Source organism: Hyperoodon ampullatus (assembly GCF_949752795.1).
Source record: "Hyperoodon ampullatus genome assembly, chromosome: X".
NCBI classification, from domain to species: domain Eukaryota; kingdom Metazoa; phylum Chordata; class Mammalia; order Artiodactyla; family Ziphiidae; genus Hyperoodon; species Hyperoodon ampullatus.
The window spans coordinates 131,772,712-131,907,463 of record NC_136913.1 but is presented as its reverse complement, the minus strand read 5'-3'; the positions used below and the strand labels follow the sequence as shown (position 1 = coordinate 131,907,463).

General features: G+C 58.5%; 8 protein-coding genes across 18 annotated transcripts in view; 6 read left to right on the top strand and 2 right to left on the bottom strand.

Moving 5' to 3' along the window:
- Positions 1-3,346: 3,346 nt before the first annotated feature.
- On the top strand, positions 3,347-11,540 carry IRAK1 (interleukin 1 receptor associated kinase 1; the record flags this gene model as incomplete). 5 transcript variants are annotated; one of them, XM_079727230.1, is made up of 14 exons in its annotated part: positions 3,347-3,482; positions 3,576-3,743; positions 3,886-4,017; positions 4,137-4,240; positions 4,392-4,580; positions 4,731-4,795; positions 5,001-5,115; positions 5,794-5,912; positions 6,355-6,562; positions 6,895-6,960; positions 8,202-8,438; positions 9,071-9,371; positions 9,867-10,010; positions 10,444-11,540. In XM_079727230.1, 14 exons carry the CDS (start codon positions 3,347-3,349, stop codon positions 10,503-10,505), a joined length of 2,046 nt encoding a protein of 681 aa, XP_079583356.1. In that variant the 3' UTR covers positions 10,506-11,540. The 5 variants fall into 5 exon arrangements, with proteins under 5 accessions (XP_079583356.1, XP_079583354.1, XP_079583353.1 ...); XM_079727228.1 differs by having other exon boundaries at positions 8,981-9,371; XM_079727227.1 differs by having other exon boundaries at positions 8,981-9,371; positions 9,846-10,010.
- Positions 11,541-34,710: 23,170 nt separating this feature from the next.
- Positions 34,711-35,523, bottom strand: TMEM187 (transmembrane protein 187; the record flags this gene model as incomplete). Its single annotated transcript, XM_079727267.1, has 1 exon — positions 34,711-35,523. Exon 1 carries the CDS (start codon positions 35,509-35,511, stop codon positions 34,711-34,713), a length of 801 nt encoding a protein of 266 aa, XP_079583393.1. The 5' UTR covers positions 35,512-35,523.
- A 5,825-nt stretch (positions 35,524-41,348) lies between these two features.
- Positions 41,349-62,190, top strand: HCFC1 (host cell factor C1; the record flags this gene model as incomplete). Its single annotated transcript, XM_079727896.1, has 26 exons — positions 41,349-41,541; positions 46,983-47,131; positions 47,291-47,451; positions 48,031-48,239; positions 49,110-49,194; positions 49,695-49,801; positions 50,853-51,032; positions 51,115-51,474; positions 51,714-51,874; positions 52,379-52,576; positions 52,967-53,191; positions 53,282-53,386; positions 53,792-54,011; positions 54,330-54,472; positions 54,621-54,759; positions 54,900-55,120; positions 55,733-57,167; positions 57,366-57,529; positions 58,057-58,633; positions 59,076-59,396; positions 59,581-59,699; positions 59,794-59,931; positions 60,259-60,444; positions 61,043-61,343; positions 61,765-61,828; positions 62,059-62,190. 26 exons carry the CDS (start codon positions 41,349-41,351, stop codon positions 62,096-62,098), a joined length of 6,201 nt encoding a protein of 2,066 aa, XP_079584022.1. The 3' UTR covers positions 62,099-62,190.
- A 4,744-nt stretch (positions 62,191-66,934) lies between these two features.
- Positions 66,935-73,516, top strand: RENBP (renin binding protein). Of its 3 annotated transcripts, none has more exons than XM_079727725.1 (10): positions 66,935-67,101; positions 67,239-67,314; positions 67,407-67,482; positions 67,673-67,845; positions 68,931-69,155; positions 69,706-69,787; positions 70,095-70,270; positions 70,843-70,974; positions 73,184-73,271; positions 73,352-73,516. In XM_079727725.1, the coding sequence occupies exons 1-10, from the start codon at positions 66,944-66,946 to the stop codon at positions 73,495-73,497; spliced, it is 1,332 nt and encodes a 443-aa protein (XP_079583851.1). In that variant the 5' UTR covers positions 66,935-66,943; the 3' UTR covers positions 73,498-73,516. The 3 variants fall into 3 exon arrangements, with proteins under 3 accessions (XP_079583851.1, XP_079583853.1, XP_079583852.1); XM_079727726.1 differs by having other exon boundaries at positions 67,076-67,101; positions 67,239-67,289; XM_079727727.1 differs by lacking the exon at positions 67,239-67,314 and having other exon boundaries at positions 67,023-67,101.
- Positions 73,517-73,888: 372 nt separating this feature from the next.
- Positions 73,889-78,433, top strand: NAA10 (N-alpha-acetyltransferase 10, NatA catalytic subunit). 2 transcript variants are annotated; one of them, XM_079727718.1, is made up of 8 exons: positions 73,889-74,023; positions 74,507-74,605; positions 75,059-75,117; positions 75,515-75,560; positions 75,646-75,761; positions 76,102-76,146; positions 77,394-77,478; positions 78,117-78,433. In XM_079727718.1, exons 1-8 carry the CDS (start codon positions 74,003-74,005, stop codon positions 78,351-78,353), a joined length of 708 nt encoding a protein of 235 aa, XP_079583844.1. In that variant the 5' UTR covers positions 73,889-74,002; the 3' UTR covers positions 78,354-78,433. The 2 variants fall into 2 exon arrangements, with proteins under 2 accessions (XP_079583844.1, XP_079583843.1); XM_079727717.1 differs by having other exon boundaries at positions 76,099-76,146.
- Positions 78,434-82,575: 4,142 nt separating this feature from the next.
- Positions 82,576-98,510, top strand: ARHGAP4 (Rho GTPase activating protein 4; the record flags this gene model as incomplete). Of its 3 annotated transcripts, XM_079727593.1 has the most annotated exons (22): positions 82,576-82,642; positions 86,547-86,754; positions 86,841-87,003; positions 87,239-87,301; positions 87,547-87,711; positions 88,298-88,426; positions 88,504-88,725; positions 92,798-92,899; positions 93,034-93,225; positions 93,311-93,395; positions 93,672-93,699; positions 93,930-94,032; positions 94,677-94,737; positions 94,814-94,891; positions 94,987-95,121; positions 95,221-95,326; positions 95,452-95,685; positions 95,773-95,846; positions 95,939-96,122; positions 96,335-96,427; positions 96,632-96,746; positions 97,943-98,510. In XM_079727593.1, 22 exons carry the CDS (start codon positions 82,576-82,578, stop codon positions 98,174-98,176), a joined length of 2,841 nt encoding a protein of 946 aa, XP_079583719.1. In that variant the 3' UTR covers positions 98,177-98,510. The 3 variants fall into 3 exon arrangements, with proteins under 3 accessions (XP_079583719.1, XP_079583720.1, XP_079583721.1); XM_079727594.1 differs by lacking the exon at positions 93,672-93,699 and having other exon boundaries at positions 93,908-94,032; XM_079727595.1 differs by lacking the exon at positions 96,335-96,427.
- A 589-nt stretch (positions 98,511-99,099) lies between these two features.
- Positions 99,100-101,417, bottom strand: AVPR2 (arginine vasopressin receptor 2; the record flags this gene model as incomplete). Its single annotated transcript, XM_079727164.1, has 4 exons — positions 101,319-101,417; positions 100,785-100,836; positions 99,497-100,381; positions 99,100-99,305 (listed from the first exon to the last, which is right to left on the bottom strand). The coding sequence occupies exons 2-4, from the start codon at positions 100,807-100,809 to the stop codon at positions 99,100-99,102; spliced, it is 1,116 nt and encodes a 371-aa protein (XP_079583290.1). The 5' UTR covers positions 100,810-100,836; positions 101,319-101,417.
- A 20,278-nt stretch (positions 101,418-121,695) lies between these two features.
- Positions 121,696-134,752, top strand: part of L1CAM (L1 cell adhesion molecule) — a gene marked incomplete at both ends in the record, with an annotated part of 13,717 nt that continues 660 nt past the window's right edge. Inside the window, 26 exons of one of the 2 annotated variants that reach the window (XM_079727596.1) lie at positions 121,696-121,771; positions 124,480-124,494; positions 125,129-125,234; positions 125,466-125,668; positions 126,643-126,765; positions 126,872-127,042; positions 127,311-127,422; positions 127,561-127,745; positions 127,892-128,023; positions 128,157-128,300; positions 128,994-129,105; positions 129,217-129,383; positions 129,497-129,653; positions 129,860-129,984; positions 130,128-130,238; positions 130,491-130,688; positions 130,881-130,951; positions 131,120-131,342; positions 131,914-132,029; positions 132,243-132,444; positions 132,535-132,657; positions 132,769-132,942; positions 133,042-133,161; positions 133,291-133,446; positions 133,951-134,085; positions 134,444-134,516. In XM_079727596.1, coding sequence (XP_079583722.1) covers positions 121,696-121,771; positions 124,480-124,494; positions 125,129-125,234; positions 125,466-125,668; positions 126,643-126,765; positions 126,872-127,042; positions 127,311-127,422; positions 127,561-127,745; positions 127,892-128,023; positions 128,157-128,300; positions 128,994-129,105; positions 129,217-129,383; positions 129,497-129,653; positions 129,860-129,984; positions 130,128-130,238; positions 130,491-130,688; positions 130,881-130,951; positions 131,120-131,342; positions 131,914-132,029; positions 132,243-132,444; positions 132,535-132,657; positions 132,769-132,942; positions 133,042-133,161; positions 133,291-133,446; positions 133,951-134,085; positions 134,444-134,516 — 3,530 coding nt within the window. The remainder of the gene's footprint in view (positions 121,772-124,479; positions 124,495-125,128; positions 125,235-125,465; positions 125,669-126,642; positions 126,766-126,871; positions 127,043-127,310; positions 127,423-127,560; positions 127,746-127,891; positions 128,024-128,156; positions 128,301-128,993; positions 129,106-129,216; positions 129,384-129,496; positions 129,654-129,859; positions 129,985-130,127; positions 130,239-130,490; positions 130,689-130,880; positions 130,952-131,119; positions 131,343-131,913; positions 132,030-132,242; positions 132,445-132,534; positions 132,658-132,768; positions 132,943-133,041; positions 133,162-133,290; positions 133,447-133,950; positions 134,086-134,443; positions 134,517-134,752) is intronic. The other variant, XM_079727597.1, reaches the window with a different exon arrangement.

Here is a 134,752-nt window from a genome sequence, read left to right as displayed (position 1 = left end):
ACCCCCTTCTTGTTTCATGGCAAAACCCGATCCTCCTCAAAGAAGCCGTGTACCTCCCATTATTTAGGGCTGATGGAACAGGGACGGACGTGTGCTCCCTTAGCGCCCGGGGGGCCCCTCCTCTGAAAGGCAAGGACAGTGCTGACCCTAGTGACCATTTGTGCATGGGGCTTAGGAGTGGGAAGAACCAGGCAGGGTTGCTGCCCCCTCCTGAGTCACAGGGACACAGGTCGCCCTGCGCAGAGGGAGCTGGCTCCAGCCCCGAAGCCCAGAAGCCTGACCAAGGGCGGGAGAGGTGTGCGTGGGGCGTGGGGAGCCGCCCAGGACAGACTTGGCTGGAGATGTCTCCAGAAGCCCTCTATCGCATTCACCTTCAGTTTTTGTGTTTTGGGACAATTACTTTAGAAAAATAAGTAGGTCGTTTTAAAAACAAAAAATATTGATTGCTTTTTTGTAGTGTTCAAAAAAAGGTTCTTTGTGTATAGCCAAATGACTGAAAGCACTGATATATTTAAAAACAAAAGGCAATTTATTAAAGAAATTTGTACCATTTCAGTAAACCTGTCTGAATGTACCTGTATACGTTTCAAAAACACCCCCCCACTGAATCCCTGTAACCTATTTATTATATAAAGAGTTTGCCTTATAAATTTACATAAAAATGTCCGTTTGTGTCTTTTGTTGTAAAATCAAGTGATTTTTTCATAAGGTTCTTTTACTATTTGAAAAGATGGGCAGCACGCAGTTTTATTTTATTTTTGTAAGTTTTTTAATACGTGTGAAAGCCAAGAATACTCAGCATGCCTTTCTAAGTGACGCGTTCGCACCTTTTGTTGGGAAGTACTGTATCCTGTGCTTTTAGCATTCTCGATAAATCTCTCTGTGAAAGTGACTCCAGGTCTGGGCTTTCATTATCAGACAGCTCCTAGGACAGCACGGTGGTGCATTTCCTGATCCACTCTGGCTGTCCCCGAACACGCAGAAGCCAGCCGCTTTCGGGGGCGGCCACGGGAGGAAAGGGCAGCCTGCGCCCCGCACCGGCCCCTCTCCGGGGCTCCCCGAGGGCCAGGGCAGGGCCATCCCCTCGTCCTGGATGTGCCAAGGTGCTTTTGGAAACCCCCCACCCCCTCACCCCCAGCTCCGACTCCTCTGGTGCCTCCCGCCTGAGACCCTCCCATGGCCTCTGCTGACCTGGCTCCGGCTGCCCGTGTTCCCTGGCTTCCCGTGAGGCTGTGGGCGCTCAGGAGCTGGCGGCATCCCCACAGCCGTCCTCCATCAGGCTGTCGATGGCCTGGAGTGGACGACAAGTGCTCAGAGTCCAGAATCACAGGCACATGTGGACACACCTACTAGGAGGAGCACTAGACAGTCCTGGCCTGGAACATTAAAACGAAGGTTTGAAATTCGCCCTGTGTGCGTACTGAGCATCCCTCGGGTGCCAGGGCTGTCCCAGGAGCTGCAGTCCAGCAGTGAGCAAGTAGGACCAGGTAAGTCCCTGTTCCCTCAGTGTGTGCGTGCCCAATAATTTCCCATCCTCGGCTTGGTACTCTCGGTAAGGGCTGTCCCCGTGGGAAGCCACTGGGGCTCAGGGTGTGGCTGGCCTCCTCTTTGGGAGTGGCCGGCGTTGGCTGCAGCTTCTAGGAAAAGGCTGCAACGGAGGCCCATCTTGGGCGGACCTGTTTTCTGGAAAGAGCCCTAAATAAGTCTGTGGACGGACAGCCTGGGGGCGGCGAGTGGGGTAGTAGCCCTCTGGGGTCAGGATCCAGAGGGCAAGGGGGTGGCCAGGGAAGACCTGCTGCCTTTCAAGCGTGCATCCAACTGGAGAAACAAAAGAGGAAGCCACCTTACTGCTTTGGGGGGGGTCTTCCCCCATCTGGTGGGGGAGGCAGATGAGTGCCGAGGCTGAAGAAGGACGCACCAGGGATGCCAGGCATAGCAGGGCCTGCGGGCAGCTCCGCCCGAGGAGCCCGGGGGCTCTCAACCCAGCTTCTACCTGAGGAGCTGCTTGAGCTCCACCTTCGCGTGAGGGCCACGGAGCTATAGGTGCAAACTCGTGGGTGCGGGAGCCCTGGCGCATTCTTGGAACCCCAAGGAGTTCTGGATGGCTTAAGACTGCTGATGTGTGCAAAGAGCCAGACAGAGGTGGGCAGGAAGGGGCCCCATCGTGACAACGGTGGAGGCCGTGCGGAAAAGCCGGGATCCCATCGGCGGGCTTCGGGAACCGAGGGACGGTCTTAAGCAGGAAGTCGGTGTGGAGTGATTTGTCCCTAAGGAAGACCCCTCAGGCAGAGATGAGGCAGGGAAGCCTCTGGGAAGCCAGTTGATCTAGGTTCAGCTAGGTAGGAGGTAGTAGAGGGCAGTGGGCCTGTGGGGAAGAGACGGACTCCAGAGAAGTTCAGGGGGGTGACAGGAAAATGGTGGCTGCTGGAGCAGGGTAGGGAACAGAGAGTCCAGATTAGTCAGCGGCTGCAGAGCCTGGTGGGACGAAGGTGGGGAGACGTCAGGCCGGGGACGGAGCTTGGTGCCTGGTGACTGCTTCAGAAAAGAGAGTGGGAGCAGCCGGAGCCTGCCATCCTCACGTGTGACAAGAGAGAGGAGGGACAGCCAGAGCTGAAGGCCTGTTTCTAAGACATGTAAACACGTTTTATGTGCTAGTGGGAAGGAGCCAGCGAAGAAGGAAAGATGGCAGATACTGCAAAGACCTAACAACCGCTGGAGCAGGTTCCTGAAGGAGCGGAAAAGATGGGATCCAGGGCCCAGGAGGTGGGTGGAGATGCTCTGAGCTTCCAGACCGTTCTTCCTGCACCCAGCCTCACGGCCAGCTGAGGGGAGTCAGCCGGGGAGCCTTTGTGTGACACCATCTGACCCTGTCCCATCTGGATCTCTTGACCACTCTCCACAGCCTCCCGCATGAAACTGAAACTTCTGAAGAGGACCTCCCAGCGTCTCTCACAAGGCCCGCTTCTAGACTTTCTGGAACGCCTTCGCCGTGCCCGTCGTCCCCCCGGGCCGAGAACCGCTCTCCTCCAGCCCTCGGGGCCCTGCTCAGACGGCTCCTCCTCCCGGCAGCCCGCCCCGCCCTCCTCGCCGGGCCCAGGGGCGCTGCCTCCGCTGGGAGTGACCGCGCGCGGCGCCCCCGTGTGGCCGGGGCTCGTGACGGCGGCGGCGGCGGGCGACCTGGCGGAGGGCCCGGGCACCGCCCCTTCCGCCCCGCCGGGCGACGCACGAGGCCGGCTTAAAGGGGAAGTGAGTCAGTGTTCGCGGACTCGGCCGGCCGAGGCTCGCGCCCGCCGCGGCCCTGAGAGGCCCCGGCCCGGCGGCGGCGGCGGCGGCGGCGGCGGCGGCCATGGCCGGGGGGCCGGGCCCGGGAGACCCCGCGGTCCCCGGCGCTCAGCACTTCCTGTACGAGGTGCCGCCCTGGGTCATGTGCCGCTTCTACAAAGTGATGGACGCCCTGGAGCCCGCCGACTGGTGCCAGTTCGGTGGGTGGTGGCGGTCGGGCGGGGGCGGGGCGGGGCGGGGCGGGGGGCGCGCGGGGGCCGGACGCCCCGGCCTGACGCACCCACGCCCCGCAGCCGCCCTGATCGTACGCGACCAGACCGAGCTGCGGCTATGCGAGCGCTCCGGGCAGCGCACGGCCAGCGTCCTGTGGCCCTGGATCAACCGCAACGCCCGCGTGGCCGACCTCGTGCGCATCCTCACGCACCTGCAGCTGCTCCGCGCGCGGGACATCATCACGGCATGTGAGCGCGTGGCCCCGGAGCCCCCGGGACCCCCCAGAACCCCCAGGACCTCGGGAGAGGGGCCGCCCAGGGCCTCCCCTGGAGCTCCTCCCCCCCCCCCCTCGCCTGGGCCTAACAGCCCTTTCCTTCCTCTGCTTCCCAGGGCACCCTCCCGCCCCCCTTCTGCCCCCCAGCGCCACCACCCCGAGGCCTGACAGCATCTCTGCACCTTCTGAGGCCGCGGCCCCCAGCCCCCAGAAGTTGCACTCGTCGGCCTCCACCCTCCTCTCCCCAGGTAAGGCGTCTCACGGGGGTTGGCCTGATGAACCTGAGGAAAGGAGCCCCTTGACACTGGCCACGGCTGTAGATCCGGCCACTGGTCTCTGCCTGCCTCTCACTGGTGTCTTTATGAAGCTTTTCCAGGCTCCCAGACTCATTCTGACCCTGAGCTCGGCCCTGTCCCAAGCCCTGCTGCCCTCCAGCCACCACTGCCATCGCCAGCCCCTTCCTGTGTCAAGGTAGGTGGGTCCTGCCTCCACCCAGAGGTTTGAGACAAGCGGTGAGAAGGCAGCCTTTGATACACTGGGGAGCCCCAGCCAGCCCAGCAGGGGTGGGCTAGGCAGAGGGGAGGAGGCGGGGCCTCGCCTGATCTGGGGTCTCTTCCCACAGCGGAGCCCAGAGAGCCCAGTGTCCGTCCTGCAGGGGACCCACTCCTCTTCGTTCTGCTGGCCCCTCCATGAGATTTGCCAGGGCACCCACGACTTCTCAGAGGAGCTGAAGATCGGGGAGGGCGGCTTTGGGTGTGTGTACCGGGCTGTGATGAGGAACACGGTATATGCTGTGAAGAGGCTAAAGGAGGTGTGTGTAGCGTCCAGGCAAAGGCTCTGGAAGGCTGTTAGCCGACCCTCGCTTTTCTGGTCCTCCCCCCACTACCCCACACGGCTCCTTCAGCCCTCTGATTTCCCAGTCCAAGGCCCCCGCCCCTTGCTTGTTCTGGGCCCAAAACAGGAGGCAGACCTGGAGTGGACCACGGTGAAGCAGAGCTTTCGGACCGAAGTGGAGCAGCTGTCACGGTGAGCCTGTGGTGTCCCTCCTGGTGCGGGCAGCGGGAGAGGCCCGCCGGGACCGTGTGTCACGGGATCTGGCTCCCTCGGTCTCCCAAAGCCTGCCAGGCTCAGGCTAGCTGAGGAAACGGCAGGGACTGTCCCCACGATGGTCAGATGGAAGGCGTGGTGGATGCTGGGGGCCAAAGTGCTCAGACCCCACTTTTTCAAGCAGGTTTCGTCACCCAAACATCGTGGACTTTGCTGGCTACTGTGCTCAGAGTGGCTTCTACTGCCTTGTCTATGGCTTCCTGCCCAACGGCTCCCTGGAAGACCGCCTCCACGTCCAGGTAGCCTTACCTAGCCTGGCACATTGCATCACACTTGGCACCTGGGCAGAGCAGGACACGGGGCCTGGGCTCTCGGCCTCTGCGAGCGGGGCCCCTCCCTGCTGCTCCCGCATGCCCAGAAGCCTGGCTTGTGGTGCCTCTGAAAGGGGGTTCTGGACTCGGAGTAGCTTGACTCGGGCTTCTCCCCTTTGCAAGCAGGGTAGTGGAAGGGTCGCGTCAGCATTGCCCTGGGGGAAGGAGGCGATGGACAGCACCGGGGCCCCATCTAGGGAGGCACCCACAAGACGCAAGGGCTAACTGAACACAGGGCAGGAGCATCTCTAACCTCACGCTGAAGGGCTCAGGATAAGCGTGCTGTGTGCGGGGAGGCGGGGAGAGAGCCTCCGACAACATCCTGATCACCCCAGAGCCAGGACTGCCAGAGCCTGTGAGGGGTCCCCAGGGCATGATCCCAGCCCCGTGCGCTGTGCAGAGGGAGCACCGCAGGAGCTTAGTCTCCACCCTCTCCTGAAGTAGCTCCTGGAGACTTTGCTCCTCGTTTTCCAGAAGGGGAAACTGAGGCCCAGAGAGTCAACTGCTTGTCCAGACCCCTCGGTGACAGGTGGAGGGAAGGATGGGGGGCAAAGAACAGTGGCCCGCAGCCTCCCCTCCGCCCCTTTGCTCCTTCTGCCCTTCCAGACCCAGGCCTGGCCCCCTCTCTCCTGGCCTCAGCGACTGGACATCCTTCTGGGCACGGCCCGGGCAATTCAGTTTTTACATCAAGACAGCCCCAGCCTCATCCACGGAGATGTCAAGAGGTGAGGAGGGGGCACAGCCAGTCCCCCGGGGCCTCTCAGAGCGGCAGGAACATAGTCTACGGGCAAGGGGTGATGCTTCCAAACCTTCCGCCAGCAGGGAGCCCAAGAAGCCTTGCCCTGAGCGCCCCCCATGAGAGTAGGCCTACCCTCTCCCACTCGAGACTCAGGTCGGGGATGTCAGGGCTGGGGACTCTGGGTCACTGAGTACCCGGCGTGGGACAGGTGTGGAAGCAGAGGCCAACGACGGGCCCCACTGATGAACAGGGGCTGAACTGTGTGAGGGTGCTTTGGGGGCCACGTGCTCGGAGCCCCAGGTGGCTGGAACGCTCAGGCGCACCAGCCACTGTCTGCAGTCTGATTTTGTCAGGACCAGGCAGGTGGGGGGGTCACGGAGTGGGCCAGGGCCAAGGCCGGGCCCACACCACTCTCTTCCCTCCCCAAGTTCCAACGTCCTTCTGGATGAGAGACTGATGCCCAAACTGGGAGACTTTGGCCTGGCCCGTCTCAGCCGGTTTGCAGGCGCCAACCCCAGCCGGAGCAGCACTGTGGCCCGGACTCAGACTGTGCGTGGCACCCTGGCGTACCTGCCCGAGGAGTACGTCAAGACGGGGAGGCTGGCCGTGGAGACCGACACCTTCAGTTTCGGCGTGGTGAGCCACTGGGCCCTCTGATGAAGCTTCAGCTCCAGGCCCCCGCCCTCCCCGGCCCGGGCCACTTCCTCGGTCCCGCACCTCGTTTCACGTTTGTAGTTTTGAATTCTTTTGTTTCAAGTGGGCCCTCCAAACTGCCAGAGCTTTAGTCCCACGGCTGCGGCTCTGTCCCTGCTGGGAGTCGGTCCACGTGTGCCTGTCTGAGGGATGTGCCCCTGTCAGCTCCGGTCCACGCCCAGCAGCCCCTCTTTGGGCTCGGCCTCCCTGTCCACCGTGCACCCGCCCCCCCAGTGGTCCTGCCTGCCTCGCCCTCCAGCCTGTCCTCCCTCCAGGTGGTGCTGGAGACCCTGGCCGGCCAGAGGGCTGTGAGGATGCATGGTGCCCAGACCAAGTATCTGGTGAGCCTCCCGAGGCAGGGCAGGGAGAAAGGCGGGCAGGGAGGAAGAGAGGGAGGCCAGGAGGTGCTGCTCTGGTCGGTCGACAGACAGGTGTAGACCCGGAGGGCAGAATGATCTGGAACGCAGTGCCCCACGGGAGCCAGCCTCTGCCGCTGCTGACTCATGCTTGAAAATAGGCAGGGCCCCAGACGGCTTCATTTACCTTGCTGAGGAGAAACCTGTCTGTCCTCTTGGATGCCGTGGGCCTTTCCAGACACCACCTGGGCTGGGGGCGGGCGAGGAGGGCGCCAGCCACAGTGGAAAACAGAACAGGGTGGGCGCGTGGGGACGGGAGAGGCTGTGGCAGAGAATGGGGCTGCCGCTGAGAAGCCCTCCCGGGTGCTGTGGAGCAGGTCCAAGCTGCCTGGGGCCTGACCTGGAGCCAGGAGCCCAGCTCCTCGCCAGGCCCGTCTCCGCTCGGTCTCCGCTCGGTCGGCACATGTGCTTCGCGCTTTACAAGCTGCTGTGTTTCCTGGCCTTCTGCTCCGAGCTTGGGGCTATTTCTGTCCGTTGCCGGGCCTTGGTGGGTTTGTGCCAGAGCCGGGCAGCCAAACAGGAGACCTCCTCCACGTGGGCCGCTCCGCCCGGTGTCAGCACCGCCTCGGAGCAGCGCACCACACTCCTCAGGGGCCTGCCCGCTGGTTCTCTGTGCCGCAGCCAAAGCGATCTTTCGTGACCGTGAGGAGGCTGTGGAAGCCCCTTTACCTGCCCTCCCCCAGCCCTCTCTCTGTCCTCCAGACTCGGGCCGGCTCCGGCTCCCCGATGCCTGCCCCAGGGTCTTTGTAAGAGCCTTTCCCTCTGCCTGAAAGGCCAACCCCCCCCCCACCCCGCCCACCAACCCCAGTCTTTCCTCCCAGTCCTTCGCCTCTCAGAACTCAAGGTGGCCTCTGGTCCTGTTCCCACCCCCCTCGGCTCCGCCCTCTCTGGCTAGTTCATCCCTTTAGATCCCCGCTGAAGTGTGACTTGCTTGGGCCCCAGTTGAAATCCCCGTGGGCCTCCCTGCCGCAGTTTCCATTGCTTAAGAGGCATGTCGGCGTCTCTCCCCTCCCAGGAAGTCAGCTCTGTGAAAGCGGCCCCAGGTGCCGTGTGTGTAGCTGGATCCCTGGGGCCTGGGGCAGCACTGGGCACCAGCGATGAGGGTCTGGGGTTCGCAGCAGAAGGCATGGCCCCCAGTGACCACACTCACGTTACGTGTCCCGCAGAAAGACCTGGTTGAAGAGGAAGCCGAGGAGGCTGGTTTGGCCCTGAAAAGCACCCAGACCACACTCCAAGCAGGTCTGGCTGCAGACGCCTGGGCCGCCCCGATCGCCACCCAGATCTTCAAGAAGCACTTGGACCCCAGGCCCGGGCCGTGCCCACCAGAGCTGGGCCTGTCCCTGGGCCAGCTGGCTTGCTGCTGCCTGCACCGCCGGGCCAAGAGGAGACCCCCCATGACCCAGGTAGTCCTGTGAGGCAGGGGGAAGGGAAGCAGCTGAGATGCCAGCCACCCGTGGGGAACCGTGGCCTGCTGGAAAGGCCACATTCCTGGCACTGCCGAGTAGGGAGCCAAACACAGCACCTCACAGCCCTCTTTCTGGAGGAAGTCTCCAAATGTTCCTTGCCTGCCTGTGCTTCTGCTAGGAGTGGCCAGAGCTCCACTGAACCCCACCTGGTACACAGAGGGAGGCGAGAGGCTTTTACTGCGCCCCCTTCTGGGTGTGCTGTGCCACTGCATCTACCTTTTTGAGTCCCCTCCCTATCACCCACCTCTTTCTCTCTGAGAAGAGGAAGAAGCCCCATTTGAGGGCATCAGGGCAGCCAGGTTCGCTTCCTAGAAGACGGAGAGAAGCCATTCTAAATCCTTAGCTTTGGTCGCTGCAACTCTTCTTCATCCCTGACCCGGAGCCGCTGTGCAGTTTGACCACCTTCTGTGAGGACCGTGACTGGTCTGCGTGGCCAAGCCTGGGCCACTCACCCTGAGAGCCCCTCTCCCTCCTCGCAGGTGTACCAGAAGCTGGAGAAGCTGCAGGCGGCAGTGGCAGGGCCGTCTCTGGAGCCAGAGGCCGCCAGCCGCAGCCCCCCTTCCCCTCAGGAGAACTCCTATGTGTCCACCACTGGCAGTACACTGAGCGGTGCCAGCCCATGGCAGCCCCTGGCGGCGCCCTCGGGAGCCCTGGCCCAGGCTGCAGAGCGGCTGCAGAAAGGCGCCAACCAGCCCGTGGAGAGTGACGAGAGCGTGTCCGGCCTGTCCACCGCCCTGCGTTCCTGGCACCTGACCCCGAGCTGCCCCCCTGGCCCAGCACCCCTCGGGCAGGCTGACTGTACTCAAGTGGATGCCACCCGAGAGTCGAGCTGGGGGAGCGGCCCGGGGCTCCAGCCCACAGCTGTGGAAGGTACCTGGGGACACATGCCCAGAGGAGGGACCAGCGGCCTCCTTTGGTGGCAGTCCCCCTGTTCCCCACCCCCAGCCTTCTGGGAGGAGAGAACTGGGGCCTACCGTTAAGCTCCCTGTGTCCTTAGCAAGTTCCAGGCCACTGTCTTGGGGAGGCCCCCCACCCGACCTTGGAAAGGCCCACAGAGGACGGTCCTGTGCCGTCTCATCTCCCCAGACCGCGGCCCCAGCTGGCTGAGGAGAGGCCAGGACCTTGCTCCCCGAAAGCCGGGGGCAAGGAAGGCCCAGTCCAGGACCGGGCTCCAGGCCCGGCAGCTAGCCAGGGCCCTAGCACGGCCCCTTCCAGGCCCCGCTCTCAGAGCGCTGAGGACCTCTGTCCTTCCGAAGGGCAGGGAGCTGGTCTGGGGACAGGGAAGGCTCATGGGGCCAGAAGTGTCAGCAGGGAGTTCCAGGGCCGTCGGCCCCTGTGGCTCAGGGGGCCCTCTCTCCACCCCAGAACCGCTCCTGGGCGGCTCCACGTCGTCACTGCCCCCCCAGATTGTCATCAACCCGGCGCGACAGAAGATGCTGCAGAAGCTGGCCTTGTACGAGGATGGGGTCCTAGACAGCCTGCAGCTGCTGTCATCTAGCTCCCTCCCAGGTACCCCAGGACCATGTTCTGCGGCCGGGCGGCTGGCCTCTGGGCCACTCGGAGCCTTCGTTCTGATGGGGCCCAGATGGGGCCCCCGCTCCCCCAGCCCGTCACCCCCTTGAACGGTGGCCGGGAGCCCTGCCGGCCCCCACGCCTCCTTTGGGACATCGTGTATTCTGGGTACAGCCCTGTCCCAGCTCACTCTCCTCCTGACGACACGCACCTTCCCTGAGCCTGGGGGTGCCAGCAGCCCCCGTGCTCCCAGAATACAGGCAGCCCCCGCAGCCACGTTCCATTCCAGGTGCTGCTCGAAGAAGTGCTGCTTAGGAACAGGCACCTCTAATTCCAGAGAGCGCCCCGGGAGCAAGGGGGAAGCGCAGGCCAGCCCTCGTGCGCCTCCCCCTGTTTGCTAACTGACTGGCATTTCTTCCCCCCTCTGCAGACTTGGGCCTGGAGCACCAGAACAGGCAGGGGCCCGAAGAGAGTGAAGAGTTTCAGAGCTGAACTGTCCCCCTGGTCAGATCCCTAAACCCGGAAGTCAAAGTTCTCATGGTTGGAAGTTCTCACAGCTCGCGAACCCTCGGCAGCCTTGGGGGCTCCATCCTCACGGAGGAGGGCAGGTGGTGGCCCTGCTGCTCTTGGGGCGTGGGCACAGGCAGGGCTCAGGGCCCCCCGGGCCGGCTGCTGCTGGCTGTCAGTAGGGCAGGACATCTCAACAGCCTGCCTTCAGGCCAGCATTCGCGGGAGAGGAAAGCCGATGTCGTTGGAGGGGCCGGTGGCGGGGAGGAGGGCAGGTCTGAAGGCTGCTGGCTACACAGGCCAAGGAGGAGAGGTGAGTGGTCCAGTGGGACTAGCGGGGCGCCAGCTCCCCTGAGAGTTGGGCGGGGCTTCTGCAGCCCAGGCCTACAGCAGCAGCCCTTAGCCCTTCTTTTCCAGACCTTGCTGAAGCCCTGGGGAAAAGCAGCCACTCTGATGACAGGAGCCAACGAGGCCAGGGGCCCTCCCAGCTGCTTGTAATTGGGAAGGGGAAAGTGAGGTGTGGCTGTCCCGTGGTTCAGTGCACTAACTAGAAGCAGGAGTTCTGAGAGGCCCCAGCGAGTGCAGCAGCGCCTCCCATCAGGCCAGCGTCCGCAGGCTTCCCCCGGGAGCCGGGAGCCAGCCTAACAGGCCACCGAGCCAGGTCGGGCTCCAGAGGCCACAGGCTCAGGCTCAGCCTCAGGCCCGGGCACTGCTTGTGACAGAGGGGCCACTACCCCAGGTTTGGCTAGGCCCAAGCCTTGTGTTACCCAGACAGTGAGAAGCCCCAAGACAGCAGGAAGTTGGGAGCAAGACAGAGAGGAAGGAAAATGAAAACGGGACTCACATTTTTAGAAGCAAGTCAGCGTTCGTGTAACTGAATGTCTTTGAAAGTAGCCCAGGGCTGTAGCACAGGCTTCGAATGATTTTGTGTCTGCAGTCATGAGTCACACTACATGCCCCACGAAGCTAGGCATTGGTGAAGTCCAAGTTGTCCTGGAGTAATAAAAACTTATACTTTGACCTCTGGCTGTACTTGTAGGCTTTGTGGTGCTGAAAGCCTTGAGCTTTTCCAGTGCTTTTCATCTCGGTGTTCTTGACTGTCCAGACCCAGACGCTAGCCTCCCACCCCCAGATCCTCTGGAGGTTCCTGTTTCCACTCCCATTAAGCCACCATGCTGGTGGCAGATCCACAACACTACTACCCAGCAGTACTTTCACAGGTTGTTAAATTTTCCCTATTTTATGGATTTTGACGCTATTGTAAATGGTATTTTTATTTCCTTTTCTAGTTGATCATTAACAGTGTATAGAAACACAACTGAGTTTTGTATTTGGCTTTGCATTCTGTGGCCTTGGGTTTAATTCACACCTTAGCTCTAGTAGTTTTTTGTGAATACCTTGGGATAGTTTATGCACACAATCATCTCATCTACAAATAAAGACAGTCTCACCTCTTCCTTTCCGTTCTGTATGCCTTTCAGTTCTTTTTCTTTTCTAATTAATTAATTAATTTGGCTGCACCTCGCAGCTTGCGGGATCGTGGTTCCCTGACCAGGGATTGAACCTGGGCCCAGGGCAGTGAAAGCGTGGAGTCCTAACCACTGGACTGCCAGGGAATTCCCTCATTTCTTTTTCTTGCCTTGTTACACTTGCTAGGGCCTCTGGTTAAATGTTGAATAGAAGCGGTGAAAGTGGACATCCTTGCCTTGTTCTCAATGTTAGGGGGCAGAGTGTTGGCTTTTCACCATTAAGTATGATGCTACCTATAGGATTGTCATAGATGTACTTTGTCAACATGGTAAACCCCATAAATTGATTTTCCAATATTAAACCAACTTTGTATTCCTTAGATAAAAACAGCACTTTGTCATGATGTGTTATCCTTTTATATATTGCTGAATTCCATTTGCTAATATCTCTTGAGAATTTTTGCATCTGTGTTCATGAGGGGTATTGATCTGTAGTTCTCTGCTAATATCTTTATCTGGTTTTGGTGTCAGGGCCTCATAAAATAAGTTGGAAAGTGTCTCCTTCCCCTCCTGTGTTCTTAAAGGGCTTGTGTATCCTTCGTGTTACTTCTTTTTTTTTTCAATATTTATTTATTTGGTTGCACCAAGTCTTAGTTGCAGCAGGCAGGCTCCTTAGTTGTGGCGTGCATGTGGGATCTAGTTCCCTGACCAGAGATCGAATCTGGGCCCCCTGCATTGGGAGTTCAGAGTCTTAGCCACTGTGCCACCAGGGAAGTCCCCAGTATTACTTCTTTAAATGTTTGATGGATTCACCAGTGAAGTCATCTGCACCTGGAGTTTTCTTTGTGGGAAGGTTTTTCATTATAAGTTCAATTTCTTTAATTAGATATGAGGCCCTTCAGATTTTGTTTCTTCATGGGTCAGTTTTCATAACTTGTGTCTTTCAAGGAATTTGCCCATTTCATCTCAGTTGGTATAAACTTAATAATCCCCCCTTACCCTTTTATGTCTGTAGGATCTATAGCAATAGCCCCTCTTTCATCCCCAATATTGGTAATTTTTGTCTTTCCTTTTTTTTGATAAGCCTAAATAGAGGCTTATCAATTTTATTGATCATTTCAAAGAAGCAAGTTTGGTTTCACTGATTTTTCTCCATTGTTTGCCCATTTTCTGTTTTATTGATTTTCCACTCTTTATCATTTCCTTTCTTTTACTTGTTTTGGAGTAATAAATCTTATTTTGCTCATATTTTTTCAGCTTCTTAAAGCATAACCTTAAATCACTGATTTTAAACCTTTCTTTTTCTAACATAAGCTGCTTTCTACTCATTTGGATACGTTCTGTTTTCATTATCATTCAGTTCATAATGTTTTCTAATTTTCCTTGTGATTATTTCTTTAACCAATATCTTACTTAGAAGTGTATTTAGTTTCCAAATATTTGAGAATTTTGCAGATATCTTTTTGTTATGTACTTTTAATTCTGTTGTGGTCAGAGAATTTACTCTGTATAGTTGCATTTCTTTTACGATTATCGAGACTTGTTTTATGGCTTAACCTATGGTTTAGCTTGGTGAATGTTCCATGTGTATTTGAAAAGAGTATATATTCAGCAGTTGGGTGGAGTGTTCTGTAAATGTCAGTTAGGTCAAGGTGGTTGATAGTGTTCGAGTCTCTGGCACACTGAGAGAAAAGGATTGCAGTCTCCAACTGTAATTGTGAATTTGTCTTTCTCCTTTCAGTTCTGTCAGATTTTGCTGCATGTGTTTTGAAGCTATCATTGGGTGCATACACATTTAGGATTGTTGTGTTCTTGATAAATTGGCCCTTTTATTATCATTTAATGCCCCTGTTTATCTCTGGTAATGTTCTTTCTTTTGACGCCTGCTTTATCTGGTATGAATATGAGTGGCTACTCCCAACTTCCTTATGCCTAATTTGTTCCGTGGCATAACTTTTTCAGTTCTGTTCTTTTAACCTATCTGTGTCTTTGTATTTAAAGTGCATTTATAGATGCATATGGTTTGGTGTTACTTTTTGTTTTGTTTTATTTTTTTGTCTGTTTGTTTCTTTTTCAGTCTTACTTTTTTTTTTAGAATCAATTTTATTTATTTATTTGCTTTTGGTTAATCAAATATTTCTGGTATTCTATTTTTTCTCTGCTGTTGGTTTGTTAGCTCTAATAACTGAGACCACTGGTTCTGCTCAGGAGCCCCCTCTTCCTGCACCATATTCTGGAAAGTACCTCCAGGCAGAAATGCAGGCTGCTCGTAGTAGTCACCACATTTGTTTTCCTTCTGATCACAGTCCTGTGCTGCCTGTTGTCCGATATCTGAAAATAGTTGTTTCAAATATTTTGACTGGTTTCCTAGTTGTTCACACCGAGAGGGCTATTCTGGCCAGAATCAGAACTTTCCCCTCTTTTCTGAGGAATTCTTCAATCCTGAGATCACCCCATCTTTCTCCTGCAGGATCCATTTTTTCCTCCCTCCTGGATCTACTTTCATCAGCTCACTGACTCTATATAGCTGTAAACAGCCAGGTGACAGCCACTGCTGAGATCTAAGTCGGTACCAGTTATCTGTTGTTCCAAACCACCTCGAAGTTGAGGGGCTGAAATGATGACATTAACTTTGCCTGTGAACTTGCAACCTGGGCGGGGCTCCGATGGGACAACTCAGTGTCAGCTGGAGTGACCAGAAGGCTGGTTGCTGGGACCATCCGGAGGCTCCCATACGTGTCTGGTGGTTAGCCAGGGACCCTGCTGGGACTAGGACACCTACACATACCTCTTCCTTGTGGCCGTGTGGCTTCTTCCCAGCACGGGGCTGGCTTCTAAGACTGAACCTCTTGAGACAGCCTGCTGGAGACTGTGTCACCTTTCATGGTCTGCTTTCTGCTGCACCCTCGAGGGGAAAGGAATTACAGTCCAGCTTTTGATGGGAGGGGTGTCAAGATTCATGGACGGGTTGAAAAGCAGCCCAAGGGCATTTCCGTCAGCCTGCAAAGGTCCCTCACGCGAGAGGAGCGCTAGGCTGGCTTCAAACACAGAGATGAGTCTGCTGTGTTCTTGAACTTCCCATAAATGGAACTGTGTAGCACGGGCCCTTTCATGCCCAGCTTCTTTCACTCGGCACATAGTTTCTGAGATGCAGCCGTGCTATTGCGAGCAGCAGTAGCTGATGGGCTTTCATGCCTGAGGGGTGTTCTGTTGTAGAAACAGACCGCATTTTGTCCCTTCTCCCCTTCACGGATGTCTGGGTTGTTTTCAGTTTGGTGCTGGTATAAATAAAGGTTCCCCGGACATTTTCATGCATGTCTTGGTTACGGATGCCCCCCTTCCTCTTGGATGTTACATCCGTTAGGGTTTAGGCCGAGAGGCAGGGCGACTATTGGTAAGAGAATAATCGTTACAGATACGGTTAGACCTGCAAATCTACATGAGGCTGTGGCTTCTGCCTCTGGTGTTGGGCCTCAGGTCAGCAGTCGTGGCCTCTGGAAGGGAGAGACAGCCGTTCGTGGGAGAGTAAACCCGAATGGAGCCTGCCTGCATCTTTCTCGCTGTATCCAAATGCTGGCGATGCAAGTGGCCTACAGACAAGCGGGCACCCCACACAGCACAAAGTCACGTGCGCAGCTGGCCTGGAATTTGGACCCGTGGGAAGCGCTGCTGTGGGTTGCTGCCCCCCAGCTGCCAGATCCCATGCAGATTTCTCCTGTGGCCAATCCTGACCTGGGACCACACAGCAAGTGGGACTCTGGGAAACGTTGTTTCAGTTCAGCTAGCGTGACGCGGTACCAGAGTAGCCCAAGCATCCGAACTGGGAGCAGGACTGGTGGGTCACGTGGGATGCGTGCGGTCGGTTTTAGCAGATTTCTGACAGACGTTTTCCCGAGTGGCTGTACCAGTTTACCCCCTTCCCCAGCACGTTTTCATTGTAATCTTTCTGACAGGGGTTAGACTCGTTGTGGTTTGAGTTTGCGTTTCCCCGATGACTAATGGTGAACAGGAGTTCGTTTGTTTATTGGCCATCTGGACGTCCTCTCCTAGGAAAGGCACACTGTGTGATGAGGTCCTTGTCCTTGCTGATATGCGGTGCTTCTGTGTCCATTCAGAGGATTGGTCTTGGATGATATGTGTCCCATAGTATCTCCTGCCACTCTGGAGTTTACCTTTTCACTCTCCTAATGACGTCTTTGATGAACAGTTCTTCATTTTAGTGAAGTTCGACATGTTGATCTTTTCTGTGCTCTGTTCAAGGTCATGAAGATATTCTCCTTAGACTTCTAGACACTTCATTGCTTTACGTTTCCTATTTAGGTCCATGCTATATCTCAAATTGATTTTTGTTTCTGGTGGCAGAGGCCTGCATCAAGCTGTCCTTTTTTCCCCACATGGACATCCAGTCTGTCCCACACCAGTTAGTAAAAAGACCATCCTTCCCCACTGAATCAAAGTGGGGACTTTGTCATCAATCTGCTGGCCAGATGTGACCTCTGTTCCATTACACCAGGCTCTCTGGTGTCCCTCTACCAGCAGCACCCCAGCTTCATCACTGCAGCCTTAGAGGAAGTCTCAGTTTCTGTGAGTGGTGAGCCCTCAGGTTTGTTCTTCTTCCAGATTGTCGTAGTTTTTCTGGGCCCTTTGCATTTCCATATAAATTGTAGAGCAGTTGGCACTCTCCTCCACTGCTGGTGGGAATGTAAAATGGGTCAGCCACTTCGGAAAATGGTGTGGCAGCGTCTTAAAATGTTATCATCCACTTATACCATGATACAGCTCTTCCCCCCGCTAACATCGATCTGAGAGAAACGAATTCTATGTCCACACAAAAACTTGTTCATGAATGCTCACAGCTGCTCTATAGTCACAGCAGCCAGACAGTGCAAACAATCCAAACGGCCATCAGGTGATGGGATAAACAAATTGTGTGTTCACACAACAGAAGAAAACTTACCAATAAAAAGGAACAAACTATTGGACTCAGAATAACTACAGAGTGAAAGGAGCATACACACTGGATGAATCCACTTATATACAATTCTAGGAAATGCAAACTTCTCTCTCCTGACAGAGGCTGATAGGTGGCTGCCTAGGGGTGGGCGGGGAGGGAGGGGCAGGAGGGAAGGGTCACCAGGAGCGAGAGGAAACTTTTGGAGGTCATGGATATGGCCATTCTCTCAGTTGTGACGGTTTCACAGATAGAACTTTCAAAGGCTAGGCTTTAAACTACGTGCTGTTGATTTTATGGCAATTTTACCTCAGTATAGCTGTTTTTTCAAAATACAACATGACTCTTTTAAGCAACATATTGTCGGGGGTTTTTTTCCATTTAATCCAGCCTGGCAATCATTGTTTATTCATTGGCATTTTAATGTAATTGCCCATATGGTTGTGCGTGTGTTTGTTGTGGTAAAATACACATGACATAGTATTTATCATGTGAACCATTTGGATCCGATTCAGTTGCACTGGATACATTCAGTGCTGCGTAACCATCAGCACTAGTGAAACCCCCAGACTTTTTCATCATCTCCAACATAAACCCGGTGCCCACTAACCAGTGGCGCCCCATTCTCCCTCCTGAGATGGCCATGTCGTCCCATCTGCTCTGTTCCTTCCTGTTTCCTTTCGCACCTTCTTTCAGTGTCACTTGTGTCATCCTTCTTGGGTCCCCCTTGCCCTGGTGCTGCTGTCTTCACGTTGGCATGGTTTGACTTATGCTGTGTTTACCTCATAGAGTCCCCTTCTGGGGCTTCCCTGGTGGCGCAGTGGTTCAGAGTCCGCCTGCCGATGCAGGGGACACGGGTTCGTGCCCTGGTCCGGGAAGATCCCACGTGCCGCGGAGCGGCTGGGCCCGTGAGCCATGGCCGCTGAGCCTGCGCGTCCGGAGCCTGTGCTCCGCTACGGGAGAGGCCACAACGGTGAGAGGCCCGCGTACCGCAAAAAAAAAAAAAAAAAAAAAAATAGAGTCCCCTTCTAACGCTCTGCTTGCCTTCCCTCAGCTCTGGTCTTCCACCCTGGATCCCCCCTTCCCTCCCTTGCTTTCTTTCTCAGATGATTTCATTTCTTGACCGAAAATAAGGTGAAGAAAATAATCGGAGGATAACATCACCATAGGAGACATTAACAAGCATGATCCATCCTCAGATGTTTTCTGACCTTGACTACTGCAAACCACCAAAACCCCTCTATGGATCCCATGGCCTAGACGTCAGTACTTTTGGAATAACACTTCATTTTTAAAATTTTTTTATAAATTTATTTATTTTATTTATTTTTGGTTGCATTGGGTCATCGTTGCTGCGCGCGGGCTTTCTCTAGTTGCGTCGAGCTGGGGCTACTCTTCATTGTGGTGCGCGGGCTTCTCGTTGCGGTGGCTTCTCTTGTTGTGGAGCACAGGCTCTAGGCGCGCGAGCTTCAGTAGTTGTGGCTCGTGGGCTCTAGAGCGCAGGCTCAGTAGTTGTGGCGCATGGGCTTAGTGGCTCCGCGGCCTGTGGGATCTTCCCAGACCAGGACTCGAACCCGTGTTCCCTGCACTGGCAGGTGGATTCTTAACCACTGCACCACCAGCGAAGTCCCGAGACCACACTTTGTTTATCCATTCTTCCATAGATGGAAATGTGGGTTGTTTCCACTTTGGGGCTGCTATGAAGAGTGCCGCTATGAACGTTTGTGTATAAGTTTGTGTATAAGTTTTCCTGTGGCTGTGTTTCATTTCTCTGGGAGGGGAGTTGCTAGGTGATATGGTAACGTATGTGTAACATTTTGAGGACCTGTCTATCTCCACAAGGGCTGCGCCATTTTACAGCCACACCAGCAACCTGTGAGGGCTCTAATTTGTCCATGTCCTCAGCAACCCCACGTTACTGTCTGTCCTTTCGATGATAGCCGTTCTAGTAGGTATGAAGGACCAGCTTATTGAAGTTTGGGTTTCTCCTTCCTTAGTGACTAATGACGTTGAGCATCCTCTCACGGGCAGGGTCATTTTCCTTCAGCCTGAAGAACTACCTGCAATATTTCTTACAGGACAGGTAGGCTGGCGTTGAGTTGCCCCAACGTTTGCCTGAAATGTATTTATTTTGCCTTCATCTTTTTTTTTTTTTTTTTTTTTTTTTTTGCGGTACACGGGCCTCTCACTGCTGTGGCCTCTCCCGTTGCGGAGCACAGGCTCTGGACGCACAGGCACAGCGGCCATGGCTCACGGGCCCAGCTGCTCCGCGGCATGTGGGATCCTCCCGGACTGGGGCACGAACCCGCGTCCCCTGCATCGGCAGGCGGACTCTCAACCACTGCGCCACCAGGGAAGCCCTTGCCTTCATCTTTAAAGGCTATTTTGCTTGGTATAGAACTCCAGGTTGGCAGTTTTTCTCCTTCAGCACTTTTAAATACATTATCCCGTCACCTTTCATTATTTCTGTTGAAAAGCCATCATCAGTCTTATTACAGTGCCTCTGCAGTCGATGTGTTGTTTCCCTCTAGGTGCTTTCAGTAGTTCTTCTCTGTCTTGGATTTTCAGCAGTCTGACTGTGCGACGTGCTTCCTGCCTAGCTGGGATTTTCTTGGTGTCTGTGTTGCTTAATGTTTGTAACCTCCTTGAACCTGGGGTTTGATGTCTTTCTGTCACTTTTGGAAAATTCCCGGCCACTATCTCTTCAAATATTGCTTCTGTCCTCTTTCCTTTGCTGTTTGAGAACCAGCCAGGGTGACTCTTGCGTGCACCCTCATCTCAAGGATTGTAGCCCCTCAAGTCAGGCCTTTGCTGCTTGCTTGTTCTCTGGTGCCTTCAAATGCTTCTTTAAAAATATACATTTTGGGGCTTCCCTGGTGGCGCAGTGGTTGAGAGTCCGCCTGCCGATGCAGGGGACACAGGTTCGTGTCCCAGTCTGGGAGGATCCCGCATGCTGCGGAGCGGCTGGGCCCGTGAGCCATGGCCCCTGGGCCTGCACGTCCGGAGCCTGTGCTCCGCAACGGGAGAGGCCACAGCAGTGAGAGGCCTGCGTACCGCAAAAAATATATATATACATTTTGTCCAGCTTCTCTAGCTGTTTTCAGTGAGAGTTAGTCTGATATACTCTTATCAGTCGTGGCCAGAATCAGAAGAAGTCACCAGAAGTTTTTCTTGATGCCTCCCACTCCTTCACTCACACCAGCTAACCAACACATCTTATCTTCTTCCACACTGTGGATTTCTCCCCTCTGCCTCGTTCCATCTCCATAGCCCTGCCTTGGCCAAACCGCCGTCAGCTCTGTCACGGCTGGCTGCAGCTGCCTGCATCCTGCTGCGGGGACCCTGCCCCTGCCTGGCCCTCCAGCCTTCTCTCCTACCAGTTGGGTCTCCTCATGAAACTCAGAGGTTAAACTGTGCTGTCAGTCAGATCTGTGCTCAGACAGATCTGTGCTCAGGCAAGCCAGAGCGAAGTCCAAGCAAACCTATGTCCCTTCACTTTTCTCTCCGTTGAAGGTATGAACCGTACTAAATTGCACCGCTAATGCTGGGTGGTTTTTTTGGTTTGCTTGTGCCCTACGGGCCATCAGTTGCTGTGGCAACCTGGAGTAAGCACTTGCGAAAGGAAGCTTTCTTTGCACCGTCAGCAGGAGGGTCCAGGCTGGCAGAGGGCAGGGGACCCGTGGTCTCCTAGGGACAGGAGAGCAGAGAGACACCGCTCAGCTAGTGACAAATTAGAAGAGACGGTCGACTTGTCCTATCGCCTTCATTTTTTATCATCTCACCAGTTTGCAAATGTGACATCAGAAATACTCCCTCGCTGTTGTTTTTCTAGAAGAGAAAGCAGGCACAAACAGTGAATGGAGACCTCCCTCCTGGGTTGGGTTTTCTGCTGAGTCACTGCCTTAATGGCTCCCCAAGATAACTGGCTCCCCGTCTCTTAGCCTGTTTCTAAGGCAACCAGTGAGCAGGCTGGGAGCAAAGCCAACCTGGGATCAGGAGCCCCATTCCTGGCCACCATGTGGTCATTTTTTCCTAGCCAGAACATTTTTAGAGTCCATTATTTTAAAAAACAAACACTGCCTTTTAAAAATACCTTCTCCTTATGAAGAATCCCAAACAGTACATGAGTGTAGTGTACAAAGGAAGACAAACCCCTTCTCACTTTCCCCGCCTGCATCTCCTCCCCGAGAGCAGAGCGCAGCCGCACAAACCTCAGTGGTCCACATCCCGAGACCCAGACCACGTTCACCCCCCTGCACCCAGCTGGGCCCCCAAAGGCTGTGCCCTGGTGCGTACACTGTCTGGATATACTATCAAGTGACGTAAGTGGTCCTCCGCGGAGAGTCAGGTTGTCTCCAGTTCTTTCTTCTGTTTGTGCTTTTGCCACCATAAACAATCCTGCATCCTCGCATGTGTATTTTTACACACTTAGGCAAGGGTATTTTTTAGGTGACGCCCTCAGGAGCTGGATCACTAGGTCATTTTGGTACATGTAGCCCACGTGGCCTCCAAAGCACCAGGTATTGTCAAAAGTTTCACCTTTGCAATCTTTTTGGGTTTTTTAATGTTTATTTATTTATTTAGCCAGTGCCGGGTCTTAGTTGCGGCACGCGGGATCTTCCCTGCCACTTGCAGGATCTTCGTTGCTGTATGCGGACTCTTAGTTGCAGCATTTGGGCTTCTTAGTTGTGGCATGCATGTGGGATCTAGTTCCCTAACCAAGGATTGAACCTGGGCCCCCTGCATTGGGAGTGTGGAGTCTTACCCACTGGACCACCAGGGAACTCCCCACCTTTGCAAATCTAATCGGTGAGAAGGCATATCTTGCTTTTTATTTTCATTTCAGTATGAGTGAGGTTGGACGTTCTTCACTGGTTTGCCTGCATTGGCCTTTTGAATTTCTTTTCACGTGAGCTATCTAGTCATATTCATGGTTAGATTCCATTGGGCTATGGGTCTTTTTCTTATTGGTACGGAGAGTTCTTTCCATAATCGGGATCATATGTGTTACAAGTATTCTATCCTCATTTGTGATGTGTCTTTAACTTTGTTTCTGGTACTTTCCATTCAAAAATGTACTAATCTTCACCTGCCAGAGTGGCTATCATCAAAAAGACCACAAATAACAAATGTTGGCGAGGATGTGGAGAAAAGGGAACCCTCATACACTGTTGGTGGGGATGTAAATTTGTGCAGCCACTACAGAAAACAGTATGGAGGTTTCTCAAAAAACTAAAAATAGAACTACCATGTGATCCAGCAATTCCATTCCTGGGTATATATCCAAAGAAAACGAAAACACTAATTTGAAAAGATTCATACAGCCCAATGTTCATGGCAGCATCATTTGCAATAGCCAAGATAAGGAAGCTACCTAAGTGTCCAACAGATGAATGGATAAAAAAAGATGCGGTATATGTATACAGTGGAATACTACTCATGGGTTAAGGAGGAAATTTAAATCTGTTAAAATACTAAATACCAAATGTAACCTTATGCCAGTATATTTGAATAATAGCTTATTTTTTTAAACATTTATTTATTTATTTATTTAGGCTGCACTGGGTCTTAGTTGCGGCACACGGGCTCTTCATTGAGGCATATGGGATCTTTAGCTGCAGCATGAGGACTCTTAGCTGCAGCATGCGAACTCTTAGTTGCGACTTGTGGGATCCAGTTACCCAAGCAAGGATTGAACCTGGGCCCCCTGCATTGGGAGCGCAGAGTCTTACCCACTGGACCACCAGGGAAGTCCCTATGCTGGTGGTACATTTGAAATTCTAGATTAAATGAATGATTTTCTTTGAAAAATAAAAATCTCCAAAATTGTCTCAAAAAGTAGAAAAACTGAGTACAACAAAAATCACATATGATATGGAATCATATGCAAAGGGCCCGCGTTCAGCAAATTGTTCTCACCTTTCACAGAGGCATTCCCGCAGTGGGACAAGCCCAGGGATCCCCGAGTGTAAGCAGAAATGAGACTCGGGGACCCTCCCCAGCTGAGGCCTGTTGGGGGCTGAGACCGCGTCTGCACCCTCTCCCCATACCCCGTGTGGCCATCTGGCTTCGGACCATTCTGCATCTTTGGCTAATTAACCTAGGAACCTAACACCAGCTACGCTGAGGGTGTGTGCGTGGTCCCTTGCTACCTGTGTGCAGCCACCAGAGCCACTAGAGGTGACCAAGGGGGCAGACTCCCCAAAATGACCACCAGAAAAACTTGTTGATCAGGCAAAGCTGAGTTTACTGGACTCACTGCCAAGGCAATGAGGAAGAACACCCGCCTCGACAGAGGAACCTAGAAGAAAGGCTCAGAGCCTTAGAGCCACGCAGTGATTTCCAGGTGGGAACCTGGGGACAGGACTTTGGATTGGTGGACACAGCCTAGCGGTGGGGCTCCACCCAGGGTTGGGTTACAGTCTTACCTTCCTAGGGCAAGTCTGTCCTGAAGCCAAACGCTAGTGTACTCTGCTCCGTTCCCAGTTTGACAACACAATGGGAAAGGATGCCCAGTCCCACAATTGTTCGTCGTGGGGACAGGGTGGCCTGTTTGTTCCCAGTTCAGCTTAACACAGGACTAGGAAAGGGTACTGGTGTCAGATTTCACAAGTAAGACCCCCTCGGCCACTGTTGGCTCCCACTCCCCTGTGAGGCCATCAAGATGACTTGGTCAAAAAAGGCCAAGATCGGTCTTCCCTGGTGGCGCAGTGGTTGAGAGTCCGCCTGCCGATGCGGGGGACACGGGTTCGTGCCCCGGTCCAGGAAGGTCCCACATGCCGCGGAGCGGCTGGGCCCGTGAGCCATGGCCACTGAGCCTGCGTGTACAGAGCCTGTGCTCTGCAACGGGAGAGGCCACAACAGTGAGAGGCCCGCGTACCGCAAAAAAAAAAAAAAAAAAAAAAAGTTTAAAATTTACCATTTTGACCACTTTTAACTGTGAGTTCAGTGGCATTTAAGTTCAGATGATTCACACAGGTGTGCAGCCATCACCACCATCCATCCGCAGAACTCTTTTCATCTTCCCAACTGAAACTCTGTCCCCGTTAAACAATAATTCCCCCTCCCATCCCTCAGGCCCTGGCACCCACCATCCTACTTTCTGTCTCTACGAGCTGGGCTACTCTAGGCACCTGATAGAATGGAATCATACACTCTGTCCAGTTGTGTCTTGGTTTATTTCACTCAGCACAATGTATTCAAGGTTTGTCCATGTTGAAACATGTATCGGAATTTCCTTCCTTTTTAAGGCTGAATGACATTCCACTGTGTGTCTCTACTGCGCTTTGTCCATTCATCAGTTGATGGACAGTTAGGTTGCTTCCACCTTTTGGCTGTAGTAATGCTGCTGTGAACAATGGTGTACAAATATCTGTCCCGATGCCTGCTTTCAGTTCTTTGGGGTGGATCCCCGCAAGTGGGATTGCTTCAAATACCTTTTGACAATGATCGATGTCATGTTTTCCTCCTTGGACGTATTAATATTACTAATTATAGTAACATCATTCCTAATTGAATCATCTCTGCAGTCTTGGAATGAACTCCACTTGGTTATGGTATATTCATTTCTTAATCTGCTTTTGGATTGTCTGAGCTAATTTTTAATTTTTGAAATGTGCATCAACATTTCAGTGAAAAGGATCTGCAGTTTTCTTTGTGGGGTGTGTGTGTGTGTGTGTGTGTGTGTTTGTCAAGTCTGGAAACCAGATCATACAGTTACTCAGGCCAGAAGCGCCCACTGAGCACCAGACACCGGCCTGGACTTTCGGAATGGAGCCCGGACAGAGAGCCACAGGGAGTCTGCCTGTGTGCTGCTCTTGTTCTTCTGCGAGAAGGTTCCTTCAGTTTCATTAAACACACTTGGAAGCTTGTCTTTACTTTCTGGGGTCAAGGTCGGGGACATCGGTTTCCCCGCCTCCCAGCTGCCAAGCCGCAGAGAAGCTGGGCGAGGCGAGGCCACAGCTCGGAACCAGAAGGCAGCTGGCCTGGGGTCTAGCGGTTCAGGAATGAGGAGCTGGCCCTGCGGGGCCCCGAGCTCCTCCCTGCGGGGCCCTGCCCCTCCCCCGCCCTCCCCCCTCCTCCAACAGCCCCGCCCCCGCCTCCTGCTCAGCCTCCTCAGTCGCGGGGAAACGCAAGAGAAAACCGCAGTGACAGGGCTGTGCACACACACCAGGATGACTAACACTAAAAAGACTGGTCATACCAAGTGTCGTCAAGGGAGTGGAGCCAGCCGCGGTGCAAAGTGGGCCAGCCACTTCAGATGACCGCTGGCCGGTTTCTTATGAACTTGAACTTCACCTACCCCCAGGAAGCCATTCCGCTCTAGGTGTGTACCAAAAAGAAATGAATGAGCACGTCCATACGAAGACATGTACCTGCGTGTCCACAGCAGCTTTCTTTATATGAGCCCCCAACTAAATGCCCATCAACAGACTAACAGATCAACAGAGCTGTCGGACATCCATATCGCCCACTACTACTCAGTAATAAAAAGGAATCAATGTGCTGATACGTGTATGAATGTCACACGCTGTAAGCTTCCATTTATATGAACTTCTAGAATGTGCAAAACCAATCGGGAGTGATAGAGGTCACGGTAACATTTAGTTCGGGGCTTGGTTTGATGGCGCCTCTGCTGTGTGTATGGAAAGTCCAAGTGATTACACTTAATATGTTTTGGGTCAATAAAAATAATGCGGCTACGTGAGCCCCTAAAGCTGTAAATTTTACTTTAAATAACATTTTCAGTATCACCCACAACTTTTATTATTTTGTTCTTTTTATTGCTGTAGTTCTAAGTATTTTTAAATTCTCGTTACGATTTTTTTTAAACTTTGCAATGTGTGGCAATTGTGTGTCTGTGTGTGTGCACATGCGTGCACCGACTTCTAACCTAATCACACTCTTCAAATACACCAAGCTTCCAACTTGCCATCATCTTCAGACACCATTTGCGGCCATGGGGGCAGAGGGAAGATGCTCTGACTGAGGAAGACTCAGTCAGGGTGCCCTTAGTCACTGGCTCCTTCACGTTTTCTGAATCTTCACAGAACTGTTGTCTGCTTGACCTAAATACCTTCGAGGAAAGCCCATGGAAACCTCCCTCTACGGTGCTAGATTTGTCTATTTCTCCCTGGAGTTCTGTCAATTTTTGCTTTATATATTTTGAACCTATTTTAACATGATTCCTTAAATGTTCTTGTTTTGTCTGATATTAATATAGCCACGCCAGCTCCCTCTGGGTTAGGAGGTGCAGAGTATATCTTTTTTTCTCCTTCTTTCACGTGTGATCTTTCCGCAGGCATATGTTTTAGGTGAGTGTCTAGTAAACAGCATATGCCTGGAGGTTGTGGTTTTGATGCAGCGTGACAATCTCTGTAATCTCTGACAGTTCCCCGATCTGAAGTCCTCTCAGAGGTGACATCTGTTGTTTGTTGTGTCGGCCACCCCAGAAGCCCCGCTAGTGGGGCTGGCTCAGCTCGTTTTGGGTGTCACAGGCTCAGCTCCACCACCTGTTTGGGTTGTACACTATAAAGAACAGTCTGGAAAGAAAGCCCATCTGAATGGCAAGGACAAATAGTTTCAAATGGAAAACATTTCCGAATGGCTGCCCGGCAAGGGCAGGGCGCTCTCTGGGGAAGCTGAGATGCCCCATGACACAGCCAGGTGCGTGTGCCAGTGCAGTGCCGATGAGAGGGTTTTGAAAATTAAGAATATATTTTCAAAGCATAATGAGGTCCCATGTCACGCCCACTAGGATGCTTATAATCAAAAATCAGTAACAAGGGCTGGTGAGGATGTCAAGAAATCAAAAGCTTTGTGTGCTGTGGTGGGAACGGTGAGGCTGCTCCTTGAACAATTCCGCATGGAATCAGCCCCCGTCCCAGCATGGCCACTCCCAGCTACCGACCCAAGAGAAAGGAAAACACCCTGTCCGCACAGAAACTTAGGCACAAATGTGCAGAGCAGCATTACTCATAGGAGCCAAAGGTACAAACAACCCAAATGTCCAACTGATGACTGGCTAAGCAAAAGGTGGTCTAGCCACACCGTGGAGGACTATGCGGCCGTCAAAGGGAATGCAGTACTGATAGATGCTACAACACGGATGAACCTCGGAAACATGATGCTGGGTGAAAGCAGCCAGACAAAAAAGGCCACATGGTGTATCAGTCCATTTATACGAAAGGCCCAGAAGAGGCAAATCCAGAGCGGCAGAAAGCAGGTGAGTGGCTGCCAGGGACTGGGTGGCAGTGTGGGAAGAGACTGCTAACAGGCCTGGGGTTTCTTCTGGAATTCATGGTGATGGTTGCACAGAATATACTAAAAAACACTGGAACGTACACTTCAGAAGCATGAATTGTATGGTATGTGATTCCTGTCTCAATTATTTATTTATTTAGCCTGCACCGAGTCTTAGCTGTGGCACGCGGGATCGTTTAGTTGCAGCATGCACGCGGGATATAATTCCCAGACCAGGGACTGAACCCAGGCCCCCTGCATTGGGAGCGCAGAGTCTTACTCACTGGACCACCAGGGAAGTCCCTCAATTTTTAAATGTATTTTCAAAATGAAATTTGGCTCCCAAGCCATGGTGGCAAGGACTCTAAGTACAAATAACAACGTAGCAGCCGAGAGCAGGCAGGGAATTCTGAAGCCCCAGGGCCAACCCCACCTTGGCCACTTCCTACCTCCACAAACTTGAAGGTTATTCAACTTCTCTAAACTTACTTTCCTCGACAGTAAGCCCTCAGTAACCATTAACTACTCCCAGTATGATTCGTGTTTCCTCATCTACGGTGCAGCCCAAGAGATGCAGCTCTGCGCTGGGGAGAGCGGCCAGGACCCACAGCTGGTTCTGAGCAGACACTTTCCTGAACTGCTTTTATGGGTCACCTCGACCAGTGCTCACAACCAGCCATGCCATATGAGAGGGGAAACTGAGGCACAGAGGGCTGACAAAGCGTATTCAAGGTGTCTCAGCTAGTGAACTGCAGAGATCAATGTCAATTTTTAAAGTGTAGTTAAATACAGATAACATGAAGTGTACCACGTTAACCATTTTTCAGCGCCCAGCTGGGTGGCATTAAGTACATTCAAGTTGATGTGCAGCCATCCCCACCATCCATCTCTAGAAGTGTTCATCTTCCCCAAGGGAAACTCTGTCCCCATTAGACACTAGCCCCCCTCCCCTTCCCACAGCCCGTGCCCCCCTACCCCTCCCCCAGCCCGTGCCCTCCTTACCCCTCCCCCAGCCCGTGCCCCCCCCCACCCTACTTTCTGTCTCTAGGAATCTAACGGCTCTAAGCAGCTTATACCAGTGGAGTCACACAGTATCCGTCCTTTGTGTCTGGCTGGTTTCCCTGACCATGATGCCTTGCAGGTGCAGCCATGTCGTAGTAGGTGTCAGAACAACCTTCCTTTTTAAGGCTGAATAGCATTCCACTGATTGGATGGACCACATCTTGTTTATACATTCATCCATTGATGGACACTTGGGTTGCTTTCATGTTTTAGTTATTGTGAATGATGCTGCTGTGAACACAGGTGTACAAGTATCTCTTCAAGACCCTGCTTTCCCTCCCTTTTTTTTTTGAATTTTATTTTATATTTTTTATACAGCAGGTTATTAGTTATCCATTTTATACATATTAGTGTACATATGTCAATCCCAATCACCCAATTCATCACACCACCACCACCCCTCATCCCCCGCTGCTTTCCCCCCTTGGTGTCCATACGTTTGGGCTCTACATCTGTGTCTCTATTTCTGCCCTGCAAACTGATTCATCTGTACCATTTTTCTAGGTTCCACATATATGCGTTAATATACGATATTTGTTTTCCTCTTTCTGACTTACTTCACTCTGTATGACAGTCTCTAGATCCATCCACATCTCTACAAATGACCCAGTCTCGTTCATTTTTATGGCTGAGTAATATTCCATTGTATATATGTACCACAACTTCTTTATCCATTCTTCTGTCAATGGGCATTTAGGTTGCTTCCATGACCTGGCTATTGTAAATAGTGCTGCAATGAACATTGTGGTGAATGTGTCTTTTTGAATTATGGTTTTCTCTGGGTATATGCCCAGTAGTGGGATTGCTGGGTCATAAGGTAATTCTATTTTTAGTTTTTTAAGGAACCTCCATACTGTTCTCCATAGTGGCTGTATCAATTTACATTCCCACCAACAGTGCAAGAGGGTTCCCTTTTCTCCACACCCTCTCCAGCATTTGTTGTTTGTAGATTTTCTGATGACACCCATTCTAACTGGTGTGAGGTGATACCTCATTGTAGTTTTGATTTGCATTTCTCTAATAATTTGTGATGTTGAGCAGCTTTTCATGTGCTTCTTGGCCATCTGTATGTCTTCTTTGGAGAAATGTCTATTTATGTCTTCTGCCCATTTTTGGATTGGGCTGTTTGTTTTTTTAATATGGAGCTGCATGAGCTGTTTATATATTTGGGAGATTAATCCTTTGTCCGTTGATTCGTTTGCAAATATTTTCTCCCATTCTGAGGGTTGTCTTTTCATCTTGTTTGTAGTTTCCTTTACTTTGCAAAAGCTTTTAAATTTCATTAGGTCCCATTTGTTTATTTTTGTTTTTATTTCCATTACTCTGGGAGGTGGATCAAAAAAGGTCTTGCTGTGATTTATGTCATAGAGTGTTCTGCCTATGTTTTCCTCTCAGAGTTTTATAGTGTCCGGTCTTACATTTAGGTCTCTAATCCATTTTGAGTTTATTTTTGTGTATGGTGCTAGGAAGTGTTCTAATTTCATTCTTTTACATGTAGCTGTCCAGTTTTCCCGGCACCACTTATTGAAGAGACTGTCTTTTCTCCATTGTGTATTCTTGCCTCCTTTGTCATAGATTAGTTGACCATAGGTGCGTGGGTTTATCTCTGGGCTTTCTATCCTGTTCCATTGATCTATGTTTCTGTTTTTCTGCTTTCCCTTCTGTTGGGGAGATACCCAGAAGTGGAATTGCTGGATCCTATGTTTGATTTTTCCAGGCAACCTCAACTTTAAGCCCAGAAAGGCAAACCATAAGGAAATGAAATTCTAATTCACCGCCATCAGAGCAGCAGACAGTAACTCCTCTCCCAGTACTACGTGCTGGTGAGGCCACGGAGCAACGGGAACTCGGCTGGGCAGTCATTTCAGCAACCACCGTGGCGAGGGATTTGGCAACTTCTAGTTCAGCTGAAGTGCAGATGTGCTGTGCACAGGCAGATCCCCTAGCGACGTGCTCACACGTAGGCAGAGAGGCCCAGACAGCAGCACCAAAGGAGGAAGTACCCTGATGGGCAGCCAGGAGACCTGGGGAAAAACACCCACAGATCCAGTCCTGAAGCTGGTGGGAGATGGATCAGGGCCACGTGGTGCATCTAGGGAAGGTGACAGCACGTGCGAGATGGCAGTGCACACTGCCGGTCATCTACCCCCGATCCCCTGTAGGAAAGGTCTCAGAACATGTTGGGGAGTGGACTCCACCCAACTCTGGACGGTGGCTGCCGCTGGGGCGGGAGAGTAGGCTCAGGCCCCGGTGTGATCTGTTAGGCTGCATGAAAAAGAAGAGGCAGAAGTAAAACCACAAGTCAGCGGTTCTGAGGATCCAAGTGAAAGGCAGGAAATGGAAGAAAAGACTAGAAACACATGAAAATGGTGAGAAGGGCCTGCTGGGCTAGCAGGGCGCGGGCTGCAAACAGCAAGCAGGCTTGGGGAGCTTTCCCGGCCTGCGGGCGCCAGGCCCCAGAATTCAGCACTTAGCAGAGAGGCAACCAGGGCTCGAGGGGCACCTGGGAGCTGAAAACACCGGGAAACCAAGACCCACTTAGAAGGGGAAGAGGCGCTCTCTAATTTCATAGCTATTTGGGGGCTCGCTTGAGAACAGAAATTGCCTAGTTTATATTTACCCAAAGATTTCTACTCATGGAGGTTTTCGGAGGTGAGAGGGAAATGTTTACCTGTGGGACGTGCCCAATTTTAAGTGCCAAGAAACAAAATCCCCTTTGTCCCCCAGGCTGCGATGAAACATGCTCCATGGGGTTTGGGCATTTCCTCTCCGCCATGGAACATGATTGTGAAGGGCTCCGGTCAAGAACAGTTTGGTGAAGTGTCCTGTTAACAGTGATGACAGCTGCACTGTTTTGTTTCTGAATGTAACTTTCAACTATTTTATGAGTATTAGTCTTAATAATTTTATAATTAACTTTTTATAATGAAAACTACCTGAAGCAGCTATAGGAGATGTTAAGATTTGACAAAGCTACCTGATGTATAGACAAGAAACCCAAAAGCTACAAAGAAAAAGACAGACATTTAGACATCCATGACTGGGGAAACCTTCAACCACGTTCCTTTAAGATGCCCACAAAGGCAAAAGACAAATGAGATTAACAAAACGTATGTATCATCTGTATGACAGATGAATGGTTAATGTTTATAATGTAAAACAAGCTCCTGCAAACTTTTGGAAGAAAAAGTCCAATAATGAGGAAAGGATATAAACCAACAACCTACAGAAGAATAAATCCTAACTTCCAACAGACAAGTGCACAAGCACCAGTTGTGCACAAGTGTGCATGCGTGTGTGTGGAGGGGCACGAGTTAAAGTCACAACGAGGTCTTGCTTTGCCCCCATCAGATTGGCATAAAATGCCCGGCCTCTGTCGTCGCTGTTAGAAACTGAACCATAATGTCAGTGGGAAAGGCAACCCGGGTGCCCCTGATCCTGGCCCAGGGGAAGGCGAGCTCCGGGGCGAAGGGACAGCCACAGGAGGTTGGGGTGAGGGCGGCCGGTATAGATGCCACTGCAGCGGCGCGGGGCCGGGGGCGGCATCTGGCCCAGCACCGTGAGTGGGAAAGACAGGTGCAGGGGGGTATGTCCCATGCTGGGGCCACCGCAACCCTGATGGCGCTCTCAGGTGGCTCATCGTCCCCACCGTGAGCCTGTATACCTGCACGATCAGAGCAAAACCAATACCACTACTTTCAGGGGAGCCACGTGTGGGGAAGTGAGGAAGAGGCCAGGTGGTACCGCCACTGTCACTGTTTCCCGGGAGAGGTGGGGCATCACAGCAGAAGGGCCTGGAGGCCGGCCGCCTGCCTTTCGGATGCTCAGTGTTGAAACCTTCAGCAAAGTCGCACATGTATAGTTTCAGTTTCTGCGAAATGAGGGCGCTGCGCAGATGGTTTCTGAGATCCCTCCCAGCTTCGGAGCCTCTAAACCGTTAGGCCAGACGCAGGGGGAGGGCCCGTCTGGTAACCATCGGCTTCTCTGCTTTCCGGGGGCAAGTTGCAGAGGAAAGAGCAGAGCCCAGAGGGGGCCCGGCCGCCAGCCTCCGTCCTCCGGCACCTCAGTCATCGCGGGCGCCCTTGCAGCCTGGGGCAGGGCTGAGGCTGGCTGAGGCCCTGGCCCCGGAAGCCAGGACTCACCAGGGCTGCAGGGGACACAGGAAGCTGCGTGGCTGAGGCTGGCCACACTTTGAGAAACGCTGATCAAAAACGGGGCAGACAGAGAACGTTCCAGGCCTCTGGCTTTGGTTGGATGGGTTCAATATAGGGTCGTCTGATTTAGCATATAACGACAGAACACGCAGTGAAACCTGAATTTCAGATAAACAATGAACATTTTTTTAGTATAAGCACATCTCATGAGACATTGGGGACGCACTGGTACTAAAACATTATTTGATGTCCTGCATTTCATCTGACCACCTTGGGCTTCTGGAGGTTTCTGCCCCATCCGAGGTGTCCCTTCCACACGAGTCTCTCCTTTGGGTGGAGTCCACCCCGCCCAGGGTCTCCTCAGGCCCCAGAGCGGGAAAAGACCCCCTGCGGTTCCCCCCCTTCCCTCCCTCCCCGTGGCACAGGGGTGTTCGTAGTTCTTCATGAAACAGTCCTGAATCACCCTGATCTCAACGTGACACCTGTTTCCTGTGGGGACCCAGCCTGACACACGAGTGGAATGAAACCCAGAAGGTTCCCAGGGTTATTTATTAAATAGGTATTGGTAAAAATAAAATAAAATAAAAACAACAAAATAAGTTATGGGTGCTTGCGGCTCAAAGGTATGGAATGAATGAGGCTATGCAAAGCCCCAATTTTCAGGGGATCCACTCTGTCAAGGAAGGAAACAGCGACTAAGAGAGAGGTAGCCAAGCAGGGGGTGATCACAGCCCACCCCACATCAGACCCTGGTCCTCCCCCATTCCTCCACACTGCCACCTCCGTCTCTAACTGAGCCACCCGAGAAATCACATCTTTACCCTCCCTCCCCCTGGCCTCTTCGAGGAGATGCCCATAGCCTTTTTCCTCTTCTAGGACATACAAAGCCTTCGAAATAACTGTAGTGGAACAAAGCTGCTTCCCGAAGCAAATGCTGGCCCTGCTCTTCAAACCGGCAGGCCCCGCTCCAGGCCCCAGTCCTTAGGGGAGGGGCAGAGGCAATGTTCACCGACAGGATTCTTCAGGTAACAACTTGGTTGAGACCCGCCACCCACTGGAGATGTGCCCAGAACAGAACATCCTGCCCAGGTACCCGGTTTCAAAAGCACCTTGGTAGTCATGGCAACGGTCCACACGCCAACCCTCGAGCCTCCAGGGAGAGGGGCCTCAGGGGGACACTGAACAGATGCACGTGGGCTGCCCGTCCTGAGACGCCATTCGGCAGGGACAGGACATCCTCTCCCTTCTGCCCTCACCTTTGTCTTTAAAGACCAGATGCCTTTCAGGTGAGGGGGAATGAAACAGGTGTCTAAAGAACACGTTAACAAGTCTCTAAAGGGCAACCCAAAGGCAGAATCCTCAGCATCACTTGGGCCTCAGTGTCCCCCCACCCAGGGGGTTCTCCTGTACAAACATCATCACCTGCATCAGAAGCACGCTTTGGGGTTGAAAGGTGCCAACTCCATGGCCCTACGCTGAGATGCCATCAGGGGATCATGGTTCCTAAGGACCCGGGTTTCTCCGTGGGTGACAGACACTTGACACTTCAGTAACCCTAGCTGCTGAGGACATCTAAGCTATACCCTGGCTCTGAGGGAAGACCCAGCAAGCAACATTCTGTTGAGGATTCAACTTTTGACATTTGTGGGTGTTTTTTCATCTAGACGCACCCTGCCTTGTTCCACAGAGGATCTGAGGTGACGTGACTTCCATGTGACCTGCTGTCAGCTTGGCAGTCACAGATGTCACAGTGAGTTAGTGCTCTGGACTTCGGATTTCCCCACCAGTCTGCTAGGCGCGTGTGTTTACTATGACTCAGTCTCCCTGAAGCCAGATACCTCTGGGGATGCTCACTGGTAACCCCAGAGCCTGGCCTGGCACGCCAGCCAGAAGCTACCCTGCCCCACTGTCGCCAGCCCATGCTTGTAGCCCACATCCCGAAGCAGACAACCATTCTTTGTCCAACTGTGAGTCTGATGGATTTCTTGGGGTCATTTCCCCCCAACATTTTATTTTGAAAAATTTCAAACTACAGAAAAATTACAAGAATAGTAAAATGGAACCCCACATCCCGGCCCTTAGATATTTGCTTTAACCCTTTGAAAGTAAGTTACAGAGAGCATAACATTTCATAATGTTGAATATTCATACTCAGAGTATTGAAGCCCATAAGTTTGAAGGGAGGGGCAGTCTTCTGTCATCATCCTATCTTGTTGCACCCAGGACACTGAACACTGATGACAGGATGCCAGCGGAGAGCGCATTTTGATGTTAGGGTGGGTCAGCGGCCGGAAGCACCTTCCTTCCACACTTTAACGCATCTTCTCCGCAGGCGGGCATCTTTGGCAGGTGTTTAAGTTGGTCAGGAACAAGAAGGCAAAGTGGAACTGGAGCACATCGCAGACTTTGGACCAGAAGTGGCCCGTGAGCCGCTGGAAGAGATGCCACTGCGAGAGCTCGTGGTCACACAGCTTGAGGACCACAAAGCCCAGGCAGCAGAGCACGCCCAGAGCCAAGTACGTTCCCGAGGAAGTGCTGCCGTGGCGCCCCTGAGTGCGCAGGGCCTGCCCCACAGCTGCTGCGATGTGTACGCCCAGCGCCACCTCAAACCCACGGGGGTGCAGCAGGGCCAGGCTATAACTGCACAGGGAGAGGCCCTCGACAGCCAGGAATAGCCAGGGCTTCCAGCCCCTGTCCAGGCAGAGGCACCAGGCCACCGGCCATGCAAAGATGGGCAAGGTGAGCCACTGGTCCAGCACGGCGGTGGGGCACGTCTGCATTGCGATGCGCAGCCACTGAACCGGGCCGTAGACCAGGGCCATGCCCGCAAAGACGTCCTTCAGGTAGCGAGCCTTCCGTGCCTCTGTGGGGCCCCCCGGGGCGCTGGCCTTGCTCTGCAGCCAGTATATCCCCAGGAGCACGTAGGCCACGTTAACGAGCGAGTTGAAGGGCATGGCCAGGAAGGCAGGGAGGCTGGCGACCGGCACTTCGGCGTAGTGCTCATAGCCCACTTGGACAGAGACACCTGCAAAAACACCGGTGTGGACGGTGGCCGCACAGAGGCAGCTGACCAGGGCCACGTGGAAGAGGGCCTGCCCCGACTCGGGCTTCATCTGGAAGCCTATGTGTGACCCGGGTCAGAGAGCTTAAGAGAGCAGCCGTCTTCACTGTTATTTCAGAATTCAGATAAAGTTTTTTTGCAAAACACTCCTCGGCCTCCCAGCTGAGCCAGCAGGAAGGAGTCCCCGTGATTTCCGACGCAGATGCTGCGACCTTGCCCCGAGTGGAGGTGGTGGCCCAGAGGAAGGCGAGGGTTCTGTGATTGGTTGGCACCAGTGGAGGATCGTTCTGCCTTTTTCCTCTGTGGTTAGAAAAAGAGTGTAGTTAAAGGGTGTGGGTAGAAAGAAAACCATCCAAAAAAGAGCCTCCATCTTCCCGATTCTCAGCCTCAGGATCCACCAACAGTTTTCATCAGAAAAAAAAAAAAAACAGAAATAAAAGTGCAGGAATACCCACAGTCCATTCACCTTCTTATGCATGGCCTCTAGAAGGCTCTGGAACCCTCTTTCACCTAGAGGTTTTGTGCCCCTCTCTCCTGATACCTATGCTGTTGTTCTTTCATCTCTGTGCTATAAAAATCCCGCCCCTTGCCCTAGTTCCCTTCGAGCCACTGCATTTAGAGACTTAAATCTTTCCTAGGTCTGCTGTTAAAACTCAGAATGGGCTTTTCCACCTCAGTGGCATTACAAATGTGGAAGTTTCCAAGCCAGTCCCAAAGCCCTTTGAACCAAATACCCAGTTAAATGAGAAACCATTAGCTGTGGTCCGAGTTCTGGAATCTAACGCAAGGATGGTGGGGGTGGGTAGGAGGAGGGGAGGGGGAGGACTCCCTTCTGCTTCTTAGGTGTGAGGCCAGGTGGCACAGGGAGCCGTCCCCCAGGCCTGCCACCCTGGTTCACCCTCCTGCCTGCCCCCGAAGTGCCGCGCCTTTCAAAATCACCTTCTGTCCTTGGCTCACAAGAAAACCTTCCACTTCCTGCAGTCACAGAAGCAGTCCGATAATTTAAAAACAATGTGGACTTTTCATGGACCGTCAACTGCTCTGGGGCCTGCTGCAGTGTAAGCTGGCCTGGTAGCCAAGAGATGTATTAATATCAACAAGAGAAGAGGTTCAATGCCCTGAAAGTGACTGAAAGTGAAGACAGCAATCAGGCAGGCAAGCATGGGGATGAGAGGGACTGTCCATGTTCAAACCCCAGTGCCCCCACCTACTAACTGTGTGATCTTGGGCCTTAACCCTTCCGGGCCTCAGTTTGCATACCTGCAGAATGGGGATGCTACCAGTACCTCCCTGCAGAGTCGTGGTGTGAATTAAATGAGTTCTTAGATATGTAGACCACAGTTTATTTCTGAGGCCCAATGTCCACCTGCCCTCCTGCAGTTCAGGCCCTGAAAGGGCGGGGCAGGGTCTGATTCTGTGCGCGCGAAGACCTGCTCAGTTTCGGTTCAAGCACAAAACCAGCACCCCTGCTCTTTTTCCTCATCCTGTTTGCCAGTTCACTTCTCAGACTGGCCCTGGGGCCCACCTGTCAGACCCGGGAAGGGGCCCACTGGGTCTCTTGGTCAGCCTTCTCGCTCCCATCCTGCCTTGGGGGCCTGTTGTTAAGGGGACCAGCATTTCCACGAAGGAACTGAAGGCCTTGTCCCGACTGCCATCTCAGCATGCAGCACTGTCTCGCACCTCCCCGCTGCAGCTTCCGGTTAAGGAGCCTCCAGGCTGGGGGGCTGCCCCTGCCCCGGGGTTCCCGCTTCCAGGCTGGCCACCGCTAACGTGGTCTGCACACAGCAGCCCCCAGCATCTCCCTCAAGGACCGCCCCTGCCTAGCACCCTTCAGTGGCCGGCTGTCCACTCACACATGATCACGTCCCAACCTCTTGGCCAGACACCAAAGTGCCATGCTCATGTAGTCCTGTGGGTCCCTCCTGGGCCTGGCCTGCTTACACCCTCAACTCGGCTGTGGCTTCCGCTCTGGCACCGGCACTTCCCCATTCCGCTCCTGAGTCTGGCTGGGACACCAGCTGAGGCCCGGCCTCATATCTCCAGGTCCTTCCCTGGCGCCACCTGGGGCCCAACTCCCTGGTGCGAAGAGCCAGGCCTCCCGGGCCCCACGCGGCCAGCACTAGCCTGACCCTCTTGTCTGCCAGCCAGCATGGAGGAGAGCTGGGGACCGGAGTCCAACACTGTCAGCTTGATAGACAAGGAGGCCCAGGAAGGGCGTGGAAAGTGACTCCTCTCCGGCTGCTGGGCAGAGGCTACTGAGCCCTTGCGCAAGCTGAAAGCAACGTGTAATCAAACCAACTTCCCAAGTCCACCAGGAAGGCCAGGCTGGGTACCTTATGGCCTAGCTCCTCCGTACCCGAGGTGCTGTGACACTTGTTACATGACTCTCAAAGTTCTTCCCAGCTTCCCCTGGCACATGAAGGTCCGAGGGCTCACCAGCATCACCCTCTCCCCTGGTCTGGTGCTGGGGTCTTTGGGGGAAGTCCTGCAAAATGTGACAATCTCCTGGCTAAGGGGTTAAGACGTGTTCCTTAAACTCTCCTGCTTCCTCAGTCTGTATGCATTGAAGCAGGAGCCACTGTCGTGTCACAGTGGTGGTTTCTTTGGCCTGTATCATTTATGACAACTGCTTATTGTGCCCGTGACTACCCTGACCACCTTTGTTCCCTTTCTGCGGGTAAGGGGATGCCAGTCTGAGGGCTGTACCATGGGACACCAGCAGCAGGAGGGCTCAATCTGGGCCACTTGGATGCCCAAGGAGCCTGGAACTACCGTAGTGATTCTTGAACTCTGAGGACAGAATCACTGAATGTGGCTAAGGCACCTGGGAACCAGCAGCTTGGCTTCCTTATTTTACAGGGGAAGGAGTTGGGGCCAGAGAGGTGACGTGAACGGACAAGGTCACTTAGGGCATTTGGTGGCACAGAAACACAGATGAGGGCTCTTGTCCTTTGGCTGTGTCACAGGACTCTTTGGCCTTTTCTCAAACAAATGTTTCCAAATGCATAAGCTAAAACAGAGAATTACAACAGAAACTTAATATGTCGAAAGACAGTTATTAAAGTATTTTTGAAAATGTATGATATAGTAATATATGTGCTTCTTTACTAACAGGTTAAATTACAGGATCTATGGGCAGGTTGAACAACTACAGTAACTTCCTTTTTTAAAAATAAATTTATTTATTTTAGTTATTTATTTTTGGCTGTGTTGGGTCCTATTGCTGCGAGCAGGCTCTCTCCAGCTGCGGTGTGCGGGCCTCCCACCGCAGTGGCCCCTCCCGCTGCGGAGCACAAGCTCCAGGCACGCTGGCTTCAGTAGTTGTGGCACGCAGGCTCAGTAGTTGTTGCTCACGGGCTCTAGAGCACAGGCTCAGTAGCTGTGGTGCACGGGCTTAGCTGCTCTGCGGCATGTGGGATCTTCCCGGACCAGGGCTCGAACCCATGTCCCCTGCCTTGGCAGGCGGATTCCCAACCACTGCACCACCAGGGAAGCCCAACTACAGTAATTTCAAAGCAGTTATTCTGTAATAACTTGTAATTTAGTTAATTTCAGGATATCTACAAGAAAAGCTATATGATCTCAAATGATCTGTCATTTCCTTTGGTGACATAGTCACCAGGCTAACGCTCTGTGCTTTGCTGCCTACACTTGTAATTGCGGGAAAGGCCAAATTTCGGCTGGAGGTTGGTGAATGTAAAGATCAAATAAAGATGAGAGAAACAGGAAAAATCATCTGTTGTTATTCCAAGAGCCCGGACAGCAGCGCATTACACCCTGCGTCTGGCAGTGAGCATGACAGTGCAGCGACCAGACGGTCTCCTGCAAGATTTGGAACATCGCGGTGATGACAGTACCCACCTCTCAAGGTTGTTGTGAGAACTTACAGGATTGGCGCGAAAAGGCCAGCGATCACCATCCGGGTATTTTGCCTCTCTCGCTTTGCTGGGGGAAATTCAAATCTCGAAAAAGGGCGGACCCGAAAGGCGGCCATGCGCCTGCGCGCGGGGCGGGGCACGAGGCCCTGGGAAGCAGGCGGGGCGGGGTGACGCGAGGTGACGCGGGGCGATGCGGACCGCTCCCGCGCCCGCCCGCTCGCCTCAGGCGCCGCCAGCCTGGCTGCCCGCCCGACAGCAGGAGGGGCGGCGGGCGGCTCGGCGCGCGGCGGCCCCGCTCTTTTTCTTGGGGCGCCGGCGGTCGCGGCGGCGCCCCCGCGTGGGGGCGGGACAGCAGGCCTGGGAGCCTGGGAGGGCTCCGCCCCCGGCGTGGCGCGCCAGGCCGCGTTACCGCCCACTCTCACCCCGCCTCCGGCTCCCCTGGAGGCGGGCTTCGGGCCACCTTTCCGGAGGCAGCTGGGCGTGCGGAGCAGGAAAACGTCCGCTCCCCGGTCCGAGGCCTGACTCTAATGTCTCCGTCAGCCACCCTCAGCAACCTGTGCTGTGTCCCCACTGCTAGTTAAAGCGATTCCTCTGGCGTGTGTCCCTTCAGCGACCCAGGGGGCAGTTCCCAAGGGGGCGGGGCCAACGGCATCTGAGGCATTCTCATCCGGGCATTCCCCAGATGCCGCAGCCGCCATCTTTGTTTTGTGCTGAAAGTCGCTACTGACGCCCGCGGACGGCCGGGCGAGGGGAAGTGGCAAGATGGCGGCTCCCAGGGCGGAGGCGTGGGGGCGCGCTTCGGCGGCCACAGGGCTGGGGACGCCTGTGCCTGACCCGAGCGCGGCCTGACCCCAAGCCAAGCGCGCAGCGGCACCGGTCCCTCGCCGCGAGGCAGCGCGAGGTTCTTTTAAGAAGCCTCGGCCGGGAGGAGAAGTCTGCGAGGGCGGGGTGTGGGGGGGGAAGCAGTGACGTCGCCCGACTCCGCCCCCTCGCCCGACCGCCGCCGCCGCCATGTTTAGTTGTTACTTCTTCACACAAGATGGCGGCTCCCAGGGAGGAGGCATGAGCGCCCTGCCGTTACCGCTCCTCCTGCCGTACAGTTGCCACTTCGGGGCCTAACTCTGCCTCTTTGAAGCGGCTCCTGTGGGACGGAGTCATAAGGAGGGAAGCGAGGATCGGACGCTGCCTTGTGTTTGGTTTGCAGTGGAAGAACTGACCCAAGAGGAAGAGAATAGGGGGGAAGGGGGAGCTAGTCTCAAGATGGCGACTCCCAGGGCGGCAGGCGCAGCCTGAGCAGCAGAGGCGGACTAAAGGGAGACGCTCGAGACCTCACGAGCCGTACGGCGCGAGCCTCCGAGCGGCCCTCGAGAACTCAAGCTCGTTTCACTGGCCTCCGGGGCGCCTCTATTCTTTACAAGTGTCGAGGCTGTTTAGGGAGCGGCCTCTGCACTAAGCGCTGGGCGGGGAAGCGGGACGTTCTCAAGATGGCGGCTCCCACAATTGTGGTCTGAGCTCCGGCGGGGCTGGGACAACCGCGGCGCTTGTGGCTCATTTCCACCCGCCCCGGAAGCCGGCCAGTGCAGGAGACTTGGGGGGTGTGGGAACCGGGCCGGGGCTCCGCCATTTCCGGCGGGGGAGGGCTACGATTGAGGAAGGGAGGAGAGAGAGGCGGCTCAAGATGGCGGCTCCCAGGGCCTCCCGCTCGAGCTTCTAAGTGGGAGCTCTCAGGCAAGTAGTCAGGGCCGCGGGACTCAGCGGCCTCCAGCTTCTCGGGTCTAGGCGCTCGACAGCTTCAGGAGGCTCTTAAGGAGACGTGGTGAGCGAGAAGAAGGGGAAGAGTAGAAGAGAAGGAGAATAGTTAAGATGGCGGCGTCCATGGAGCCGTTCACCGCTGTGTGAGGAACCGCTTCTCTGTGCGAGACGCCTTAGACGAAAGGGGGTGTGTGTGAGTGGAATTGGGGGTCTCCCTTCTCGCTTGGTGACTTTTTTCACCGCGCCCTTTCTCGGAACTATGGCTTCGGCCGTGTCACCCGCCAACTCGCCAGCAGTGCTCCTGCAGCCCCGCTGGAAGCGAGTGGTGGGTTGGTCGGGTCCAGTGCCCCGGCCCCGCCACGGCCACCGCGCCGTGGCCATCAAGGAGCTCATCGTGGTGTTTGGCGGCGGCAACGAGGGGATAGTGGACGAACTGCACGTGTACAACACGGGTGAGTGCAAAGCCCGTTGGGTTCTCGGATCTTTCCCTCCTCCCTTCATCTCCTCCCTCTCCCTCCTTTTCCCTCCCTCTCTCTCCCCTTCCTTCCCTCCTCCCTCCCTCTCCTTCCTCCCTCTCCCGCCTTCTCCTCCCCTCCCCTGCAGCCCTCTCCCCCGCCTCCTATTCCCCCTCTCCGTCCGCACCGTTCTGCTACTTCTCCCCTCAGAGACCGTTTGCTCTGCCCGGCATCTCTGCTTTCCCTTTGCTCTTTTTCCCATTCTTACACCCCTGATTCCCATGTGTTTGAGAGGCGCTTTTCATTATTGGAGAGGAACCCTGTACCCTGGCTGGTGAGGGAGCGGGGGCGGCGCCCGCGGTGGTGACTTCAGACAGACACTGTTACCCCCGCCAGGCGGGCGGATGCGTCCCTTTGGCGCAGAGTCCCACCCCCTTCCTCCCTCCTCCTGCGCCCGGTCCGCTCTTCCTCATCTCTGGTGCTCTTTCGGGAGAAATGACAACTTCTAGATTACAGATTAGGTCGCCGTCTCGAGAAAAGGGGCAGAGTTGAGCAGCCTAATCCCGACCTGGGGGAGGGGGGCGGGTTGTGTGCTGCGCTGGGTAACCGTCTCCTGGGGACCCACAGGTCAGACGACATTGCTGCTTCCCTCTTGCAGCGTTGACTTCTCCAGTGTTTCTCTACAGATTTCCTGTTGTCTCGATCTGGGATCCTTTGATGTGAGAAATGATTTAATTCCAGTGATTCCCGCAGCAGGCTGAGGAGGTTCCCCTGCCCATTCTCATGCCTCCCCCAAAGCCCGGGCCTGGTTGGTTGGGAGGGGCAAGGTTCGGTCAAAGCTGAAGACTGCGGTGCGCCTCTGTCTCTCCGGGTGCTGCTGCCGTGCCGTGCCGGCTCGCCTTCGGCCTGTTGCCTGGTGTCTCCGCTAAGTCTCTAGGGCTTAGCCGCATCCTCCTGCGGCCCCCTCCCCCGTGGTGGCCACTTGGCCCGGTTGGTACACCTGGCGCCTCCTTGGGCCCGAGCTGCCTGTTGAATGGACGCTGGCCCGCAGGGCCTCGCCTGGCCCGGAGGGAGGGAGGGGCTCGGCGGGCGTTTTCGCCGGGAGCGGTGGGCCTAGGTGCCTTGCGGTCCAGTCCACAGCCTGAGAGATGGAGGCGGGGCTGCGGAAAACCCCCTCCCAGCTCAGACAGCGTGCTTTTAGGAAGCTCCCCTCCGCAGCTCGCAGTCGCATTCGGGTCAGCCGCGGCCAGGGGCCGGCTTCCAGCTCTTTCCCCCTCGCCATCTCATCTGGTGAGCTCCTTTGGCCCCAGAGCCATCCTGTCCCAGGGTTCTGGCGGTACGGTGTCCTCGGGTCTGGGCACCTCCTTCCAGCTTTGAGGTTGCTCTGGGATAAGGTGTTGGTTGGAGTGCTGAGGCTTGGAGCTGGGCTCTCGGTTGGGTGCTCCCCACCCTCGCCTCCCCCAAGGCACAGAGTTTAGTTTTCTCTGCATCTTGTAGGTTATTGACCCTACAAAGTTGACTTTCAAGAGGCTGGTGGGTTGCCGGTGACCCTTCACATTCTGGGTCTGAGCACCTGTTGCCTCCAGTGAGGCTGGGCTGGTTGGTGGTGCTCTGTGCCAGATCAGACAGCTGCAGCGGCAACGATTAGCCCGGTAAGGTAAGGTTGAGGGGCAGGGCTGTTTTTAGAGAGGCCGTTGCCCTGAGCAGAACCTCCTAAACTCCTTGGACCAACTTCATTCTTGTAAGGCCTGGAGCAGGCTCCTTGGCAAGGAAAGACAATTTTAGAAAGTAGGGCAGGGGCCTAATTACCATCAGCTCCAAAGTCCACTGCTTCCTGGGGCCTCTGTGTATTCATTAGTTTATTAAAATGAATTGAGCCCTTTGGCGTTAATTCATTCCCCATCTGCAAGGGTGTGTTGTATAGTAGAGGATAGCCAGCCTTCCGAAGGGCTGCAGCCCTGGATTCCTCCTGGGTAGCAGTTTGGAAAGTGCCCTATGAACTCCCTCGGTGACGTCTCACGGTGACGTCCCAGGAGAGCCGTTAGCTGACCCAGCTCCCCGGTCCTCACCGAGTGTTTGCTATTTGACAGAGCCTTGAGCTCCTGCTGTTCTCAGAAAGACAGGCTTGGTGTTGCCTCTCTCCCACCAGCTGTGGCGCAGATGCGCAGCATCCTTAGCTGCTGTCTTGACAGCCAGCCTCCTGCTTATCTTGGTTTTGGTTTGTTTATAAATTTATTTATTTATTTATTTTTGGCTGCGTTGGGTCTTCGTTGCTGTGCGCGGGCTTTCTCTAGTTGCGGCGAGCGGGGGCTACTCTTCGCTGTGGTGTGTGGGCTTCTCATTGCGGTGGCTTCTCGTTGCGGAGCACGGGCTCTAGGCGCGTGGGCTTCAGTAGTTGTGGCACTCGGGCTCAGTAGTTGTGGCGCATGGGCTTAGTTGCTCCGTAGCATGTGGGATCTTCCTGGACCAGAGTTCAAACCCGTGTCCCCTGCATTGGCAGGCGGATTCTTAACCACTACGCCACCAGGGAAGTCCCTTGGTTTTGTTTTAAATGAGGTCAGAGCATACTCTCTAGTGCTTTTCCTTCTGCAAGATGAGTGCTCAGAGACACTCGCCCTTCGGAGAGAGTTCCCCATTGCTAAGACAAAGGGCTCCAGGGGGCACGTGCTTGCCTCGCTGTCTTGGTCGGCTCAGAGATCGGGGTCGGGGGCTGACGGGGCTGGGGGTGGCAGGTGTGCACTTGAAGGGTGTGTGTGAGAAAGTGTGTGTCCTTCCTCTTTGGTGGCTGTGAAACACTTCACAGGCCTTTGGGAGATCTTAGGGTAGTAACTGTCCTTGACCTCGGGGAATTTTACTTCAACAGCAAAGCGGATTACCCAGAAGACCCGGCCCTGACACAGTGGGGTGCGCCCTGGTGAGGGGAGGGTGTGGCTGGTTGCCAAACCAGTGGCCCAGGGCTGGTCTGCCTCAGTGGTTCTCAAATGTCTGCAACTGATACCACCGGAAGGAGCCTTGGAAAACATCTAGTGGGACTTCCTTGTTTTTGCACATGAGGAAATTGGGGTCTGAGAGGGGAAGTGACAGGTCCAGGGTCACCCTGCCAGCTGGCAGTGGAGTCGGGCAGAATACAGGCCGTCACCGAGACTGTCGGGCTGTCTCGCCCTTCAGTTAAGGGGTGCGGGCCACCACCTTAGAGACACCTCCCTGTTCCTCTGTCCCTGGAGCTAATTGGTCACTAAATTGAGCTTATCTCAAACCCGTTCCCCCTCCGTTCTGGGTCCTTCTTGCTCTCACAGTCACTTCCTGCTCGGCCCGGCTGGTTTCACTTGTCGGGAAGTCACGTTCAGCCTTCAAGGCCCCGCTCCCATGTCACCTCTTCTGAGACACACACCCCCTCACCCCCCCACCCCCGCTTCGAGCCTCGGCCGAGCAGGAAGGCAGCTGCGGGGTGGGGGTGGGGGGCTCGGCCACCTCCCACCTCCTGGGTACAGGCCTCCCTTCCTCGGCCCCCCTCCCAGCCGAGAGTGGCGACAAGCCCAGGCCTAGGGAGAAGGAGGGACCCGGAGGTCAGGTCATGCACTGCCCGCCCCGCTACATGAGCGAGAGATGATATGACTGGGGGCAGCTGCCATCTCAGGGTAGAACTGGGACTGTACTTGATGTGAAGAGCGGCGGGTTCTGGCTTCAGACCAGAAGCTGCACCGCCTCACAGACTGCTCCTGATGGCGGTGCGGGGGGCCCCTGCCCTGCCTGGAGTGTTCTAGAATGAGATCAGCCCCTCTTGGGTGCTGTAGAATGAGCTGTCAGGACGTCACAGGTCCCTCTAGCCCGGCCCGCTGAGTCAGAGGTGGCAGGTGACGACAGAGCTGCCGTTTCCCGTGTCGCCTCCTCCCGGCCCTCAGGTGGGCACCTAGCAGTCACTTTAAGTCGGTGACAAGGTTCTCATCTCTGTGTGTGTGTTTCGCCCTGTGACTTCGGGTAAGTTACTTCCACTCCTGGTCTCTGTTCCTTTGTCCACGGAGGGAGGCTCAGAGGTCAGTGTCGGCTTCTATCCCGGGAACTTGGATGAAGCTCCTTCCGGGCACCGCGGGAGGCCATCTCCCCCAGTTCGGGTAGGGCTGATGGCTCCAGCCTGGAAAGCTGCTGCTCTTCTCGGTTTGTCTTTGTGCTGCGCGGGAGGACGGGGCGGAGCGCGGGGGTCTGGGGCCTGGGCGTGCAGAGCAGGCAGGGGACCCGGAGGGGGGCGCTGGGCGTCCCGGAGGCCCGCTGGCTGCTGAACTGAGGACGGGACCCACAGCCCACCGCAAACTAACGTGTACACTTGGGAAGCGGCGAGCCGGGCGCCTTTACCTCGGCAGGTGTGGTGTGCTTTCGGCGGGGGGCGGGGGGCAGGCCTCTCTGCCCAGCTGCAGGTAGAGTCGGGTTACCCAGCCCGGACAGGGTCAGGGACCGGGTGCGCAGTGCTGTCCCGGCTCCTATCACGCCCCGGCAGGGGCTCTGTTCGCTCCCAGATCCGTGCCCTGCCCACCGGCCCCTCAGTCCCAATTCGCTTGCCTACGTTCGACCAAAAGTGATCGAGGGGCGTGGAATCAGATTTGCAGTTGGCTGCCGGTTTGGGGTTTTCGGAGAGAGTGTGGTGTATGTTTTAGGGGATGGCCCTTCAAATAACATAGGATAGAAGGCATCCCTCACAAGAGGGCAGTGTTTGCCCCCGGACTTTTCTGGGAAGACCTGGCATAGCAGACGTGGGGGCGGTGGCCCAGGAGGGGCAAGGATGCCAGGCAGAGCAGGGGCAGGTTGGGAGCCCCAGCCCGGCTAGAGGCGATGGGCTTTGGACAGCTTAGTTGGCACTGACTGCCGCCACCTCTGCCCGTGTTCTGGAGGGGGGAGGGGGTGGGCCCGGGGGGGGGGGGCTGCTCCGGACCGTCACCCTGGAAACAGCAGTAGAGATTGATTCGTACCCCCATGGTCCTCCCCAGCTTGTACCGCGGGCTGCTGCTCCCGGCCTGCACTGGTACCTCTTTTGGCCACTTAGAGGTGCAGCCATGGGCCCCTGGACGGTATTTTGGGTGTTAGATGTTTCTTTCCGATGAGCCGTAGAGTGGCAGGAGGTGGCCACATCGCCAGAAGCTGACGAATTTTCTTGGTCAGTGACTTCCTGCTTATTAAGATGACCGTGACGAGAAGCAGGGTGATCACAGGCTGTTTTGAGGTGGCCTCTGAGGCCAAGGGGTTTGGAAGATGGCTTGGATAGAGGGCTGGCACTTGGATGGTAAAAGGAGAAAGTCCCACATCCTTGGGAAGAGAGGCGGTGCCTCAGCCCCTCCTTTCTTAGACTGTATTTTGAAGGCTGGTGGGTGAGGGGAGGAAGAGGGGTGGAGGTTCTGGTTCTAGGGGCTCCCGAGGCGGTCTGACTTCTGCTCACTTTTGTTCTCCAGCGACCAACCAGTGGTTCATCCCGGCCGTGAGAGGGGACATCCCTCCTGGATGTGCAGCCTATGGCTTCGTGTGCGATGGGACTCGCCTGCTGGTGTTTGGCGGGATGGTGGAATACGGCAAATACAGCAACGACCTCTACGAGCTCCAGGTGAGGCCCCGGTTGTTGGGGCGGGGGCGGGGGCAGGCCCCGTGCCACCCAGGACCTTCTCACTCCCTTCAGGTCCCTCCCTCATCAGCACCAGCCCTTCCCTGTGCGGCCAGTGGCCCGGCTCATCCCCGATTTAATCACTGAGTCTTGATTTTGCAGGCAAGCCGGTGGGAGTGGAAGAGACTCAAAGCAAAGACGCCCAAAAACGGGCCCCCTCCGTGTCCTCGGCTCGGGCACAGCTTCTCCCTTGTGGGCAACAAATGTTACCTGTTTGGGGGTCTGGCCAACGATAGCGAGGACCCCAAGAACAACATTCCGAGGTGAGACTTTGTCCTGTTCACGTGGAATCCCATGAAGGCGGGTGCTCGCCCACACGCCAGCCAAGCCTGCCGTACCAAGTCCCTTTCCTTTGTGAAGCAAGAGGGTGGCACTGGATGCCCTCTAAGGAGCTTTCCAGCACTGAGGTTTCTAACCCCGAGGAGGCCTCGTGGGAGGAGGGCCAGGCCAGGAGGTAGAAACCCACCTTGCCTTGGGCTGCTTCCTGCTCCTCGGACCCAGTTTAGAGCTGGCGCTTTGCTTCTCAGCATCTGCTGCCTGCAGCCTTCGTGATGGGTGTTGTCCTTTCTAAAGTTTGGCGGTAGTCCTGAGATGGTGCCCCCTTTTCACCCGGGAGGCCCTCATATCATGCCCAGCTTTGTGTGCAGGGCAGACTGGCACACCCCATCCGGCTCTTCCTCTTCTCCTCTCTCTACTCCTCTGGAGCTTCTGGTAGCCCCTCCTTCGGGACGAAGGTAGAAGACCTTGGAGTTCGTGCGGCCTCAGCCCCCTTTGTCTCCCCAGGAGTCCACTGTTCACCCATCGAAGCCAGTGGCCCGCCATAACTGACTGTCCTTCTCCAGGTACCTGAATGACTTATACATCCTGGAACTGCGGCCAGGCTCTGGAGTGGTAGCCTGGGACATTCCCATCACTTACGGCGTCCTTCCCCCACCCCGGGAGTCGCACACCGCAGTGGTCTACACCGAGAAGGACAACAAGAAGTCCAAGCTGGTGATCTACGGAGGGATGAGTGGCTGCCGGCTGGGTGACCTCTGGACCCTGGATATCGGTAAGATGTGGGGGCGGCCGGCGTGTGGTGTTGAGTTGGGGCTCACGGGGAGGGGAGTGTCCCCCCCAGCCCCGTACTTGCTGCAGGGTCAGGATAGGACCCATCTGGGGCTGTCATCTTTGCCCCGAGCTTGTGGCGTTGCTTGAAGAAAGAGCAGGGCTCGGTTGGCTGAGTTGGTCTGCTGTCTTCCAGAGAGTGAGGGGAGAGGGAAAGGCCTTTCTAGAATGGAACTGTGTAGGTGAGGTAGCACCCATCCCTGTCGACTTGTCAGTGGTCAGGCTGTGCCAGGAGCGGGGCCCCCTGCTCTGTCACAGTCAGGGGGGATGTACAGATGCCCTTAGAGCCACGGGGACTCCTCGGGCTGGTCGGCAGGTGGGGAAGTGGGAACGGTTGAAAGGAGTTCAGGCTTTCGACCTGAAGAAGACTGAGGGGAGAAGGTGGCCGACCACACATCTCTGGAGGGTTAGGTGGTCCTGTGGGGCAGCATCGGTGCTCGAAAGAAACAGTGTCTCGGGAGCAGAATCCCCAGCAGCAGCGGCTCTGTAGGTGGCGGAGGTGGTGTGGGAGAGAGTGTGTCTCGTGGGGAGTCAGAAGGTGCGCCCGCCGCTCCTACCCCGGCCCCAGGCGCGGTGCTGGCTTGTAGCGGGTGCTCAGTGAAGGTTCAGAGGACGGTAAACACAGCTTGGGAAATGCCAGAACCTGGTGATCAGAGGGCCTCCCATGGGCTGTAGGGAGTCCAGGTGTGGAATTCTTAACGCTGGGTCAGCACCTGCCTCCCCGCACCTTCCCTGTGTCCGGGGCACACCCTGTGGGTCAGAGGGCCCATGTCCGACCCAGTGTGGGTAACCTTCCCTTCCCATTGCTCTGCAGAGACTCTGACGTGGAATAAGCCCAGCCTCAGCGGGGTGGCACCTCTTCCTCGAAGTCTCCACTCGGCTACGACCATAGGAAACAAGTGAGCAGCCAGCCACGGCTTTTCCCTTCCTAGCCCGCCCCACCCCCACCCCCACCCCCACCCCCGTGGGCTCGCAGCTTCCTTCCAGCAACCCCTAAGGCCTGAGGAGACCTCTTTCTGGCTGGGCTGGCGTTCGGCAGCCCCGTCTTTCCATTATGACCCTGGGGGACTGAGAAAAGACAGAGGGTAGAGGGGCACAGACCGTCTTCTCCGCCAGCAGCTGAGTGTTTTTGTCAGTGCCAAGGTCCCAAAGTGAATATAAGAACGATGGAGACTGAGGTGAGCTTTAGGTGAGCTAAACCGAGGCTCCACATACTGGAGGTGACACAGTTCTTGTGAGGGCTGAGCCACCAAGTAGGAGAGGGCCACGTCCAGAGCTTCGTGCGTCCTGGGGAGAGCTAGAGGACCAAGTGTGTTCAGAAGTTTCTGGATGGAAGAGGTGGCCTCTAGCTTGGCACCTCCTCTACAATCCTCTCCTACTCTTCCCTCCCTCGTCCCAGAATGTACGTGTTTGGTGGCTGGGTGCCTCTCGTCATGGATGACGTCAAAGTGGCCACACACGAGAAGGAGTGGAAGTGTACCAACACACTGGCCTGTCTCAACCTGGGTATGGCCTCCTCGGGCTGGGCTCAGAGCGGCCTCCTCGGCCTGAAAGCTGTGTGGGGAGCGCAGGGAGCTGAGCTGCTGCTAGGCCGTGCCTCTAGAATCCGCAAGGAGTAGCCAGTGGTCCAAGTGCTCTGAGGGACTCTCCTCCTTTGCGTCTTTTGAATAGGCTCTTCCTACCCAGCGTAACCATGCAGAGCATCCTTCCTGTCTCCTGTTGGTGGTTTCTCACCCACCCTGCAGGGACTTTGCTATATACACGAGCGTTGCCTATAGGTTCCTTTAAAACCGAGGAAACAGGACAGCGGCCTGCTCTACGCAGCGCGGCGCCTGACCCTTGCATTTACTCTGTCCTGGAGACCATCCCATCCCTGCAGGGCGAGTGGCCTCATTCTTTTGAATTGCTCTCGTGGTGTCAAAACTTGCACCAACGCTTCTCGTGAGTATCCTCGCACCATTCTTGCCAAGTGCAGTTGTATTCAAAGAGGAAGACTTAGACGTAGACTTGCTTTCAGAGGGATGTTGCTGTACACACAGATGCCCCTGGCAGTGTTTGCCAGGCCGGCAAACAGTTCGCTCTTCGCGGAGCCCAGTAGGCACTTGACTCTCCCCATGGGCCAGCCCCCATTCCCTCCCCTGAGCCCTGGCTGCATCAGCACGAACATCAAACTGCCAGGCACCTTCTGGGTTAAGTTTGCCTTAATCGTGAGTGAGGGTATGTATTTTTCCTCGGATCCTCTTGTCACCTTTTCTGTAACTTGCGTTCATCTTCGCCCATCTCTTTCTAGAGGCTCTTGTGTTGCTTGATGTGTGAGAAGGGAAACCTTTGGCTGTGTGTTTCACATAGTTTTCTCAGTTTGTAGTTCATGGTTTATAATTTTTTACGGTCTTTTTGCTATATGGAGTTGTTTTTGTTTTTGTCTTTGTCTTAATTTAGTAATCTTTGATGACTTCCTGGTTTTAATTCCCCATCCCTGACAGCGAAAGGCCAAAGAGCCCTTGGGGGTTGTCTATTCCTTTGCCCCCTGCTAACCTCCACATCCTGCCCTCCCCAGATACCATGGCCTGGGAGACCATCCTGATGGATACGCTGGAGGACAATATTCCCCGGGCCCGCGCCGGCCACTGTGCTGTAGCCATCAACACCCGCCTGTACATTTGGAGTGGGCGTGACGGCTACCGAAAGGCCTGGAACAACCAGGTCTGCTGCAAGGACCTCTGGTACCTGGAAACAGGTAAGGCCGACCAGAGGAGAGCTGCCATGCCCACCCCTGAAGTCTCTGCCACCGCCTTCTCACCAGCGGTGCTCTCTTACAGAAAAGCCACCGCCCCCGGCCCGGGTACAGCTGGTACGAGCCAACACCAACTCCCTGGAGGTGAGCTGGGGGGCTGTGGCAACAGCCGACAGTTATCTTCTGCAGCTCCAGAAATATGACATTCCTGCCACGGCTGCTACTGCCACCTCCCCTACACCCAATCCAGTCCCATCTGTGCCTGCCAACCCTCCCAAGAGCCCTGCCCCAGCAGCAGCCGCGCCTGCTGTGCAGCCACTGACCCAAGTAGGCATCACGCTCCTGCCCCAGGCTGCGGCCACGACCCCATCCACCACCACCATCCAGGTCCTGCCGACGGTGCCTGGTAGCTCGATCTCCGTGCCTGCCGCAGCCAGGACTCAAGGTGAGCTGGGGGCCGGGCTCTCAAGGGCAGGATCCGGCCCACCAGGGGGTCACGTGCCTGAGTGAGGACCGCTGGACAGACGGCACACCTGGTGGCCGTTCGTGCAGGCTTGTGGCCAAGTGGTGGCGGGGGACCTCGGTCTTGACCTTGGAGGCTATCACTGAGGGTGTCTGGAAGGGCCAGATTTGAAGCACAAGCAGGTCACAGAAGCTGTTCGCCTCTGCCCCTTCTCTTGCCAGGTGTCCCTGCTGTTCTCAAAGTGACCGGTCCTCAGGCTACAACAGGAACCCCGTTGGTCACCATGCGACCTGCCAGCCAGGCTGGGAAAGCCCCTGTCACTGTGACCTCCCTTCCCGCAGGCGTGCGGATGGTCGTGCCTACACAGAGCGCCCAGGGGACAGTGAGAAGCTAGGGCGGGGCGGGGCTTTCCTGGTGGTCGGTGGTGCGCTGACAGGGTTTGAGTCCCGCTTATCCTGGACCTGTAAAGCGCTGATGAGGCAACCGCTCGTCACTAACTTAAGGGTTAATAAGTTCACGCCTCAGAACGACCTGTCTGACCTCAAGGGCATTTTAAATGTGTATTTTCTTGTCCTGGAGCCTGAGGGGAGAATCTAGCCAGTTGGGGTTTGATTCAGCCACATGAGGAGAGAGCTGTATCTGTCTCCGTGGTCTTTAGGAAAGATCCAGAATTACTGGTAACTCTTGCTGCCGGGTTGTAGTGCCTCGTCAGTGGTAGGAGTCCACGTCTGGGGTCAGTAGAGCAGGGCCCGGCAGTCCTGACGCTGAGAGGTGCCGCTTCAGGGCGAGCCAGGCGGGTTCTGGTGCAGGCCGTGGAGCAGGGAGCGTGGTGGCCTCGGGCCTGGCACTCCCTGTGGGCTCACACTACCACCTGTGCCCACTGCAGGTCATCGGCAGCAGCCCGCAGATGAGTGGCATGGCGGCGTTGGCAGCCGCGGCTGCCGCCACCCAGAAGATCCCTCCTTCCTCGGCACCCACGGTGCTGAGTGTCCCGGCCGGCACCACCATCGTCAAAACTGTGGCCGTGACGCCTGGCACCACCACCCTCCCAGCCACTGTGAAGGTGGCCTCCTCGCCAGTCATGGTGAGCATCCCTTGGGCCTGGTTCTCAGCCTTGGGGCCGGGGGCTTCTGGGCCCTGTGATCAGACAGCGGTCACTCCTTCCGGGCTTCGGACCAACCCACGGAGGCTGTAGGTCCGTAACTGGTGTTTGCTGTGGGCTGTGGAATAAGCTGGCAGCCGTAGGGGTGTGGCAGCCTTAGGCTAGACTTGCCGGCCCAGTGTCCTCCCTTGCTTTGCTAGAGGAAAGGTAAACCAAACTGAGCTGGGGACGCACTCACGCATGCATGCGTGGGGCAGGGCAGGCTAGAGTTTTGCTGTGCGCCCTCTCCCCACCCCACCCCCGCCCCCGCCATTCCAGGCAGAGGCTGGTGCGCTCTCTGCCCCGCCCACCACTCTTCTCTGCTCCCTCCAGGTGAGCAACCCAGCCACTCGCATGCTGAAGACTGCAGCCGCCCAGGTGGGGACGTCTGTCTCCTCTGCCGCCAACACGTCCACCCGCCCCATCATCACAGTACACAAGTCGGGGACTGTGACAGTGGCCCAGCAAGCACAGGTGGTGACCACAGTGGTGGGTGGGGTCACCAAGACCATCACCCTGGTGAAGAGCCCCATCTCTGTCCCAGGAGGCAGTGCTCTGGTGAGTGGTGGGTGCCAGGAGAGCCCAGCCCAGGCCGTGCCCTTGACTGGTCTCTGGATCACTCTCTGTGCTCTGTCTCTTCCTTTTCAGATTTCCAATCTGGGCAAAGTGATGTCAGTGGTCCAGACCAAACCAGTTCAGACTTCTGCAGTCACAGGCCAGGCGTCTACAGGCCCGGTGACTCAGATCATCCAGGTGAGCTCGTGGGCCCCAGACTGCGACACAAGCAAGAGTGGGCGCTGGCCTGGGGTTAGAACTCGCGTCCCTGCTTAGACATGATCCCATGAGCACAGATGGCACAGAAGGTCCTGCTGCTTGGTCCTGTCACCCTCGGTCTTCAGAATATTCTGAGCTGCTTGGGCTGCCAGTGGAGACTAGCCAGACCAGAGTCACCGTTAAACTTGCCATTCTTCTAAAAAAAAAGGATGGATAGATATATATGGGTATAACTGAATCACTTAGCTGTACACCTGAAACTAACACAACATTGTAGATCAGCTGTGTTTCAATTAAAACTAAAAAAAAAAAAACAAAACATTTCCCATCTTGACAACGATGCTGGTTCAGCTCACCCTCACTTCACGTGTTTTCCCCTTACAGACCAAAGGGCCCCTGCCAGCCGGGACTATCCTGAAGCTGGTGACATCAGCAGATGGAAAGCCCACCACCATCATCACTACCACGCAGGCCAGCGGGGCAGGGACTAAGCCCACCATCCTGGGCATCAGCAGCGTGTCCCCCAGCACCACCAAGCCTGGCACGACCACTATCATCAAGACCATCCCCATGTCGGCCATCATCACGCAGGCGGGCGCCACGGGTAGGGGCCTCCTCCAGCGTGCTGGTGAGGGACAACGTCAGGAGGGAAAAGGCAGGCAGATGGAGGGCGGGCTGCGACGTGTTTCCATTCTGGTTTTCCCCTCTTTTCCACCCTCTCCCTGCCTTTTCCTTAAGATATGTCGGGAGGTAGCAGGGGTACGGCTACAGTTGGTACTTCTTTGTTTTAACCAAGGGGCAGCAGGAGTAACTGCTTGAAAGGGGGCCCAAGAGAAACGGGACCTGGCAGCAGGCCCGGGTGGGAGGCCGGCGCTGTCCCTCGTGGCCCGGCCTGAAGCCAGGCTGCCCCCCTCTCCTCCAGGTGTGACCAGCAGTCCCGGCATCAAGTCCCCCATCACCATTATCACCACCAAGGTTATGACTTCCGGAACTGGAGCCCCCGCCAAAATCATCACTGCTGTTCCCAAAATCGCCACTGGCCACGGGCAGCAAGGAGTGACCCAGGTGCGGCGTGCCTGGCCCTCTCCTCACCCCCGAGTCCAGTCCGGGAGCCCAGCAGGCCACGTGGGTCTTCCCGTGGGGCCTGGGAGGGCCAGCGCAGGGTCAGGCCAGCCCACACGTGACGTGGGGTTGCTTTCCTCTGTCATCCCAGGTGGTGCTGAAGGGCGCCCCCGGCCAGCCGGGCACCATCCTCCGTACCGTGCCCATGGGCGGCGTCCGCCTGGTCACCCCTGTTACCGTCTCCGCTGTCAAGCCGGCTGTCACCACGTTGGTCGTGAAGGGCACAACAGGTGTGTAGGCCGTGGGGGGAGTGGGGCAGAGTTGGGGTGCGCCCCGGCCCCGCCTGCCCAGGGAGAAAAGCTGCCGGGAAGGCGGTGCCAACAGCGGGCTTCCTCCCACATCCCACCCCCGCCTCCCTCTCTGCCTTCAGGCGTCACGACCCTAGGCACCGTGACAGGCACCGTGTCCACCAGCCTCGCCGGGGCCGGGGGCCACAGCACCAGTGCCTCCCTGGCCACACCCATCACCACCTTGGGCACCATCGCCACCCTCTCGAGCCAGGTGATCAACCCCACTGCCATCACCGTGTCGGCAGCACAGACCACGCTGACGGCGGCCGGTGGGCTCACCACCCCCACCATCACCATGCAGGTAGGGCAGCCGGGAGAGCACGTGGAAGCGCGGGCCCAGCCTCAGGGTTCCGGTCTCCACGTTGGGGCCATCCTCTCCAGGCTTCCTTCTGCTGCCATGTGCAGCTGGGTCCTTTTTTTCCCTCCCGTGTGTGGCACCCGTAGGACGGTTTCCCTGTAGCCACGTAATCACGATTCTTAGTCACCGTCTGATAGCGTGTCGTGCTGAGATAATATATTTCAGCCATTTTTAGTTTTTGAGCGTTAGGCTTTTTCTTTCGTGATACTGTAGAGGGTACAATAATTCATTTTGGGGTGCATATAGCATCTTTCTTTTCGTACGTTGTAAGCTGAATTGCTGGTAAAGTGCTGAAGCGTCTGTGGCTGGCCTTGGTACAGCCTGGGGTCAGCAGGGTTCCCAGCCCAGGCCTTGCCCCCGCCCAGCCCCTTCCCAGTCCCTGTGGCCCTTGAGGTGATGCAATACCTCTTCCTAGGTTCCTGAGAGAGTCAGTGTTTGGGGTCAGAGGGTGAGCAGGTCCTGGATTTGCCAGCTTTGTTGCTTTAGGAGCCAAGTTGGCGGTCCCAGCCACCGTAGGGGATGCTGTACTAATTCCCCATCTGGCCTCTTCCCCAGCCTGTCTCCCAGCCTACCCAGGTGACTCTGATCACAGCGCCCAGCGGGGTAGAGGCCCAGCCTGTGCACGACCTCCCCGTGTCCATTCTGGCCTCGCCTACTACAGAACAGCCCACGGCCACGGTTACCATCGCTGACTCAGGCCAGGGTGACGTGCAGCCCGGCACTGTGACACTGGTGTGCTCCAACCCGCCCTGCGAAACCCACGAGACGGGCACCACCAACACAGCCACCACCACCGTCGTGGCTAATCTTGGGGGGCACCCGCAGCCCACCCAAGTGCAGTTTGTCTGCGACAGACAAGAGGCAGCTGCTGCTCTCGTGAGCTCCACAGTGGGCCAGCAGAACGGCAGCGTGGTTCGCGTCTGTTCCAACCCGCCGTGCGAGACCCATGACACGGGCACCACCAACACAGCCACCACCGCCACCTCCAACATGGCTGGGCAGCACGGCTGCTCCAACCCGCCGTGTGAGACCCACGAGACGGGCACCACCAGCACAGCCACCACCGCCATGTCGGGCATCGGAGCCGGGCAGCGGCGAGACGTCCGGTACACCTGTGTGGGAAGCACTGTGCCCGCCATGGTCCGGGTCAGCATGGCTGCCGGGGCGTCAGAGGGGGCCCAGGGCTCTGTCAAGCCCTCGTGCCAAACCCGCCAGACCAGCGCGACCAGCACCACCATGACTGTGATGGCCACCGGGGCCCCGTGCTCAGCTGGCCCGCTCTTCAGACCAAGCCTGGCCCTGGAGGCTGGTGGCCGTGGCGCCACGCTCGTGCAGTTGGGCCCTCTGAGCACCCAGGTCAGGCCTGGCGGTGAGGGTAGCCCCCTAGCTGGCCTGGGCCCGCTGGTGTCCGTGGGGCGCCAGCCGGAGGCGCATCACGCCCACACGACGTACACCGCCACCACGGCCCGCTCTACCGTGGGTGGCGGGGAACCCATTGAGGTGCAGGGGATGCCCGCGCTTGGGTACGAGAGCTCGCCTGGCGCCGCTGTGACTGCGAAGGCCCTGGAGGCACTGCTGTGCTCCTCGGCCACCGTGACGCAGGTCTGCTCCAACCCCCCGTGCGAGACCCACGAGACGGGCACCACCCCTACGCCCACCACCGCCATGTCCACCGGGGGTGCAGGCCAGCCAGAGGGTGGGCAGCAGCCCCCCGCTGGCCGCCCCTGTGAGACGCACCAGACGGCTTCCACCGGTACCACCATGTCAGTCAGCATGGGCGCCCTGCTCCCTGACACCGCGCCCTCCCATAGAACCCTAGAGTCCGGCTTGGAGGGGGCGGCACCACCCGCAGTTACCCCCCAGGCTGGAGCTTCGTTGCTGGCTCCTTTCCCGACGCAGAGGGTGTGCTCCAACCCACCCTGTGAGACCCACGAGACAGGCACCACGCACACGGCCACCACCGTCACCTCCAACATGAGTTCCAACCAAGGTAGGTGGACGCAGCCAGCCTGGCACCCGTGCTCCCCGGGGCCCAGGCCCCAGCAAGAGGCCCTCGGTTTGATTCCGCGGAGCTCGGTTAACTAGCCTGGGCGGGTCCTCTGGGCGATGGTGTCCCCTGCTGGCAGAGCTGGGTGGAAACCCTGCTGGAGTGGGGCCTGTCATCCTGCTCTCCGCTTGCCCCCCGCAGACCCCCCGCCGCCCACCAGCGACCAGGGAGAGGTGGAGAGCACCCAGGGCGACGGCGTGAACATCCCAGGTTCCAGTCCTATCACGACAACGGTGTCCTCCACGCTGACACGGGCCGTGACCACTGTGACACAGTCCACACCGGTCCCGGGCCCTTCGGTGCCGGTAAGAGCCCCTGGAGGGCCCCCCTCTGTCTGCCTCCCTGCTGCCCGCTGCACTTCAGGCCTGCGCTGTTCCAGGATTGGACACCAGGTGTCGCTCTCGCTCCAGGCACACGCCACTCCTGGTTCCTTTTCCAGACCATAGAAGGGCAGCCTCGTGCCTGACAAGGCAGGGCGCAGGAGGCCCCCAGGCTTGGTGGGTGTCTCCTGGGCGCTTTTCTTTCTGTAGCTGTTTCCTATGGCTTGTTACTTGTCTGTTGCCTGTAAGAGTGGCACAGCGGGAGTCTGAGGGCCCCTTTGGCGAGGCAGGGAGACCTCTGTGAGGATGGGGTAAAATTGGCCGGCAGGTCAAGGGTCTCTACTCCTCTTGCCACACCCCCCACTGCTCAGTGACCTGCCGCCCCTGCTCATCAGATGGGGTCGTGGCGGCCCCTGGGGAATGCACATCCTGGCCCACAGGGAAAGATGAAGGTCTGCCTGGTTCTGGTCTCCCACTCCTTCCCTCTGACAGGGGCTTCTCTCCCTTTCTAGAAGATCTCATCAGTGACTGAGACTACCCCAGGGGCTCTGACCACCGAAGTCCCCATCCCGGCCACGATAACAGTGACCATAGCCAACACAGAAACTTCTGACATGCCCTTCTCTGCTGTTGACATCCTGCAGCCCCCAGAGGAGCTCCAGGCCTCGCCAGGGCCTCGCCAGCAGCTTCCGCCACGGCAGCTCCTGCAGCCTGCCTCCGCACCCCTGATGGGGGAGTCCGCCGAGGTCCTGTCAGCCTCCCAGGCCCCCGAGCTCCAGGCCGCCGTGGATCTGAGCAGTACAGGGGACCCGTCTTCAGGCCAGGAGCCTGCCAGCTCAGCCGTGGTAGCCACTGTGGTGGTCCAGCCGCCCCCGCCCACGCAGTCCGAAGTAGACCAGTTGTCACTTCCCCAAGAGCTGATGGCCGAGGCCCAGGCGGGCACCACTACCCTCATGGTAACGGGGCTCACCCCCGAGGAGCTGGCGGTGACTGCCGCCGCTGAAGCGGCCGCCCAGGCCGCGGCCACAGAGGAAGCCCAGGCCCTGGCCATCCAGGCCGTGCTCCAGGCCGCGCAGCAGGCCGTCATGGGTAGGTGCTGGGGGCACGGTAGGTGGCTCACCCCACTGTCTTTGGTTAAGGGTAGGTGGGAGCCCCGAGGGGAAGACGGACTCCTCGGGAGGCGTGAGGAACCCGGGTTCCGGAGCCTCCCTGCTGGCAGCCCTGGCTGGCAGGCCCCGGTGACAGGCAGCCTGGGAAGAGGAGGCTTGTCTCCCGCTAGGGCAGCACGCCGCAGACTTGACGGGGAGGGCAGGCTGACTTGGGCGCCCAGAAGGAAGCGGGCTTTCTCGGGCGTGGGAGGGCAGGGTAGAGGTGGGCCGGAGACGAGGTCTGAGAGAATCTGAGGGCCGGTTCTGAGGGCCGGCGCCCACCAGGGCTGCCCCTAGCTGCGGGAGGGCGGTGACCGTGGGCAGCTGGGGCTGGGCTCTCCCGCCTGCTGCTCCTCCTAAGTAGAAGTCGTGTCCACCTGGAGCAGGCACCGGGGAGCCCATGGACACGTCGGAGGCGGCGGCCGCTGTGACGCAGGCGGAGCTGAGCCACCTGTCGGCCGAGGGCCAGGAGGGCCAGGCTACCACCATCCCCATCGTGCTGACACAGCAGGAGCTGGCCGCCCTGGTGCAGCAGCAGCAGCTCCAGGAGGCGCAGGCCCAGCAGCAGCAGCACCACCTCCCCACGGAGGCGCTGGCCCCTGCCGACAGCCTCAACGACCCGAGCATCGAGAGCAACTGCCTCAACGAGCTGGCCGGGGCTGCGCCCAGCACCGTGGCACTGCTGCCCTCCACGGCCACCGAGAGTGAGTGGGGCCCTGCTCCCCCGGGGAACTCGGTTGATTGTGGAAGAAAGTCTCGGGACGGGGCGGGGGCTGGTCCCGGGCCCCTCCGTGCAGAGGCGGGCGTGTCCTCTAGCCTGCGGGAAGGGCTCCCACGCAAAAGCCAGGTCTCCGGGGCCTTTCCTGTTGATGCCGTCTTTACTCCCAGGCCTGGCTCCATCCAACACGTTTGTGGCCCCCCAGCCAGTCGTGGTCGCCAGTCCCGCGAAGCTGCAGGCCGCGGCTACCCTGACAGAAGTGGCCAATGGCATCGAGTCCCTAGGCGTAGTGAGTCTGGAGTGACGGGGACTCGGGGGTGGGGTGCAGCATCTGGGCCCCGAGGGTGGAGGGCCTGATCTCTTCTCCCCTCTCTGACTTCCAGAAGCCAGACCTACCGCCCCCGCCCAGCAAAGCCCCCGTGAAGAAAGAGAACCAGTGGTTTGATGTGGGGGTCATTAAAGGCACCAACGTGATGGTGACACACTATTTCCTGCCACCCGATGACGCTGCCCCGTCGGATGTAAGTGTCCCCGCGAGCTGAGACCCCCGGGTGGGTAGAGATTTATGAAGCTCCCCGGGGGCACGCCTGTCTTAGAGCTGCCCCCTCTCTCTCCCTGTGACTCTTGAAGTGGCTGTGAAGCCCAGCGTCGGCCCACCTTGCCCTGTCCCCCCCTTGTCGTGAAGGGGCTGCCGTGGCTGCCCTTTCCCCGGCCCACCCACCCCACCGTGTGGACCTGCATCGTCCCCAGGGTAGAAAACAACTCTGCTGGCCCCAGAGCCATGCTCTAGCAGCCCTCTCACGTCACTTCCGTGTCTCCCTTCCTGTTCGCCCGGCCTCTTCCCGCAGGACGACTCGGGCACGGTGCCCGACTATAACCAGCTGAAGAAGCAGGAGCTGCAGCCTGGCACTGCCTATAAGTTCCGTGTTGCCGGGATCAACGCCTGTGGCCGGGGGCCCTTCAGCGAGATCTCAGCCTTTAAGACGTGTCTGCCTGGTTTCCCGGGGGCCCCCTGTGCCATTAAGATCAGCAAAGTGAGTCTCGCCGTTGCGTCAGCCTCTGTCCTCGGCTAAGTCCGTGCGCTCTGTGCTGGCCCAGGTGGGGGTGACTCGGGAGGGGGCCCCAAGGTGTGGGCGGAGCCAGCTGGCTCTGGGGTGAGGCTTCTGGTCCTGGCTCTGTCAGCGACTGCCAGGGAGACAAGGGCAAGTTCCTCCCCGTGCCTCTGCCACCGCCTCCCCCTTTGACACACTGTGTGCTGTGCTCCACGTGGTCTTTCATCTAATTCTTAACCCCCCGATGAGGAGGAGACCGAGGCCCCAGGAGGCTAAACGAGAAGCTGTGCGCTAGGTGGCCAAGCAGGGCTAGGAAGGCTGTTTGGAGCCCCGCTTGTTTCATTGTGCTGTCGCGTCAGGCTGCCTTCCAGGTGTGGGCAGAAGAAGCCATCTCTTTGGAGCTCCTCGAACTCTGCTCTGAAGTAGCTTTGTTGTGTTAGCAGGAGGGGTGAAGTATGAGCAGTCAGTTCCGGAGGCTTCGAAGCATTCCAGGCCCTCTGTACCCGGGCGGGCGGGGTGGGAATAAGTCACGAAGGCCGAAGATGGCCCAGCTTTTGGTCTCTGCCCCCCTCGGTTCCAGAGTCCAGATGGTGCTCACCTCACCTGGGAGCCGCCCTCTGTGACCTCCGGAAAGATCATCGAGTACTCGGTGTACCTGGCCATCCAGAGCTCGCAGTCTGGGGGCGAGCCCAAGAGCTCCACCCCCGCGCAGCTGGCCTTCATGCGGGTGTACTGTGGGCCCAGCCCCTCCTGCCTCGTGCAGTCCTCCAGCCTCTCCAACGCGCACATCGACTACACCACCAAGCCCGCCATCATCTTCCGCATCGCTGCCCGCAACGAGAAGGGCTATGGCCCAGCCACGCAAGTCAGGTGGTTGCAAGGTGGGTGCTGTTCGTTGGGCTCCTTGGGGCAGCTCTAGGGAGAGGTTGGGGGGAGGCGGGGGAGAGCCCTGCGAGCGTCTCCGGGACCACCCGGCTCCAAGCTGGACTTGGTGGCTTTATATTCTGGGGTGGGTGAGGGCCTAGGGCCCTGGGGCGATGTCTCGGAGTGGAGGGTTGCTCGCCTTATCTGGGGGTGCAAGAAAAAGCTGCTCGGGGCTGGTGGGGGCGGGGAGGGCTGCCGGGACCTGCAGCGGGAGGCACGGGGTGGGGAGCAGAGGCCTCGGGCTGCTCCGTCAAGAGTTGGCACGGGGTTGGGGGGGCCACGGGCGTCATCCCCGCTCTCGTCCCCTCAGCTGGGCCACTGGAGTCGTCTCACCCCCGTTGCTGAGCTGCTCCCTCACTGTTGCCTCTTTCCTTTCAGAAACCAGTAAAGACAGCTCTGGCGCCAAGCCGGCCAGCAAGCGGCCCATGTCGTCTCCAGAAATGTAAGCGGGGAATGCCTTTCAGGAGCCTTCTGAGGCCAGGGGTGGGCGGATCCCGGGAGGAAGGAGCGGTGGGGACAGTAGGGCCCACCTTCTCCTTAAGCGAGGGGGGCTGCTTAACCGGGCGTGACGCCCCGCTAGGGCCCAGTCAGAGCCCCCGATGAGTCCCGCTCGCTTCACCGTGGGGACCCACACTGACGCTTTCGCTCTGCCTTTGCCTCCCGTCTCCCAAGGAAATCCGCTCCAAAGAAATCAAAGGCAGACGGTCAGTGAGAGGCAGCTGCCCTGCGCCTGGCTGCTTCTCCAGATCCCCCTCTGCTTCAGGACCGCCACCCGCCCGGGCCTGCCCGCCCCGCCCACCCGGCACTCACTTCGCCCTCACGAGCCACCACACCGGCTGCCATTCTCTCTCCCTTTCTCTCTCCCTCTGTTTTAAAAATAATCTTGAGAAAGCACATTTCACCATTGCTGTGGGGAGGAAGCAGAAGGCAGATGTGGAAGAGCCCCCCTTCCTCTCCCCGCCCAGCGCCTGCCAGGGGACCAAGGCCCCAGGAGTGGGGGGTGGGCGTGGAAGCCGAGGAGAGGTGCCCCCCCCCGGCCCCTTCCCCCGCCTCCACACCCTGAACTGGGTGTCTGTCTGGTTCTGTTGCATTTTCTTCCATTAGTGTTTCCCGACACCCGCCCGCCCTTCTGCTTCTCCCACCCCGCCCTGCCTGGCACTCCCATGGGAAGCTGACACATTTTCTCAGAGGCCTTCGTACACCCACCTCTTTCTCCCTTCCCTTTTCTTTCCCATTTGAAAAAAGAGAGGAAAGAAAGAAAAAGAAAGAGGTGGAGAAGGAACCCCGTGGTGGCCTGAGCAGTGTTCTGTGAAAACCTCCGACTCCCAATTGGGGCGTAGAGTAGCCGCCCACGGAGCCTGGCTTCTGCCTCTCTGGGGTTGGGGCTAGGGGCCACATCACCAACTGCTGCATTTGTTTTTTTTGTTTGTTTGTTTTTTTTGCGGTATGTGGGCCTCTCACTGTTGTGGCCTCTCCCGTTGCGGAGCACAGGCTCCGGACGCGCAGGCTCAGCGGCCATGGCTCACGGGCCTAGCCGCTCCGCGGCATGTGGGATCTTCCCGGACCGGGGCACGAACCCGTGTCCCCTGCATCGGCAGGCGGACTCTCAACCACTGCGCCACCAGGGAAGCCCTGTTGTATTTTTTTTTAAGTTGAAATTGACGGAGTTAACATTTTTATTGTAATTTTAGCCTTAGCGTGTGGGGTTTTGTCCCTTTTTTTTGTTGTTGTTAGCTGTGTACAGAATGTGTATCTTGCCCCCCCCTTTTGTTTAAACTCTTTTTCTCCTTGGCTAAGCCTTGGCAGGGATCTTTCTGGAGGAGAAGCTGGGGCAGCCAGGGTAGGAGAGACATGGAATCTCCCCTGTGGGCCTGGTGTTTGCTGCCTAGCCCGGTTTCCTCTTTCTGGCCCCTGCCCTCTGCCCCTCTGCCTGTCCCCAGGCCTCTGGGACAAAGGAGGGTGAGCCGTCAAACCTCACTCCCCACGGGCAGTTGCTCCACACCTAGAGGCTTGAGCTTGAGAGTCCACTAGAGCCCAAGATCAGTCAGGTCGCTGAGGAGGATGGTGTGGAGGTGGGGGCCACGGCCTGACACCCAGTCCTGGGTTCACAGCACTCTCCACGACCCCCAGGCTCGCTCCCTGGCATGACCGCTTAGAGCATCCAACACCCACAACTGCCGCTTCCTGCAGCTGCCCTCTCTCGGCAAAGCTGATGCATGATGGAGGGGAACTTGGCCTCAGAGGCAGCCTGGGAGGGCAAGTTGGGTGGTACCACCGATTCTGTGAATTTACAGTGCAGTCCCCAAGCTGGGCCCATCCTCCTAGGGCCAGGCTTGGTGGGCTTGGGGCTCTGCTCGGAATGGCTAGTGACAGCTTGCTGCCCCACGCCCAAGCTTTAGGCAACGAGTGAGACTTGCAGGCGGGTCGCACAGAAGGATTTGAAATGACCAGCCGGTCTCTTCAAAACCCCTTTCTCTGCCCTGGAGACGCAGCTGTGGCCAGGGGGACCCCAGCCTCTGCAAACCCCCGCCCCTGGCCCACGCCCTCTGGGGCCTCTGATTTGTTGTATTATAGTATATTTCGCTGTGGAAAACGTCATGTTTAGTCACCTTGGAGCCCACCGCCTGGTCCCATTGTTTTCCCCCATCCCTATTCCCGAGCACCCGTTGATCTCTTGTTTCTGGAAACAGTAAGCTCGTTCACCTATTGTAGAGTAACCCCCGTGACTCAATATTACCATAGTGCGATGTCGTTTTGTGCTATTTTGAACAATTAAAAGACTTTTTTTGAAATAACCATCTGCCGTATTGCTGTGTCTGGGGCTCCCACAGGAGGATTCCTGAGGTGGGAAGTTGGGCCCCACAGGGCTCACCAGAACCCTCAGGGAGCCTCTTGTTCGCAGGGCCTGCTGTGAGCGGGATTCTGCTGCCCCATTGGCTCCCGTGTCTCAAAGTTCTGTGGGCTGTGGCCTTGGCACTGAGCTGCATTAGGACCAGGTTGCCCACAGAAGATCCCATGATGGTGGCCAGAGCGCAGGCCACAGGCCAAGGGGCTCCCTGGACACCTGTTGCCGATTCCCTGTGTGGAGACCAGGTCACCTTCCTTCTCCCCAACCAGCGGACAGGGGACCGGGTCCAAGGCCTGGCAGGTCGCCAGCCGCCACCCTCCTTGGACGGTTGGCCAGGGCTGAGCACCTGCCACTGAGCACTCACAGACCCCGGAGAGCCCCCAGGATGTCAACTCTGCAGGAGAGCCCGGCGTCAACCGAGGGGTGGCTCCTCTGTCTGGTGCTCAGTGGGCGCTGCCCGAGTGACTCCTTGTCTACTCTTCCTGCACACGGGCCAGGGCCCCCAAGGGGGAGCAGCAGAGCTTCTGTTGAACCAACTGTGACAGTTGCACTGTTGGGGTGGGCTGCTATCGCTAGGGTGGTGCTGTACCCAGGGTTAGACGGGCAGAGTTCGTCCTCAGCGCGGACCAGACAGGAGCTCCGCGGAGCGCGGGGTGAGGTGGCCGAGGCTCAGCACAGCCTTGGTGCCACGCGGGGCAGAGGGGAGCACCTCGCTGCAGGCCCCGCACTCTGACAGGGATCGGGTGCCCCGCCTCATTCCCCGCTCTTGGCAAGTCGCTCTGGTACCAAAAGCCATCTCCTCCCTCTCTACCCCACGGACGCGCCATGGCATCTCGCCTGAGAGGCCTCCCAGAGTGCGCTCCTGTCCCTGGTACTCCCTCCACTGGAAGCGCGGGGTCTCATGAGTGTGGGGTCCCGTCGCGCCTCCACCACACCGACTCTGACCTGACTCAGAGCCCAGGTGCCTCACAGCTCATGGGCGTTGGCAGGGACAGAGGCCCAGGGAGAGTGGCAGGCACATGTCCTTCAGGCTAGAGCAGGAGAAGCAACGTCCAGGGGTGGGAGGATGCGGGCCAGCCGGGGCGGGGGGCCCACCTGGGGGACTCTGGAAAGAAGGGGCCTGTGCAGATCTGCCAGACACGTGGTACGTGGCTCTGTGGATGCTCACAGCGTGGGGGGGCGGGCGCCAGGTTCCTGGCGCCCACTCGTCGTCCCTCTGCTCACTTGCACGGCTCTCTGGACGGCCAGGGCCACGCTGCTGGTATCTTCAGCACCGGTCTCAAAATACTGGGCTCCAGCCCCGCCCAGGGACAGGAACACCACCGGCTCTCACCTCGCGATTGGGACCCAGGGCCGGGGGCCACCCGTAAGAACCTTAGAACCCTCCCCATAGCAAGGCTCGTCCTTGCCTAGGCATGAGGGAGACAGAGTGCCAGGAAGGCACGGGATCCGCAGGCAGGTGGCTGACACCAGCCCAGCTGGGCCCACGTCTGGGACACCCCTACGCAGGCACGAGGGAAGGCGGAGGGTGGAGGGGCACAGCAGCCACAGGGCACACCAGATGCCGGTCCCCCGTGCTGTCGGGACCAGCGCACAGCTGCGGGAGCCGCAGGGGCTCCAGGCCCCTGTCCTAGGGCTGTAGGACACTCCTGGGCTGCTGTCCCTCCTTCCGGAAGACGGGGCGACGGACCCTGAAGGCCACGCTTCCCTGAGCCCCACTGGGAGCCCAGGGTCCCTGGAACGCCCCCTCCACATAACTCTTCCATTGGCTGGGCAAGTAGGCGACAGTTCGGCCAGCCTTCCTCAGAGCACCTGACCTAATCAGACAGTCACAGAGCCTTGAAGTGAAAAGCAGATCCGGGTGCTGGAAGATATGCCTGGAGAACTCGGGGGTGTGACGGCGGAGAGGGCCCAGGATGCCCACTCTTGCCTGGCCTTCGAGCTGCCGTCCCTGGGGCGAAGAGGTCAGGTGCTGAGGGGCTGCTTCATCAGAGAGGACTTGCTCCCCTGTGGGGCCCAGGTCAGAGGAGCCGAGGCGTTCAGCCAGTTCCAGCTGCTCTCTCTCCTGCTGCACCTGGGTCCACGCCCCGCCCTGTCCAGCCCCCTGCTGGTCCCCCCCGCCCCACCCCCTACCCCCCCCCCCCCGTCCCAGACCATCCTCCTGCCAGCTCACCCAGCACTTCCCACCGGGACGATCTTGAGCGGAGGCTGCCCAGCAGAGGGGCTCCGCAGGACTCTGCCGCCCAAAGGTGGGGTAGGCCAAGAGTCGGGGCGCAGCCGGAGGGCGGGGTGGAGTCGCAAGCCAGCCAAGCCCCGCCCCCGCTGCGGGCTCTGCCCCCAGGCCCGGGCGGAACCCCGGGGAGGAGGGGTGGGTGGGGCTAGGCTGGGTCAGCTGAGTGACAGTCACGCGACCACGACCAGCTCGCCTCCGAGCGGCTTCCTGGAGGAGAGGGGGGGACAAGCAGGAGTCTCCGAGTGTGGCAGGCCAGTGGTGTGGGACCCGGGAGGGGGTGGGGGAGGAGGGCTTGTCCTGGAGGCTCCCCAGGGCGGTGGGGTCAGTCCTGGGGCTGGCCTGGGGCTGGAGGGCAGACCGGCACAGGGCTGGGTCCCGAGGCCTGGGGGCCTGGGGGACCCAGCCCTGGGGTCCACTCGAGCCTGGGGTGAGCTGGGGCACCAAGGGGCCCACTGAGGAGGCTGGGACCCGGAAAGATGGGGAGGTCTGAGGGGGAGCTGTGCCTCCAAGTGCAAGTTTCCCAGGACATGGAGAAGGAGAGAGAGACCCTGCAGGCCTGGAAGGAGCGTGTGGGGCACGAGCTGGACGTCGTGGTGGCTTTCTGGTTGGAGCACTCCCACGACCAGGAGCACGGGTGCGCCTCGCCCTGCTCGGGCCCTGGGTGGGGTCCCTACCCCTGCTGAGTCCCCGCCTCACTCAGCTGACTCAGGCCTGCTGGGCTCCCCCCCTCCACCGGCTCCCCGCTCGGCTAACGCTGCGCGTGGCCCACAGGGGCTTCTTCACGTGCCTTGGCCGTGACGGGCAGGTGTATGACGACCTCAAGTACGTCTGGCTGCAGGGGAGGCAGGTACGACAGGGGCACCCGAGACTTGCCGTCATCCCGGCCTCGAGGACTGGGCCGCTCCCCACTTAAGCCATGTTTCCTCCACTCCCCCACAGGTGTGGATGTATTGTCGCCTGTACCGCAAGCTTGAGCGCTTCCGCCGCCCTGAGCTTCTGAATGCAGCTAAAGCAGGTGCCCCCTCCGTGTCCCCATCTCCCCAGAGGCCGCTCCAAGTCACTCTGTAGCACACGTGCACCTAGGTGCCTAGTTCTTAGAGGGGTCTAGAAGCAGCAAAGGGCCCGGTATGCTCGCAGGTAGGGAGGAAGGGGGAGGCGGTGGCATCCTCACCCAAATTCTAGCAGGCCACCTTCCTGACCAGCAGGTGGCGAATTTTTGCTGCATTATGCCCGAGTGGCACCTCCTGCAAAGAAGTGTGCCTTTGTGCTGACGAGGGACGGCCGCCCGGTCAAGGTGCAGCGGACCATCTTCAGCGAGTGTTTCTACACCATGGCCATGAATGAGCTGTGGAGGGTGACAGGGGACGCGCAGTACCAGGTGCATGGGAGGAAGGCTGCCCTGCGTGTCTCCGTGCCCTCGCCTGTCCTGGGCATGGCTGCCAGAGCATTCCCATTCAGCATGCGAGCCCCTCCCTGGGTCCTGTGTGCAGGGCCGGGTCTGTCGTCACCGTCAGTCCTTACTCTGGGCCCCCACAGCCCAGGGCTGCTGGTAACACCCCGCCTTGTTGCACTGTACTGTCACTGTGCGTCTACAGGTGAAGGAAAGTGCAGGGTTTATTACAAGCCTCCAAGCAAGGAGAAAGGGCAGGTCTTGCTCAAAAGACCCAAACTCTCTGATGGCTTCCGGGGAAGGGCTTTTAAAGGCAAGGTGAGGGAGGGGGTGGCGGAACACCTGATCAGCTTATGGACGTTCTTCTGACTGGTTGGTGGTGAGGTAACCAGGTGGTATTTCGGGAGGGAGTCAACATCATCAGCCTTCTGGTTCCAGTGGTCTGGGGTCTACACGCCAGTGGTCAACATGCCCTTACCTTCTTCCACCCGCTGGGGGTCTTAGCATCTGCAAAACAACTCAGGGATATGACTCAGGATATGATCTATAGCCCTTGAGGAGCAACTAAAGGTCCATGACTTTCTTTTACGGCTGAACTATTAGTATTTTGTGTTGCTTATCAGTTTTCCTTTGCTTCTGCATTTTCTCACTTCTATGATTATATTTGCTCTTTGGAACTCGGGGAAGGCCTAGGAGGCTAAAGCTTTTCTACAGACAAGAGGCAAGGGACACGGGGTCTACCCCCCAGAGGGCTCTGCAGGTTGCTGCTCAGTTTCACAGGGATCAATCCGCGCCCTGCCCTCGCTGGGAGAGGGCCGCTCCCCGCTCCCTGGGCCCCCTCTTGCTTTCAAACGTGACCTCACTGTCTGGGAATGGTCTACGCCCCCAGAGTGGGAGCCCTAGCCCCCAGCCCGGGGCCAGGCCCAGAGTAGGCCTTGGTGAAGGTGTCCTATGAGTGGCAGGGAGGACATGGTTCTCCCACCCCAGGGCTGGGGACCCAGCACGTCAGCACCTGGGGGACCAGACTGGATGGGATGCAGCCTCAGCCTGGGCCTCCCCTCATCCCTCCCCAGAGCGAAGCGGTGGAGATGATGGATCAGATCGTGCACTGGGTGCGGGAGGACCCCTCTGGGCTGGGCCGGCCCCAGCTCCCTGGTGCCCCGGCCTCGGAGTCCATGGCGGTGCCCATGATGCTGCTCAGCCTGGTGGAGCAGCTCGGGGAGGCCGACGAGGAGCTGGCGGGCAGCTACGCGGAGCTGGGGGACTGGTGCGCTCAGAGGATTCTGCGGCACGTCCAGGTGGGGGCAGGGCAGCAGGCGGACGGCGGCTGCCAGACAGGGCCTGGGGAGCTGGGGGGCAGGGCGACCCCCTACTCCCCACCCCCGGGGCGCCTCCTCCGCCCGCACCCACCCCCAGAGCCGGGCCCCGATGGCTCCCTTTACAGGCGGGGAGATGGGGCGAGGTGCGGCCCAGAACCCTCGGGAAGGGAAGGAGGGCCCCGGGGGAGCCGGGGTGGGTGCCAGAGCCCCGGGCACGTCAGGGAGCAGGAAGCCTGGCCAGGCTCAACTTCGTCCCAGGCCTCTGCACAGCCCAGTCCTCCCAGTCGCAGCCTCCGTTCAGTGTCTTACCCTCCCCACATCAGGGGCCCAGGCCCAAAGCAAGGGTTAGGACAGGTCCAGACCCTTGGGAGTGAATCGGCTCCTCCTCCAAAGCCCCTCTGAGCGAGGCCACCCAAGCCTGCAGATCAGGAGGGAGGGAGGGTGGGAGGGCGCGTCTTTCTTGTTGGATGATGGGGCGGGGGTCAGGGGGCGCTGAAGGCCAAGCTACCTTCTACTCCTCCCTCGGCAGAGGGGTGGGCAGGCTGTGCTGGAGAATGTGTCAGAGGATGGCGAGGGGCTTTCTGGCTGCTTGGGGAGACACCAGAACCCAGGTGAGGGGCAGGGTGGGCTGGGGGTGGCCCGGGAGGAGGGGGGCGCTCAGCCTTGGTTCTGGACTCCAGATGCGGGGAGTGCCCTCCTCCCTCCGCCCTCAGCGCACAGAGGACCAGGCAGGGGAGGAGGGACGGGCCTCCCACGCTGGAGTGTCAGCAGCAGGAGAGTGACTCTGGGGCAGACCGGCAGGGCTGGGGGGGCTCAAAGCAGGCCCCACAGAGAGGAAGGGAGTCAGCGGTCAGCACGGCGCTTGAGCCCCCCGCCTGGGGGAGGACATGCGGCCTGCCTTACCCGAGCCCTCACCAGGCCATGCGCTGGAAGCTGGCTGGTTCCTGCTCCGTCACGCCATCCGGAGAGGTGACCCCAAACTTCGAGACCACGTTATCGACAAGTTCCTATTGTTGCCTTTCCGCTCTGGATGGGATCCTGACCATGGAGGTCTCTTCTACTTCCAGGATGCTGATGGCCTATGCCCCACCCAGGTGGGAATGTACCCAGGGCTACATGGTACTAACCTGTTGAAGGCTTTCTGCCCAGGGAGGTGCGTGCTGTCATCACCCATTTCAGAGAGGGGGACCCGGGGCTCAGAGGAGTGAACCTGCCCAGTGTGACCCCAGTGGGAAGCTCGACTCCTGTGCCGGTGGCACAGGGAGGCCGTGAGGGAGCGCAGACCACGCCCACGCAGAGACACATGGCCCTTCATCTTGGAAAGGCTCTCTGAGTGACCCTAAGGCATCAGCAGTGGGAGCAGATTTGCTCCCTTATGTCTGTTGTCTGACTGTGCCTTGATCCTGCTGAGCTCTGCAGAGGGTGGCTGAGTGTCCGAGGGCCTTTAGACAGACTGACGACACAGCCGGGGTTTCGATTCCAGGGCTCAAGGGGCACCTGCCCCAGCCCTGCCCGTTGGCAGGGGCTACTTGGGCTGCATCTGGCTCAGGAAGCTAGTCGCGATCTAATGGGCAGTTAAGGCCCCCAGAGACGTGACTCTCCTGCTGGGAGGGGTGGCGGAGTGGGGTCCAGGGCTCTCAGATGCCTGCCTCCGCTCTGCTCTCAGCTGGAGTGGGCCATGAAGCTCTGGTGGCCGCACAGCGAAGCCATGATCGCCTTCCTCATGGGCTACAGTGAGAGCGGGGACTCCGCCTTGCTGGACATCTTCTACCAGGTGGCCGAGTACACTTTCCGCCAGGTAAGTGCTGCTTCCTGGTCTCAGCGGCGGCGTGGAGGAGACCACAGGCACGGCACACCCCCTCCTTCCCCCGCTCGCCGGACATGGTCCCTCAGTAGGTCTGAGAGTTCCTGGAAGACCCGGCCCTGGTGCCCTCTGTTCAGTCAAGAGAATGGCCCCTGCCCCACTAGAGCTCACATTTTGGTGCTGGTGGGACCGACCATAAACAAGTAAACCAGCAAACACAGATGGTGATGAGAGCTCTGGGAAATAAAGCAAGGTCAGGGCACTGGGGGGCTAGTGGGAAAGAAAAAGGCTGGGGTTTCAGGAGGGGAGGCCATAGGGCACTAGGCAAAGGCAGGGAGACCGGGCTGTGGCTGTCATCCTGGCTAGTGAGTGGGGGCCTGGCCCAGGGTGGGAGCTGCAGCGGCTCAGGGGTCAGAGTGTGGTCGAGCGGGAGAGGTGTGGGCTGGCCACGTGAGGCAAGGTAAGCTTGGAGTACAGAAGGAAAGGAGAAGAGGGAATAGGCAGGCCCAGCAAAGGAGATGAGAATCAGCTGTGAGGTAGGAAGGAAACCAGCCCCCCCCCCCACAGAGGCCCGAGTGCTGTGAGCAGAGTGATGAGCTGTGCCAGCTGCTGCCAAGGGGCACCTCGGGTGCTGAGCCGGATGGGGAATGAAGGAAGATTCCCGATGTGTTTCTAAAGCCACGACTCACTCCATTAGTAAACCCCAGTACGGGAGGGATTACAACAGGGGGGTCTTATTCTGAGGTCTGTGGGCTTTGAAACCTGAGAGAAAATTCCATCTTTATTTGCACTAACCTCTAACTGAAATCCAGCATTCACGTTCATCATGAATGAAAGCAGTGAACCACAGTATTAGCAGTGTCCGACTTTGTCACCAGTAGAAATTCCAAATGTCTTCGTGTTATGCTGTGGTTAGAGAGGCATCTCCAAGTACTGCACACGCTCGTCACTGCTTCCAAACACGGGATCCACAAGACCAGAGGCGATATATATTAATATTGAATGCATTCATAGAGAACATGTGTTCGAGGTGATCGCTCTTAACTGCATAAAGGGAAATTTAAGGAATACATTTTCAAGAAAGAGAGATTGCATTGAACAATCACAAAAGTTATAAACAACAGGTAATTCACTATGCACTAATCGTCATAACAATACAGAAAGCAAAAATTCAGACATCCATGGGAAGGCTGGACAGGAAAACAGTCAAATCCTTTGTTATCTTCCCATGTCATATCTAGTAGTCGAATAATAAGTAAGGACATGAGTAATGTCACTGGAAAGATAGAATGAACAGATACAGAACTAGTTTTACCCCCTATGAAGAATACACCTACTCATAGGTCCCCATTTAAAAAGACATTTTTGATAGTGGACTTCAATGTCACTGATTTCTTTTATGGTCCTTCTGAGAAGGGGTTCCACTCAGGTCTCTATCTGGGGAGGAAGGGCCTAGGCCAGGGCTCTGAGGTCTATCCTGGAGCATCTGGAAGGAACTGGGCAGGAGAGAAGCGAGGAATTTGGAAAGGGTCAACAGAGCTGCTGGGCAGGGGCAGGCTTCAGGTGGCTCCGAGGGAGGGGTAGATGTGTTTGGGACCTGTGGTGAGCAAGGCAGAAGTCAGACCTCTGTCCGGGATACCTACAATGGGTACCTACAATCTCATCCACTGGAAGACAGCCCTCTGAAGCAGGGAACAGGAGCTCCAAAGGAATAACTTGTTACAAAGTTACACGGCAGGTCAGCACTTCCTCAGGGTTCTGTTTCCTTTTTTATAGTTATTTTTAAAAATTATATTTATTTACTTTTGGCTGCGCTGGGTCTTCTTTGCTGCGCGGGGGCTTCTCACTGCGGTCGGTGGCTTCTCTTGTTGCGGAGCACGGGCTCTAGAGCGCAAGCTCAGTAGTCCCAAGCAGGGTTTTTGTTTTTTTAATTCCATCTTGCAAGGTTTCATCTCACAGCCTGCGGCCCCTTCCCCAAGTGGGGTAACTAGCTGCAGACTCAAAACTCCACCCCCCCCCCAAGAAAAAGGAAAAGGAAAAGCCCCTTGCTTTCATATTTGTCCAGGAGGCGGGACCTCATTTTAAGAGCACCGATTCTGGAGCCGGGGGTCAGCCCGGGCTCTGACCCCGACGTAGCGGTTTAGTGGGGCCGGTGAACGCCCCTTTCCCAGGCCTGCCTGTCACTGCCTCATTGTTATTGCAGTTTCGCGATCCCGAATACGGGGAATGGTTTGGCTACCTGAACCGAGAAGGGAAGGTCGCCCTCACCATCAAGGGGGGTCCTTTCAAAGGTGAGTGGGGGAAAGGGCGGGGCCCAGGGGCTTCGGCTGCCCACGGCCCTCCCAACCCGCCGTCCCGCCTCTCCCCGCAGGCTGCTTCCACGTGCCGCGGTGCCTCGCCATGTGCGAGGAGATGCTGAGTGACCTGCTGAGCCGCCTCGCCCCGGCCTCGGCCCCGGTCCCGGCCCTCAGCGTCCGGTCTCCGCCCGCCGACCCCGCCCGCCGAGGCGCAGAATAAAGCCAAGCCTGCTCCACTGCCCGTGTGTGTGGAGCGTCTGTTGGGTGTCGGGTGGGGGACCAACCGCCGCCTTTGGCTGGAGGGCACCTGCTCGCCCAGCCAGTGACCCGCCCCGCGCGCTGGACCCTCCCACCCTGCCAACAGGCCCGCCCCGCGCCGGGGCCCGCCCGGCCATTGGCCCGGCCCGCCCCGCGGAGAGGCCCACCCCGCCCTTGGCCCTCTCTGCGCCAGGCCGAGCGGCCGGGAGGGCGGGCCCGGCGGGCGGGCTCGGCGGCGCGCACTTCCGGCCGGTGGCCGGGCCCGGCGCGCGCCGCCTCTTCCGCCGCCGTCCCCGCGATCCGGGACCCAGCTACAGCTTCAGCTCCAGCCCAGCTCCAGCCCCAGCCCCAGCCCCAGCCCCAGCCCTGGCCTGGCAGCCCCGGCGTCGCTTCGGAGCACATCGGAGCGCGGTGGCAGCTGACTGCGCGTTCACGACCCGCTGGGAGCCGGGAGCCCCGCCGCCGTTATGAACATCCGCAATGCGAGGGTGAGGGGCCGGGGCCGGAGGCTGTCCGCGCCGCGTGGGAGCGGGGCCCGGTGGCCGCGTGCGCACGCTCCCGAGGGGCCCGGCCGAGCACCGGGCCAACCGCCCTGCGCGCCCTCGGCCGCCCGGCGCGGAAAAGTGACGGCCACGTCCCCGTGGGGCTGGATCTACCCGAAGAGGAGGCCGGGGGAGCCAGGGGCGCAGGGCCGGGGCTGCGAACCCCTTCTTTTCGGATGTCGGGTTGGCGTTGGATGGTGTCGGGGAGCTTCCTGGAGCTCAACGTTCGTTCCTGGAAGTCAGTTTTTGCACAGCGGCTGTGGGCCAGGCCTGTGCAGAGACAGATAGTCCCAGCGCCCGCCCAGCCCTGTGGGGGGGGGGGGGGCGGGGGTCGCTGAGTAGACAGAGCAGGGTTCTAACACGACCGAGGCCTACTTAGTCACCGCAGCCCCCGGCCTGACTGCATTCCACTGCCCTCCTCTCCCGCAGCCAGAGGACCTGATGAACATGCAGCACTGCAACCTCCTGTGCCTGCCCGAGAACTACCAGATGAAATATTATTTCTACCATGGCCTTTCCTGGCCCCAGGTGGGCAGCTGTTGAATTTGGGGATGAGGGAAACCAGGCCAAGGAAATTCCACGCTGGGTCGTCTTGGGACGAGCCGGGGAGGTCGCGCGAGGTCGTGAAGAGTCCGGGGGGCGCACGGGTCAATGAGGCCCTGAGTGTTTCCGGCTGGGGTGGCGGGAGATGGAGAGGAGGCGCCTTGAAGAGGGGCGAAGAACAGGGCCAAGGTAGGGGCAGTATTCCCACCTGCGTCTGTCCACTTCTTCCGGGTTAAGGACATGGGGCACGGGGTGATGGGGGAAAACCAAGCCACTTGGCCTGGAGGTCAGGAGCTGTCACTGAACTCGCTGCCTGATCGCCTTCTGTCTGTCACGCACACAGCGACAGGCAGGCGCTGGGGCCAGGTGTCCGATAAGGGCGCCTCCAGCTCTGACAGGAACTTGTTTTCTGCCTTCTCTTTCCTCCCTGTCACCCAGCTCTCTTACATCGCTGAGGATGAGAATGGGAAGATTGTGGGGTATGTCCTGGCCAAAATGTGAGTCACCAAGGACGGAGGGACAAGCCTGGTGCCTGACCTGGGGGTGGGGGGAGGAGGGACACCGACACCGCACGCGTCTGGCGGATGCTGCCTGGGTTGGGTTGGGGTTTTTTGTTTTGTTTTGTTAATTAATAGACTGTTTCTTTAGTTCAGTTTCCTCTCACATTAGCCATTTCAGACCACCTTTCACTTAGTCATATGCATTGAAGTCTCCCCCCATGTCTTTTCATGGCTTGAGAGCTCCTTTCTTTTTGGCACTGAACAGTATTCCATTGACACTGCACGTGTCTTTTGGCTGCTGCCTGGGGTTTGGAGAGTCCTGGCTCTCCCCCGTCCCGGGACTGGATGCACTTTGGGGTTCACGCCTAGCCCCTCTCCTTTCTTCTTGCTCTAGGGAAGAGGACCCGGACGACGTGCCCCATGGACACATCACCTCGCTGGTGCGTAGGGCCCACCCAGGCTCTGGTGGGGGCAGGGGCGGAAGTTAGTTGGAGCCGCCCCGAGGTCCCACCTTTCTCCCACCAGGCTGTGAAGCGTTCCCATCGGCGCCTTGGCCTGGCTCAGAAGCTGATGGACCAGGCCTCCCGAGCCATGATCGAGAACTTCAATGCCAAATACGTCTCCCTGCATGTCAGGAAGAGGTGGAAGCCAGGGCCGAGGGAAGGGGGGTGGGTAGGGGGATACTGTCTGTTTTGTTGGGGTTTTTTGAATTTTATTTTATTTATTTTTATACAGCAGGTTCTTATCAGTTATCTATTTTATACATATTCGTGTATATATGTCAATCCCAATCTCCCAATTCATCCCACCACCACCAGCGGGGATACTGCCTTGATGTGGATCCTGGGCTGCCTTGGCTTTTGGAGAAGATCGGGAAGTGGGCTTAGTGGGGAGGGGGACCGGGAGGAGGGGCAGGACCTGGACGTGCTGTCCCTGCCTGGCCTAGTCTGTACAGCTCAGCAGTGCCTTATTCCCCTGCAGTAACCGGGCCGCCCTGCACCTCTATTCCAACACCCTCAACTTTCAGTAAGTAGATCTAGAGTTTTCGCATGGAGTGGGATGGTCCCCAGGTATGGCTTATCCAGGTGGCTGAGATGGGCTGAACTACCTTCTAGGCAGGGGCGTGAGGGCGGCTAGGGTTAGCTGAGATGGGGAGCGGGCCTTGGACAGCACTCCTGGGGGCAAGAGCACCTGCCTGCCGCAGTCCGCTTGAGGCCTGTGCTTCCGGAGGACGCTTGGTGTTTCTTGCTTGATGCTGGTGGCGGCTATGCTGGAAGGGCAGCATGGTGAAGAGGTTCGGAAGCAGAGACAAGGGCCCAGGACAGGAACAGAAGCCAAGGAGCAGAACTGAGTGACCAGGCACCCAGAAGCATCTAAGCGGGACCAGAAGAAAGGATAAACCTGGGCACGTCCATGCAGGAAGGGCCACTGGCAAGAGCAGCAGGGGGGTCTAGAGCCCTGGGTGTCCTGGTGGCTGAGGGTGGGTCCACTCAGGGATGTGGCAGTCTCTGTGTGCCCAGCACAGGACAGGGAGAGCCTAGCAGGGAACTGCTCTGCCCAGTACATTGTGGTGAAAGCCGCTGGAAAGTGAGGCTGAGGTGGGCTGTCCGTGGAGGGCCCACTGAGACAGCGTCAGCTTCAGCTTGGTGGGGGATGAGGAGGGACTGTTGGGAAGGGAAGTGGCCTCAGGGCTGGGTATTTGAGGCAGGATCTTTGGGCTGGATGCAAATGCCTCTGGTGGTTGACAGTTCTAGGGTCTTAAGGCTGGCAGGGCCGTTCTGGGCCATCCAGACCGGCTCCCTTTTCAGTGGCAGGGTGCCCAGGTCTGCACACACACCTCCCAGCGCAGGCCTGGCCCCTGAGCTGCTCGGGCTAGGGGCCACGCTGCCTGGTAACGACCACCAAGAACAGACGCCGCAGCACCCCTCCCCGGTTGCAACTGTTAGGCATAGAGCCAGCCGTGCATGCCCAGGAAGTGACAGGGAGCGGGGAAGGGAGGGGACTGCCAAATTCAGGGCTTCAGTTCACAGGAAACCACAGCTGCAGATCCTTGGTGGCCAGGTTAGGGACGAGGGGCAGTGGCAGGATGCCAGGGGTGGGGGGCAATAAAGGAGCTGGGTGCTACTTACTGTTGGAGAAAGCAGAGGGAAGACCATGTTGGAAATGTCTCCCAAAGGGTCCTTGGGGGGGCAATGACACCCTGCCCCACTGAAGGCTGAGGAGAATTGCCCCCGATTTGGGTTGCCCTCCTTCTCTCCACCCGCTGCCCCCAGGATCAGCGAAGTGGAGCCCAAATACTATGCAGATGGGGAAGACGCATATGCGATGAAACGGGATCTCACCCAGATGGCCGATGAGGTAAGAGTCCTGCGGGGCCAGGGCCGCAGTCCCCAGGCAAGGCGAGCAGGGGTGGCCTGGAGCAGTGGGAAGCTGCGTCGCCGGAAGTCCTGGCCCTCTTCACCTCAGCTTCCGTAGCTGACAGGCGGGGAGCCGGACCTTGGCAGGGCTTTAACGAAGGCCATCGGCCCAAGATTCCATTCTCCGAGGAGGAAGAAGCCCGTCCTGCCCAGAGGCTGCTGTGAGAGGAGAGGGAGGGGGCCCCTGGACGTGCTGAGAGACACGGGGCCTGGGGACGGCTGTGGCTGGCTCCAAGGCTCAGGGGCCAGACAAAACCGGGCTGAAGAGAAGTCAGGGTTCTGCTCAAGGCTCCTCGGGGGCCAGGGCCGTTCAGAGGGCTCCACAGCAGCCTCATGAGGGAGCCGTGAGCACCTCCACTTTACAGGAGAGGGAACAGGCCCACAGGGGACAGTGCCAGGGCTCCCCCCCACCCCCGGAGTCGGACTCAGTCCTGTTTCCTGCCCTGGCTCTGCTGCCTCTCATCTTGCCCCCCACCGCCAGCAAGGGACAAGGCACGGGCGGCAGGAGAGGGCCTTCGTGGTCTAGAGACTTAGGTGCCGTCTCCTTACTCCCGTTTCTCCCCGGGCTCCTGGTGGCAGCTGAGGCGGCACCTGGAGCTGAAGGAGAAGGCCAGGCATGTGGTGCTGGGCTCCATCGAGAACAAGGTGGAGGGCAAGGGCAACTCGCTTCCGAGCTCGGGAGAGGCCTGTCGTGAGGAAAAGGGCCTGGCTGCGGAGGATAGCGGTGGAGACAGCAAAGACCTCAGTGAGGTCAGCGAGGCCACGGAGAGCACCGATGTCAAGGACAGCTCAGAGGCCTCTGACTCGGCCTCCTAGAGCCTGCACATGCTCCCCTCCCTGCCCTGCCCACCCCATCCTCACCCCGAGAGGTTTCACAATAAACTTCACCCAGTGGCCTTGGGGAGTCTACCTGTGCGAGCGTGCACATTGTTGGGGGGGGGGTGTATGCCCCTCTCTGGCTCTTCTGCATCCCTGTGGATGTGGACCTCACATCCTTTTGGCACAGTGCTTCCTGCCAAGCCCAAGTAGAAAGGAAGAGCTTTGTTGGGGCTTTGGAGATGTCTGATAGCTTGGAGCCATCTTTGGGTCCAGGGGGAAGGAAACCCTGGAGTTCTGGGAGCCTTCCGAGCCCTGCTCTGCTGCCGCCTTGACAGGCTCCAGATACCTGAGTCCAGCTGCTCGCTGAGCTCCTCTACCAATGTCCGATCTCGGTAATGGCCCAACCAGCTACCCAGTTGCTTGAGCCCTGGCAACTGTCCTTGATTCCTCCCTCTCCTGCAAACCGAAATGTCAGCGAGTCCTGTCTGTTCGATCACCGTGATACCCCTTGAATCTGCTTCCTAACCCAAGCCTTCTTTTTTTTTTTTTTTTTTGCGGTACGCGGGCCTCTCACTGCTGTGGCCTCTCCCGTTGCGGAGCACAGGCTCCGGAGGCGCAGGCCCAGCGGCCATGGCTCACGGGCCCAGCCGCTCCGTGGCACGTGGGATCTTCCCGGACTGGGGCACGAACCCGCATCCCCTGCATCGGCAGGTGGACTCTCAACCACTGCGCCACCAGGGAAGCCCCCAAGCCTTCATTTGAAAATAATCAGTGGGCTTGCTTTCTAGCATAGTTTTACATTTACAGAAGTGAGCAGATAGTATAGAGTTCCCGTGGACCGCCCCCCGTCCCCCTCAGTTTCCCCATTAATATTTTGCAACAGGTGTTAACAGGTGTTTGAACCAAGATTGATACATTGCTAACTACAGTCCACAGTTACGTTTCCCTCTGCGTTGTACACTCCGTGAGTTTGTTTGTTTGTTTGTTTGCGGTACGCGGGCCTCTCACTGTTGTGGCCTCTCCCATTGCGGAGCACAGGCTCCGGACGCGCAGGCTCAGCGGCCATGGCTCACGGGCCCAGCCGCTCCGCGGCATGTGGGATCTTCTTCTCGGACCGGGGCACGAACCCGTGTCCCCTGCATCGGCAGGCGGACTCTCAACCACTGCGCCACCAGGGAAGCCCCGTGAGTTTTGACAAATGCATAATGTCATTTCATGCAGCCTATAAGCCCTCTGTTTTTCATAGCTTCAATTCTAACCCTAAAATTGGCTCCTGTGCGTTTCATCCCTGCCATTCCCTCTGGCTGCAGCGCCATTGTTTGCTGCTCCTCATACCTGGGCGGGCCGCCCACCTCCCAGCGGAGCTCAGCACTCCTTAGCTGTCACTTTACCTTGTGCGCCTGCTGCCGCAGACGGCACTCTGCTCCTCTGCTACGCAGAATGATTTCCTACGGAGCTCGATTCGCTCTCTGGCTGGCGCCTGCCACGTGACCAACTAGCAGCCCGGTAAGCTAGCGAGCTGGCCGAGAACAGGAAGATGCGCCTGCGCGCGCCCGCTAACTCGCGGGCTGGTGGGGGGAGGGAGGCTGTGTTCTGATTGGCTCAAATCGCGGGCTTGCTGTCGGAGGCGGAGCGTCGCCCCGCCCCCCGCGCCTGCCTTTCGGTCCCTTTTGGTTCGCAAGCCGTGCCGGGCTTCGTTCCCAGGCTCTGATTGGCACGGCGGCGGCGGGGCTGGGCTCCGCGCGGCGGGCGCGGCGGGCGGGGCGGGCGAGGGGGAGAGCATGCGCGCTACCTCGGCCGCGCCCCAGCGCTGGCGGGAGGGAGCCCGCGGGGGCTCCCACGGTGCCCTGCGGCACACTCCTTCCTCTCTCGTCGGGCCCGCCCTGTGCTCTCCGCGTCCAGCGTTCCAGGAGGGCCCGTTGACGCTCGGCCGCCCCCAGGCGGTTGGGTTTCCTGGGCGGGGGCGGGAGCTGAGGCGAGGGCGGAGGGCAGAGAGGGGAAGCCGCAGGCCCGACTGACCCTTGGGGCCCAGCACTTTCTCCTTCTCTGCAGGACCTGCCTCTGGGAGGGGCCGCTTCAGTAGCTAGGTGCCGAACAGAGGCTGGAAGGCTGAGGGTGGGAAAAGCAGGAACTCCTGTTCCCTAGCCGTGTGACTGGGGGTGGGCTCTGGGGACGTCTCCCCAGGGGATGAACCTATACACAGAGGTGCACAGCCTGGACCCCCATTGTGAAACTTCTCCTGGAAAGCTCATTTGTGGGAAAATGGGAGGGGCCTCACTGTCCAATTCATGCTCTCCTCTGACGTGGACATCTGTTAACAACCTCCCCATTGATCTCATCTCCCTCTGGTCCATCCTTCACCCAGCAGACCTGACCACGTCAGCCCTATGGTCACCCCTCAGGACCAAGCGTTCACTCCACTTGTCAACAGGCTTAGCAAGGTCCCGCAGATCTGGTCCTGCCCTTCTGCACCATTTAGATTCTTTGAAGGGGAACAATAGAGCTGAGGACAGAGCAAGCAGTACGGCCTTGCCTTAAATGCCAAAGAAGCGTCCTAAAAGCCAGGGCTAGTTACTCAAGTTTTGACACCAGTGGCTGAATGGGGCTTCACGTGAGTATTCCTGGAGTCCTAAAAGTAAAAGGACGAAGGAGAGCATTTGAAAGGTGCCGACACCAGTTCAGCCACAGTTTCCTGCGGGCTTGAGTCCTGTGCCTGGCTCTGTTGAATGGGGGAGGAACTTTGGGCGACCAGTCAGGGCTCAGATAGAGGGTAGGGGGCAAGGTGTGTTGTGTTGGGTTTAGCCGATGAGGGGCATGCCTTCCTGCTGGGGTCCGGCCTGCTCCCAGGCCGAAAAGCCCCAGTGCTGCATGCACACACTACACCTTAGAGAAGGGCCTGGTACTGGGGGTGGGGGGCAGGGAGCTGAGGAGGTATGTTTTCCCCTTCTGGGCGAGCAAGATGCTCACAGTTGAAAGCCAGGAAGTACCTGCGCAGACTCCCCTCCCTCCCAGAGCTGCAGGTCCGGGTCACATGTGCCCACATTTGCACAGAGCCTGACTTGGACATCCACGCACACACATGCCCGGACCCCTTGCACTAGCGCCTACAGGCCCGCCTCCCCTGGGCACGAGCCCAGAGCCTAACTGCCTTCGCCCTCGTCCCCACCATCTATACCCCAGGGATTTCCCTCCCACCCAACTGAAGACAGTTGTCCAGTCCGGCTGGTCACTTGCTACCTGCATCCTGCCTTCTCAGTATACTGGAGAAAAACCTGTCGGCCTGGCCTGTGACTTCGAGTTGGTAGAGAGGGGTGAAGGGAAACTCCAGCACTCCTGTCCAAGAGAGGCCCCAAGACGCCCCCAGGCTCAGTAAGGCCGTGCTCTGAGGGTGCAGGAAGAGGGCTGCCCCTCCCCAGTCCCCCGGGCCTAGGACAGCAGGTGCAAGCTGCCGGGGAAAGGAGGCAGAAGAGTCTCTTCCGGCAGCAGGAAGTGGTAACCACCTATGGGGCAACAAGGCTTGTTCCTCCCCGCAGGGCTGAGCAGAAGGGGAACCTTAGCCCGAGCCTGCTCTCTGCCCTCCGCCCCCACCCGCTCCCCATGAGGGGGCCTGGAGGGAGCGAAGGCACGTCCTGTTCTCTGGTGCTGACCTCCCTTCCCACCTGGCTCTCCAGGATCCTTGTGCTTGGGAAGGGTGGGCCCCGTCTGATGTCCTGGGGATCTGGGGGAGACAGGTGACCCAAGGGAGCCCGGGGTCTGGAGCAGCTATGGTGTCACTGCGCACTGGCATTCAGGGCCAATAGCCACGATGTGCAGTCTGGCAGTGGTGACCAGACAGCCTTCTGGAGGCTGGGGGGGAATGGCAGCCAGAGGATGCCAGCTTGCAGGGCACCTTGGGGCTCCCACACCGGCCCTGGCAGCCGAACCTTGGGCACAAGGCTGCCCGGGTGCGCGCCCAGTGCCTGGGGCGAGGCGACGGCAAGGCCCGGCCCCAATGGGCACACACACCCCACCCCCTGACCCCAGACCCTCGCGAGCAGTGCCGGGCCGCGCCGGGCCGCCCCTGGCCGCCCCCGCCCCGGGAGCCGCGCTGGGGGCGGGACGGGGCGGGGTGGGGCGGGGCCGGCGCAGGGTGCTGGCTGCGGGGTCCCGGTCCCAGCGCCCGGCCCGCTCGCGGCCGCGTGGGAGCAACGGAGCTCGACGGCGCGGCTGCCCGGCGGCCATGGCCACGCACGGGAAGCTGCGCCGGGAGCGAGGGCCGCAGGCGGACCATGAGGCGCAAGTCAAAGGTGAGAGGGCGCTGGGCGCTCCCGGCCCAGTTCCCTACGGAGACCCCGAAGGTCGTGGGGGAGCCCGAAAAGTCCTGGCCGCTGGCCCAGGGCCCGCTGCCCTCCCCCAGTGACCTCCGGAGGGGACTGAGGGAGGGAACCCGCGGCCCCTGCCTGCCTCTCCACGCCCCTTTGGCCTCAACCGCCGCTGTTCCCCCTTCCTTCCACTCTCCCTCCCTCCTCCCTCCCTTTGGTAGCTCTGTCCTCCTGGGTTCTCCCTGCACCTCACCTAAGGACTCCGAGGAGGGAAGGGGGGCACCGAGTGCCCCCAAAAAAGTGGTATTCTAGCCACAGTGAAATGGAGCAGCTTGACTTTGCTGACGGGGGCTGGGTAGGGGGTCCGAGAGCTTCGGGGGATGGATTTAGCGATGGCTTTACCCTAAAACCACTCCAGTCCCCTGCAGCCCAGTCCCTGTTCCCTCCCTTGGGCGCTGAGGTGGCTCAGAGTTGAAGGCCACTGTCTCTGGCTCAAACCGGCACAGTGTATCTTGGCCTGAGGGATCTTGCGCCCTCTGCAAGGGCAGACCTCTTTGGGTTCCGATAAACACTCTGTGCAAATCGTATGCAAATCAGCTTTGCAAACTCTTAGTTGACTGCTTTTGTGGGTCTTATTCAGGGCGTGGTAACTCTTGCAAAGGGAAGAAGGCAGCGTCCAAGTGCCAGCAGTTTGAGGCTGTAAACTTTTCTGGTGTCTTCAGATGTGCGACCCCGTATATCACTCTCAATAGCTCAGTTTTACCGATGAAGGAAACCGAAGCTCAGAGAGGAGCAGTGACTTGCTCACGGCCACTCCTATAGGTCCTAGGAGGTGTCATGAAATGAACCTCGAATGTCCTTCCAATGCAGAGATGGAGATTCCAACGTAATTATCCAATACAAGCAATTTACACCAAAGTGTGCTCGAGTCCTCCCCGTCTGGGAAGGGTGGCCTGCTGCCCAGAGCCAGCTTGAGGTGACCATGCAGGGCCAGTCAGCTCTCCAAGCCTCGCCTGCAACATTCCTCAGATGGAGAGAATGATCCGCAGCCGCATCCCCCAAATGTCATGAGGCTGAAGGACTTTGGCAACTCTTCAGTCAGCAACTATGGGTCAGTTCATTCACACTGCAAAAAAATTGGGGTTTCGAGCAAGGCTGTCTTTTAAGATGTTCCTTGCCTGCTCTGGGTCTCTAATGATTTTAGCTTCTGTTCCCCGTCCCCCCGCCCCGTGCCCCCACCACCCCTCCCAAAGAAACTTCCTACTATGCTAGAAAAACGGGGTCACTGTCTTGACACCCGAAATTCTGAAAGGTCAGCATAGTCGTGGTTTGGGAGGCCATCTTTTCTGCTTTGCTTGTCAGCAGAAGTGAGACCGAATGCCTCGCTCACAGGAAGTGTTGTTGAGGCCCAGTCCTGGCTCTGCAATTCAAGCATACGTGGATTCCATCCTTCCTTTTGATAGATGTTTTGTATGCATCTGTTCTGTGCCAGGCCCTGAACGTACAGTGCTGAGCACAGGAGAAGCAATCCCTGCTGCCATATGGCTCACAGGTCTAGTGAGGGAGACATATAGTGAACAAGCTATCACACAGTTAATTTCAATTATGATGAAAACCACTATACAGGGAGAGCGCGGATGTCAAGCAAAGGGACAGGAAGAGGGCCAGACCTAGTCTGTGGGGAGGTTGGGAAGGGTTCCCTGATGAGCGCATCCCAGCTGAGATCTGAGGGCTGGACGCTGACTCAGCTGAGAGCCTGGGGAGCTAGGTGGGCACCAGCTCACTGCGCTCAGACCCTGCCGACTCAACGTCTGCCTGACACCAGGTCCGAATCCCAGCCAAGGCTTGGTTGCACCGAACGGAAGAAACGAAACCGTTTGCCCTGCTGGCCCGTTGAGCACTGTTCACTTGTGATAGGTCCCCAGGGAACTGTTGCTCCACGAGGAAGGGGCAGACGCCGGAGGACAGTGAGGCAAGCCGGGACATCTCAGATCTTTCTTGGAATGAAATGAAATTTACTTTTATCCCCAAGCTGTTACCCTGATTTAATGAAGACTCTCCTGATCTCAAGTGGCCTGGCCTCGGACGGTGGAAGGAGACTCTGCATTGGTTTCACCTTCAGGAAGCAGTCCTCGCCCAGGCTTCCATTTACCCAGCTTGACCCCTTGGTGGAAAGAGAGCGCGGGGAGGGGATGGTGGCCCCTGGGCCTTGTCACTGAGCTAGTCCTAGCGGTGGAGGAGGGTGGAGGGGCCGAGGGATGGGTTATGCAAGAGCCACATCTGGGTCACCTGGAGTCAGGGAGAGGGACCCAGGGGCTGAGAGTAAGAAGGGGACATTCCCCAAAGGGAGATCAGAGGAGGAGATGGGGATGCTGGGCAGGCAGGACCCATGGAGGCTGCCACATGCCCCACAGCCCGTGGGACGTCACTGGCGGGACAGAAATCCACATGGTACCAGTACCAAGCTGTTCACTGCAGAGTTCTTTCCGACAGCCACCCTGGGTCCTGCCACTGCCCACCTCCTCCCAGGCTGGCTGCCTGGTCCAAGCCCCTGACTGTCTTTTGCCTGGACTGGTGCAGTAGCTGCCACCTGGGCTGAGCACGTTTCCTCCGTCACCTGACCTCTGCCCTGGCTCCCCACGGCAGCCTGAGGGGCCCTGAGTGCGAAGCCGGACCCCCATGGCTCTGCTGCTGTGGCTCCCCTCTCCCTCGGCGTCCAGCGGGGAGTCCTCCCCAACTGCGGGCTTTGGCCATCTCCCCCTCCCCTCGCCTGCGCAGCTCTCTCCAGCCACGCTGGCTCCACGGCCCCTCTGTTGCTTCCTTCAGCTCTCTATTCCAGTGTCGCCTGTTCCTGACCACCCTCCTCTCAAAGGACACCTCCCTGTCCCCACCTCCCGCTCTGTGCTGTCTTCTCAGTGCCACTTGTTCCGACACGTTCTAGCGCGTGCCTGTCCCCCTGCTGTCTGTCCCCAGGAGTGTGGGCACCGTGTCTCCATGTCTAGACTGACTGGATGCATAATCAACATTAAGGAGTCACTTAACGTCCCTTTGTTGGACAGCGATTAGTAAGTGGTGACCCGCTTGCCAGAAGCCGAGACAGTGCATTATGTCCCCGGGATGCCCAGGGCTCGCCAGTGGGTTGCTTAAGCTCCTCATTCAGGCGGTTCTTTGCTTTAGGTCTGTGGGGAAAGTTGCCAAATCAAGTCAGCGATAAGGTGTCAGAAGCCAGCAGTGTGGGGAGCGGGGTGTGGCTCTCTCTGCCGGGACGTGGGTAGTTAGGAGTCGGTACTGGGAACAGAAAACAGACCAGTTGCCTCAGTCCCATCACTGGTCAGCCTCCACCGGCTGGTCGGGCCCTCCCGCCGGGGCTGCCCTTTCTCCCTGGGGCTGAGGGCAGGGTTTCCAGCCAGCGAGGCCGCAAGTTCATTGCAGGTTTGGCAGAGCGCCGTGGACCCCCCGCGCCTGCGCAGCTCCGTGTGTCTCTGTGTTTGCGGGGGGCGGCCACCCTGCCTGGGGTCCTGGGCACCCAAAGGTCAGGAAGTGGCAGGGGAACCGGGGAGTCATGGGAAGCCCAAGTGCCAGGTGCTCCTACCATCCCAACCTGCTCCGAGCCTCCAGGACCCTCCACACTCCCTCTCGCCCCTGGCACTTTGCAGGGCTCTGCCCTCTGCCTGGAAGGGCCTTTCTGTTCTTCCTTCCCGGCTGGTTCCCTTCAGCCTCAGCTCAGAGGTCCCCTTCGTCAGGCCTGCCCCGAGCCGGCTGGACGGCAGACCTCCCGCAGCGCCGGGCCGGCCTCCCGCCCCCTCGGCCCGGCGCTCCCTGCACTCGGCGGTGGGTCCACTGCCCCAGCCTGAGCCGCGTCGTTCCCCCCCCCGCCCCGCCCCTACAGAGATGCGCTGGCAGCTGGGCGAGCAGCTGCGCTGCCTGGAGCTGCAGGGCGAGCTGCGGCGGGAGCTGCTGCAGGATCTGGCCGAGTTCATGCGGCGCCGCGCCGAGGTGGAGCTGGAGTACTCGCGGGGCCTGGACAAGCTGGTTGAGCGCTTCTCTGGCCGCGCAGGCCGCCTGGGGGGCGGCAGCCGGGAGCACCAGAGCTTCCGGTGGGTCCTGGGGACTGGCCGGTGGGACGACTGCGGCAGGGCCTGAGGCCCCGCTCCCCGTCGGTCTGAGTTCCCGTCTCCCCCAGGAAGGAGCCGTCCCTCCTGTCGCCGTTACAATGCTGGGCCGTGTTGCTGCAGCAGACGCGGCAGCAGAGCCGCGAGAGTGCGGCCCTCAGCGACGTGCTGGGGGGGCCCCTGGCCCAGCGCCTGAGCCACATCGCGGAGGATGTTGGGCGCATAGTCAAGAAGGCAAGGCCCCTGCTCTGGGCACGGGATGCTGGATGGCCTCAGGATCCAGCGAGGGCAGCCCGTGGGTGCCCGATGCAGAGGTGTCACGGCTGGGAGGGCCCAGGAGGCCGGGGGGCGTCGGGCAGAGGGGAGCCGGTGGGAGCCTTGAGTGCCGAGCTGAGGGCTGGCCGCCGCTGCAGGGTGGAGGTGGGTGTTGCACTGGGGCAGGGCTGTGCTTAACTCCCCTCCCCCCCAGAGTAAGGATCTGGAGCAACAGCTGCAGGAGGAGCTCCTGGAGGTGGTGTCCGAGCTTCAGACGGTGAGAGTGCCGCAGGGCCCGCCCGAATCAGAGGGAGGCCATCGCCTCACATCTCCCCGAGCCAGGCTCAAGGAGAGACCTGGGTTTCGAGGACCGCAAGCTCGGCCCTCTCTTCCTGCTCTGGGCACTGGGTAGTTGGGCAGAGTGCTCAGGTCCGAGTCCCAGACGGGCTGGGAGGGGGAGGAGGAGGGCTGGCTGCGGCCGTGGCCTTGAGCAAGGCTGCCTGGCCTTGGGCCTCCTTGCAGGCCAAGAAGACATACCAGGTGTACCACATGGAGAGCGTGAATGCCGAGGCCAAGCTCCGGGAGGCCGAGCGGCAGGAGGAGAAGCGGGCATGCCGAAGTGCCGGCACGGAGGCAGGGCCCCTCCGCAAGGGCTCCCTCAAGAAGGGAGGGCGGCTGGTGGAGAAGGTGGGCCTGGGGGGCAGCCGTCCGTGTCCGGAGGCTCTGGCTCCTGGTCTTTGTCCTTCCGAGTCCCGGCCCTGCAGGGAGGTGGTGTGCAGCAGGAAGGCGGGGCTGGCTCTGGAGGGCTCCTCAAGCTGCGGTGGTAGACAGAGCGGGCAGGAGAAGAGCCGCTAGGCCCGGGACAGCCCGCACGCTCCTAGCTGGTCTCCCCTACCAAGCCCCGCTGGGCAAAGAGAAATCTGCTGCCGGAAGCCTGGGGGCCCTTCCACCCACCCGTCCTTGCCTCACGCAGTGCTGTGAGATTGCAGACAAGCGAGCGGACGCCTCGAATGGGTGACTGAGTGACAGGAGGGGAGGAGGAGTGTTTGAGGCGGTCCCTGAAGAGAGGATGGGGACGCTGAGGCTGGCAGGGTCGCGGAGGAAGGACATCATGACTTCGGGGCCAAGTTGTTTGAGGGACCTGGTGGGACGGCGCGTGTAGCTGTCTGCGTGGGGAAGGGAGGGGAGAGAGCGTGTGTCGCGGGTGAGGGCTACATGGGAGGCGGAGCTGGGGCTGCGTGGGTGACCCTGGGGCTTGTGTGGTCCTGAGCAGCGTCACGCCAAGTTCTTGGAGCACAAACTCAAGTGCACAAAGGCGCGCAATGAGTACCTGCTCAGCCTGGCCAGCGTCAACGCCGCTGTGAACAACTACTATGTGCGTGACGTCCTGGACCTCATGGACGTGAGTGCTGGCGGGCAGGCGGGGCCGGGCGCCTGTGCGCCGAGCCCGCCTGAGCCGTGTCCTCGCTTGTCCCCCAGTGCTGTGACACGGGATTCCACCTGGCCCTGGGGCAGGTGCTCCGGAGCTACACGGCCGCTGAGAGCCGCACCCAGGCCTCCCAGCTGCAGGGCCTGGGCAGCCTGGAGGAGGTGGTGGAAGCCCTAGACCCTCCAGGGGACAAGGCCAAGGTGCTGGAGGTGCACGCAGCCGCCTTCTGTCCCCCGCTGCGTTTCGACTACCAGCCCCACGAGGGAGATGAGGTGAGGATGAGGTGAGGGTCTCTGCCCGCCCCTTCAGGCAAACGGCTTTGTGTTTTCTGGTCTTCATTGTGATGGTAGGTAAGTGGAATGAATTACCTTCCATTTGCTAACGAGTCGAAACTCCTGAATGCAGCTTATTTCTCAGACCCTCCTTCAGTGGTCTCAAGGCAAATGAGGCTCTGAAGTTCCCGGACTTGCGTTTGAAGCCAGCAGACCTCCGCAGCTCACTTCTGCGGTTCAGCCAAAGAACGCACACACCCCCTCCCCGCAAGGGCAAACACAGCCAGGATGCCACTGGTTTTGAGGCCAGCTGGTGGGTGGTATATAGCTGTCCGTATACTCTTCTTTCGATGGTTCTGTGTACCTTAGACATTTCATAATGCAAACTTGGGGGGAAAGAAACCATGCAAACAGTAACTTATAACCAGGCATCTTTTTTTTTTTTTTCTTTTGGGCCGCACCGCACGGCTTGTGGGATCTGAGTTCCCCGGCCAGGGATCGAACCTGTGCCCCCTGCAGTGGAAGCTCAGAGCCCTAACCACTGGACCGCCAGGGAAGTCCCCACTAGGCAATTTTTTAATGCACCTCCGAGCTATTCTTTTGTTTACCAGTTTATCCTCATGAACATTGTGCAGGGACTGGGGTTACACTGAGCTGTTACTTATTTAATTTGTATTTTGACCACAGTCGTATCTGAAAAAGTCAAATGTTACTCAAGGCGTCCAATGGCACACAGCCCTTGTCTGACTCACCCGTTCTGTTCCTGATTCCCACTCCCCAGACACAACCCCTTCCCAGTCTTCTAGCTGCTGTTTCTGCTGCAAGCAACGCGGCAGGTGCTGCTAGTACTTTTCAGCTTTCCAGAGGCCCTACCGACCTCCTTCCATGGATGATTAGGGCTCCTCCCCACATCACCATCTCCGAGTGCTAGTCCTCTCCGTCTTTTCCCTCACACCAGGCGATCTCTTCTCTTCAGAGCTCTGCCCTGGAGCCGTCCAGTCCAGGCTTGTAGGCCTTGATTGGCTTGCAGGCCTGTGAAGTCCAGGACCTCTCTTCCCCATCGTCCTGAGCATTCCTGCCATTCTCTCCTGCGTTGGACCGTCTGTGTCCCAGATCCTATGTCTTTCTCTTTCTTGGTTTATTATCCTTGTTTGTGTGGACATCTTTCCCCATACTTTCCTGACTTCGAATGTCTGAAAAAATGTCTGTATTCTATCCTTGAAATTGATTGGTAGTGTAGCTGGTATAGAATTCAAGGTTGAAAATCATTTTCCTTTTTCAATGTTAAAGGTATCACTTCAAGCTTTCAGTCTTGTAGGTGAGAAGTCCAATGCCATTCTGATTTCTGGACTGTTGCACGTGACCTGTAATTTGTCTCCCTGAAGCTTTTAGGATAGTCTTTTTCCCTCGTGTAAAATTTTATGATGATATGCCTTGTGGATCCTTTTTCCTTCATGGTGCTGGGCAACCAGTGGGCCTTGTCAGTATGGAAACTTGTGTCTTAAGGTTTTGAGCTCATATTATTCCTTTGGTAATTTCCTTCCCTTAATTTTCTTTTCTCTTGCTTTCACGAATTCTTGTAATTTGATGTTGAACATCATGGGTTCACAGTCTAAGTTCCTTATCTTTTTTTAAAAATAAATTTATTTATTTATTTTTGGCTGTGTTGGGTCTTCGTTGCTGTGCGTGGGCTTTCTCTAGTTGTGGAGAATGGGGGCTACTCTTTGTTGAGGTGCGCGGGCTTCTCATTGCGGTGGCTTTTCTTGCTGAGGAGCGCGGGCTCTAGGCACGAGGGCTTCAGTAGTTACAGCACGTGGGCTCAGTAGTTGTGGCTCACGGGCTCTAGAGCGCAGGCTCAGTAGTTGTGGTGCACGGGCTTAGTTGCTCCGCGGCATGTGGGATCTTCCTGGACCAGGGCTCAAACCCGTTTCCCCTGCATTGGTAGGCAGATTCTCAACCACTGCACCACCAGGGAAGCCCTGATTTCCTTATCTTTTATCTTTCCTATTTCTCATCGCTCTACCTTTTAATTCTGCTTTCTTATTTTTTCGACTATTTCTTCCCACCCCTTGTTGAATTTTTTTTTATTTACTTTCATATTTTTTTGTTTTTAAGAGTTTTGGTTTGTTTTCCAAATTCCTATTTAAAATAGACCTTTCTTCTTGTTTCATGGATACAATATCTTCTCAAATCTTTCTGAAATGTTCATTCTATTTCTTGACATTTCCCCCGGTTCCCTGCATTTTCACTGTTTTCTTGCTTTGATCTATGTCTTCCACTTTAGAGCTCTCCCTCAAATGGCTGCCAGTTCTTGGCCGTCAATTCATATTTCAGAGGAGGCACTGAAGAGAGGTGCATTACGTATTTGATGTGTGTGAACAGAGCTTGTCAGCAGTGGGTTTCCCCCCAGGGTGGCTGGGCAGGGACTCAGATCATTGCTGCGAGGGACACCCACATCACGGGGAACTGGGGGTGTCTCAGTAAGAGGGTGCTAGAAAGGACTCAGAGGACTTGGGCAAGGGTTAGGGGACTTGGGGGAGGGGCTTGGCTCTGGCTTGGATGCTGTCAGGAAACAGGGGTAACTCTGACAGGGTGTCTTAATAAATCTTATTGAGAAGGCGGGGCAGGGGTGTGTAAAGGGAGGCTAGAGCCATCATCAGTGAGGAAGGAACCGTCCCTCACACTAGCTGGGACACAGGGAGGTTTGCTTATTTTTGTGGCTTGGACAAAGTTCTTGCTTTGGTCTGTGCTCAGACACGCTGATGACTTGATCTCGTTTTTATCTTCAGCCGTCATGGCCACAGTGGCTTTGTCTGATGTTGATGCTCTGTGACATTCCTTATGTCCAACGGGCCCACACTGAGGCACAGCTCTGAGCTCCTGGCCAGCCCCAGATGGCGGTGGCTGCTGTATTCTCTCTCAGCAGTATGGACTTTTGTCCCGTTCCTCAGCAGTGACTAGTGTCCCTGAGTCCAGAATCCCTCTGATTTATCCTTTCCAGAGAGTCAATTTCTAGTTTTCTGCACATTATGTGGGCTTGAAGGGGTGGGTCTTCTAATGTCAGTGTTTTCTAGGGCCTGGAAAGAAATTTTATAATCGTGGTAAAATATACATAAGACTTACCATTTTGTCCCTTTTTTTTTTTTTTTTTTTTTGGCAGCTCTGGATCTTTGCTGCTGTGCGCGGGCTTTCTCTAGTTACAGCAAGCGGTGGCTACTCTTCGTTGCGATGCGTGGGCTTCTCCTTGCGGTGGCTTCTCTTTTTGTGGAACACGGGCTCTAGGCACACAAGCTTCAGTAGTTGTGGCTCACGGGCTCTAGAGCACAGGCTCAGTAGTTGTGGTGCACGGACTTAGTTGTTCCGCGGCATGTGGATTCTTCCAGGACCAGGGCTTGAACCTGTATCCCCTGCATTGGCAGGTGGATTCTTAACCACTGCGCCACCAGGGAAGCCCCCGTTTTGTCCGTTTTAAGCGCACAGTTCAGTGGCATGAAACACCTTCACATTGTTGTGCAACCATCACCACCGTCCATTCCCCAGACCTTTTCCATCTTCCCCAATGGAAACTCTGTCCCCATTAGACACTAACTCCCCCCACCCCAGCCCATGGCCCCCAGCATCTACTCTCTGTCTCTAGGAATCATATCCTATTTGTCCTTTTGTGACAAAAGGCTTATTTCACTGAGGGTATTGTTCTCAGTGTCCACCCATGTATGAGAATTTCCTCCCTTTTTATGGCTGAATAGCATTCCATTGTATGGAGAGACCACACTTTGCTTGTCCTTTTGTCAGCTGCTGGACACTTGGGTTGCTTCTTCCTTTGGGCTGTTAGGAGTAGCGCTGGCGGGAACATCCGTGCACAAGTCTCCATGCGTGCGGGTGTGCGCCTTCCCCTTGGGAAGGTGTCCTTGCCATGCTTCAGATCTGGCTGTACGCAGCGTCAAGGCTGGTGATCCTGTGCGTCGGCCACCAAGGCAGCGAAAATGGGCCCCAGAGACCTCGGTGCCTGCTGCCCAGCCCCACCCTGCGTGTCAGGCGTGGCCCTCAGCCCCCTGGATGCTGCCCTCTGCAGGTGGCTGAGATCCGAGTTGAGATGGAGCTGCGGGACGAGATTCTGCCCAGAGCCCAGAATATCCAGAGCCGCCTGGACCGACAAACCATCGAGACAGAGGAGGTATGGGTGACCTGGCCCTGGGTAGGGACAGGGACCCGGAGACATGGCCTGCCCTCCCCCTTCCTTCTGACTTGGACTCCCTGTCCCTCCCCTGTCTCCCACTTCTTCCTGTCCTGGTGCTGTCCCCTCCCCAGGTGAACAAGACGCTGAAGGCCACCCTGCAGGCCCTGCTGGAGGTGGTGGCGTCGGAAGATGGGGACATGCTCGACTCCTTACAGGCCAGCCCCTCCACCGAGTCCCTCAAGTCCACCAGCTCGGACCCAGGGGTTCGGCAGGCTGGCCGGAGGCGGGGGCAGCAGCAGGAGACCGAGACCTTCTACGTCACGGTGGGGAGGCGGGGCCAGGAGGGCGGGGGGCCGGGGAGGCCCAGAGCTAGGACTAAAGCCTTGGACTCTTCCTGGGGCTTCATAGAAACTCCAGGAGTACCTGAGTGGACGGAGCATCCTCACCAAGCTGCAGGCCAAGCATGAGAAGCTGCAGGAGGCCATTCAGCGAGGTGGGCCCCACTCCTGGCCCCCTGAGCCCCTGCCTCGCCACCCCCAGGGCCGGGAGCGGCCGCAGCTTGGCTCTCCTCCTGGGTCCTCCACCCGGCCCACGTCCTCTCCACCCAGAGAGGGTGCTTGGCACGCAGGGAATAAGCCAGCGAGGATCCCGGCCCCTATCCCGCCTTTTGTCCTGTGACTGCCCGGGGCCTTCAGGCTGCCCTCTGCCTCTGCGGTGTGTTGAGGAACCTCCCGGCCCGAGAGACACACCAACGTTTTCTCCTCCCCAGGTGACAAGGAAGAGCGGGAGGTGTCTTGGTGAGTCCTTCGTGAGGGACCAGCTTGTCCCGAGGAGCTGTGGGGTCCCCACCTCCCCTCTCTTTGGGACCCGGCTCTGTTGCTCGTCCTTCGGTGGCCTGTTTCCCACTTTGCCCAGTGGGTTCTGGAATAGCTCGCGAGCTCCAGCATGCTGTTTGGCTGGGCCAGGGTGTCGGGGCAGCCTAGTCTCCACGCCCACTCCCCTCAGAGCCAGCTCCTGTTCACGACAGGACCCAGTACACACAGAGAAAACTCCCGAAGAGCCGCCTTCCCCGCCCCAGCTCCCAGTATAACCAGAAGCTCTTTGGGGGAGACATGGAGAAGTTTATCCAGGTACTTGCTTTGCGTCACCCGCCAACCAAGTGCGGGCCCCTCCCTGCTTCCGCTCTCCCTCCAGCCCCGGGGGCCGCCTGTGAGCCCAGTATCCTCTGCCCTGGCCACTGGTCTCCTCCTGGGTGGGCCTTTGCCGGGCCTGCACTGATCAAAGGGCACGTCCCTAACTAGGAACGGAAGGCCTCAGGTGGCAGCGATTTTAGGGCTGAGGAGTTGAGTTAACAGAAGCAAGGGTGTCCGCGGGCCCCACTTCTGGGGTACGAGAGAGGGAAGTAAGGGAAGCAAGAAAGATCAGAAAAGAAAAAATAACACTGTTATTTGCAGGATGTGATTCTGTATGTCATGGTTCAAAAGAATCAACAGATTATTTAAGTGAACAAATTTGGGTTTCATGATGTTACTTGATTCGAGGTCGGCATACGGAGTTCGATGGCATGTCCACATGCCAGCAATAAACAGTTAGCAGGTAAAACGTAAGGCATGGCCCGAGACGGCACCAGGGATGTCGGACACCTGGGCATACATCTCGCAGGCCTTATTGCTGACCGCATAACACATTAAGAGAAAATAAAAGTAAGCGAGTGACGAGGCAGGACGTGCTGTGTCCACAGTGGAGGGAACACCCTCTCTGTCCCTATCCCCAGAGCTCAGGCCAGTCCGTGCCCCTGGTGGTGGAGAGCTGTGTCCGCTTCATTAACCTCAACGGTGAGTAAGACCTGGGCCCTCCTGCCGCTGGCCTGGCACCCGATCCTGCGCCCACCGGCTCTCCGTCCTCCTGCAGGCCTGCAGCACGAGGGCATCTTCCGGGTGTCCGGCGCCCAGCCCCGGGTCTCGGAGATCCGTGACGCTTTTGAGAGAGGTGGGGACCGGCGGGGCCGGGGGTGAGGGTGGGGGTGGGTGGAAGAGCCGGTGCAATCCACCTTCTTGCCCCCTGCGCCACCGTGTCTCCCTCAGGAGAGGACCCACTGGTGGAGGGCTGCACCGCCCATGACCTGGACTCGGTGGCAGGTGTGCTGAAGCTCTACTTCCGGTGCCTGCAGCCCCCGATATTCCCCCCAGAGCTGTTCAGAGAGCTGCTGGCTTCTGCGGGTGAGGCGGGGGTCTGAGGCGGGCCCGGGGGCGCCCCTCCCCGCTGGCCTCCACGGCTGCGCTCACGGCTTCTCTCCGGGGCGCTGGCCTCGGCCGCAGAAGCGGAGGCCGCGGCGGAGCGGGTGGAGCATGTGAGCGGCCTCCTGGCCCGGCTGCCCGGACCGGTGCTGGTGGTACTGCGCTACCTCTTCACCTTCCTCAACCAGTGAGTGCCTCTCGGCGCAGGGGGAGGGGCGAGGGCGGCTCAGGGGTGGCCCTAGCCAGCTGCTAGCTGGGGTGAGGGGACACCGGGCCGAGAGCTCCCTGCCTGTGACCCACGTGTGCCCCCAGCCTGGCCCAGTACAGCGATGAGAACATGATGGATGCCTACAACCTGGCCGTGTGCTTCGGGCCGACGCTGCTGCCCGTACCCGCCGGGCAGGACCCGGTGGCCTTACAGGGCCGGGTGAACCAGCTGGTGCAGACGCTCATTGTGCAGCCCTCGCGGGTCTTCCCGCCCCTGGCCCTGCTGCCCGGCCCTGTCTATGAGAAGTGCATGGCGCCGCCTTCTGCCAGCTGCCTGGGGTAGGCTCTTCGCGCTGCCGGGAGGGAGGTCCGGCAGGCGGGAGGTCCCTTGTGCGCTCATGCACCTGGCTCTGCTCTGGACTGCAGGGATGCGCAGCTGGAGGGCCCGGCGGGGGAGAACGAGCCGGAGCCGGAGGCTGGGAGCCTGGCCCAGGAGGACGGTGAGGGGGGCGGGAAGGAGTGCCCCACCCTGTCCCCACCCTGGATGCCCACTCCACCCCTCCCCCACACTGAGGTCCCCTTTTCTCCCTAGACCCAGAGGGCGTTGTGGAGGCCGTGGCCTGTTTTGCCTACACGGGCCGCACGGCCCAGGAGCTGACCTTCCAGCGGGGGGACGTGCTGCGGCTGCACGAGCGGGCCTCAGGCGACTGGTGGCGGGGCGAGCGCGCTGGGGCCCGGGGACTCATCCCCCATAAGTACATCACGTTGCCGGCGGGGTGAGTGAGTGAAGTTGGGGCCCTTCCTGGGAGGTTCTCCTTTCACCCGGGCTTCTAGCCCTTCCCCCGCCCCGAGTTCCCGCTTCCGTAGGCCCGGGGTGGCCCAGAGTGTGCCTTTCTGACCGCTTCTGGCCAGCGCTGAGCCCTCTGGCCCCCAGACCCCAAGCCCAGAATGAGCGTTCTAACAGGCGGTCTTGTCTTTCTGGTGCCAGGGCAGAGAAGCTTGCTGCGGGCCAGGGGCTGCCGGCCGCCGGGGAGCTGGTGAGCAGCCCAGAGGCCCTCCCAGCCATGGAGCTTGTCCAGAGGTGAGCAAGGGGAAGACCCCTTCCGGGGGCCCTGCCCGCCCACCCCAGGCTGGAGGAGGGTGGGGCCAGACCTCAGCCGCGTGGAGAGGGACCGGCCTCACTGTTCCCTTTCCCTTGGCCGCACCCCGGGCTGGGAGAAGCCACTGCCAGGCAGCGCAGGGGCTCCCCAGGGCCCCCGCCAGGCCCACTGTCTGTGCCCTGCAGGCCAGAGCCGTGCACCCAACCCGAGGCCCCTCTCGGCACACCCGGGGGCCCCTCTGGGCACAGACGACGCTGCTTGGTCCCAGCATCCCCGGAGCGACATGTGGAGGTGGATAAGGTGAGGGCTGGGAATGGCCATGTGGCAAGTGGGGGGCACCTCTCGGGGGTGGGTCTCTGCTTCCCCTTATGAACCGGACTCTTCCCTCCCAAGGTTCAAGTCTGACCTTCCTGACCTCAGACAAGCCGGTGGAGCCCAGCCTAGGGAGGGGCAGGCCGGCAAGGGTGTGAGTGCAGTGGGGGGGGACGGGCCTGGAGGCAGGGTAGAAGGGAAGCGGACCCGGGGCTCTCACATTTGGGCTTCACGTTCGGTTCCTGAGTGGGACGCGGTGAGTGGGACAGGCTTCAAGGCTGGCATCTAGAGCCAGACTAGGTGAAAGGTGGTGACGTGGCAGGCGCTTGGCGAGCCAGGGAGGATGAAAGGGGCAGATGGAAAAGAGGCCGAGGGAGGTGGCTGACTGGGGGGCCAGGCGGGGTCGTAGTTCTTGTAGGGGGAGAGAGCGGGTGCCGGCTGCGGCCGGGGCCAGGGGTGCGGCCCGGGGACCCCCGACTCCCTGCTGTGTCCGCTGGGCCCAGCGCACCCCACTGTGGGCTTCCACTGGGCACCGCCGGGCTGAGCCCCGGGAACCGTGTGAGCACTTATCACTACATCTGGGGTCTGCCCAGATAACCCAGGATCGTCTCCCCATCTCAAGATCCTGAACTTACATCTGCAAAGGCCCTATTTCCACACAGGGTCCCAGCCCAGTGCAGGCTGGGGGCGGTTAGGATGTGCACGTCTCTCCAGGGGCATTTCAGCCCCTCCTCCCTGGGCTGCAGGGGACCACTGGCCGTGGAGGTCCGGGCACGCTGGTGGCCCCCGAAGCCAGGGGGTGGTGGCTGTGATCTCAGCCAGGGAGAGAGTGGGAAGAGGAGGGGGACCCGGGGCCCAGCCAGAGGGGCTCCCATTTCAGGGCTGGGCTGAGGATTGCTGTCCCCGGAGGAGACGGTGACCGCCACACCAAAAGTGGCAGGAGCGAAACCGGGCAAGGGAGGGGCGACAGCTGCGGGGCCCACGGAGAGGAGGGGCCTGGGGACAGGCGGTGGCCGAGGACTTTGTTTCAGGGGGTGGAGGAGTTTGGGCAGAGGCTTGGGCAGCAGAGGGTACGAGGGCCTCACTCCTGGGTCAGCTGGCAGCACTGACCTGGGGGTGGGGGACTGGCTGGCCAGGTGGAGGCCGCTCACACCGACGCCCTGCCTTTCTCTCCTCCCCGCCAGGCCGTGGCGCAGACCATGGACTCTGTGTTTAAGGAGCTCTTGGGGAAGACCGCCGTCCGTCAGGGCCTCGGGCCGGCGTCCACCATCTCCCCTGGCCCTGGGCCCCGCAGCCCGAAGCCCGTGGCCTGCAGCCGCCTCGGCAAGAGCAAAGGCCTCTCCCGTGGCCCTGGGACCCCAGCCTCACTCTTGGCCTCCCATCCCCAGGGCCTGGACTCACCCCTCAAGCCGCACTGAGGTGCTACCGGTTCCTCTGCAGGCCCCGCCCCGCCCCAGGCGGCCACGGGCGAGACCGGCCGGGCTCCCCAGGCCCTTTGCTTCTCCCTGGTCCTGTGCAGCATGCTTGCTCGTGACCGTCTGCAGAGAGGAGGACGAGGCTGCCCCAACCCACCCCTGCCTCCCCCGCCCTGGCTCAGGCCCCTCTGGGAGGCAGCCGAGGAGGGAGGCTGGGGGCAGGCCCCTCCTGGGCTGGCCGTGAGGGCTTGTCGCTGGTTGTCGGGTGCTCGGTGCCCTTGCTCAGCCGAGGGTGCCAGCCTGGTGTTGGCGGCCATTCATAAAGTCCTGTGCATTGACTCCCCGACGTGAGCCAGTTCTCTGTCTCGGTGGGGCTGGGCAGGTGGGTACAGGGCCAGCCTCCCGGCACCCCAAAGATGGAAGGTTGGGAACAGCTTCTGCAGGGGGTTCTTTGGCACGGGGCTGCCTTTGAAGGCCTGCGTGGCGGGTTCCAGAGCCGCTCACGTGTCTGTGGGTGCGGGAGGGCTCTGAGAATCTTTCCGCGCTGCCCCTGTGCCCACCGTTACCCTGATCCAAGGAGACTCGCCAGGTGGAAAATGAGCTGGAACTTTTATGACGGGGAGAGTCAGAAGGGAGGTCAGAGGAGGACTAGAGAGGCGGGGAAAGGAAGGCCCCCGGCCCCACCCATTTCCTTCCTCCTGGGCCCCCCACCCCCACCCCCTGCTCCCAGGACCTCCGTCAGCTGGCAGGGCAGGCACTGGTTGGGGTGGAAGCCATGCGCCGGCCCCTGCAGCCCACCGCCGCAGCCCCTCCCCACACGCGGCACCAAGGAGCTGACTGCCGGGCCCCCGCGCGATCACGGAGCCCGTCCCCGGGCAGGCAGCTGAGCTTCGTGGAGCCTCTGGTAGGAAGGTGCCCCCCGTTTCTCAGGAGGAGGTGTCCCTGGCCAGGAAGGAGCTGGCCGTGGCACAGGACTCCTCGTGGGGCCCCAGGCCAGGCGGGGCGCGCGTCCGGGCGCAGCAGAGCAGGCTTCGCAGCTCGGAGGAGACGCTGCGGCTGAAGGAAGCGTAGATCCAGGGGTTGGTACAGCTGTTGAGGCTGGCCAGCAACATGAGCAGCACGAAGGGGGGCCCTGTGTGGTGCAGGGGTCTGGGCTGGGGATGAGGGTGCCCAGGGAAGGCCGCGACCCACGTGCCACCCAGCGGCTAGCAGTGCATATCAGCCCGCGTCCGCTTGGGAGCCCGCGGCTGGGGAGGGGAGGGGCCGAGGTGTGTGTGCAGCCAAGCCTGAGTGGCCCCCACGGCTCAAGCCCCGGCCACGCACCTTCCCGAGGTGCCTCCGGGTCCCACGCTGCCCACAGCTGCACGAGGAAGAAGGGCGCCCAGCACAGCACGTATACTATCACGATCACCAGCGTCATCCTCACGGTCTTGGCCATGGCCGCCGACACCCGGGCTCCCTCGCTAGGACCGCCCGTCCGGCGCCCTCCGCGGCGCCTCCCGGCCCTCTCTGCCGGCCCCGGCACCAGGCTGGCGTGAATCTCCCGAAAGATGAGCACCTGGCAGGCGGCAATGCCCAGGGCAGGTGCCACGAACACCATCAGGGCGATCCAGGTGACGTAGGCGCGGAGGCCCCAGGGCTCGGCAAAGCGGGCCCAGCAGTCAAGGACACCGCTGCCGTCTCCCACGTCACGCTGGGCGAAGATGAAGAGCTGGGGCAGGCTGAGGAGAAGCGAGAAGGCCCAGGCCACCAGCACAGGCCGGTTCCAGCGAGCTCCGCCTCCATGGCGGTGTGCCAGCATGGGGCGGCAGATGGCGCGGTGGCGGTCCAGCGTCATGGCCAGGATCATGTAGGAGGAGGCATACATGCCCACCATCTGCAGGTACTTGACAGCCCGGCACAGGGCATCGGGCCCACGGAAGCGGTCGGTGGCGTCCCAGGCCAGCTGGGGCAGCACTTGGAACAGAGCCACGGCCAAGTCGGCCAGGCACAAGTGGCCGATGAAGACGTGCATGGGCGCCCAGCGGCCCCGCCGGCCCCGCCGCACTAGGGCGCCCAGCACCAAGCCGTTGCTCAGGGCCACAGCCACGAAGACCGTGGAGAGAAGGGCCAGCTCCGCCTGGGCCAGCAGCGGGTCCCGGGCGTCCAGCGGCTCCTCCTCGCTGCCGTTGCCGGGCGGCGTAGGTTGGGAGAGGGGCCGGGGCACAGCTGGGCAGGGGTTGGGGGAGAGTCCCGAGTTAGGGAGTGTGCTCTACAGGGGAACCGAGCCCAGGGAGCTTCCAGCTGGTCAGGCAGAGCTGGTGGCCTGGGCAGCCATCAACCTGGGCCTTCTGCTTCCCTCCAGCCTCCCACTCCCTGGATCCTGGCCTTCCAGCAGAACACAGGTCGTCCCCCGCTAACCGCATGTGGTGGGGAGGGAAGGGCAGCCCCAGCCCAAGCAAATACATAGGGGCCATGCGCTCCCCTCCCCGCACCAGCAGCCCGGAGAAGAGGGTGAAGGAGGTCTCTGAAAGGGGCTTCTTGGCTTCATCCAACCCCGCCCGGCCCACCTGGCTCATTCCAGTGGAGGAAAGGGTGGGGGGATGGGTAGGTACAGTGGCTGGAACCTTACCCGACGTGGTGGACGCCATGACCATGGTGGGGTGGGCAGGAGTCCTGAGCGCCTGGAGGAGATGGGGTGGCGAGCTCAGCCTCCCACCAGAGGGGCCAGCCTGGCTGCCCAGAGTCTCTGGATAGGGGTCCTTAGAGAGCTGCTGCGGTGGTGGTGGTGTGTGTGTGTGTGTGTGTGTGTGTGTGTGTGTGTGTGTGTGTGTGTGTGCGTGCACGTGCGCATGCGTGAGTGTGTGTGTTCCAGTGATCAGGCACTGGGGGTACATCCTTAGCCTAATCAAGGCTGGTGACGTCTGGCCCCTGAGACAGTCATCGACCTCGGAGCCCTGCTACACTCCTCCCAGGACTAGGCAGGGGACGCTGGAGAGAGGGACAGTCAGACAGATGGACGAACCAAGCCTATGACCTACCTAGGCAGCGCACAAGAAGCGAGGCAGACAGACCCCCCCCTGCCCTGACAGAGGCCAAGAGAGGTGGCCATCAGAGGACTGGGGACATGGTGGGAGGGCTGGTATGCCCGCATGTAGCCCCTTACCTGGCCGGGCTCCTGGGCTCCTGGGCAGCTGGGCGGCAGCTGGGAGGCAGCGGGTGCAGAGGTGGCCCAGGAGCTCAGATCGGCACTCCATCGCCTGCCCCGCCCCAACCAGGCTTCTGGGAGTGACTTGATCAGGAGGGGACTTCCTCCCCCTCCCCCATGAGCCTCCTGCCTCTGGCACAGGGAAGTAGGCTCCTGGCCTCCTCTGCTTCCCTTCCTGGCCGCAGCCATCCCAGGACTGCCTTCTCCCCGCCGAGAGGGAGCTGAGCCCTCCAGAGCTTGGCTTAGCTGCAGCCGGCTATCCGCTACCACCCCCGCCTGCCCCCACTTCCGCAGGGCCCCCTTTATTAACATGTGGGGTTGCGGAGCTCTGGGCCATGACTTAGTTCAGCGTGTGTATTTTATAAGTGGGGAAACTGCGACTGGAGATGGCTGGGCCTGGCTCAGCATCACACAGCTTTCTCATGGCGAAGCTTGACTCCCCTTTCCCAAGCCAGGCTCCTCTGCCCCTCTCCGGGCCTGGGCGAGGCTCTCCCGAGGTCCCCACTAGGCAGAAGGAGGGCTTCTCCCCAGCCTGCGAAGGCCCCTCCCGCTCCTCAATTAGGCCGCAGGAGATGAGGCACAGGAAGAAGGGGGGCGGGGTCAAACTGGGGCTGAAGGTGTCCCCGAGAGATCCAGCTTCCTCCCCAGACTCTGTGGGAGCCAGGGACACCTCCACACTTTTTCTCCTCCCACACCTGTCCTAGGAGAAGGGGGCTCAGAGCTTCTGCACTCACGCATATTCCAGCTCCCTCTCTCCCCTCCTCCCACATATGCTGCACGCACAAACACATACACACACACACACACACACACACACACACGCTCCTGTGCCCTCCCTCCCTCCTCTCCCCTCCAGCCCATTCTTTTCCCCATCCCACGCCCTCCCCACCCCCACCCCAGCTCCTGCCACCGGCCCTGGCCTCCCTCAGCCCAGGCCAGCCCAGCCCAGCCCAAGGCAGTGGCCTACATGCGGCCCAGAGGCCGGCTCCAGGCTGAGATTGGCCCTTTCTTCCTGTTTGTCCGTCCTCTCTGTTGACCCGTGAGGCTAGGGACCAAAGCAGCCTCTCACAGACCAGGGGCTCAAGTACAGCCAAGGCCAGGAAGTCGGTTGTAGAATAGCAACACCGCACATCTGAACACATCAGCCACACCTGCTAAGAACCAGAACATCCTCACTCTCTTCCTGTAACCACACGACCATTACTAACCCAGGAGCATAGAAAGGACTTTTCTGCTGCCATCCAGATCAACGAAAAGGGTAGAAAATGGAGTTCCCGGGCACTTATTTCCTTGTGCACCCCCTCCCCGTGTGCCTCCCGGGGCCCGGTCCCCAAGACCCTCCCAGCCTTGCCGGTGAGATGACACCTCCCTCCTCTGCCCCGGGGAACTGAGGCGCCTGCAGAGGAGCGCATGTCCCCACTTGGCCACTCCCCCGCTGTGGGACCTTGGACAGGCTGTGGCCAGCTCTCTGTGGCTCAGCTTCCCCCTCTGTAAAATGGGAATCCAATGATTGAAAGTTGAGCCACGGCGATAGGATGGGCAGAGACTTAAGCCAGCAGGTGTGAAAGCGCCTTTTTTCACTCACTGCATCTCGGGCAGCTCTGGAAGCAGTGCCAGCCTTCTGGGGTAAACGGGCCATCACCTCCTTATGGGGTTCTCTGCCCAGCCCCGAACGAGGTCATGCAGGCCTGTATCCCGGCGGAGAGCTGGCGCAGGGCTCGGGGCCACCTCTGCGCCCTGTGCTCCTTATTTCCCGCTGTCGCGTCCAGGGAAGTCTGGGGGAAGGCCCTTTGCTGCGGCTTTCTCTCAGCTCCAAGAAGGAATGGGAGGGCTTTGTGTCCACACCAAGGCCTGGATGTAAAGGGAAACAAGTGCTGGGACCTCTGGGAGGAACGAAGAGCCCCTGAGGCCAGCCGGTGTGCCCGGAGAGTCTGGCTACCTGGCTGACAGCCCGACTCAGGAGCCCCTGGTGCACCTGCCGGTGCTGTGCCAGCTGAGAGGCTGGGCCGAGTCCCGCTGCAGGCGGCAAAGAGCTGGTCAGATGGAGAGACCCCAGGCCACCCCAGTCCCAGCCACCAAGGAGGACTTGGCCATGGAGCAGCCAGTTAGCCTCAGGTGGCCTCAGGCCCCGGGCAGAAGTGAACAGACACCCTCCCCCCCTCCCCCGGTGCAGCCCCCTCTGCCCTGCCCAGTACCGTCTCCCTGTAGGACTGCCTTTGCAGAAAGGTTCTGTGGGTGGCCGAGGAGTGGGCCCCGAGCTCCCCCAGCCCAGTGTCTGAGCAGAGGGGGTGGGGGCACTGACCATCCCAGGTGCCAGGTGCCACGGCAGTGGGTCGGAACTGTGGGACCTGGATCTGTCTTGCTCTACCACTGGCTCTCAGGAACCAGGACCATTTGCTCAACAGGTGCAGCGGCCCTACCCCCCAGGGTTGTGTGTCTGGGGGGTGGAGGGAGAAGGCACAGGCCTTGGAGGGGACACTTGAAGGCTATTTCAGGGATGAAAGAGAAAGAGGAGCCAGCCAGGGACACGAAGAAAGAGTGACGAAAAAGCCAGGAGAGCAGAGGTTCCCGAGGCTGGGAGGGGAGACAGGTGCCCTACGGGAAGGAAGGACGCGAGCAAAGCCTCTGGAAGGCCATGCCTGGTGTCAACTGGAAAAAATGCACACCTGAGGGACTTCCCCGGTGGTCCAGTGGTTAAGAATCCACCTTCCAACGCAGGGGACACGGGTTCAAGCCCTGGTCCGGGAAGATCCCACATGCCGTGGAGCAACTAAGCCCGTGCGCCACAACTACTGAGCCTGCGCTCTAGAGCCTCCGAGCCACAACTACTGAGCCCACGTGCCACAACTACTGAGCTCGTGTGCTCTGGAGCCTGCGTGCCGCAACAAAGAACCCACGTGCCACAACTAAGCCCCAATGCAGCCAAATAAATAAATCAAATAAATTTTAAAAAGAAAAAGAAAAAAAATGCACACCCAAAAAGTTGAGGATTATGTATTATTCGGTGGACTTTCTGAGGATTCCAGTCCAGGGGACAGCCTCTCAGAGAGCTCTGAGGGACAGCTCCGAAGAGGTAAGCGGGGGAGCCAGGGTAGTGAGAACATCAGAAGATTACTGTCAGTTAAAGAAAACTAGACATTTCAGGTGACTGAATCCACCACTTTTCTAGGTATGGGAAGAGGCAAGAGTCTGATGCTCACTGAGGTCATTCCTTTGATCTGTGCCTCAGCTATCTGGGGCCAGCATCCTGTTTCCTCCATCCTGAATCCCCTCAGAGTGCACAGTGTGGGGCTTACCGATGTGGCAGGCAACTTTCCTTGCACACAAGGATGGAGAGAGGTGCCCTAACTGGGCATCCCACCTGTGGGGTGGGCTTTGCAGACAGTGGCAGAGGGAGGACTGAGTGAGCTCACAGCGGGTGAAATGAAATGACAGGGGAGCGCAGGGCGAGGAGGCGAGGCCTAGGAGGTGAAAGAGCTCCAACGGGGCAAAGATGCATTGACTCAAACCACGTGTGTGTGCCTTCGTGCGAGTGTGTACTGCGAGTCAAGTGGACCCAAGACGACAGACAGACAGCATGGCGACTCACCTGAGGTCTGAATTAAAGTGAACATTAATTTTAAAAATGGGACAAGACCTGTCTGCATGCTGGGGGAGGCACGAGAGTGGTACTTGATGGATTAGGAGCCCTGCAGGCTGTGACTTCTCTCCTTGTCCTGAATGACTGTTTTTAAAATTAATTAATTAATTAATTTTTGGCTGTGTTAGGTCTCCGTTGCTGCGCACGGGCTTTCTCTAGTTGCGGTGAGCAGGGGCTACTCTTCGTTGCAGTGAGCGGGCTTCTCATTGCGGTGGCTTCTCTTGTTGCACAGCATGGGCTCTAGGCACGCGGGCTTCAGTAGTTGTGGTGCGCAGGCTCAGTAGTTGTGGCGCACGGGCTTAGCTGCTCCGCGGCATGTGGCATCTTCCGAGACCAGGGTTCAAACCTTTGTCCCCTGCATTGGCAGGAGGATTCCACTGCACCACCAGGGAAGCCCCTAAATTCAACTATTAAAAAATTCTTTTAATTCCTGTACAGAAAAAAAAAAAGTCTAAGAGAAATAACAAACTGCAAAAAACAAAACTGATTTGGGACCTTTCTCCTTTTCTAATATAAGTAGTTAATATTATACATTTTCTTCTAGTCACTTGTTTAGTTGAATCCCCAATTTATGATATTTTATGTCTTTAGTTTTATTCAATTAAAAATATTTTCTAATTCAACTTGTGATTTCTCTTTTGATCTGTGTGTTACTTAGAAGCATCTATTTTTTCATTTCCAAATAGTCAGATTTCCTAGATGTCGTTTCGTTATTGATTTCTAATTCAACTACATTGTGATCAGAAATCCTGCTTTGTATGATTTCTGTCCTTTGTAATTTATTGAGGCTTGTTCTATTGTCCAGCATGTTGTCTATGTTGGTGAATGTTACATCTCCACTTGAGAAGAATGTGTATTCTCTTGTTGGTTGTAGTAGTCTATAAATATGAGTTAGGTCACTTTGGTTGATAGTGTTGTTCAAATCTTCCATATCTTAATGATTTTTTTTCCTATTTATTTTGTCAATTACTGAGAAAGGAATGGGAAAGTCTCCAACTATGTTTGTAGCTTTGTCTATTTCTACAACCCTTTGGCACTGTCAATTTTTCTTTCGTGATTTGGGAGCTTCGTTATTGGGTGCTTACATATTTAAAATGATTATATCTTCTTGATTATTTGTCCTTTTTCCATTATGAAATATTCCTCTTTACCTCAGGTAATATTCTTTGTCTTGAATTCTACTCTATCTCGCATTAATGTACCTATACCAGCTCTTTTATGTTCAGTGTTTGCATGGTGTATCTTTTTCCGTCCTTTTACTTTCAGCTTTTCTGTGTCTTTATGCTTGTAAATAACATATAGCTATTTTATCTAGCCTGACGGTCTCTGCCTTTTAACTGGTGTGTGTGGCAGATTGTGTTTTTCAAAGGTAGCCCCAACAATATCTCCCATCCCACATGCTCTTCTGGAACCTTGCCACTTTCCCATCAAGAGGTGGGATTTAACCCTCCCTCTATAATCTGGGCAGGCTTGTGACTTGCTTGTAATCAACATGATATGGTAAAAGTGATGCCACTTGATTTCTGAGGCTAGATCAGGAAAGGCAATGCAGCTCCTGCCTCGTTAGCAAGGATACTCACTCTTCCAGCCTTTAGCTACCACCTGACCAGTCCAACTGCCCTGAGGCTGCCATGGTATGAAGGGGCCCAAACTAGCCCTTACAGAGGAGAGACCACATGAAAAGGCTCTGAGACGACATGAAGATTGAGATGCCTGACCAGCTCTAAGCTGCTCCAGCTCCAGCCACTGTCTGATGACAACCACATAAAAAACCTTCAGCCAGAGCTGCCCAGTTGAGTCCTTCCCAAATCCTTTTTTTATAAAAACTGTGGAATCACTGGATCATATGGTCATTCTATGTTTAGCTTTTTGAAGAATGCCTTTCCTGTATACCTGACTCACAGAAACCATGAGCAATAAGAAAATGATTGTAACTATTTAAAAACACTAAATTTTGGAGCAATTTGTTATGCAGCAACAGTAACAGGAATGGAGTTTTAGTCCATTGATACTTACTACAATTATTGATAATTTTGGGTCTAAATATATCATCTCAATGTTTAATTTCTATTTGTTCCATCCATTTTCCTTCTTTTTCTCCTTTTCTGCCCTTTTCTCTGGGCGGGGGACAAATTGGATCTTTTCAGTATTTCATCTTCTTTATTGACTTTTTGGTTACAAATCTTTTTGTGTTATTTTAAAAACTGTTGCTCTAGAGATTACCGTTTGTTTCTTTGGCTTAGCACATTCTACCTTCAGAAAAAAATTCCACTACTTTATAAACAATGTAAGAATGTTCCAACGGTATTCCGATTGCTACAGTCCCAACTTTGTGTTCTGGTTGTCATATAATTATTTTTACACACAATATACAAAAAGATAACTCCACATTCCATTGTTATTATTTTTACTTTAAAGAGTAAATAGTCATATAGTTACTCTTTCTGGTGTTTTTCATTCCTTTCTTCAGTCTGCTATAATTGATCTTCTGTCTAAATAATTTATTTTAGCATTTCTCTCATTGCAAGTCTGCTGGAGATGAATTATTCATTCTCATCTGGGGGTGCAACTTTATTTTGTCTTAATTTTTGGTGGATATTTTCACTGGATATAGAATTCCAGATTGAAATGTTTTCTTTTCCTTTCAGCATTTGAAGGTGTGGTTTCATTATCTTCTGGCCTCTATTGGTTTTAGATTGGGAGTCTGCTGTTACTCTTATTGTTCCCCTGGATGTAGCGTGTCTTTTTTTCTCTGACTGCTTTCTAGGTTTTTTTAAAAAAAATTGTTTTTCAGCTGTTTGACAATGAAGTGCCTAGGGGATGCTGGAATTATGATAAATATGTTATTATTTTAAAGTCTCTGATAATTCTGACATCTGGGCCATCTATGAGTCTGGTTTTATTGATACTTTTCTTTTGATCATGGGTCATATTTCCTTGCTTTTCCACATGTATCTTTTTTTTATTGAATGCCAGACACTGATTGTAATAGAACAGTAGGGAATATAATAAATAACATTTATGCCCCACAAAGGACATGCCTCTTCTTCTGTTAGGCTACTTGTGTGTGTGTGTGTTGTGTGTCTAAGGCCCCTAGGGATTCAAACTGTCACATCATCCCATACTCGACGTTCAAAAATTTTATTAAAAGTTCCTCCTTCTGCCAAGGATAAAAGCAGCAATGGGTCTTTTCCCTGGGAAGGACTTGCCATTTTTCAGACTTTGGCCCACTTTTGTTGTTGTTGTTGCAACTTCAGCTCCCTGATAGGCTTCAAAGAAAAAGAACCTATGATCTTGTAGGGATGTTGTATTGCAACTTTCTGTAACCTAGGCAGAAGCAAAATAGTCAGCTACTGACTTTCGAATTTCTGCTACTGCAGAGGTTCTTGTTTGTTCTCTGAATGTTCTTTTTTATGGCACCCATTCTTCTCTCATGGATATTCATCCTATTATCTCCCTGAGGAAATTAAGGAGGTTTTTTTTTTTAATTAATTTATTTATTTATTTAATTTTTGGCTGTGTTGGGTCTTTGTTGCTGCGGGCAGGCTTTCTCTAGTTGTGGCGAGCGGGGCTACTCTTCGTCGCAGTGCACGGGCTTCTCATTACGGTGCCTTCTCTTGTAGTGGAGCACAGGCTCTAGGTGTACAGGCTTCAGTAGTTGTGGCTCGCAGGCCCTAGAGCGCAGGCTCAGTAGTTGTGGCGCACGGGCTTAGTCGCTTCGCGGCATGTGAGATCTTCCTGGACCAGGGCTCAAACCTGTGTCCCCTGCATTGGCAGGAGGATTCTTAACCACTGTGCCACCAGGGAAGTCCGAAAGTAAGGAGTTTTTAAGAAAATATTTCTTATCCCTTACAATCCTGTTTCCCACTAATTGTTTTCTTCTTCGTTTTGATCTTTATCTTTTATGCTTTCATGCTGGAGGCATCCTCAGCTGTCTAGTGAGCCTTGGTTGTCATCTCATATTTAAGGATAGGATACTAAAAAGCTTATTGGAAGGGGGGGGCTTGTCAAGTATGGGCTTCATTGTAGGGTGAAGTACCTGGGCTGTTTTCGTGGGGAATCCCACTGTTACCCTCTTTGGTCCCTTCCTTTTGGAATGCTAAATAGCCCAGAGGAAGACCCAACACAGCCCCAAATAAATAAATACATACATACATACATACATACATACATACATACATACATACATACATTTTTTTAAATAATAAAAAAATAAAAGGCAGCCGAAAGCTGAGGGAATGGCTGGGATGGTCGCTGCTGCTCAGCTTTCAGTCTTAACTAACTCCTTTTTTCTTTTTTTTCTTTCAATTTTATTTATGTATGTATGTATGTATGTATTTATTTATTTATTTTGGCTGTGGTGCAGCCCACTGGCGCTTTCTTCCCCCATCACTGGCTTCTGTGATTCCCGCCCCCTCATCACATGGCCCTTCATCTTGGGGGCGTTCTGGCAGGACTCTGGGGGGCTGCCCTCTCCAGCTGACTGTGCCCAAGAGGGGTGAGTCACGGGGGCTGTGAGGAGCACTTGCCCTCGAAGCAGGTGTGGCTGGGCAAGACCCAGCCGTCTGTCTGTTCAGTGCCTCCCAACCTCCCGGCAAGCATGTGGCAGTGCAGGGATGGCTTCCCTCTTATTCGAGGCCAACCCCTCCAGCTTCCCCTGGGACTTGCTCTGCCCTTGTTCCTGCTGCTGCTCCCGCTGGCCCCTCCATTTCTGCACACGGCAGTCACACAGAAGAAAGTTCAAATCCCAGCTCTGCCGTTTACCTTCTGGGAGATCTTGGGTAAGTCACTTGACTGGTCTGAACCTCAGTTTCCTCATCTGTGAAATGGAGGCAATACTGGTGCCTACTTAGAGTGATGGGCTGAGTAGCAGGTGGGTGAATGCCTGCGGAGTGCTCAGCACAGAGCCTCTCTGCTGCGTGATTGCTCCTCTGCCTCTTGGGCTCTTTGCTTGGAGAGGTGGGTAATGGAACCTTCCTCACAGGGTTACCTGTGGATGCAGTGAGCTAATGAGACAAAGACACTCTTCCCAGCCTTGCTCCCTGGGCACATTCCTTGAGCTCTTTGGGCTTCGGTTTCCTCATCTGTGATGTGGACTAATGGTTGACCTCCCTGGTTGGTGTGCAAAATAATTGTGCCAATACATGACATGTGCTTATAACTGGCAGGCCCGGGGCAATGCTCAATAAACGGGATTTAGTGGAATAATAGTAATGAATATAGTATAACAAATGGAGACTGAACCCATCACTATGCACTTAGTAGGAGCATAGGAAGTGGCTCTATCCCCTTCTTACTTCACTCTAGTCATTCTCATCCCAGGGATCAGCATGGAACCCTACGCTCCTTAAAGGATTTGTGGAAGTTGGGGCTGGAGGTAGAGGTTGGGAACATGGCGGGGAGGGTGGTGAGCGGAGGCGGCTGGAGAGCAGAGAGGCCAGGCCTATCGGAGGTCAGATCAGAGCAGGCAGGAAGTGAACCGCAGCTCAGTGCCTCATGGAAAATACCCCCTCTTGGGCGCCCAGGCCTGTCCTCTGGCTCAGCTTCCTCCGCGCCCAGCGCCCCGCCCACCAGCCTAAACCCCACCTCCCCAGCCCCAGCCTCCTCACTGCTCCTGAAAGGGCTGCAACCATGGCACAAGGGCCCAGCCAGCATTCCCACCCTGGGTCTGCTGGAACCAAAGGGTGGGCCACTGGCAACTCTGGGGAACACCCTGCCCCCAGCTCCCTGGTCCCCCGCAACTCCAGCCCGCACTTTCACTCAAGACTCTGGTCTTGTCCACGCCCCTTCTAAAGGCACCTAGAATCCTGGAGTCCGGACCTTCCCTGAGGGCAAGTGGGGCCACTCCAGCCCTCCCCTTCCAGGAGAAACTGAAGCTGGCGAGGAGATGGTCGGATGGGAGGGGGACTCCAGGCCCCTTCCCACGTGGGCCCCCTGCATGGCTTGGAGGGTCTGGGGAGGCTGAGCTGAGGGCCCGGGCATGCTTCACTGGGCAACAGGCATGCCCATAAAAATACCGTGGCCAACAGGGCCGCAATCTGCCATCTGGGCCCTAGGCCTTCCTTGCCCTGCGGCTGGGCTCGGCTCACTCCGGAATAGCTATGCCCTCCGCCTGGCCTCGGAGGTCACGACCGCGAGCCTGGGGAGCGGGGGGGGGCGCTGGGGAGGAGATGCGTCCCCACGCTTCCCAGTGAGAGGAGTAGGGCTGCCGGGAGAGGTCGGGATAGGGCCAATCCCCACGACAAAGAAATAGGACGCCGGGGAAACCGACAGGGAGTCGGAGGAAGATCTGGGGATGCGCTATGGCAGCTCGGGGAGCGCTCTCTCAGCAACCTCCCCGCCACCCCCCCACCCCCACCCCCCGGCTCTGGGCTGCGCAGGAGCACGCGCCCCTCTGCGCCTCCCTGGAGGGCTGAGATCGACGCCCGTGCGCCCCTCCCGGACCAAGAGCCTAGGATGGGAAGGGGGTGCTTCCGGGAAGAGCCCAGGGCCTCGGGAATCCTGCCCTGGGAGGGGGGGCGGCCAAGCACCCCACGACCAGGGCGCGGCCGAGACCGCGTCGCGTGTGGGTTCCGGGCGCTCGCCAGCGCCCTCGAGGGCCGGGTGGAGGCTGAGGGGATCTGTTTCCCCACCTGACTCCTCTCCCCACCGCCCAGCACCGCGCCCCGGGGGCACCCCTGCCTCGAGATTCCTGCCCGGAGTCTCCACTGCTGCGTGGGTGCCCTGCTGCGGGGCACTGCCGGGCCAGGGACTACAGAGCTGCGGGCGCGGGTCAGGCGGGACCCGGCGGCGGGGGTCCCACTGAGCTCCCTCCCGGAGGGGGTCGCCGCAGTTCCCAGTGCCGGCCTCGGCAGCCCAACTCCGCCGGGACGAGGGGCGCGGCGGGGCGGGGCGGGCGGCCGGGGAGGTGATCTCACTCCCCCTCCCCCGCCTCCCCAGCGCTCCCCTCCCCCTCCCCTGCGCGCACGCCCGCCCCGCCCCGCCCCGCCCCCGCCCCGGCGCCGCGGCCGCCGCAGCATCAGCATCGCAGACGCGCTCGGGCGGCGGGTCCGAGGCCGGCGAGTGCGGAGGCTGGGCGGGTAACCCGAGCGGCGGCCGCAGCGCAGGTAAGGCGGGCAGGCCTGCCCTCGCGCCCGGGCCGCGCATGCAGCTCCCCGAGCCTCCCGTCCCAGCCCTGCCCCGGGGGCGAGAGCGGGGAGCCCCACCCGGACCAGCCCGCGACCACCGACGGAGCGGCCAGAGCCCCACCCAGGCCGGGCACCCGGCTCCGGGCCCCGCGGAGCGCAGCGGGGCAGGGAATGGAGGCCGGGGGCCGGAGCCCGACAGGTGAAGAGTACCTGGGCGGCGCCCGAAATGCCGACCCAGGGAGGGATGCCCCGGGGGAAGTCAGGCAGGGTCTGTGCTGGCTGGCGGGGGCTGAAGGTGGCACGTCCCTCCGGGTGTGTGAGTGGGTGAGAAGGGGAGCGCGGTGGGGCCGTGACCCCCATCCCCCCCATCGGCTGCCGTGGGGTGTGGCCCTGGGCGTGGCTGCCCCCCTTCCCCAGTCCAGAGTCCTGTTTGGCCGAAAATCCAGCTGCCAGCACGGTTGGGGGGAGGTTAGACTAGGCTGCCCCTGCAGTGGGGGGCAGGGGAAAGAACTGGGCTGGGCGCTGCCTGGCCCTCAGCCCTAAGGTGGGAAGGGGGGCTTTGTTCTCCTCCTCCTTTCTAAACCCCAGCCTGGACTCCCCGGGCTTACGCTCCCAGCCTGCACCAGGACCAGAGTCTCCTGCCCTGGAAGCGTGGGGTGCCTCTGGAGCCGCAGATTCTGCAGGCTCTTGTGGCCAAGAAAGGGCGCACTGAGTGAGGCTGGCCTGGGCACCCAGCAGGGTGCGGCTGCGCACATGAGTGTAGAAGGTGGGCCCAGTAGGTAGGGGGACGCAGGGAGGGCCTGAGCTCCTGGGGCCCTGCCTTGCCCACCGCAGGTCTTTCGCCCATTGCCAAGTCTCTCTATCGCTGTCTGGTTATGAGAGGGGTCTGCAATTCCTCTTCCCCCCTTCCTAGGGCAAATTTTGGGGGACTCTTGGTTGGCAGGGGTTGCAAAGAGCCCCTAGTACAACCTGCTGCCCCTACAGGGTATCTGGAGCCCGGCCCTTCGCTGCCTGTCTCAGGAAGGCAGGCCCAGGGCCATCTGCCCCCACCCAAGAAGTGGGGGGCCTGACACCCCCCTCTAAGTAGGTGCCCTGCTTCCAGTTAACTCCACCCAGAGGCAGGGGCTTCTGGGCAGCCCGGTGCCATCTCTGCTGACTCACGTGACCCCGAGGGTGAATAAGCCAGTCACCCTTTCTTCCCAAGAACTGCTCCCGAGCCCCATCTTTCTTGACCCCTGTGAGGTGGCTGGGACAGGGGGCGGCCTGGGGCCTCTCTCGAGACTCTGACCAACTCCTTGCTGCCGGCGATGGGACTCAGCCTGGCCTGGCCTCTCACCTGGCACAGCGCCCATGCAACGTGCACCCATGGGCCCCCTAGCTTTCGGGGGGAGGGGCTTAGCTAATCTGTGGCCACATGGCAAGTTCTTGTCAGTGCTGAGGCTGGGGACCCCCTCAACCCGTCCCCGGCTCCTGGACATTTTCTTTGCTGCATCCTAGTCTCTCTCTCTTCCTACTTATTTATATCTGTGTGTGTGCGATCCCAAAAGTGATACATCTTATTGTGGTATGCTGGAAATGTACAAAAAAGAACAAAAGAAATTAAGGATCCTGGGTGATCGGTTTACCGAGGGAGAATCCCGCTCAGCACACCCCAGCCTCAGTCTCCCTGCTTTGCTACAACCCACTCCCAAGAGGCTCCTCCCCCAACGCCCAGCGCCCAGCCCCCTGCAAAGCTCGGAGCCGGCGCTTAGCGCGCAGGAAGGAGCTCCTCCCAGCCCAGGAGCTCAGTGGCCCACGGGGGGGCGGGCAGTCATTCGCTGGGCAGCTGCACTGCCAGGTGCCTGCCTGGACCAGGCTCGGGGCTACCCATGGAAAAGCCAGTAACAAACTGGACCAACACCGTCTTTGTCTTCATGGGGTGTGGATTGGTTTTCTGTTTTCTTTTGTGACTATTCTCAGGGAAAGGGGAGGCCGGGATTGAGGTTGTGCCCCCATCAGCCTCTTCCCCTGCTGAGGCGGATGCCTTCCGTGGTGCGCACTCGGGCACTCGGGCGAGGCCAGCTGGGGAGGGTGGGGGAGCAGCCCGTGTGCCACACCCGCCATTGCCCAGCCCAGCGACATGGGACCCTCAGTCCTTTCCCCTCTTTGAGTCTCAGCCCTCTTGGTTATCACATGGGGTGTGGACTCGTTAACCTCCAAGGTCCCTTTCAAGGCAAAAGGTCCCTGGTGCCAGTCTAAATGGCTGCAGCTGGACAGAACGTCTCCTGGGGCACCCTTTCTGCCAGCGGGGCAAGTGGCCTTGCCTTGCCGGGCCTGCCTTCAGGAGAGTCAGGATGAAGGTATGAGGGGAGCTTTCCCCCAACCCCTTCTTGGGGCAAAAGGTTGAAACAGGTCTGGAGTGAGGAGGGGGGCTGCTTCCCGGGGGTGCCCTGGGCCTAGGAGGGGCCTGTCTGGGGAGAATGGAGCCAAGGGGGGCCCTGGGCAAAGGTTGGCCAAGATGGGCATCCCAACCAACTGCCCTGCTCCACCAGGCCCCCCTCTGGGCGTGAGTGGCGACCCAGAGCGCCATCCCAGGGGCTCTGTGCCACCTTGTGATGCAGACCACGGGGCTGCTGTCTTCGCCCTGCCCCTTCTCCCATAACTGGGAAGGCTGGGTTGAGGTCTGTGGGGGGGGGCTTTACCCCCCCCCCAGTCTTTCTCCCTCCTGCTCGCTGACCTGGCCCGTCCTGGATGCCCTGGTCCTGCTTTCCCTGCCCTCGCCTTCCTCTTTACACCTCCACTCCCACACTGTCACCTTTCTCCTCCCTGCTCTGTTGGAGTTTCGCACAGCACTGCCCTCCTCTCCTTCCCCTGCTTCTGCCTGCCCCACCCCTCCCTGGATGCCCTTGTCGCCATCTCCCCACTTCCCCTTTTGTCCATCTTCTCTCTCTGCACCTCTCCCTACCCTGATTCCTAAAGCCCAAGCTCGGCCCGCGCTCTGCACCTCAGCACGGGGGTGACCGCCACCCAGAACACGTCCCCTGGACTCTAGGCCTTTGGGTTGGGCCCAGACCTCCCGTGGGGGCCTCGTCTGACCTGGAAGGTGTACAGGGGGCACCTGGTGGCCACCAGCAGAGGACCCTGGGGGAGGCAGTTGGCGGTTAGCAAGGCCAGCCCACCTTCTCCCCAGATATCAACAGGATCTTTGTGGCTTCCTAGAGGCTGTGGTCTGAGAGGGGGAGGAGCCGGGGAGGGTCTGGATGGACTGCTAGTCTTTCCAGAAGCTTTTCTTTGTCCAGTGCCCCCGTCCAAAGCCTCGGGCTATTGCCTACGCCCCCCTCCGTGTTCTCCCCAGGTCACGAAGCTGTGGGGGGAGGACCTGGCCGCTGTCCTGCCACCCGGCAGCTCAAGCCAGTCTCTGGCCCTGAACCCAGCAGGGACGGCCTCGGATTGGGTGGAGCAGGAAGGCGTCAGTGTCCTGGGCTTTGCGCACTCGGCTCAGGGGCCCAGACACTGAGGGGCCCTTCTGAGCCGGGCCGTCTTCCTACCAGTCTGATGGTGGAGCTTGAAGGGAGGTGATGAGTCCCCGGGAGCCACACTTCCCTCTGAAGTGTTAGAGCCAGGCAGATCGGGAGGTTTGCGCGGGGCAGCTTTGGGTGTGGGAGTGCGTGCATGGCATCCCGTGTTCCTATTCGCATGTGTGGGCATTAGCCATCTGGTTGCATGTGTGCAATCGTGTGTGTGTGTGTGTGTGCTGGTGAGAGTGCGCACACAGATCCTCCTGTGCCCGCACTGATCCTGTGCTAGGAAGGGGCGGGGCTGCTGGTGGTGGCTGCGGAGGCCGCAGTGTCTCCCTGTAAGACAGTGGGGCTTCCCGCTGAGGGGGGTGCCCTCTGGCCCTTCCCCTGACCGCCTGCGTTCATGCCTTAGGAATGCTGAAGCCCAGGGAACAACAGAGGCTCCATTGTCCCTTCCCAGGCTTCCTGTGCCCCCTCTGCTCTTTACCCTTTGGAATGGGGAGCCCCAAGGCAGCTGGAGGGGCCTGACAGTGTCTGAGCTTTTTCCAGTCGCCCCCTGCCCTCCTCACTTGGGCCAGGTGTCCCAGGGAGGGCAGGGCTGAGCAGCTCCAGGTGGGCCTCAGGCTGGGCCCCTCCCACCTCTCTGTTTGCCTGGCACCTTCCCTTCCCCGCACTGCCTTCCTTCCCTCCTCTGGGTCCTGGGGCAAGCCCTGCTGGCCCATGGGAGCCGACATATGTCTCCCTCTCTTGCCCGGCCCCTGAAGCCCCCGCTGGTGCCAGGTTCACTTCTCAGGTTGGGGGCTTCTGATCTTGTTCTAAGCCCACTTTCCAGAGCTGGAAGGAGGGCTTAGAGGGGGTGAAAGGGCACAGTTTTTAGGCCGTGGGCGTCAATTTCCCCAACCGTGCATGGGCAACTTGGCTATAGTGCTTGCATTCTAGGGGCCTGAGAGGCCGGAGTTTTGGCGCCTGCTTCACTGGACCTCAGTTTTCCCTTCTGCACGGGAAGGGAGTCCATGCTGTGCCTAAGGTCTGTCTGGAGAGAGGGGCCTCCCAGGTAGCCAAGTGCTCTTTGTGAGGGGGCCCTGGAGCCTTTGGTTTTGAGAAAGCAGTCAGAGCAGCCCAAGATTCTGCATAGCCAGGGAGGGGAGCAAGAAACCCAGGCTGTCCTGGAGCTGTTTGCCTTCTCTTGCGCGGAGCCCTTGGGGGGTTGAGGGATAGGGGGGTTCCTGCCCTGCGCTGAGGCGTGATGTGGGTCACATCCTACTTCCGTGTGGCCTCCTCCCAAGATTTCCCTCCCAGTTCCCTGCATTTGCCTGCCATCTGCCTAGCAAATAAGGCCCTTCCCCAGGGGGCAGGCCGGCCTGGAGCCCATCCTTGTCCAGGCCCTGGCCCTCTGCGAACGCAAGCAGGCATACATGTTGGGATGCCTGAGACGCTGGGAGGAGAGCCAACCGCCCGAGTCATCTTTGGCGGCTTTGGGCGCCTCCACCCCACCTAGAACCCCATACCTGCTGATCATCAGTGCCACCTCCGTGACCTTGGACATGGTGCTCCGCTTCTGAGCCTCAGTTGCCTCAATTATAAAATGGGGATAATGATAGTGCTCCTTCCCCAGGGTAATTTTAAGGATTCAACGAGTAACGCGTGTAGGGGTGTTTAGAAGAGTCCCTGGTGTGTGGTAAGTGCTATCCGCGAATTCAGTTAATAAAATAGGGAAGGGGGGCGGAATGCCTGTCTGGCTGCCGATGGTGAGATACCCCCTTCCTTTCTCAATGGAGACTGTCTGTTCTCCCCTCTCCCACAAAGGGTTAACCTCTGTCCCGCCCCTTCCTTATCCTGTAAGGAGAATGGTCCATTACAGGTGAGCTGTCGTTGCCTTGGAGACCGCAGCCTTAACGGGGCTGAGGGCGCGCTCTCCCTTAGGGAGGGGCGAGCCAGAGAGCACCAAGGACTAAGCAGCCGTCCTCGAAGACTTCTGGGGCCCCCGGGTACATTTGGGGGCTCCCACCCAGCAGCCTCTTTTATGTATTATCTAAATAACCCATTAGGCTGCGGCAGGCTTTCCCCCATCTCTGCCAGTGGAGGGAGCTGGCTCCATCTCCATGGAAACCCGCCAGCCACAGCCTGGGGGGGAGGGTGAGGAGGAGCCTTAAAGGAACACAGTGCCTGGGGTGTAGGTGACACCCACACCCTCATATACACACCGACAGGCTGGAAGGCCCCCAGCAGCCCTGCTGAGGGGACAGCCCAGGCATAGGTGCCCCCAAGTGCCCCCACAAGCCTACAAGTACGTGGACCTGGCACTCAACACTCTGACCATCTCACATACCAGGGCTGAGCCCCCAGCGCTGCCCCCACTCGGAACAGACGGGCTGGGCTACCTGCCTGTGACTTCTCCTTGGGCAGGTGCATTTCTCTCAGATGGGAGGGGCAGAGAGGACTCCAGGCAGGACCTGGGAGCTGGCGGGCCTGTGTGCAGCGAGCACGCACAGGGCACCCTTGGAGGTCCCCAGGGTGTGTGTGTGCACAGAGAAAAAAGCAGCCATCCCAGGTCTCAGCCTGGCTCCACGACCTCCCAAGTGTCCCCCACCCCCCGGTCAGAGGACGGAGGCCGGAGGAGAGGACTGGCCGTGGGACCCAGGGTGTGGCCAGGGCTGGCGCTCTCCTAGGGTCCCACTGAGCCCCTCCCTGCTGGCTCTGCCACCTCAGAGCCCGCCACGCCCTTTCTCCTTCCCTGCCCCCGTGAGTGTGCATGAGGCCTCCAGAGAGGATGGCCACTCAGCCTGCCTTGGTCGTTGCCTCCCCCAGCACGTGGGCACTCACGGTTGTGCCGGCCCGTGGACGCATCGGCACCCCCTCAGCCAGGCGGCTGCTCTCTCCGTGCCAACAGCAATCTTGGAGGGAGTCACTGGGGTCCTCTGGGTGCTTCTCCCTCCTCCCCTGTGGGGATTCCCCACCTGCTCCCTGAGGGCTGGCCAGCAGTGGCTTGCTCATCTCGTCTATAACCGTCTCCTTGCCCTAGTGCCACAAGTGGCCAGGGACGTGCTGCTCTGTGTCTGTCGTTGTGGGCTTTGTTTGTCTGTGGTCCTGGCTCGCAGCTTCTCTGCCTTCTGTTTGTCTCTCCACCCTACCTGTCAGTCCAACCTCACCTCCAAGCCCAAGAAGCCCACCTCCTCTGAGTCAGGTCCATCTCTCCTCCTTTCCTGTCTCTTGCCTGGCACACCCCCCAGGGACAAGGATGCCGAGGAGGCGCCACTGGGTTTGCGTGTAGGTGTGCACGCGCGCGCACCCACCCCCACCCCCCACCCCGCCCAGGCTTCTTGCTCTTTCGGCCATTTCTCATCAGTGCTTTCTGCAGCTGTCTCTCATCCTTTGTGCTCCTTTCCCCTCTTCTCTTCCTTTCCCCACCGCCTGGGTCTCTGTTTCTGGGTTTCTCCACCTTGGTTACTGTGGCGGTCCAGCATCCGTCTTTGTCTCCCCTTCCCTGCCCTCCCTCCCCCAGCCCTACTTCTCTGTCTCTCCTGCTCCCTCCTGCCTCTTTCTCACCCTGTCTGTCACCCTTCAGTCTTCCCCAGGCTGCCCCCACTTTGCAGACATGGCCTTCGCTCCATCTGTACACCAGCTTGTGGAACACTCCCCCGCCTCCTTTGCCCCTGGAGGTGCTGATGGGGGGTGGGGGCCTGCCGAGCTGACAACCTGAGCTGCTTGCTCTGTAATTGCCTGAGGAATGGGGAGAGATCAGAGAGCCGGCAGCAGTGGGACAGGAGGAGGCAGAGCCCCTCCCAGCTGTCGGGGGCCTCTCAGCCTTCTGGCTCCTGCCCGTCTCTGAGTGCCTGGGAAGGTGGTGAGCTGGGTGGCAAATACCAGAGACTAAAAGAGGTTGGATGTGAGACTGTGGGGTGTTGGGATGGGGCAGAGAGTGGGGACCAGGGGGTTTGGCGGTATCATATATCCCCTGCATATACACTGGAGTACACATGCCAAACCCAATTCTGGGAACCTAGTTTGGGGACAAACGGCCATCATCATTCCAGCAAAGGGATTGCTCTAGTCTCTCATGGGGGAAGGTCTGCCTTTGAGATTCTCTCTCGTTTCTCTCCCCTCCCCCTCCTAAGACCAGAGCGCTCAGAGCTCCCAAGGCTGCCGTTTGATCACCTGCCCTCTGATCTGAGTCTCCTACTGCTTTCTACAGGCCTTGAAGCTGAGGCCAAGGCTGCATGGGGCCCACCCTGCTTGCATTGGCTTTGTGGAGGAAGGTGGGGGCAGAACAGGTCCGCTGTTGCTCCTCCTTTCTGGGCCCCAGCTTGGCTCCTGCAAGTTGGGAATTGGCCATGCCTTTGCCACTTCTTACCCTCCGAGTCATTCTCTTGGCCTTCAGCCCATCCATGTTGACCCACCCTGGTGCTTCTCCCCCTCCCCCTCCAGCTTTGGGTCTGGGAGTCTGAGAGCTCTAATCTAATTGCTATTCGCTACCGTCCATTTTCCCTGCCCAGTCCCCAGGCAGTCTGCTGGATTCACTCTTCTCGGGTCACCTTACACAAAACCAATATGTGGCTTCTGGTTGCCTCCTGACACTCTGGATGTCTTAGCATGGCGTTCCAGGCCTCCCCACCCACCCCTTCAGCATTCTGGCTGAGGCTTGGTCCACGCTTTGATAAGGTCCTGGCTGGGCACAGCGAGGATGCCCGGCATGCACTTGGTGAACGCATCCAGACCCAGGCCCCAGCCTCCAACCTCTCAGTCACCCAGCAACCTGCTCTTGCCCTTCTTGCACTTTTACCACCGTCTCTTTCTCACACCTCTTCCTGTTTGGAGTCAAAACGATCTGTCTTCTTGGGAGTGTCTTCTCTTCTAGTCATTGGCAGAGAAGCCCCCTCCCCCGGGCCCTCAGTCACTGGGGCTTCTTGCATGCAGGTGGGATGTGCATATAGCTGGCATCACTTGGGCTTGCGGTGGACACATCTATCAGTTGAGCCCTGAAGACTCAGAAAAAGACCCAGAAGGTGGGCTTGCCAGACACTCGAGATGTCAGAAACACTGTCCCAGAGCTTTTCCTGACCCCTGCTCTGACCCTGGCCTGGAGCATCTGGAAGAGGAGAGGCCACAGTCGCTTCTATTGTCCCCCCAGGAGCCTGAGGGACAGCGGGGAGGTGCTTTCCTCCTTGCCTCCCTCCTGCCACTTTTTGAGGGCAGGCTTCCTTTTCCTCAACCTGTTCTGTGAAATGCAGCCTTCTTGGGCCCCTTTCCTTCTTTCCCTGTTCCCACTTCCCAAGTCCCCCTTGCCCCTCACCAGCTTTTTAGGCCTGAACAGCACCCAGGGATCAGTTGGCTCTGAAACCCACAGCAATGAGACGGTGACGAGTTTTGCTCTACATGCGTGCGCAGGCATGCTTGTGTGTGCAAACAGAGATAGCAGACATGAGAATTCATCCCCCATAGATACAGACACACAAGACACACACATACTTCTGCGTGCGCACACCCACTCATGAGTGCATCCCCCTCCGTGAGAAGATGAAAATGGACACACACAGCCACAAAGATACTGATCTGATGTGCATATTTGGCTACATGCAGACCCACATCCCCACTCATGCCCGTAGGCATCTGCTTGCTGGGATGTTGAGTCACACACGGGCATGACATGCACAGAGCAGCCTGTGGCATGCCCAGGGGAGCTGATCGGGGCAACAAGTTGGTGCTGGAGAGACAGCTGGCGGAGGAGGCACAGACAGAGAGTAGGAAGGGGATGAAAGGCAAACGAGCCCCAGCCTCTGCTGTCTCTTGCAGGTTGCCTTCTCCAAGGTGGGGGGGAGGGAGGGCTGGAGGAGCCGGACAGCCGGGGGCGGGGCTGGGGGCGGGGCCAGGAGCCCAGGCTCGCCCAGATGTTAGTCACTAACATCCGTCCGTTCTCTCTCCTCCCTTACCTTTCCCTTCCCTCCTCCCCTCTCGCAGTGTCCCCACCCCCGGCTCCCTCCCCAAGCCGCCCACCAGCCCCCTTCCCTCTGGCCGGAGCTTGAGCCGAGCCCGGCCGGCTTTTGCCGCGCCGAGCCGCCGGCGCCGCCGGGAAGATGGCCGTGGCGCTGCGGTACTTGTGGCCTCTCCTCCTGTGCAGCCCCTGCCTGCTCATCCAGATCCCCGAGGAATGTGAGTAACCGGAGGGAGCCTCGGCGCCTCCCTTCACCGCCGCGCTGGGCTTCTCTTTATCTTCTACCTCTTCACCTTCTCCCGGTTCCGGCCCCTCACCCCTCCTTTCCTGGGCATGGAGTGGGCAAGAGGTACCCAGGACGTGAGTCCCTCCGGAAAGGACAGGGTGGAAGACTCGGGGTATCTCAGTACCACGGACAGGGACCAGAGGTGAGGGAGGGCCGGTGCGGTTTCAGCACCACGGACAGCGGGCCAGGCCCTGGACCCTCCTCCTCCCGGCCTCCGCGCTCTCCTTCGGCCCGCCCCACCCCTCCTCCAAGGATGGGGCGCGCAGGTGAATGGGGCCATCCCCAGTCCTCAGCTAGCTCGATCTAGCCTCGCTCCGGCTTCTGGCTTGGGTAATCCTATCTTGGGCCCTTGGTAGCCCTTTCTGTGAACTGAGACAAGAACAGACCCCTTAGCCTTCTGGATCCTCGCGATTTGATGTGTAGTTACTTGGTGGGGCTGGGGGTGGGGCTGATGGAGTATTACCTTTGGGGGGGTCACGGGTAGGTGCGTGGGTGTTGGGGAGTGTGGCTGGAGGGTTGTGACTGAACGAACATGAGTATTGGTGTGTGCTTGTGAGCTGGCCAGACGTTATATTTGTCTGGATGTATTTGTGGACGTGTGTGGTGTAATGGGCTAAGTGTGGGTATTCCCGAGTGTGAGTTTGATTTCCTATATGGGTAAGTTTGTGAGTCAGTATAACCGTTACTTACTGGTCACATTTGTGAAGGTCTGTAGGTATTTGACTGTTAACATTGGATTGTAGTGGGTCGTGTGAGTATGTGAGTACCTGTGTGTGTGTGTAATGTGTGTTACTGTGATGACGTTTTCTCCTGAAAACACACCGTTGTAAGTGGCTGTTGGGCTTGGGTGAGGGGCAGTATCCTCGGTAGCTCCGCTCCCTCCCCCCCTCACCTTTCCACCTTTGTCTCTGAGCCTGGACCTATTGGAGGCCAGCATCACTGAGAGATGAGCCCTGGGCTGAAGGTGGGGACTGTCCATGCCAGGAATGGGACAGGGGCTGAGGGCGGTGGGTTTGGAAAGTACCTAGCACTGGGGGGGACAGTGAGGGTTTGGAGGAGGTGGAGAGGGGTTGATGGGAAGAAAGGTCGGGGATGTCTCATTAGATACACACACGTAGGTGCATGCAGTCACGCCCATGCCAGTCCCCCAGCTGCGGATGCACACGGACAAGCACATGGGTAGACGCAGACGAGCCACCTGTATCCACCCAGGCACAGAGACTCAGAGGCACACAGTGAGAAGTTCAGATACAAAGGAACACAGTCATCCACACAAACACAGAAGTGGGTGTGCAACACAAAATTGTACACGGAATGTAAGCAGGCACACACAGCCTTCAGATGTACTCTGGCAAGACACACCCACGTACAGACACATGAGCGGACGCTCACAAAGTCACTGCAGCTCAGCCTGGAGCATCCGCACACGTGCCCAGACTCCCACTTTTCCACATTCCCACACACGTGCTTGTCCTCCTCCCCTCCTCTCAACTGCTGTCAGGCCTTGCCCTGAGCATCAGCCTGCACTGCTACACCTGTGTGTGGAGGGGCAGGGAGAGTTTGGAGAAAGGCAGGGTAGAGGAAAGAGAAGTAGATCAAAGACCACGGCGAGTCTGAGGCTGCCCTGGGCACCGGCTGGCGCTTGTTATTGACCCCAATACAATATGGCGGGCGGCCTGGCCTCCCTGTTGGAAACTATCCTCCAGCTCTCTCACTCCCCGGCCACTCCGGGCCCCTTTGTCTCCTTTCCTGCCTTCCCCATCCTGTCGTCCCTCTCTCTGTCTCTGGCTCCTGGGCTGCCTTCACTGGCCCCTTCCCAGCGCAGGGCCCTCTCCACAGTGTCCCCAGGGAGCCCCCTCTTCTCTCCTGGGGGCCCTTACACTGAGGTCTTGAGCAGAGACAAAGCTTTCAGAGGCAGCCCACTGCTCTCCGCCCTTCCCTCCCCTCTCTCCCCTCCTCACAGCCACCCTGGCCAGTGCTGGGCAGAGTCCAGCGGCACTGGGGGCAGTAGCTCTGGCCTCAGCTCCAGGGAGCTTGGTGGCAGGCTGAGAGGAAGGAAGGGGAGAAAATGAGGGCTGGCACCGGCCCTGCAGGCAATGGAAACTCAGATTCAGCAGGGCCTTTGGGAGGGTTTGGAGGGGAGGGGGCAGCTGGGCTCTGAAGGCTGGTCCTGGGTAATTGAAAACACTGAGCTGTGCTAATTGGATTAGGAGGGAAGCGGGCTGAGCAGGGGAGGGTGCCCTGGCTGAGGACTGTCTGCCTCCCAGCCTTCTGAGGCATCCTGCGTGGGCTGGGGGTCAGTTCTGCAGGCCCTACCAGGAAGACGCAAGGGTCTGTTCAAAGCACACTCTTTGCTAAAGTCACGGATTTCTTGCTGCCTGCCTGCTGGAACCGAGGCCTGGCTTCCCCTGGGCATTGACCCACCCCAGAACTGGTGATGCGAGCTGTGTCCCCTCTTTCCGGGTCTTGACTTGCCACAGCTCTAGGCCAGCACGTGTCCCCACGTTGCACCTCCTCTCCCGGCCTCCCCTCCCCCAGGGGTGTCTTCCCCGCACTTACTTCTTCCCGTGCCAGGGCCCCCTGCTGGGGCGGCATGTCAGCTTTTCTCTCCCTCTCTCCCTTGCTGCCTGGATTTCTCAGATGAAGGACACCACGGTAAGTTGCGGGGAGGGTGGGAGTGTTTCCCAGAAGGCCAAGGAGAGAGGAAAAGGGGGGGTGTCAGCACGTCCCTGCCCCTCCCGCACATGCTCAGCTCTCCCTGTGTGCCGTGCGCCCTGCGCAGGTTGCAGTCTTTTCTGGTTCTTGGGTCCTGTGCCGGAGGCCTGGAGGCCGCATCAGCCTCCCTCCTCTCTCCTGGGGTGCCTGGGGGACATCTTTGTCCTGTCTCCGCTGGGTTTCCTGCCTCACCTTCCCGTCTCTTTCTGGTGCTCCGCCCTTCCCTCTGGTCCCCTCTCTCCCTGTGAGGGGTTTGCCCTTTTTGGTTTCTGTGTCTTTGGCTTTCCTTGTCTCTCTTTTCTTTCTTTCACACTCTTTGTCCTTCTCTTTGGCTTCACGTCTCCCCTCTAGTTTCTTTCTTTGTAACCTTTAGCGCCGTCTTCTCTCTATTCTGTCTCCTTCCGCATCTGCCCCAGCAGCTTTTGGCCGGGCTTCTTCCTCCTCTCCCCGCAACCCCATTGCCGTGGGGCCTATAAGGCTCCAGACCCTGCTTCCCTCACCACGGAACAGGGGTTAAGGCCGCGCTGCCCGCCAGAGGCCATCCTCACCACCACTGTCCCCATCTTGTCCCCAGTGATGGAGCCCCCCGTCATCACGGAACAGTCTCCACGGCGCGTGGTCGTCTTCCCCACAGATGATATCAGCCTCAAGTGCGAGGCCAGCGGCAAACCCGAAGTGCAGTGAGTGACCTTCACCCTCTGAGCCCTGGGGTTGACCGCTGACTTTATCTCCAGCCCTCGTGTCTCCCAGGGCCTCCCAACTGCTGGGTGCAGACACCCCCGATCTCCCTCATCACCCTTGGTCCTCGCCCATCCCCGGGGCCCCTGGCGGCTTGCAGCCTTGCCTTGGCCTGTGCCAGCCCCGGTCCTGGGTTCCCGGCCTCAGGCCTCCGAGCCTTTTTCTGCCCGCAGGTTCCGCTGGACTCGGGACGGCGTCCTCTTCAAACCCAGGGAGGAGCTGGGTGTGACCGTGAACCAGGCCCCCCACTCTGGCTCCTTCACCATCACGGGCAACAACAGCAACTTCGCCCAGAGTTTTCAGGGCACCTACCGCTGCTTTGCCAGCAACAAGCTGGGCACCGCCATGTCCCACGAGATCCAGCTCATGGCCGAGGGTGCGAGGCGCTGCAGGGACCGGGGAGGGCCTGGGGCACATGAGAAGGTCCCCAAACAGGCCTGGGGAGCTCGTGTGAGAGTCCAGCCTCAGCTGGCTGTTAAGTGTGCCCGTAGCCACATCCTCCTTCCTTGCCTTGTTCTTTCTCTGCTCTTCCTGGTCGGCTCCATCTCCCCTTCCCTCTCTTCTTCTTCTGTGCTCTACCCCATCTTGGCCTCGGGGGCCTGCCGCCTGGGGGATGCGCGTGGGCTTGGGCTTGGGCTTGGGCTTGTTGACTGACTGAGTGGGCGGAGGATTGAGCCTGTCTGAGCCACTACCTGGGCTTTGGCTTCTGCCCCGTCCCTATCCCCGAATGACCATCTCCTCTCTACCACTCTCGGGTCACCTCCTCCCGCCTACCCCATCGCTCTGTCTCCTCTCCCCTCTGCTTTCCACCTCTCACCTGGCCTCTCCAGCTCCCTCCTTCCTGCTCTCCGGCTCTGTCTTTATCTGTGTCGCCCTTTCCCTGGGGTTTTCCCTCTGCATTCCATCCTCCCTGAGCTTTCTGCCTCCTGAGCTTGCACTCCTCTCCCCTCTCTGCCCCTCCAGTTACCTTGGGAACCGTTGCCATGGTTTCTGTGTCAGGATGATGGAAGGGTCTGTGACTCCAGCATCCCTCCGCAGCTCCCCTCCCCCCACCGCTGCACCTCAGCCTTCCCCCACCCGCCCTCGTCCTGTCCTCCTGGTGGGAGCTGAGAATTGTGGAGTTAACCCTTCACAGCCATCTGGCCTCCTGCCCGTCCTCTCCTCTGCATGGAGTGCTGGTCTCTGCCTTGAGCCCCAAAAGGACCCAGAGTTTCTGTCTGCTTTACGTGAACTTCCTCATGGCCTGGCCCTCTGACCCACCCCCTTGGCTATCCCTCCTCCTTTCCCCTGCTCTGCCTTGGCCGGGAGGAGACTTGAGACCCACAGTACCAGCCTCTCTGTCCCTTCTAGGTACCCCCAAGTGGCCAAAGGAGACAGTGAGACCTGTCGAGGCGGAGGAAGGGGAGTCGGTGATTCTGCCTTGCCACCCACCCCCCAGTGCAGAGCCGCTCCGCATCTACTGGATGAACAGCAGTGGGTGCCCACAAGGGGCTGCCGCCTGGGGGCGGGAGGGTGTCAGTGGGTGTGATTCCTGGCTGGGGGTCCTGACCTCTGCCTCCTTGCGTCCCCCACCCCGCAGAGATCTTACACATCAAGCAAGATGAACGGGTGACCATGGGCCAGAACGGCAACCTCTACTTCGCCAATGTGCTTACCTCGGACAACCACTCGGACTACATCTGCCACGCCCACTTCCCTGGCACCCGGACCATCATTCAGAAGGAGCCCATTGACCTCCGGGTCAAGGCCAGTGAGTCCCAAAGGCTCTGATATACCGCCCTACCGCTCTCTCGCCTCCAGGCATGGCCCATCCCATCGGTCAGGCCAGCCCGGCATTCCTCGAAGACAGCTTGGCCCAAACGCCTCCCCGGGTGGTGAGGGCAGAGATGGGGCCCTCTCTTTCACAGAGCAGGAAACTGCAGCCCTGGGGGCTTGCTGGGGTGTCCGGATCACCCAGCCTGGGAACTTCGTGGGTGGAGGGAAGAGTCAGCCGTGCCGCCCACTCTGTGTCCTCACAGCCAACAGCATGATGGACAGGAAGCCGCGCCTGCTCTTCCCCACCGACTCCAGCAGCCACCTGGTGGCCCTGCAGGGGCAGCCGCTGGTCCTGGAGTGCATCGCGGAGGGCTTGTGAGTCTGGGCCCCTTGTGAGGGGAGGGGAGGGGCGGGGCGGGACAGAGCCTTTGCCGCGGGGCAGGGCTCAGTGGCCTGGTCCTCTCTCCCCTGTGCTCTCTCCCTTGGCCGCCCATGCACCGTGGCCCCGGGCAGCCCCACGCCCACCATCAAATGGCTGCGCCCGAGCGGCCCCATGCCGGCTGACCGAGTCACCTACCAGAACCACAACAAGACCCTGCAGCTGCTGAACGTGGCTGAGGAGGACGACGGCGAGTATCGCTGCCTGGCTGAGAACTCCCTGGGCAGTGACCAGCATGCCTACTACGTCACCGTGGAGGGTATGGTGCCTCTGCCGGCTCATCCCATTCAGGCTCCCCAGAATGCAGCACTCACTGTCACAGGGGTGGGCAGGGCCTGGGCCAGGGCCAGGGCCAAGAGCTGGCTGCAGGCTGCGGGCTCAAGGCGGCTCCCTGCTTCCTCGCAGCTGCCCCGTACTGGCTGCACAAGCCCCAGAGCCATCTGTACGGGCCGGGAGAGACTGCCCGCCTGGACTGCCAAGTGCAGGGCAGGCCCCAACCAGAGGTCACCTGGAGAATCAATGGGATCCCTGTGGAGGGTGAGCAGGGCCTCGGGTAGGGACACGGAGTGAGCGCGGGGAGCAGAGCCCTGGGGACGGTGGGGACGAGGCGCGGCCTTGGTGTGGCTCACTGCTCTGGCGCTGGGCCCGCGGGCCACCTCTGCACACACAGAACTGGCCAAGGACCAGAAGTACCGGATCCACCATGGAGCCCTGATCCTGAGCAACGTGCAGCCCAGTGACACGATGGTGACCCAGTGTGAGGCCCGTAACCGGCACGGGCTCCTGCTGGCCAATGCCTACATTTATGTTGTCGGTGAGTGCCAGCCAGATGGAGCCAGCCGCCGCCGCCTCTTTGCCTCGTATCCCCCGGTCCGTCCCTGCAGCCCACCAGGCAAGGCCACCAGACTGACTCAGCCAGCAACTGGTCTGTCTACCGTGGCTGCCTTTCTCCTCTCTGGAGCCTTCCCCTCTTCTCCCATCCATCCTCCCAACAGCGGGGTGGGGATCATGGAGGAGAGGCAGGCTCTTGTCCGTATTTCCAGGCGAAGAAGCAGCCTCAGAGAGTGGTCTGGCGCACCACAGGTCACTGAGCAGAGGCTCATCCTGGCCAGGGTGTGCCCGAGGCCAGCCTAGCAGCTCCTCTCCCAAGAGTCTTGGGGAAGGCTAGGGGGGCTAGGCCTGGGGGGCTTTTGGGAAGAGGTAGACTGTCAGGGGGGCCTCAAATAATTGGTACGACATGGGTGGCTGGGACGGGAGGCACATCTGAGGCAGAGGGGATGGCGTATCCTAAGGCTGAGAGAGGCTCAGCCTGGCAGGGGCCAGAGCCGGGTGCGGGCAAGCAAGATGGGCAGGGCTCTTGGGGGCCTGAGAACGCCTGGAAGAGTCACTGGCAGCTTCCAGAGGCTGCGAGCCCTCCTGGGAGAAGCTGCTCTGCCCATCCCTGCACGTGCCTCCTGATCGTGCGTGGGCTTACCAACCCTGAGTCCTGCCGTGTCTCCTGCCTCAGAGCTGCCGGCCAAGATCCTGACCCCAGACAACGAGACGTACATGGCGGTCCAGGGCAGCACTGCCTACCTTCTGTGTAAGGCCTTTGGAGCCCCTGTGCCCAGCGTCCAGTGGTGAGTGCCCCAACCCCAGCTGGGGGCACCATCTTCTGGCCCAGGGAACCAGGGAGGGCCGGGGGGCCCAGCCCACTGGCATCTGAGCCAGGCCTGCCCTGCTCACACCAGGCTGGACAGGGAAGGAAAGACGGTGCTTCAGGACGAGCGCTTCTTCCCCTACACCAACGGGACCCTGGGCATCCGAGACCTCCAGGCCAATGACACCGGCCACTACTTCTGCCAGGCTGCCAACGACCAAAACAACGTGACCATTGTGGCTAACCTGCAGGTCAAAGGTGCGATGACACCGCTGCACCTCGCTGATGTGATCAGCACAGCCCCTCCAGGAGGGGGGTCAGGGTCTCTGGGGGACCCCGGAGTGACCCTCCCCTCCCGTCATTGCCCTCAGATGCCACTCAGATCACGCAGGGGCCCCGCAGCGCGATCGAGAAGAAAGGCTCGCGAGTGACGTTCACGTGCCAGGCCTCCTTTGACCCCTCCTTGCAGCACAGCATCACCTGGCGCGGGGATGGCCGTGACCTCCAGGAGCTTGGGGACAGTGACAAGTGCGGGCCCAGCCCCAACCTGGGCTCGGTGGAAGGGGGAAGAATGGGAAAGGCAGGACATCATCCATTGGCGGGGGGGGGGGGTGCCCCGCTTTGAGGGGGAAGGTGCTGGCAGGAGAGGGAAGCGGGGCGAGCAGAGTGCAGGTGGCAGGAAGTAGCTGGTCCGCCGGGAGCAGAAGGACACGTGTGCCCCCCACCCCCTCTAGGTACTTCATAGAGGACGGGCGCCTGGTCATCCACAGCCTGGACTACAGCGACCAGGGCAACTACAGCTGTGTGGCCAGCACCAAGCTGGACGCCGTGGAGAGCAGGGCAGGGCTCCTGGTGGTGGGTGAGTCCCACATGGGATGAGGCTCGCGGCCCAGAGGTGCGGGGGCACGGGAGCCCAGGCTTACATTGCAGGGCGCTTTCGGACAGGGGGGTGGGGTGGCCGGCTTGTGAGTGGGCCCGAGATCCACCCTCTCTGGCCCTCAGGGAGCCCGGGCCCCGTGCCTCAGCTGGAGCTGTCTGATCGCCACCTGCTGAAGCAGAGCCAGGTGCGCCTGTCTTGGAGCCCCGCTGACGACCACAACGCCCCCATTGAGAGTAAGAGGCCCCCAGCGTGGCGCCCCATTGGCCCTCCCTCCTGGCGGGCCCACCCTCCTCCCAGAGCTGCGGCTTCGTGGCCGCCCAGCTCACTGAAGCACGCACTTGCGTTCGGGGGCTCCAGGTTGCTCGCAGGAGCCCGAGAACACCACTTGCCTGGGGCCCCCCTCCCTTCCGCAGGGAGGGCCAGACCTTGCCGCCCCATCACTGCTCCCCCACTGGCCACACGCCGATTACTCCATGTCTTGGCAGAGTATGACATTGAATTCGAGGACAAGGAGATGGCGCCTGAGAAGTGGCACAGTCTGGGCAAGGTGCCCGGGAACCAGACCTCCACCACCCTCAAGCTGTCGCCTTATGTCCACTACACCTTTAGAGTTACTGCCATCAACAAATACGGCCCTGGGGAGCCCAGCCCAGCCTCGGAGACTGTGCTCACGCCAGAAGCAGGTGAGCACCTGGGAGGGGCCTCAGGCGCCGGGCCCCCTGGGCTCTGCAAGGAGAGTCTAGAGCAATGACTGTGCCCAAGCTCCTCTGCTTCCAGGGCCAGAACGGCCCAGGCTCATTGCTTCCTTGGTCCCTGGCCTTCACGGCCTCAGCAGGAGCCCCACAGCGCTGATGTGTTAACACATTACTTTGCAGCCCCGGAGAAGAACCCCGTGGACGTGAAGGGGGAAGGAAACGAGACCAACAACATGGTCGTCACGTGGAAGGTGCGGGGGCCCCTGGGCTGAGCTCACCCCCAGACATAAGACCGGGACCCAGATATTGCGGCTCCCCCTGGCCGTCCTAAGGACCAGGGCCCTGAGGCTGGGGAGCGGGTCAGAGGCCGGGGAAGGGGCTCTTGGCCAACCAGCTCCTTTTCTGTTCTCCCGCTCCAGCCGCTCCGGTGGATGGACTGGAATGCCCCCCAGGTTCAGTATCGCGTGCAGTGGCGCCCTCAGAAGACACAGGGCGCCTGGCAGGAACAGATCGTGAGCGACCCCTTCCTGGTGGTGTCCAACACTTCCACCTTTGTGCCCTATGAGATCAAGGTCCAGGCCGTCAACAGCCAGGGCAAGGGCCCGGAGCCCCAGATCACCATCGGCTACTCTGGGGAGGACTGTGAGTATTGGGCTGGCCCCGCCTGCGTGCGCCCGCTTGGCCCACTCGCCTCCCACCCCTCAGGGATCCGCCCAGGTGCCCAGCTCCTACCTTTTCATATACAGTAGTGCATTTCCTAAGAGTAAGGATGTTTCCTTACATAACCGAAGCGCCGTTACGAAAATCCAGAAAGAAATTTACCGTCAATAAGTTGGCATCTATGACTTTGCATCTACCTGAGTGACAGCCAATACCCCCGTGGTATGGACCGGTGCTGTCTTCACCCCAGTCCAGGGTCCCATTCAGGATCCTGCATGGGGTCTAGTTATCCTGCTTCTTTCCTTTCCTTGAACGTAGAGCGTTGCCAGATGTCAAGATGTTTTCTAGTTACTGCTCAGTGTAGTTCCCGTTTTCTCTCGCGACTAATAAACAGTCTGCAGGGAGAGACCCTGAGACCATGCGAACGCCCTACTCATCAAACTGCCCGCGCCTCATATCGCATCCAGATCCGCCTTCCCCCTGCGGGAGGGCAGGGTTCTGGGCTGGCCGCAGGATGCCACAGGCCCTCATCCATGTCATTGGCCGTTTCCAGACCCCCAGGCAAGCCCTGAGCTGGAAGGCATCAAGATCCTCAATTCGAGCACTGTGCTGGTCAGGTGGTGGCCTGTGGACCCCGCCCAGGTCAAGGGCCACCTCCGGGGATACAATGTAAGAGTCCAAGGCGTAGGGGCTGGGGAGATCCCCGGGGTGAGGGGTGAGGCTACCAGGAGTGACAAGATTGGGGGCGGGCTTCTGCCAGCTGCTCTGCCGGAAGTCCTCAGGTTGGAAGGATGGCTCCCCTGGGAGGGCAGTGGGGAACACATGCCCCAGGGTCACTGCCAGAGGCCTTCTGCCCTTTCGGGGTCTCCTGTCCACCTGCAGGTGACATACTGGTGGGAGGGCAGTCAGAGGAAGCACAGCAAGAGGCATGTCCACAAAGGCCACGTGGTGGTGCCTGCCAACAGCACCAGCACCATCCTGGGAGGCCTGCGGCCCTACAGCTCCTACCATCTGGAGGTGCAGGCCTTTAACGGCCGGGGACTGGGGCCTGCCAGCGAGATGACCTTCAGCACCCCCGAGGGAGGTGAGCTTTGCGCCCTGCACCCCTGCCCCGCCCTCCCCCACACCCGGGTTGCCAGGGCGAGGACCTGCCGCTGGTCTCTGTGCCCCGCAGTACCTGGACACCCCGAGGCGTTGCACCTGGAGTGCCAGTCGGACACCAGCCTGCTGCTGCACTGGCAGCCCCCGCTCAGCCACAATGGCGTGCTCACGGGCTACGTGCTCTCCTACCAACCTCGTACGTGTGTCGTGGGCCCAGAGCTCCGGCCCAGCCCGGCTGGGAGGTGGAGGGGAGCCGGGGGGTGGGCAGTGCTGGCGGCCAAAGCCGACTCCTCGCCTGTCCTCGCAGTGGATGATGGGGGCAAAGAGCAGTTGTCCTTCGACCTCCCGGACCCTGAGCTGCGGATGCACAACCTGACCAACCTCAGCCCCCACCTGCGGTACCGCTTTCAGCTCCAGGCCACAACGAAGGAGGGCCCTGGAGAGGCAATCGTGCGGGAAGGAGGCACTATGGCCTTATCTGGTGAGCTGGAGGGGGCTGAGGCGGCGGGCTAGGCAGCCGGGCCCACGAGGGCGGCCCGGGGGCTGCCTCGAGGTCCCACACCCTCCTCTCAATCCCCAGGGACCCCGGATTTTGGCAACATCTCGGCCATGGCTGGCGAGAATTACAGCGTGGTCTCCTGGGTCCCCAAGGAGGGCCAGTGCAACTTCGGGTTCCAGATCTGGTTCAAAGCCCTGGGGGGTGAGCGCAAAAGGGGACCCTGTGGTAGGGGGGAAGGGGCTCAGGGCCCAGAGGGGCTTGGGGCGGGGTGTGGAGCCAGGGTGCTGCCGGGCCCTCCTGTTCACCCCTGCTGCCCTCTGACCCCTACAGATGAGAAGCTGGGTGCTCATCTCCCGCCACAGTACGTCAGCTACAACCAGAGCTCCTACACGCAGTGGGACCTGCAGCCTGACACCGACTACGAGATCCACTTGCTCAAGGAGAGGGTGCTCCTGCACCAGATGGCCGTGAAGACCAACGGCACTGGTAAAGGGAGCCTGGGCACTGCCTGGTCAGCTCCCCTCCATCCCCGGCCGGGCTACAGCCTCCTCAGGCCCCAGGCCACGGCTCGGCTCTTTCCCCCAGTACCTGGGGGCCCCTCGGCCCAGGATGGAGAAGTCTGGATCCCTGGAACGATCCCTTTTTGTATCCTCTGTTTGAACTGTTGCCAGGGCAACCATTTTTGCAGAAGGTCCTCCTCCCTGCCCCCCAGAGGGTCCCCCACAAGCATCAGCTACAAGCATGCTTCGCCCCAGCTTATCACTCCTCCTGGGCCCTCTGGCGTCCATGGGCCTGGCCCTCACCTGCCCTTGCCCGGTCCCCAGGGTTGGAGGGGTCGGGAGTGGACCGATGGAGCTAGAGGCTCTGAGGGAAGCCCGCGCACAAGGCTGGGAACTGGAGGGGCGGGCTCAGGTGGTGGGTGTGCAGCGCCCAGGACCCAGCATCTTACCCCGGGCCTGGGCCCGTTCTCCTTCCCACTGTCCCTGCCAGGCCGAGTGAGACTCCCTCCCGCCGGCTTTGCCACGGAGGGCTGGTTCATCGGCTTCGTCAGCGCCATCATCGTCCTGCTTCTCATCTTCCTCATCCTTTGCTTTATCAAGCGCAGCAAGGGTGGCAAGTACTCAGGTAACTCCTGACCCCAGGGCTCAGGGAGGATGGTCGCGCCGAGGGCCCCCGTTCGTCCCTCCTACGAGTTCTCCTTGGTCCCGGGAGCCCCTGGCAGGATGGGGTGGACGTGTTGGGGGCGTGCAGGAGGCCTGAGGGGAGTTTCTGCGCACACCGGAGCGCGTGGTGGCCAGGCCCACGTGGGGTGAGCAGTCCACCCTTGAAGGCTTCTCGGTTCCTGAGAGCCGCTGAAACAGGGTGCTGTCAGCGTTCAGGGCCCAAAGGGACAGCCTCACCTGCGTCCCCGCCTGGGGCGAGGCCCATTGTCCAGTGAGAGGCTGGGGCGGGAGAAGAAGCTGGGCCCTCTCTGTGTCTGCAGTGAAGGACAAGGAGGACACCCAGGTGGACTCGGAGGCCCGGCCCATGAAGGACGAAACCTTCGGCGAGTACAGGTGAGCCGGGCTGGGGCAGGCACTGCTGGGCCGCCCAGCTGCTCACTTTCAGGCCTGACCCCGTCTCTCTCTCTTTCCTTCGTGCTGCGGGGTGCCGGCAGGTCCCTGGAGAGGTAAGGCAGGGCTGGTGGGGAGATGCTGTTAGACTGCAGGGCCGGGGGCCTCCCATGGCCGCCGTGTGCCCGGGAGTGCCACTGGCCCCTGCTTGCCAGGCCTCTGCACTCCCCCGGCTCTCC

Bases quoted from the DNA above. Each gene is read 5' to 3' on its own strand.
- NAA10 (XM_079727717.1), top strand. From the start codon at position 74,003: ATGAACATCCGCAATGCGAGG. The intron at 75,762-76,098 runs GTGGAAGCCAGG...CTTATTCCCCTG, and splicing joins TCCCTGCATGTCAGGAAGAG to CAGTAACCGGGCCGCCCTGC. The intron at 76,147-77,393 runs GTAAGTAGATCT...CGCTGCCCCCAG, and splicing joins TCCAACACCCTCAACTTTCA to GATCAGCGAAGTGGAGCCCA.
- RENBP (XM_079727725.1), top strand. From the start codon at position 66,944: ATGGGGAGGTCTGAGGGGGAGCTGTGCCTCCAAGTGCAAGTTTCCCAG. The intron at 70,271-70,842 runs GTGGGAATGTAC...CTCTGCTCTCAG, and splicing joins ATGGCCTATGCCCCACCCAG to CTGGAGTGGGCCATGAAGCT. The intron at 73,272-73,351 runs GTGAGTGGGGGA...CTCTCCCCGCAG, and splicing joins CAAGGGGGGTCCTTTCAAAG to GCTGCTTCCACGTGCCGCGG.